The sequence below is a fragment of the Hemiscyllium ocellatum genome, chromosome 35 (genome assembly GCF_020745735.1).
Source record: "Hemiscyllium ocellatum isolate sHemOce1 chromosome 35, sHemOce1.pat.X.cur, whole genome shotgun sequence".
NCBI classification, from domain to species: domain Eukaryota; kingdom Metazoa; phylum Chordata; class Chondrichthyes; order Orectolobiformes; family Hemiscylliidae; genus Hemiscyllium; species Hemiscyllium ocellatum.
The window spans coordinates 24104541-24229922 of record NC_083435.1 but is presented as its reverse complement, the minus strand read 5'-3'; the positions used below and the strand labels follow the sequence as shown (position 1 = coordinate 24229922).

At 45.9% G+C, this 125382-nt stretch overlaps 2 protein-coding genes and 1 pseudogene across 3 annotated transcripts; 1 reads left to right on the top strand and 2 right to left on the bottom strand.

The window, feature by feature from the left end:
* Positions 1–14748: 14748 nt before the first annotated feature.
* Positions 14749–36485, bottom strand: LOC132832394 (class I histocompatibility antigen, F10 alpha chain-like). Of its 2 annotated transcripts, none has more exons than XM_060850355.1 (6): positions 36288–36485; positions 34814–35074; positions 22109–22384; positions 21713–21991; positions 21383–21490; positions 14749–15097 (listed from the first exon to the last, which is right to left on the bottom strand). In XM_060850355.1, the coding sequence occupies exons 1-6, from the start codon at positions 36337–36339 to the stop codon at positions 15093–15095; spliced, it is 981 nt and encodes a 326-aa protein (XP_060706338.1). In that variant the 5' UTR covers positions 36340–36485; the 3' UTR covers positions 14749–15092. The 2 variants fall into 2 exon arrangements, with proteins under 2 accessions (XP_060706338.1, XP_060706339.1); XM_060850356.1 differs by having other exon boundaries at positions 22109–22279.
* Positions 36486–47493: 11008 nt separating this feature from the next.
* Positions 47494–97992, bottom strand: LOC132832571 (class I histocompatibility antigen, F10 alpha chain-like). The gene is made up of 12 exons (XM_060850663.1): positions 97769–97992; positions 91066–91326; positions 89547–89822; positions 89152–89430; positions 79828–79935; positions 64664–64924; positions 52757–53032; positions 52362–52640; positions 50326–50445; positions 49362–49394; positions 48618–48653; positions 47494–47866 (listed from the first exon to the last, which is right to left on the bottom strand). The coding sequence occupies exons 1-11, from the start codon at positions 97818–97820 to the stop codon at positions 48622–48624; spliced, it is 1977 nt and encodes a 658-aa protein (XP_060706646.1). The 5' UTR covers positions 97821–97992; the 3' UTR covers positions 47494–47866; positions 48618–48621.
* A 9994-nt stretch (positions 97993–107986) lies between these two features.
* Positions 107987–108124, top strand: LOC132833023 (U1 spliceosomal RNA; annotated as a pseudogene).
* The last annotated feature ends 17258 nt before the right edge of the window (positions 108125–125382 follow it).

Here is a 125382-nt window from a genome sequence, read left to right as displayed (position 1 = left end):
ATTTGTAGCATTTTTTTCCTGTTACTGATGTAGGCCTAACATGTTTGTAATTCCTTATTTTCTCTCTGGCTCCCTTCTTAAATAATAGTGACATTCACCAGTTTCCAATCAGCAAGAACAGATAATAAAAATGCATCAATTATCCCTATAACCATCTCCTTCAGCATGTTGGGATGAAGACTATCAGGTCCGAGGGATTTATCCATTTCCAGCTGCATTAATATCTCCAGTATAACCATATAATCTCTAAAATTTCTGGAGATCTCTGGTATCTTCCTTATTGAAAATACATATAAAGCTTCTCTGCCAGTCCTATATTCATCAATATCAATTTTCTGTAATATATTCAACTTTATTTCAGTCATGTTTTCTGTTTATATCTCTATGTAAGCTTTTATAGTCTATTTACATATTTAAGTTGCTAAATTATGTTAACGTTCTATTAGTTTATCAGATTTCTCGGGCCTCTGACACTGTATTCTATGAACCTTGCAAACCTGAGAATTGCTGCTATTTCTGGCAACTTTACAGATCATTCCTTTTAGTGCAAGGCAACTCTGAACTTCATTTGTTAACCTCCGTTGAGGTTGACTGGCTTTTTTTTCCAGTTTTTGCAGCATGAACAAATGGATAGTTGCTGTAAGTCATGTGATCAAGCTTTTCAGACAAACCCACCCATTACTTTGTCCAGTCAGGCCTTATACAGTACTTTTCCAATTCACCGGAACCATTTGTTACTCTCGCCTCCTTCATTTCCTTAATTAGAATGAACTTCTTCACTTTTAAACATAATGTAACAGTGTCTGAGTGACAACTCACTCCATTTGATTCTTGAAGAATGAGATTATTAATTAGCATTTTTGCATTACAAAATACGAGATCAAAAATGACACATGATCTAGTTGGTGAACCAAGATATTGCTTGACAATCCCATCCCAGATACATTCCATTGAGGTGAGGATTAGTGCACCAAGTAACTTATATCTAACTTCCCAAAGCCTAGCCACTATCTGCAAGACACAAGTCAGGAGTGTGATGGAATACTCTACACTTGTCAGGATGAGAAAAGCTCAAAGAACACACAAGGAGCTTGAAACCATCTCTCATAAAGCAACCAGCTTGATTGGTACCTAATCCTCAAATATCCACACTCTCCACCACCCACTCAGTTACATCAGTGTATACTAGTGATAAGATTCACTGCAGAAATTTGCCAAAGATCCTGAGACAGCACCTTCTGAACCCATTACCACTTCCTTCCAAAAGGAGAAGAGCAACAGATACATTCCAAGCAACAGATATTTAGCATCACCCCCACCTACAGTTTCCCCTCTAAGACATTCACCATTCTGTGTTGGAACTATATCACCGTGACTTTATTGTTGCTGAATCAAAATCCTGTAATTCCCTCTTCAATGGCATAATGGCTCGAATGAGAGCTGATGGACTGCTGATGTTCAAGAAGGCAGCTCACAGCTATTTTTTCAAGAGTAGCTAAGGACGGGCAGTAAATTCTAGCCCAGCCAATCTCACTCTCATCCATGAGTGAATTGAAATAAAATATTGTCCTTCACTGCATTATGCATAATTAGTTTACCCAGTGCATATGCAGATTGAAGTCACCCAGCTGTATTGCCCATGTTAGAACATAATTTCATTTCCTGATTAATACCACACCCCACACCGTTACTACTGTTGGTGGCAAATAAGCAAATCCAGCTGATATTGCTACCCCTTCCTGTTTCTTAGCTCCACCCAGACAGCTTACACACATTTACTCTGCTGATCTGAAATCCTCCCTCATTACTGCATTGATCCCATCTATTATTAGCAGCACAACACCACTTCCTTTTCCTTATGTCCATCTTTAAATACTGCATTCCCAGTCCTGGTTATCATGCAGCCATTGTTTCAGCAGCAACATTAGATCATACCCATGATCTTTATTTGTGCCTTTAGATTGATTATATTGCTGTGAAAGCAGTGTGCTTTTAGGTCAAGTGCCTTTAACTTTGGATTTTTGACATCATTCTATTTTCAAACCTTAATCAGTGCTCTACTTTGTTCTCCTACCTGCTATTCTCCCAAGAATCTTTTTGATATCCTTTTACCATCTTCACTGCTTTCTAATTTGGGTTACCCCTCAAGTTTCCTTTCCCTGATAGGGGTGGGTTTAAACCACCTTACCAGCAGGAACAAATCTCTGAGAGAATATTGGGTCAGGTCCCATGAGGCTTTCACCCATCCAGCTTGACCAGGTTCCACGTGCCACAGAACCAGACTGAATTCCTCAGCAATCTGAAACAAAGACCGAAATATCAACCCTGGCTGATATTTTTGCATCATTGTTAGCCGTGGGTGAGGTGCTGGAAGATTGGAGGGCAGGTATTCACTAGTGTTGACATAACCTCCAAAGCTGAAAACTTAGACTTTTGTTCACCATCAATATTCCATTCCATTTCTGTTGAAAGGTAATCAACACCATTAGTCAATGTTGTTTTTCTTGCTGCACAGATCCTGTTGACTTCAGCTGAACATATCCAATATTTTCTATATTTGTTTCAGATTTCTAGTGTCGGGTTGGAATGATCAAATGATTCACTCGACACCCAGGAGTTCACTGCCAGCACCAAAGAGTTTATTCCATTGAGGGAAAAGAAACAGCTGAAAATCCAAAGAAGTCTTCACTAACAAAGGACAATATACATTTTTATACATTTGTTTCATCCGGCCTTTAACGCTTACAAACTAATCGTTAATTAATTACATATATTTTCAATTAAGGTAATTGTCTGTGTAAACAGCGAGAGATGGACATGCTTGTGGGCAGCTACCAGTCCTCCATGGTCTCATGATGTTTCCCAGACTCTCCTCACTCCCTTCTTGGGACTTTTCACAATGGGCACTGTATTCAAGTACATTCCCGCCCAGATATTTGTCAGCAGTGCCATGTTAACTGTAAATTAATTGGATATTCACCTGTCACTTAAGGACTTTTTAAGTTCCTCATTAACCTCATTACATGAAATGCAAAAAAGATTTTTTACTAGTTGTTATAATATCAGTTGCAATGAAGTTATATGGTTTCCACCTAATGTTAACATTCTTTGGTTACTGAGTTACACCTAATGTTAGAATTCTTTAGCTACTGAGTTTAGATTAGATTACTTACAGTGTGGAAACAGGCCCTTCGGCCCAAAAAGTCCACACCGAGCCGCCGAAGCGCAACCCACCCATACCCCTACATTTACCCCCTACCTAACACTATGGGCACTTTAGCTTGGCCAATTCACCTGACCTGCACATCTTTGGACTGAGGGAGGAAACCGGAGCACCCGGAGGAAACCCACGCAGACACGGGGAGAACGTGCAAACTCCACACAGTCAAAAAGCAGTTTCTTTCTCACCGTGATTATGAGACACCCTGATCTTTACCCTTGGGTGTCTGACAATATGTTCATTTAACCTGCATTCTAGTTTCTGTACCTGTTCTCCCTGTAATGATATAGAGGCTGCTTTTACTTTCTGAAACTGGTTTTCCCTCATGATTTTATTTGGATCTTTCCCCTTAATGCTTTTAGTGTTTTTTTTTTGGTATATAGATGAATATATAACTACCTCAGAATCCATACCGATGATTATTTGAAGGATCTTAACGAAAACCTACTATTAGTATTGTAACAGATTGATTAAATAATTTAGTACGGACTCACTAATTAAATGTAGTATTAAAATTTCTTATCTATGTCTTATGGTTAAATAACTGCAGCTGCATATTCTATCTCAGTTCTGGTACCTTGGGTCCACAGAGCTACTAGGTTGTGCAGGCTACATTCAGCAAATATTTTTCCAAGATCTCTAAGACAACTGTCAGCCATGTTCTGCTGTTTCACTCAGCTGCAGTCATTGGCTGTTTTGTGCTGCTCAGTCATGGCTACCTGAACAATCCCCCTTTTGATAAGAGCCACCATCCAAAGGCACTTAAACCCAATTTTGTGAACAATTTATCACTTGCCTCAATTGTGCTCACCACTCATATGATTTGAAGAATCCAGGTCACTTAAATCAAATTGTCTGAATGTAGATGTCATCCACAGTTTTTGTTGTTCCTTTAATAAGGTGGAAGCATTTTCTTTGGCTAGACATGCCAAGTGAATGATCTTGGCACTGGATACCATCGAAGTTTTATGCCCAGACAATATTCCAGCAACAGTAGTGAAGACTAAGGCTCCAGAATGAGCCATGCACCTAGCCAAGCTGATCTAGTGCAGCTACAACATTAGTATCTACCAAGAATGTGGAAAATCATCCAGTTGGGTCCTGTACACAAAAATCCAAGCCAACCTCTTTCCACCCTGTTAGTCTACTCTCAATCATCAGCAAAGCTATAAAACATGTCATTGACAATGCCATCAAGTGGCACTGACTCCACAATAACCTTCTCACTCAGTTTGGGTTGCACTTGGCCCATTCACCTCCTAATGTCATTCCAGCCTTGGGACAAAATGGACAAAAGAAAATTCAAGAGGGAAAGTAAGGATGGCTGACAATGATTTCAGTGTTTTATTTGACCAAGTGTAACCTTAATGAGCCCAGTTAAACTAGTCAATAGGAATCGGGGAAAACTCCCCACTGGTTGGAGACATATCCAGCACAATAAATAATGATTGTAATTGTTAAGAATCACTCACCAAATCCAGAAGACATCACTGTATGCGTTCTTCAGGGTGGTGTACTTCGCCCAACCATCTCCAGCTGTTTTGTCAATGATCTCCCTCCCCCACCCCATCATAAGGACAGAGGTGGGGATGCACAATATTCAGCACAACTCATGACTTTTCAGATATTAAGCAGTCAAAATGCAGCAAGGCCTGGACACGATCCCAACATCTACTATTAAGTAGCAAGTATCATCCCGCTGACACGTGTTAGACAATGACCATGCAGCTAGTCACCCCAGCTCCTAGCCTGCTGACTGCTGTCCCACCTCACTCTGGGCTGGCAGCCAGTGGGCCAAGAACAGGGGCAACCAGTGGGCCCACAGTGGGGATGGCAGCAGCCCAGAGTGAAGCGGGGACAGTAGCCAGTGGGCCCACAGTGGGGATGCCAGCAGCCCAGAGTGAAGTGGGGACAGTAGCCAGTGGGCCCAGGGCAGGGGCAACCAGCATCTCTAGAGTGAGGAGGCCAGTAGTCCAGAGCAACGATGGGTACTGGTTGGTAACCAGTGGAAAGTCCTTGTGGAAAGACTAATGTCTATCTTATTAGCTTTGTTTTGTATTTTCCTGATTTATATTATGTATATCTCTAATGCAGTATAACTTTTTTTATTTTCTCTTTTTTTTGTACTAAGGTTTGTATCTAAGCTGGCGCAGTGTGTTGGTGATATTGTACACTTTTCACTGTACTCCTGGTCTTTTGTAACTTGAATACACAAGACAATAAACCTAATTCTAGTTTGATTGAAAATACACAATGTAAAATCCTTGAGATTTAATCCAACTTCATGTAACCTTTAATAACAACTAAATTCTTGGTTAAATCTCCACAAAGAGTAACTGGAGGATGGGTGTCTCACTTTACCAAGTAATGTTTCACAATACGATTTGAGTATTAGGTGTTTAATATGTTTTCAAACTCATGCTTCATGCCAAACATCACTTCATTAGTGAACATCTTATTTCCCCACTCCACCTTGGTGACTGGGCCATGATCGCTCCCAGTTAAACAATGCCTTGATTTTGAACATTTTCATACATGTTTTAAAACCCCTCCATGGTCTCACTTGTCCCTGTCTCCGTAACATCCTCAAGCCCACAACCCTTCAGGGTCTCTGTACTCCTCCAAATCTGGCTTCTTCAAGTTGCCTCTGTCTTAATTCCTCCACCAACAATGTGTGTCTCTCCAACTCACTGGACCCTGAAGGAGGGAATGCCCTTCCTGAACATCTCTACCTCTTCCTATCTTGTTTTAAGATGCTCTAAAACCATCTCTGTGACTAAGCATGCAGTCACCTGATCTTTTTTTAAAAAAGCTTCATTCACAGGATGAGGGCATCAACAGCTGGGCCAGCATTTACTGGCCATTCCGCATTGGAATAATTCAGAAACATTCATCAACAATGGTTTCATCAACATCACCGAGTAGCTGCTTAAGTGATTTGGTCTTAAATTGTGTTTGCTAATTATTCTTCTGAAGTGTCTACTTCATCAAAGATACTATATAAATGCAAGATATTGTTGTTGCTTAGATATATTTTAGAGGGTGTGATGTGCTTACCATTGCTGAGACAAACAACAGCTGGATTGTAAATCAGACCCGCTGCCCCTAAGCTAATGTGAAAGGTGATGTTTCGATGTTAGGTCTGCAATTTGCCTCATCCTAGTAGTCTCCAATAATATGAAGGATGCGTACCGTGTATATTGTAAAATATAACCAACCATTATAAATGTAGTGAGGCAGCTCTGAGAGCCGCAGACTGCACTGAAAGGATGTGACCGACTTTGTACTTTGTGTCATGCAAATTGGATCCAATGTGGACATTTTTTTTACAATTTTTAGACAGTAAATATGCAAATAGGAAAACAATCTTTTCCTATTTATATTATTAAACTGACCATAAATGCTGTTAATTGTGGTTAGTCATCAATAAATAATTGTTCGTTGTTAATTGAATTCATTGCTAATAATTTCACGAGATTTTCACTCAGCAGCTTGTGGGTCCTTGTATCAGCAGTTGTTGAGGGTCAGTTCAATGTGACCTGGGAGAGTTAAGGCCATTCATGGGTCACAGGTCAGTATCAGTCACTGCTAACCCTGGGCTGGTTGGGAATCCCATGGACCCTGGTGTTCTTCCTGGTACTGAGTCTAGTTCAGGACACAGTCACAGGGGAGATACTCAGACCCTGGGGGAGGGAGGGGAGTACAAAGAGAGAAACGAAGAGTGTGGTGTGGGGGCTTCATGGAGTGGATTAATGACAGAGAGTGGTGTGGGACGTTTAGTTCCAGAGGATCCAGTATGGGAGCTGATAGTGAGAGTCCAGTACAGAGAATCCAGCATGGAGATTCAGCTGGTTCCCTGCAGTCATGGGAGAACCCATCTCCTCAGTGAACCTCATGGAGCATTCCATGTGCTGGAGGCAGACCCACAAGGTCATTAGGGAGGGAGGGAATTCCAAGATTTGGAGCCAGTGACAGTGAAGGAATGGATGGTCAGGATGGTGAGTGGCTTTGAGGGAACTTGTAGATGATGGTGTTCCTCGGTGAAGCTACAGAACAGGCCGAGGTGTGCAGCAAACAACAGGAGCAGCAGAGACAGAGCTCAGTGATTCCACAACCAACAGATCAGATCGGCTGTCCGACCACATCCAGTCATGGTCATTCAACAACTCAATGTAGGAGGAGGAGGTTCCACTTGGGTTGCTGGATTCCTGCTCCAGGACAATCCCGATGTACCGTCTCCTCCCCCAGTTGGAAGGAGTGAGCCATATGTTTACTATGAGAGGGGGATCCCAGGGTCCTAGTGATGTCCTGATGCTCCTGAGCTGGTGGGGGAGGGGAGGCCTCTTCTCAGCCCCAACCTTACTGGCTCAGAGCCAAAACCTCAGCCTGGCTGTGCTGGAGCTTCCCCGTCACTGGGACTGGGTGATTTCTTTTATTTCAAAAATATACTTTATCCATAAAATACTTTGATGATCTGTACAGTTGGACATGCGACACATTTGTAAACATTCCATTTGTATGCATACCGAAACAGAGTAATCATTCCTATTTACAGGTCTGTACAATTACATATTGAGCTGAGGTATCAGCAGAGCCCAAGTGACTGCGCAGGCCCCCTGTTCTTCCTTAGGCAGGCAGATGTTACACGGTGGTCTTTCCCCACCGCGCCTTGGCAGCAGCTGCCCCAAGCTTCAGCGCATCCCTCAACACGTAGTCCTGGACCTTGGAATGTGCCAGTCTGCAACACTCAGTCGGGGTCAACTCCTTCAGCTGGAAGATCAACAGGTTTCGGACCGCCCAGAGAGCGTCCTTCACCGAGTTGATGATCCTCCAGGCACAGTTGATGTACGTCTCGGTGTGCGTCCCGGGGAACAGGCCGTAGAGCACGGAGTCCCGCGTCACAGCGCTGCTCGGGACGAACCTCGACAAACACCACTGCATTCCTCTCCAGACTTCCTCTGCATAGGCTCATTCCAGAAGGCGGTGTGTGACAGTCTCTTCCCCCCCGCAGCCGCTTCGAGGGCAGCGTGCGGTGCGGCTGAGAGTCCGGGCGTACATAAAGGATCTCACAGGCAGAGCCCTTCTCACCACCAGCCAAGCCATGCCTTGGTGCTTGTTGGAAAGTTCTGGCGATGAGGCATTCTGCCAAATGGCTTTGACAGTCTGCTCAGAGAACCGCTCGATAGGATCTGCCCTCTCCTTTTCCCGAAATGTCTCAAGGACGCTACGTGCTGACCACTTCATGATGGACTCGTGGTCAAAAGGTGTTTTTCTTCATAAACTTCTCCAGAAAGGACAGGTGATACGGAACAGTCCAACTACTTGGAGCGTTCCGCGGCAGCGAGGCCAGGCCCATCCTTCGCAACACCGGGGACAGGTAGAACCTTAGTACGTAGTGACACTTGGTGTTTGCGTACCAGAGATCCATGCACAGCTTGATGCAGCCACACACAAAGGTGGCCATCAGGGTGAGGGTGGCATTGGGTGTATTTGTTCCCCCGTTGCCCAGATCTTCATACAGCGAGTCCCTTCGGACCCGGTCCATCTTTGATCTCCATATAAACTGGAAGATGGCCCAGGTGACTGCAGCGACACAGGTTCTGGGAATAGGCCAGACCTGTGCCACATATAACAGCAATGACAGTGCCTCACACCTGATGACCAGGTTTTTTCCCGTGATGGAGAGCGACCGTAGCTTCCATCTGCCCAGTTTCTGCCTCACTTTGCTGATACGCTCCTCCCAAGACTTGGCGCACACCCCAGCTCCACCAAAACTGGTCACATATGCACATGAGTCTGCGTATGGACAGCGGATCTGAGCAGAAACTGCGACGTCATCCATGTACAGGGAGGCCTTAACCTGCAGGCCCCCGCTGCCCGGAATAGTCACCCCTCTCAGGCTCGCATCCTTCCTGATGGACTCGGCAAATGGCTCTATGCAGCACACAAACAAGGCAGGAGAGAGAGGGCAGCCCTGCCTGACTTCAGATCTGACAGGGAAGCTATCTGATTCCCACCCATTGATTGAGACTGCACTGACAATGTTGGTGTAGAGCAGTCTGATCCAATTGCAGAATCCCTCCCCAAAGCCCATTTTGGAGAGAACATCTCTCATATACCTGTGTGATATCCTGTCAAAGGCTTTCTCCTGGTCCAGGCTGATCAGGCAGGCGTCCAACCCTCTGTCCTGCACGTAGGCGATCGTATCTCTGAGGAGTGCGAGACTCTCAGCGATCTTCCTGCCCGGCACAGCACAGGTTTGGTCAGGGTGAATCACCGACCCCAGAGCAGACCTGACCCGGTTGGCGATTACCTGACTGGGTATCACTTTGCACTTGTTCCATTTTTGTGCTTCTGCAGCTTCACATCAAACAATGGATCAAATTTCTCAACAAATAGGATACAGTCTCCAAAGATTGTTGTATTACTGGTTTTTCCAGTTTGTAAACAGAAGCTGGTTCCCCTCAGTGTGTTTAATTCCCAGTCCTTGATTGGATTAGGGACAGTGTATTCCCAGAATCTTGCTGATCCTTTCCTTTCCCACCCTGTGTTTCTCTTCAGTCTCTCCCGATGAGTACAGAATTCAGCTTTCCATTCTCTCTCTGGGAACTGAGAGATTAAAGGCCATTCATGAATCATAGAATCCGTACAGTGTGGAAACAGGCCATACATCCCATTGAGTCGACACTGACCCTCTCAAGATTTTTCCACCCAGACCCACCAATCTATTCTATTCCGTAACCCTGCATTTTCCATAGCTATTCCACATGCACATCCCTGGACATTGTGGCCAACTGAGCAAGGCCAATCTACCCAAGGTGCCCCTGTTCGACTGTGGCAGGAAACTGGAGCACCCGGAGGAACCCAATGCAGACTCAGGGAAACTCCACACAGACAGTCACCCAAGGCTGGAATCAAACTCTGGTCCCTGGAGCTGTGAGGCAGCAGTGCTAACCACTGAGGCATGGTGTCACCCTGGGTCATGGGTCACAGGTCAGTATCAGTCACTGCTAACCCTCGGCTGGCTGGGAATCCCATGGACCCTGGTGTTCTTCCTGGTACTGAGTCTAATTGAGGACACAGTCACAGGGAGACACTCAGACCCTGGGGGAGGAGGGAATGTGGAAGGGGGGAGTGCAGAGAAAGAAACACCCAGGCTCACCCCCAGGCTCAAGGTTCTGGGTCAGGTGGCAAAGAGAATTGGGCTATTCTACCAGGAAAGGAAGCACCTGATGGGATTTATAAGGCATTAAACAGTCTGGAAAAGGGAAATCTGAGATCGGTTTTAAACTAAACAGAGAGATTCAGAACAGGAAGACACAGTTATAGTGAGAGAGATTCTTCACCCAGTCAGTGATCAATGAACTAAACCTGACAGAGAGATTAATGTGAGGGAACATGGAGTGGATTAATTACAGAGAGTCAGGTTGGCGCCTGTGGTGTATGTGGAAAGTATTTATTTCAGATTCGATTGGATCGTTTAATTACAGAGAATCTGGTGTGGGGTCTGGTGGTATGACTCACATACAGAGAACGCAGTGTGTGGGGCTTGATGGTGAGAGTCAGGTGCAGAGAGTCGTGTGTGTGTGTGTGTGTGTGTGTGTGTGTGTGTGTGTGTGTGTGTGTGTGTGTGTGTGTGTGTGTTGAGGGGGGTTGGGGGTGGAGCACGATACACTGCACCCTTTCATTGCACCCTGCTCTTACCAATAACCATCTTGTGAGAACATATTTCCCCATTAAACCTCATGGCATCCCCACCCCCTCCCCTCCTGTGGGATGTGAACAGGTCGAGCAGATGAAGACTGTGTGTCCATGAGGTCCTGTGGGTCATCAACACCAGCAGAACTGCCATCCAATACAAACTGTCACCTCATGGCTCAACCCAACCCCCAGTCTCTCATTACCACCAAGGCAGGGGACCAACCCCGGTTCAATGAGGAACGTGGGAGGGATCACAGGAGCAGGACCAGGCAGAGATGAAAAATTATGTCTTTTTTAATTCAGTGGAGAGACGTGGGAATCACTGGCTGCTGGAATTTATTTCCCATCCCTAACTGTCCTTGAGAAGGTGGGGGTGAGGTACCTTCCTGAACAGCAGCAGTTCATGTGCTGGTGGGAGACCCACAATGTCATTCGGGAGGGAATTCCAGGATTTTGACCCAGTGACAGTGAAGGAAGTGCAATATATTTCCAAGTCAGGATGGTGAGTGGCTTGGAGGGGAACTTGTAAGTGATGGCGTTGGTCAGTGAAGTGACAGATCAGGACTGATCGTGCAGTAGACAGCAGAGGGAGCAGAGTCAGAACTTAGTGATTCCACAATCGATAGATAAGATCGAAGCTCTGCTGTCCTGTCACATCCAGGTGTGAAAATTGAACAACTCCCTGGAGGAGAAGGGGCTTCTCATTCTGGAATGATACTTTGGTCACTGGATTCCAGCTCCAGAGACCATAACCATGTATCAACCCTCCCCCAGTTTTTGTATTGATTCAGTTTTTGTGGGATGTGGGTGTCTCTGACTGGCCAGCATTTATTACCCGTCCCTAGTTGCCCTTGAGAAGGTGGTGGTGATCTGCCTTCTTGACCTGCTGCAGTCTGCCTCCTGTGGGTTGACCCACAATGCCATGAGGGAGGGAAATCCAGGATTTTGACCAGCGACAGTGAAGTAATGGTGATATATTTCCGAGTCAGGATGGTGAGTGGCTTGGAGGGGAACGTGAAGGTGGTGGTGTTCCCATATATCTGCTGACCTTGACCTTCCAGATGGAGGTGGTTGTGGGTTTGGAAGGCTCTGTTTAAGGATCTTTGATGAATTTCTGTAGATAGCAAACACTGCTGTAACTGAGTGTCAGTGATGGAGGGACTGGATGTTGGTGGATGCAGTGCCAATCAGTTGGGTTGCTATGTCCTGGATGGTGTCAAGCTTCTTCAGTGTTGAGTTGGCTGTACACATCCAGGCAAGCAGGGAGCATTCCACCACATTCCTGAATTGTGTCTTGTCGTTGGTGGACAGGCTTTGGGAAATCAGGAGACGAGTTACTTGCTGCAGTATCCCCAGCCTCTGACCTGCTCTTGTAGACACTGCATTTATGTGGTGAGTCCAACTGAGTTTCTGATCAATGATAACTCACAGGCTGTTGACATTGGGGGGGATTCCGTGATGGTAACACCATTGAATGCCAAGGGCTGGTGGTAAGATTGTCTCTTGTTGGTGATGGTTATAACTTGGCATTTGTGTGGCACAAATGTTACTTGCCACTTGTCAGCCCAAGCTTGGATATTGTCCAGATCTTGTTGCATTTGAACATGGACTGCTTCAGTGTCTGAGGAGATGCAAATAGTGCTGAACATTGTACAATCACTCCAAACATCCCCATGTCTGACCTTATGATGGAGGGAAAGTCATTGATGAAGCAGCTGAAGATGGTTGGGCCTAGGACACCATGCTGAGGGACTCCTGCAGAGATATCCTGGAGCTGAGATGACTGAACTCCAACAACCAAGACCACCTTCCTATGTGTCAGGTATGACTCTATCCACTGGAGAGTTTCCCCCAATACCCATTGATTCCAGTTCTGCTCGAGTTCCATGATGCCACACTCGGTCGAATGCAGCCTTGATGTCAGGGGCTGTCACTCCCACCTCCCCTCTGGAATTCAGCTCCTTTATCCATGTTTGAACCAAGGTCAGGAGCTGAGTGACCCTGACAGAACCCAAACTGGGTGTCACTGAGCAGGTTATTGCTGAGCAGGTGCTGCTTGATAGCACTGTTAATGACCCCTTCCATCCCTTTACTGATGATCGAGAGAAGATTGATGGGGCAGATTGGGTTTGTCCTGCTTTTTGTGTATAAGATATACCTGGGCAATTTCTACATTGTTGGGTAGATGCCAGTGTTGTAACTGGACTGGAACAGTTTGGATAGGGGAGTGGCAAGTTTTCGAGTACAACCCTTCAGTGCTATTGCCTGAATGTTGTCAGGGCCTGAAGCCTTTGCAGTACCCAGTGTCTTCAAGTGTTTCTTGATGTCACGTGGAGTGAATTGAATTGGCTGAAGACTGGTATCTGTAATGCTGGGGACCACAGGAGGAGGCTGAGATAAATCATTCAGTCGACACTTCTGACTGAAGATTGCTGTGAAACCTTCAGGCCTATCTTTCACACTGGAGTAATGGGCTGTTCCATCAGTGAGAGAGGGAATATTTGTGGAGCCTCCAGTGAGTTGGCTGGATGTGGCAGGACTGCAGAGCTTAGATCGGATCCATTGGTTGTGGGATCGCTTAGCTCTGTCTATCACTTGCTGCTTATGTTATGTGACATGCAAGTCGTCCTGTTTGGTGGTTTCACCAGGTTGGCGCCTCATCTTCAGGTACATCTCGTGCTGCTCCTGGCATGCCCTCCTGCCCTCCCCATTGAACCAGGGTTGATCCCTGGCTTGGTGTTAATGGTTCACTGGGGACTATGCCAGGCCATGAGGTTACAGATTGTGCTGGAGTACGGTTCTGATGCTGTTGATGGCCCACAGTGCCTCATGGATACCCAGGCTTGAGCTGCTAGATCTGATCCAAGTCTGTTCCATTTAGCACAGTGATAGTACCACACAATACGATGGAGGTTATTCCCAATGTGACAGTGGGACTTTGTCCCCACAAGGACAGTGTGATGGTCCCTCTCACTGATACTGTCATGGACATTTGTACCTGCAGCTGGCAGATTGGAAAGGTGGAATCAAGTATGTTTTTCCCTCAGGTTGGTTCCCCCACCACCTGCTGCAGACCCAGTCTCACAGCTATGTCCTTTAGTACAAGTCTGATGTTGGTCATCAAACCCACCAGACACACTCACATCCTCAGGGAATATCGATGGAATGGAAGCGATCTCCAGAATCTCCATCAGGTTCTGACACAATCTCCATTCCCTCACACATGTGTGTTCCCACTCTCTGGGAATGGACTTTCCCTGATTGTATTGACGGGTATGGAGTTATCATCTGGGATTTGGATTTTACAATAGAGACAGATAGATATGATCTTAACTCCCCCAGTTCACTTTGATTAGATTACATTTCATTACTTACAGTGTGGAAACAGGCCCTTCGGCCCAACAAGTCCACACCAACCTGCCATCCACCCAGCCACATTCCCCTACATACCCCTTCACCTAACACTATGGGCAATTTAGCATGGCCAATTCACCTAACCTGCACATTTTTGGACTGTGGGAGGAAACCCACGCAGGCACAGGGAGAATGTGCAAACTCTGCACAGTCACTGAAGGTGGGAATTGAACCCGGATTTCTGGAGCTGTGAGGCAGCAGTGCTAACCACTGTGCCACCCAAATTGAACTCAGCAACTGCCACAAGCTGCTGCTGTATAAATGAATATAATCATTCTTGTGAAATCATTAAAAAAAATTATCAAAATCAATAAGTCAATAAATAACTTCTAATGATTACAAATGACACATATTGGAGATTGTAGTTAAACAATGGTGATAAGTAGTGATAGACTTTAGTATTCAACAATAACTCAGATTTATAATATTTATATATTTTTCTAAGAATTAGAATATGTAATACTGATATTTATGTACAGAGATTTGCATAACATTTGAAATTTGTTAACGACAGATGCAAAATCAATTTCTTTCAATATAAAAACTGTCTCTGAGTTCCCTCAGGATGTTGCCTCATTTCAGGTCAATCAGTGACCCACTGAAGACAGTGAAGATGAGAAAGTGTGAGGGAGGAACCATCGTGAGGATCCCTCTGATGGTGACACTGCACACATTTCTGGGACGGGATGGAAACACGACTTGAGAAGGTCTCTCTTGAAGAGCCAGGATCCAAACTTGGGGATCTGGGATCCGCTGTTCAACCTGTGGAAATACATTCCCAGAAAAATTGATCTCAGTCCTGAAGGAATTGGGTGTGAACAATGAGCTGTAATTCTGTGTGTATGCTGTGATATGGAAGGACAGACAATGATGTCCATGTTCACACTGGAACAGGTGAATTCCATTGTTCTGCGATGAGGCTCCAGGAATGACCTGTAGTGGGGCCCAGGAAACCCACAAGGTTAGGAATGGAGAGACACAAGGCAATCACTTCAGGGTGGGGAGGGAAGGGGAATTAGTCTGACAGGGTTTAACAGTGTCTAGGAGGGTGGGACAGGGGCAGGAGGGGAGGGGAATTAGTCTGACAGGGTTTATCAATGTCTGGAAGGGTGGGACAGGGTCAGGCGGGGGAGGGAAGTTGGTCTGACAGGGGTTAACAGTGTCTGGGAGGGTGGGACAGGGTCAGGAGGGGAGTGGAATTAGTCTGACAGGGTTTAACAGTGTCTGGGAGGGTGGGACAGGGTCGAGGGGGGAGGGAAGTTAGTCTGACAGGGGTTAACAGTGTCTGGGAGGGTGGGACAGGGTCAGGAGGGGAGGGGAATTAGTCTGAGAGGGTTTAACAGTGACAGGGAGGGTGGGACAGGGTCAGGAGGGGAGGGTAATTAGTCTGAGAGGGTTTAACAGTGACTGGGAGGGTGGGACAGGGTCAGGAGGGGAGGGGAATTAGACTGACAGGGTTTAACAGTGACTGGGAAGGTGGGACAGGATCAGGAGGGGAAGGGGAATTAGTCTGACAGGGTTTAAGAGTGACTGGAAGGGTGGGACCGGTTCAGGAGGGGTGGGGAATTAGACTGACAGGATACTAGTGAGAGAGGGTCATGTCGTTTTGTGGTTAGTTGATGTTCATGTATCCTGGTGGCTAGTTTTCTGCCTGTTTGTCCGATGTAGTGTTTGTTACAGTTCTTGCATGGTATTTTGTAAATGACATTAGTTTTGCTAGTTGTCTGTACAGGGTTTTCAAGTTCATTAGCTGATGTTTTAGTGCGTTGGTGGGTTTGTTGGCTACCATGATGCCAAGGGGTCTGAGTCATCTGGCAGTCATTTCCCAGATGTCTTTGATGTCGGGGTGAGTGGCTACGGTTTCTGGATGTGTTTTGTCTGCTTGTTTGGGTTTGTTGCTGAGAAATCAGCGGACTGTGTTCATTGGGTTCCCATTCTTTTTGACTACACACTGGTGGGATATAGGTAAAGTAGTGTTACTTCTGCAATCATAATTACTTATGCAAGGTAAATGAACTCACACCAGTGTATAATTGTTTCAGCCAGGAGCTGAGTTAACAAGAATGAAAACTATGTGAAGTAAATACATAATAGTTTATGTATTAGCTAAAATGTGCATACAAGAATGAAATGTGCCTGTAAACATTGGTAGATGTTACAGACAAATAGATAAGGGGCTGTGAGGGGAGGGGTGTAGGTTAAGCTAGATATGTCTGTCCAAACAGTTACAAGTATCTGTTTCCCGCTTCTGCAAAAACAAAAAAGACCACCATCAAGAGGTTGTAAGGCTCAGGATGGGCAAAGAATGGAAGGAAATGTTGCTTTAGCAAGCAAGGAAGCAGATGGCAGTGGACGAGGATATATAATAATAGACCACAGAGGGATGTGGTGAAACGGCCAAGCAGGACATACATTTTGTCATGCACAAGGCCGGATGAGGCCAGAGATAAACACTCGGGTTTAGAGTAGTGGGAGATGTAAACAGGGAAGGAGCAATGGGAGGAGGGAAAGAGAAATGAATTATATTTAAGATACGTACTTGCTAAACTCTGTGTGTCTATTTTAGACACCATGCTTGCAAGTGTATAATAAATAATACTGCTGCTTCAGATCTTGTCTCGGACTGAGATTATTGGTGTGAGTGAGCTTAGTTTCTCACAATTGGGGGCTGATCCAGGATATTCTTCTATCGCCGGGGGGAGTGGCTGGCCCTGGACACTGGGAAGACGCGTCCCGTTCCCCATTGAGGAGCGGTCTCGTGTCCCGGTTTGGTCCGCTCCCTTGGACGACTGGTATGATTCCCACAAGAGAGACATCTGAATCAGACAGTGACAGGCGGTCGATAGAATATACGGCGGAAAGGGGCCAGGCAACTCTGTGCACAGACCAAGGTCAGAAAACTGACTTTTAACTATTGCCTTGGTGGCTGGGATTGAGTTTTAGTAGTTAATAAGGGACTAACGAAGGAACTCAATATGGGCTTTGCTGTGGGTAAGGAAAAATTCTCCGGGAGAGCAAATTAAAAAGGCAATGGAAATGGAGGCGGGGTCCCTGACAACATACCTCCAGAAAGTCCACTGGGCAGGACGTTGTGAAATTAGAAAAATAATACTTGTACAAGGGGAAAAGATAGGAAAAAGATGATTAAATATTGTTGCTTTGTACGGATTAAGGAATCCATTCTTTGTCCCGCCGTCTTCTGGCCGAAGTACAGGTCGGACGAAGACTTGCTTTGTAAATGATTGAATCTATATGTCAATGGAAAACAGCCTTTCAGTCAGGAGGGATCAGATTATGCTTCAAGTCAGAAGGGCTAGTAGCTGAAGGGCTACTGAGGGTACACTTTGTAACTAAATCATGGCCAGACAGCCAGAAAGATATTCAAAAGATAGAGAGGGGAAGTGAGGAGCCTCTAAAGGTGCTGTTGTGGGAAACTCAGAAAGTGCCTGTGAGATACGGTGTGTGTGTGTGAGAGAGAGAGAGAGAGAGAGAAAAGAGCTGTGCAGCTGGTAGAAAGTTTAACCCTTTGTGATTCGGTTTGAATGTACATTTGTTTGTTGGTGATTGAGTGTTTGTGCTTTGTTTCCAGGAGCTTGAGATCCAAGACTGTTTTGAATCTGATTTCTATTATGGAAATTTAACATGATTTCTTTTAAGGTTAAGGATTTTACAGTGATTATGAAATAAAATGTTAACTCCTGTTTTTTTACAGGTCATGACTGCCTTACTATCAGTTTCTAACTAATCTCTTTTATCCTTACATAAAAGCGATTTATGGAGGACAGTTGAAGTTTCAGTTCAACATTAGATTGTAATAAAAAAAATCCTTTGGTTAATATCGGTGACCTTGGATTCGGCCATTGTTCATGCAGTAGAAGATTTTTTTTAACTTGAATAGACAAATCCTTTTAAGGCAGCTCTGATTATTTCACAACCTATAGCATTGTAATTGAGCAATGATTGGTCAGGACTACTTAAGAAAGCTAATTTTGGATTTAAATTAAGGACCTAAAACTGGGTAATTATAGTGGATTTCAAAGTTGGGAACTGAGTGCATTTTACATTTTAAATATTAGATACTGAATAAATGAATTTATAATATATAAATATATATTTACAAGTAAGGTTCCAAAATATATGGTTAGGAACAGGCTTTAAAGTTAGACAAGCATAAATTGATGAATTGGTATTTGAAGTTATAGGGATCAAGAAATATTGCAATATTTCTTTCAAAAAGTTTTTTCAAGGTCTAAATAAAACGTTGGGTGGTGAGGAATGGCCATGAGGTGGCCCTAAAGCTGTTCAGTTGGTTAAACCGGGTCAGCAATTGATCTAGCAACGTAACATGAGAAGCAGAAACGAAAGGCACAAATAATGCTAGGCCACAGTTGATGAGGTAATAAAGAAAAGGACAAAACTAAAAGGAGAAGGAAACCAGAATGGTGGTGGGCAGTGTGTTGAACATAAAGGGAGGAGAAGGGATCGGGGAGGAGATGTGAAGGGGTCTGGTGGACAGGAACAAGGGTCAAAGTGGAAATCCCCACAGGCGGGATGTTATTCCTGTGAAAGGACAGGCCACTTTAAGAGAGTGTCCAGATCTGAAAAAGGAAGGAATGGCAGTGCCGTTTATGAACCTTAATGAAAAATCGGGGTGTCAGAGGTTCCTACCCCTGGGGACCCACCAGGAACCCTTGATAAATTTAAAGGTGGGACCTTACAAAGAGGACGTAGTTTTCCACCCTACCTCCGGATTGGAGAGGGATATGTGCAATTGTACAATTGGCGATTCCATTTACCCTGGCATTTGAGAAGGAAAAGATAGTAGGGAAAAAGGGAAGGAGTAAGAGATCACTGTTAGACACTTCTTTCAATGACAGAATTTATCTTGATTCTATAAAAGTCCCTGGGGGGTCAGGGGGTACCTGATGAGTTCAAGGCTCGTAACCAGATTGCAGCAGGCTTTGAGTCAGCTCTCTTTTGGTGGGTAACAATTAATAAAAATGTAGATTGGGTAAATTACATTTTCTATAATCAACAGCGATTTATAAATTATACAAGAGATGCGGTTAAAGGAATATCAGACCAGCTTGATGCGACAGGTAGGATGGCATGGGAAAACAGAATGGTCCTTGATATGATTTTAGCAGAAAAAGGGGTGTATGTGTGATGTTAGGAGGAAGCTGTTGTACCTTTATTCCTAATAACACTGCACCTGATGGTTCAATTACTCGGGCCTTAAGGGATTGACTACCTTAGCAGAGGAACTTGGCTGAAAATTCAGGAGTAGACGCATCTCTCACGGGATGGCTTGAATCCTGGTTTGGAAGGTGGAAGGGGGTGGTAGTTTCCATCCTTACTTCCCAGATAGTAGTAGTAGTCAGGGTATTGGTAGCCATTGGCTGTTGTATCATACCCTGTATATGAGGGCTCACCCAAAGACTGATTGAGACAGCCTTAATGAAACATATGCCCTTAACGAGCAATGGAAAGAAGGGCTCTACCTGTTAAACAATGAAGGAATAAGTGACCACGGGGAGATTACCAAAATAAATGAAATTTTGGGAAAGATACTCGTTAATTTGGAAGTGACATATAAGAAAACTGCAGAAGATAACAAATGGTAATTAAAGAAAAAGGGGGAAATTGTGGGATATAGGTAAAGTAGTGTTACTTCTGCAATCATAATTACTTATGCAAGGTAAATGAACTCACACCAGTGTATAATTGTTTCAGCCAGGAGCTGAGTTAACAAGAATGAAAACTATGTGAAGTAAATACATAATTGTTTTTGTATTAGCTAAAATGTGCATACAAGAATGAAATGTGCCTGCAAACATTGGTAGATGTTACAGACAAATAGATAAGGGGCTGTGAGGGGAGGGGTGTAGGTTAAGCTAGATATGTCTGTCCAAACAGTTACAAGTATCTGGTTCCTGCTTCTGCAAAAACAAAAAAGACCACCATCAAGAGGTTGTAAGGCTCAGGATGGGTAAAGAATGGAAGGAAATGTTGCTTTAGCAAGCAAGGAAGCAGATGGCAGTGGGCGAGGATATATAATAATAGACCACAGAGGGATGTGGTGAAACGGCCAAGCAGGACATACATTTTGTCATGCACAAGGCCGGATGAGGCCAGAGATAAACACTCGGGTTTAGAGTAGTGGGAGATGTAAACAGGGAAGGAGCAATGGGAGGAGGGAAAGAGAAATGAATTATATTTAAGATACGTACTTGCTAAACTCTGTGTGTCTATTTTAGACACCATGCTTGCAAGTGTATAATAAATAATACTGCTGCTTCAGATCTTGTCTCGGACTGAGATTATTGGTGTGAGTGAGCTTAGTTTCTCACAACGGTCTGGGTGATTTTCCTCTGCTCTGTGTAATTCTTCTGGGCTGCAGTCTTGGCTCATTGAAATAATGTTCTAAGGAAGCTTCGTTTGTGGGTGTTGGGATGATTGCTTCTGTTGTTCAATATTTGGTCCACAAACCCACCAACACACTAAAACAGCAGTTAATAAACTTGAGAAACCCGATACAGACAACAAGCAAAACTAATGTCATTTACAAAATACCATACAAGGACTGTAACAAATACTACATTGGACAAACAGGCCGAAAACTAGCCACCAGGATACATGACCACCAACTAGCCACAAAAAGACATGACCTTCTCTCACTAGTGTCCTCACAAATGGCTGATGAAACTCTGGAAATGAACCTTCCAGCTGAGCGAGAAAACCTACATCCAAAATCTCAACCTGAGCCACAAATCTTCTCAAAACACACTAATCTCTCTCATTCAATCGATATTCAGTCAGTGAGGATGTGAGTGTGTGCGGTGGGTTTACTGATCAATATTAGACCTGGCCTGGGTCAGTCAATCAAAGGAAGATCAGACAGGGAACAAGATGTGTCTTTAAGTGTATGCGTGTGTGGGGATTCAATCAGTTCCATTCCCCACAGTGCCCTGTACTCCCAAGTACTGGAGATTCCCCCACACTCACTCTGTCCCCTCACTTCCATATTCCCCTCTCTCTGATTCTTACCTCTCCACGGCCTTTTCCAGACGATTATTCCAAATATTGCAGCCAATGCTGAGACTAATCCAATCAAAAATACATGATGGGAACGTTCCACACTGTTTTGTTGTATTTCTGAAACACAATGTAATAAATCAGCATTGCCTCTGTTCCCATTTCCAGTCCCAGTTCTGTGTTGATTGGGACAATTGGGACAATTGTAACAGATCCCACCCATTAGGAACTGATGGGATTAGTTGACATATTGTATTGACCTCACCCAGATTCACTCTCCAAATGCCTGTTCATTCATCAATGACACACACACACACACACACACACACTCCAGTCCCTTACCCCACTGGTAGAGCTGGGCCTCTGCCAGGCTGCTGTGTTCAATTTGACAGGAGTATTGATCCTCATCCCCAGCACTGATCTCAATCTCTTTCTGGATCTGATGGGTCCCATCGTGGTTCGGTCGAACCCCCAAGGATTGGGTCTCAGACATGACCTCTCCATTCCTTAGCCAGGTCACCTCGATGTCTACAGGATAAAACCCAGTGACCAGGCAGGAGAGAGTGAGTGGCTTGTCCTGACCATTGGGCTCCCTCCTGGAGATGAACACTTCAGGCTGAACTGTGATGGGAAAGGGTAAAAACACAACCAACAGACAGACACTGAATGGAATGGGAGAACGGTTTCATAGATCAGTGAGGTTAGGTCAGAACATGGGATCAAAACTGAAATACATACCTTTCCTTGTGAAATATTCCTTTCCAACTTCCAGATATCTCTTTAAATATTCAACACATTCTTCTTCCAGGTGTCTTTTCCAGTAGTTGTTCCAGGAATCATCAGAATCCCATTTCTCTTTAGTCATCACTGCAATGTGATTGGATGCGATCCACCTCATTGTGTCTTGTTCTAAACTGATAAAGTCATTTCCATCAAATCCAAATCTCATCGATCTCTTAATGCTGCTGTCATCACTGATCTCAACAGTAGTTATCCGTTGAAAAATGTGAATTCCTGTCAGTGATCAAACAGTCATAGATAATTAATAATAAATTTTACCAGAGGAACAATCTGATCAAAGGGGAATGGGAATCCTGTATCAGCCCCAGGAAGAGGGGTTTACACATGGTGCTAATCCCCAAGGCCTGTGCTGTCAGAGGGTCCCAGACTCAGGCAGTACTGCCCCTTTCTCCAGTGGCTGCCTCACACCCCAACCTGGAGCAAGTAAGGACGGGTTCTCCGATCTGGGTCAGAATTCCAACGCTCACATTCCCACTGTCTGGGAATGACAGGCCCATTCCATGTGGTCATGTGTTTCGATCACAGACTGCATTCTGGGGGATATAGTCTGTGACTGTCCATGACCACTCTGTCAGCCTCCCACAGGCACTGGCCCACGATCGGACTCTGTGTGTTATTTACAAGGACACTTTCCCTGCATGGGGCTGTGAGATCTGTGTGTGGTGGAACTGAGATGAAGGTAGAATATAGAATATCAATATTACCGCACAGTACAGGCCCTTCGGCCCTCAATGTCGTGCCAATCTGTGAAACCAATCTGAAGCCCATCTAACCAACACAATTCCATTCTCGTGCACATGTCTCTCCCTTGACCATTTAAATGCGCTTAAAGTTGGCGAGTCTACTACTATTGCAGGCAGTGTGTTACACGCCCCTACTACTCTCTGAGTAAAGAAACTACCTATGATATCCATTCTATATTTGTCACCCCTTCTGTTAGCCATCACCAACTGAGGAAAAAGGCTCTCATTGTCCACTCTATTTAACTCTCTGATAACTTGTATATCTCAATTAAGTCGCCTGTCAAACCTCTTCTCTCCAATGAAAACAGCCTCAGTTCCCTCAGCCTTTCCTTGTAAGACCTTCCCTCCATAACAAGCAACATTCTCGTAAATTTCCTCTGAAACCTTTCCAAAGTTTCCACATCCTTCCTATAATGCGGTGACCAGAACTGTACACAATCCTCCAACTGTGGCCACACCAGAGTTTTGTACAGCTGCAGCATGACTTCATGGTTCTAAAACTCAATCCCACTACTAATAAAAGCTAACACACCCTATGCCTTCTTAACAACCTTATCCAACCTGGGTGGCAACTTTCAGGGATCTATGCACATCGATACTGAGATCTGGCTGCTCATCAATATTATCAAGAAGCCTTTCATTTGCCCAGTACTCTGCATTCCTGCTGCTCCTTCCAAAGTGAATCACCTCACACTTTTCTGCATTAAACTCCATTTGCCACCTCTCAGCCCAGCCCTGCATCTTAGCTATAGTCCCTCTGTAACCTGCAACATCCTTCTGCACTATCCACAACTCTACCGATGAGCGTAATCCGCATATTTACTAACCCATCCTTCTACGCCCTCATCCAGGTCATTTATTAAAATGACAAACAGCAGTGGACCCAAAACAGATCCTTGCAGTATACCACGAGTAACTGAACTCTAGGATGAATGTTTCCCATCAACCACTACCCTCTGTCTTCTTTAGCTAGCCAATTTCTGTTCCAAATTGCTAAATCACCCTCAATTCTATGCCACCAGATTTTGTGCAATAACATACTGTGGGGAACCGTATCAAACCCCTTACTGAAATCCATATACTCCACATCAACCACTTTATCCTCATCCACCTGTTTGGTCACTTTCTCAAAGAACTCAATAAGGTTTGTGAGGCTCGAACTACCCTTCACAAAACCATGTGGAAAATCCCTAATCAACTTATTCCTTTCAAGATAATTATCTCTTATAACACTTTCCAACACTTTACCCACAACCGAAGTAAGGCTCACTGCTCTATAATTACCAGGGCTGTCTCTGTTCCCCTTCTTGAACAAGGGGACAACATTTGCTATTCTCCAGTCTTCTGGCACTATTCCTGTAGACAAAGATGACATAAAGATTGAAGTCAAAGGCTCGGCAATCTCCTCCCTGGCTTCCCAGAGAATCCTACAATAAATCTTATCTCACCTGGGAAGTTTATAGAGTTTTACACTTTCCAGAATGACAACACCTCCTCCTTGTGAACCTCAATCCCATCTCGTCTAGTAGCCTTTATCTCAGTATTCTCCTTGACAACATTGTCTTTTTCCTGTGTGAATACTGACGAAAAATATTCATTTAGCACTTTCCCTATCTTTTCTGACTCCACGCACAACTTTCCATTACTGTCCTTGATTGGCCCTGATCTTACTTGAGTGTCATTCTTTTATTCCTGATATACTGATTGAAAACTTTCGGGTTTCTGGGATCCTATCTGCCAATGACTTCTCATGTCCCCTCCTGGCTTTTCTTAACTCTTTCTATAGGTCTTTCCTGGCTAACTTGTAATTCTCAAGTGCCCTAACTGAGCCTTCATGTCTCATCCTAACATAAGCCTTCTTCTTCCTCTTGCCAAGAGATTCAACTTCCTCTGTAAACCACAGCTCCTACGTTCAACAAGTTCCTCCCTGCCTGGCAGGTACATACTTACCAAGGACCTGCAGTAGCTGTTCCTTGAATATTTCAATTGTGCCCAACCCCTGCAGTTTCCTTCCCGATCTTTTGCATCCAAAATCTTGCCCAACTGCATTGTAATTGCCCTTCCCCCAGCTATAACTCTTGCCCTTCGGCGTGTACCTATCCCTTTCCATCAATAAAGTAAACATAATTGAATTGTGGTCACTATCATCTGGTTGGGTTCATTACCCAATACCAAATCTAATGTTGCCCTGTCGACATAATGTGTCAGGAAGCCCTCTTGCACACATTGGACACAAAATGACCCATTTAACATGCTTACTGTTGTATTCCAAGCCAATATTTGGAAAGTTAAATGTCCCCATAACAACTACACTCGCTCCTATTGAGAATCATTATCCTTTCCTCTACATCTCTGGAACTATTCAGAGGCCTATAGAAAACTTCCAACAGCGTGACCACTCCTCAGTACTACCTCAGTAAACGGGTCTTCAAATGTCCTTTCTGCTACCGCAATACTGTCCTTGACTAACAATGCCACACCTACCCCTCTTTACCATCTTCATTGTTCTTACTGAAACATTAAAATCGCCGAACCTGTAACACCCATTCCTGTCCCTGCTCTAGCCATGTCTCTGAAATGGCGACAACATCGGAGTCCCAGGTACCAACTCATGCTGCAAGGTCACCCACCATATTCCACATGATGCTGGAGTTGAAGTAGCCACATTTCAAACCAACTTCTTGCTTGCTGATGCCCTCTTCAAACCTTAGTTCAGATCACACTACTCTCAAACTCCTGTATACTCGAACTACAATTTGAGTTCACATCCCCCTCCTGAATTAGTTTAAACCCTCCCAAAGAGCATTAGCAAACTCCCCCCCCCCCCCACACACCCGCCCCCATGATATTGGTACCCCTCTGGTTCAGGTGAAGAGAATCCTGTTTGTAGAGGTCCCACCTAGCCCAGGAAAAACCCCAATTATCCAGGTGTCGGAAACCCTCCCTCCTGCACCATCCCTACAGCCATGTGTTTAACTCCTCTCTCTCTCCCTATTTCTCACCTCGCTGGTACGTGGCACAGGCAACTAACCAGAGATAACAACTCTGTCCAATCTCTAAGCTTGCACCCTAACTCCCTGAATTTCTTCCTTAAATTCCCATCTCTCTCCCTACCTATGTCATTGGTGCCTATGTGGACCACAACTTGGGGATGCTCCACCTCGTCCTCAAGGATCCCGAAAACACGATCTGAGACGGCATGAACCCTGGCACCTGGGAGGCAATATATCAACTGCGAGTCTCTCTCACTCCCACAAAACCTCCTATTTGTCCCCCTAACTACAGAGTGTCCAATGACTAATGGTCTGCTCCTTGTCCCCCTTCCCTTTTCTGAGCAATAGGGACAGACTCTTTGCCAGAGACCTGTGCCCCATTGCTTACCCCTGGTAGATCTCTTTAAGTTACTTACTATGTGTGTTCATTGCTTTCTGTCAGTTTTATAAATGATTTGGATGTGCAAATAGGTGGAAATGGTTAGTAATGTTTCATTTGCAGATGACACCAAAACAGGAAATGTTGTGGCAGTGAAGAAGATTATCTTAGAGTACAATGGGACCTTGATCAGATGGGCTGAGGAGTGGCAGATGGAGATTAATTTAGATAAAAGTGAGGTGTTGCATTTTGGGTAAATCATAGCCGCATTTACACAGTTAATGGTCGGGTGCTGGGGAGTGGTGCCAAACAAACAGACCTTGGAGTGTAGAGTCATAATTCCTGAAGGTGGAGTTACAGATTGACAGGATAGTGAAGAAGGTGTTTGGTCTACTTGCCTTTATTGGTCAGTGGGTTGAGTACAGGAGTTGGGCTATCATGTTGCTGCTGTACAGGACATTGATTCAGTCATTTTCCGAATGCTATGTTAAATTCTGGACTTCCTGCTATAGGAAACATGAAAGGGTTCAGAAAAGATTTACAAGGTTTGGAGCGATAGGGAGAGACTGAATAGGCTGGGGCTATTTTCCCTGAAGTGTTGGAGGCTGAGGGGTGACCTTTTAGAAGTTTATAAAACCACCCCATCTGTTGTGAAACTTGAAAGGGTTCAGAAAAGAGTTACAAGGATGTTGCCAGGCTTGGAGGATCTGAGCAACAGGGAGAGGCTGAACAGGCTGGGGCTGTTTTCCGTGGAGCGTCGGAGGCTGAGAGGTGACCTTATAGAGGGGCATGGATAGGATAAATAGGCAAAATCTGTTCCCTGGGATTGGGGACTCCAGAATGAGAGGGCATAGGTTGAGGGTGAGAGGGGAAAGATATAAAAGAGACCTAAGGGGCAACTTTTTCGCGCAGAGGATAGTGCACGTATGGAATGAGCTGCCACAGGAAGTGACAGAGGCTGGTACAATTGCAACATTTAAGAGGCATTTGGATGGGTATATGAGTAGGAGGGTTTGGAGGGATATGGGCCGGGTGCTGTCAAGTGGAACTAGATTGGGTTGGGATATGTGGTTGGCATGGAACGATTGGACCGAAGGATCAGTTTCTGTGCTGTACCTCTCTAGGACTCTATGAGGGGCATAGATAAAGTGAATAGCTAAGTTCTTTTTCCCAGGGTAGGGGAGTCTGAAACTAAAGCGCATAGGTTGAAGGTGAGAGAGAAAAGATTTAAAAGGGAACTAAGAGGCAACTTTTTCGCGCAGAGGATAGTGCATGTATGGAATGAGCTGCCACAGGAAGTGACAGAGGCTGGTACAATTACAGCATTTAAAAGGCATTTGGATGGGCTTATAATAGGATGAGTTAAGAAGGATGTGGGCTAAATGCTGGCAAATGGGACTTCGATCAGTTTAGGGTTTCTGGTCTTCGTAGACAAGTTGGACTAAGGGTCTGCTTCTCCACTGTACAACTCTATGAATCTACCTTCTGTCCAATTTCCTCGAATCATTGTAATGTTTTTAACATTGATCTTATTGTTTAATCGATTTCTCACAAATTAAGCAGAATGAGTTGGCCTCCTTTGAGGCAGTGGTGGTTTCCCAGAATGCCCTGTTCCAAGTCCTAGCTGGTCCAAAGGGGTCACAATATATCTGCACAATGTGATTCAAAAATATCTCCAGATCATGAATGGACCGTGACAGTCAAATATTCACTTTCATGTCCCTCCGGTTCTCAATTCATTCGTTATCTGACTGTTTGCTGATTGGCTCATAACTAAATATGAATAATGTTAATGATCATTCCATCAATTTCTTCATTTGTTAAAAATATTTCTTCCTTCCTAGCTTTATTTACTTTACAATTGTTTTTTTTTTCTGTTTTAATGACAACAAGTAATATATTCCAGTGCTACACTTGATAAGCTGCTTTCAAACACATTCCCAGTTAATTCTCGTAACATGGGAGTTCAGAGGGAGAGTGGGCAAGTCAGCCCTTTGAGTCCACTCCACCATTTAACATGATCATGGCTGATCTTATCTTGGTCTCACCTCCACCTTCCTGCCTGCTCCCATCCCCCTTTATCCTGCTTTCCATCAGAAACATAACCATTTCTTTCCTGAATTTGTTGATTGATTCTGCCCCACTCTGGGTCAGTGAGTTCCACAGATTCACAACCCTCTGAAAGAGGTAGTTTCTTCTCATCTCAGTATTGAACTGACCTCCTCTCTCTATATCTATGACCTCTTGTTCGAGACTGTCCCACAAGGGGAACGTCCAATAAACATCAATCTTATCAATCCCCTTGAGCATTTTATATTCCTCAATTAGATCCTCCTTCATTCCTCTGATCTCCAGTGAGTCCAGGCCTAAGCGATTCAATTGCTTCTCGTACAATAACCCTTTCATCCCTGGAACCAGCCTGGTAAACCTCCTCTGAACTGCCTGCAATGCCACCACATCCTCTCTTAGGTAAGGAGACCACAACTGGACATAATTCTTCAGGTGTGGACTCACCAATGCCGTATATAACTGTAACAACACTTCTTTGCAATAAATGCCAGTATTCCATTTGCCTTTCTTATTATATGCTGCACCTGCATATCCACTTTCTGCAATTTATGTCCCAAGACACCCAGATCCCTCTGCACTGACACACTGTGAACCTGCTTCCCATTGAAATAACAATTTGCCTTTTCATTTTCTGGCTAAAATGAACAACCCCACACTTATTCACATTAAACTCCACCTGTCAGAGTGTAGCCTATTCTGCTAGCCAATATCCATCTGGAAACTTATTATCTCCTCATCATAGCCTGGTTTCCCACCAATATCATTATCATCCACGAGTTTAACTATGATACACTCTGTCCCTGCTTGCTGATCATTTATACAGATTGTAATTAATTGAAGTCTGAGAACTGAACCATGCAGCACAAGATTAGTTCCAGTTCACCACCCAGAGAAGGACCCATTTTTCCTGATCCCCTGTTTTCTGTCAGTTAGCCAATCCTTTATCCAAACCAATACTCGACCTTTAACTCCCGAGGATCTGACCATCAGGATCAGTCTTCTATTTGGCACCTTGTCAAATGCCTTCTGGAAGTCTAGATAAACCACATCCACTGGGCACTGGTGAATTGAGCTTCATTTATCTCAATGTTCAGTTATCTCCTCCCTGATGATTAGCTTCAGCAGCTTCCCACGACAAAGGCTCAAACTAACTGGTCTACAGTTTCCCACTTTGTGCCTATCTTCTTTTTGAATAAGGGTATCACGTTAGCATATTTCCAAGTCACTGGCATCTTTCCAGAATTCCAGGGAATTTTGGAATATCTCAACTAATGCATCCGCTATCTCTGTTGACAAATCCTTTTATACCTCTGGGTGCAGGCCATCAGACCCCAGGGAATTATCTGCCTTTAATTCCATCAGTTTACATAATACTTTCTTCCCAGTTACAGCAATTGCACCACGTTCCTTGGTAGTAACTGCAGTTTTTGCGAAGACAGTGTTATCTTACATTGTGACAACAGGGACATTTCTGTTATTCCTGAATACCTGTCGCAAAGGTATTACTACAGTTGTTATGGAGCTCTGAGGGAGGAGCTGGCCGAAGTTCAATGGTTCAATACCCTAGCAAGGATGGCAGGGGAACAACAATGGCAGGTACTTCCTGCAGAAAGTGCAGGATCAGTTCATTCCAAAAAGGAAGGAAGATCCTAAGGGGAGGCAGTGAGGGCCTTGGCTGACAAGGGAAGTTAAGGGAAGATAAAAGAGAAGAAGTATAACATAGCAAAGATGAGTGGTAAGCTGGAGGACTAGGAAACGTTTAAAGAGCAACTGAGGATAACTAAAAATGCAATACGCGGAGAGAAAAATGAGGGATGAAGCCAAACTGGCCAAAAATATAAAGGAGGATAGTAAAAGCTTTTTTAGGTATGTGGAAGAAAAAAAATGGTTAAGGTTAACATTTGGCCCTTAAACACAGAAATGGGTGAATTCATTATGGGGAACAAGGAAATGGCAGAAGGGTTGAATGGTACTTTGGATCTGTCCTCACTGGGGAAGACACAAGCAATCTCCCTGATGTAATAGTGGCTGAAGGACCGAGGGTAATGGATGAACTGAAGGGAATTTATATTGGGCAGGAAATGGTGTTGGAGAGACTGTTAGATCTGAAGGCTGATAAGTCCCCGGGACCTGATTGTCTGCATCCCAGGGTACTTAAGGAGGTGGCTCTAGAAATCATGGACGCATCGGTAATCATTTTCCAATGTTCTATAGATTTAGGATCAGTTCCTGCAGATTGGAGGGTGGCTAATGTCGTCCCACTTTTCAAGAAAGGAGGGAGAGAGAAAACAGGGAATTATAGACCGGTTAGCCTGATGTCAGTGGTCGGAAAGATGCTGGAGTCAATTATAAAAGATGAAATTATGACTCATTTGGATAGCAGTAGCAGGATAGGTCAGAGACAGCATGGATTTATGAAGGGGAAATTGTGCTTGACTAATTTTCTGGAATTTTTTGAGGATGTAACCATGAAGATGGACAAGGGAGAGCCAGTGGATGTAGTGTACCTGGACTTTCAGAAAGCCTTTGATAAAGTCCCACATAGGAGGTTAGTGAGCAAAATTAGGGCACATGATACTGGGGGCAAAATATTGACTTGGATTGAAAATTGGCTGGCTGACAGGAAGCAAAGAGTAATGATAAATGGGTCTCTTTCAGAATGGCAGGCGGTGACCAGTGGGATACCACAAGGTTCAGTGCTGAGACTGCCGCTGTTTACGATATACATTAATAATATAGATGAAGGCACTAAAAGTAATATTAGCAATTTTCCTGATGACACAAAGCTGGGTGGCAGGGTGAAATGTGAGGAGGATGTTATGAGAATACAGGGTGACTTGGACAGGCTCGGTAAGTGGATGGATGCATGACAGATGCAGTTTAATGTGGATAAATGTGTGGATATCCACTTTGGTGGCAAGAACAGGAAAGGCAGATTACTATCTAAATGGAGTCAAGTTAGGTAAAGGGGCAGTACAACGAGATCTAGGAGTTCTTTTGCATCAGTCAATGAAAGCAAGCATGCAGATACAGCCGGCAACAATGAAGAAAGCTAATGGCATGCTGGCCTTCATAACAAGAGGAATTGAGTACAGGAGCAGAGAGCTTCTGCAGCTGTACAGGGCCCTGGTGAGACTAAACCTGAAGAATTGCGTGCAGTTTTGGTCTCCAAATTTGAGCAAGGACATTCTGGCTATTGAGGGAGTGCAGCGTAGGTTCACAAGGTCAATTCCCAGAATGGCAGGACTATCTCATGTTGAAAGATTGGAGCGACTGGGCTTGTATACACTTGATGGTGAGAGAAGGTATACAAGAAGGATGAGAGGGGATCTGATTGAGATGTGTAAGATTATTAAAGGATTGGTCACTTTGGAGGCAGGAAGCATCTTTCAGCTGATAGGTGAGTCCAGAGCCAGAGGGCAAAGTTTAAAAATAAGGGGTAGATCATTTAGAACAGAGTTGAGGAGAAACTTCTTCAGCCAGAGAGTGGTGGGTGTATGGAATGCCCTCCCCCAGAAGGCAGTGGAGGCCAAGTCTCTGGATACTTTCAAGAAAGAGATGGATAGAGATATAGACAGTGGAATCAAGGGATATGGGGGTAAGGCAGGAACAGGATACTGATTGTGGATGATCAGCCATGATCACAATGAATGGTGGTGCTGGCCTGAAGAATAAAATGCCCTACTCCAGCACTACTGTCTATTGATTATTGTCTAGTGTCTATTGAGGAGAAAGTGAGGTCTGCAGATGCTGGAGATCAGAGCTGAAAATGTGTTGCTGGAAAAGCGCAGCAGGTCAGGCAGCATCCAAGGAACAGGAAATTCGATGTTTCGGGCATAAGCCCTTCATCTATTGACCCTGCTTCAGAACGTGCAGATCTTGAACCTGAAGCATTAACTCTCTTAACCAGTCTCTTTGTGGTAATGGGTCTGCTCACTGAGCTGGGAAGTTGATTTGCAGATGGTTTGTCCCCTGTCTAGGTGACATCTTCAGTAGTCTGGAGCCTCTTGTGAAGTGCTGCTGTACTGTGCCTTCTGGAATTTATTTGGTTCCTTTCCTGTTGCTTCCGGTTGCCAGTTTCGTTTGTTCATTATAGTGGCCGGTATATTGGGTCTAGGTCAATGTCGAGTCTCTGGCTGTCCCCTGTTTAGCTTGTCCTATGATCTCAGTATTGATTCAGTTGAATTTGTGGTCCCTGTCATCAGTGAGTGTGGTTATCAGGGACAGTTGATCGTGGTGTTTAGTGGTTAGTTGGTATTTATGTCTGCCTGTTTGTCCGATATAGTGTTTTGTACAGCCTTTGCATGGAATCCTGTAAATTACGTTAGTCTGGCACATGATGGGCATGGGGTCTTTTGTCCTGGTGAGTGATGTCTGAGCGTGACTGTCAGTTTATGGACTGTCATGGATCCCTATGACCAGAGTCAATAATATAGTATGTGTTCTCTATATTTGTTCTCTAAATAACTACAAAAATGTTGTCCAAGTATCTGATTCAGAGTTTGGGTTGGATTTATGGGAGGGCTGTTTGTTCCAGTTTCTGCATCACTGCTTGTGCTCTGAACCCGGAGATGGGTGAGCCCATAGGTGTCCCATTGACCTGTTCATATATTTGGTTGTTGAATGGGAAGTGTGTCCTCAAGCACAGGTCTAGTAGTGTGACCCTGCAGACTTTGTTGGGAGGTTCCCTGTCGTGACGTCTGTTCTGTTTGTCCTGGATGTTGGCTATTGTCTCTCTGGCTAGAGTTTTGTCAATTGAAGTGAACAGTGTTATTCCATCAAATGAGACCATTGCTTCATCCTTATCCATGTTTATGTTCTTGATGTTGTCTAGGAATCCCTGTGATGATTGTATGGAGTGTTTTGATCCGCTGAGAAGATGTTTCAGTTTTTGTTAGAGTTCTTTCGCGACACACAGAAAGAGAACGGCACTCCAAAACAAAATGACTAACCAACAGCAGAGAAGACAACACAACAGTTACCTGGGTGAGATTCCATATGAAGACTGTATGAAACATTACATCAGACAAACAGGCAGACAGCTAGCAATCTGTATCCATGAACACCAACTAACCACTCAACACCACAACCAGCTGTCCCTGGTAGCCACACACACCGATGACAGGGACCACAAATTCAACTGGGACAACAACGATCATAGGACAAGCTAAACAGAGGACAGCCAGAGAAATTCTGGAAGCTTGGCACTCATTCACAGACTCGATCAACGAATACCTAGATCCTTTATCGATCACGACAATGAACAATTGGAACCAGCAGGAATGGAATCAAATAAATTCCAGAGGACGGAGTACAGCAGCGTTTCACAGGAGGCTCCGAAACACTGAAGATGTCACTGAGACAGGGGGCAAAACATCTGCACATCAACGTCCCAGCTCGGCGAACATACCCATAACCACGGAAACCGGCACACAAGCTACAAATCTTTACACAAACCTTGATCGACTCTCTTTCTCTCTCTTGACGAATGCGGCCTGGTCAGCTTTGAATTTCCAGCATTTTCTGTTTAAATTTCAGATTTCCAGCATCTGCGATACTTTCCTACCCTGTGATATGCTGCAGTGACATTTCGACGTCCGGAGTGCCTTAAGATTTACAAGGATGTTGCTAGGGTTGGAGGATCTGAGCTACAGGGAAAGGCTGAACAGGCTGGGGCAATTTTCCCTGGAGTGTCGGAGGCTGAGAGGTGACCTTATAGAGGTTTACAAAATTATAAGGAGCATGGATAGGATAAATAGACAAAGTCTGTTCCCTGGGGTTGGGGAGTCCAGAACTAGAGGGCATAGGTTTAGGGTGAGAGGGGAAAGATATAAAAGAGACCTAAGGGGCAATGTTTTCACACAGAGGGTGGTACGTGTATGGAATGAGCTGCCAGAGGATGTGGTGGAGGCTGGTACAATTGCAACATTTAAGAGGCATTTGGATGGGTATATGAATAGGAAGGGTTTGGAGGGATATGGGCCGGGTGCTGGCAGGTGGGACTAGATTGGGTTGGGATATCTGGTCGGCATGGACGGGTTGGACTGAAGGGTCTGTTTCTGTGTTGTACATCTCTATGACTCTATGACTCTATGTTACTGCATAGGGCCAGGTTTGAAGAAACAGAGATACTTAGATGATAGGAAGAACCAAGTTACGTGACATTGTCTGGTGTTAGGGCTCCCATGACTGAGTGGCACAAAATGGCTGCTGGCTGCCCATGGTTAATACAGCAGAACATGGCTGACAGTAGTTACAGCACTTCGGACAATGTTTGCTTAACGTAGCCTTCACATGTAGGACAATAGTAATTCTGTATAATCAAGGTTACTGACTGAGAGAGAATGAGCAGCTGCAGTTGCTTTCTTAGATAAGAACATTTCACACTAATTAGTTGTCTCTCTTGAATCATTTAATCAATCTGTTACAACCAAAACATCAATCAGCCAGATCTTACCAGACGTCTGGTTTGACCTCTTCATTATTGTACTCATTGTTTCCTTCGCTAGGTTTCCATGTTTGTTCACCTGGTCTGTGATATAATTCCAGAAATTCACATCGAAGAATTCTGCCATGAACTGCTGCCTGGGGATGCACCGTTGGGTTTTACTGTCACGTGAACCGATTATAACTCCATTGACTGTTGCACTGTTTGTAACCTCAGGAAAACCCTTCAATCCAGCAACAATTGTGTAAATCCGAGTGAGTGCATTAGTCTCTATAAAACAAACAATGAAAGCAGCGAGTTACTCAACACCAACATAAACATCATATTAATGTACCTGGGCTACAAAACCAGAATCACATCACAGATCCCAGGGACATCACTAATGTGAGAGATTGCCCTCAAAATCACTTTCAACTTGTTATATCTGTAAAGATCAGGTTGAAAACAATTACACACACTTCCAGCTGGTCAAAGTGAGGCCCATCCACACAGTGACAATCTCCAATAACCCACCAAATTATAACACTGTCAGAATCCTGTCTGATATAATCAACAGAATCAGATTCAACTGGGTCAGAATTAGCTGCTGCAGCCTCTCAGAACAGGGAGGAATCACAGAGTCAGGGTCACTCAGATACTCGATGGAATCAGTGTTGACACAGGGGAGAGGCTGGGACACAATCCAGTGATTGGATATTAAACAGAAAATCATGAACATGGAACAGGAACCTGAGACACACCAAAGTGTATCACTAACCTGGAACAATATTCCAGGAAAACTTGAAGCAGGAGTTTGGCCATGGTCCATCTGGACTGAGGAATTAACGATAACTTAAGGTTTATCACCAGAACCAGGAAAGGTGTGGTGTGAATGAATCCGGATTGAAATGAAGAGAAACAGGAATATTTGGGAGGATGAAGTGTGAGACCATGGGGGACAGTCACTGTGTCAACAGTCTCTCTGTCAAACAGGGGGATGGACAATCCAGAGCAGGATCCCCACTGTCCTTCACTGAGCTTTTTAATCAGCCCTTTATACACGGCCAGTAGGATGTTGGTGTCTGAGATAACCCGGCCTATTCACCATGAGGGCATCACTTCTGAGCCTGGGCTGGGTTAGACATGGAGTCTCCTTCTCCTTCCCGCTGTGTTTACAAGACTTTAGACCAGGAATGATGAAGCTGTCTGGCTTCTCCCAATCGATGTGAAAATTAAAATTGTCCATTGGAACCATTTCCCATTTGCTCGGAGTTTCTCTGATCTCGGGGTTTCTACATCCTGCTGTCAGGAGACCAGGACACAAATCCCATCAGAGTCTCCCAAACTGTGCTGCCTTCAATGTGTAAAAGATCAGGCTGGCTGTATAACAGGCGGCTGATCAAACATCCCCCATTTCAAACTCTCCCCAAGAGACTCACATTCACCCCAGACACAGAGAGAGAGAGGGAGAGAGAGAGAATGGAAAGCTGAATTCTGTACTTACCGGGAGAGGCCCAGGAAAAACACAGGGAGATGGAGAGAAGGATCAGAAACATTCTGGGAATCCACTCTCCCTATTCCAATCAGGATCTGGGAATAAAACAGTGATTGGAAAATATCTGCTGTTCACAAACTGAAAAATTAACAAAATAAACGTTTGTTTCTACCATGATGCCATTTCCTGATCGACAAAGTAATTTGATCATTTCCTGAACTTGAAGCTGCCAAACCAGTCTCAGTCCCAGCCTCAGTAAAAAAACCCAATAAAGAGATGAACAGGTTCTGTCACCAGTTCCCAGGGAGATCAGACACAGACAGGTTGAGTTATTCGCTGTGAAACAGACACAGGGAAAACTGACCTTTCTCCCGTTGGCAGGACACAGGGTGTGGGGTCTTTGTGGGATACCCTTCGGCCAGTCGGGGTGGACTTGTTGGGCCAAATGGCCTATCCCCATACTGTAGGGAGTCTATGAATCTATGATTCTAAAAACAGCTGTCTCATGTTCATATGAACTTGTACCAGAAGCTGAAAGAAAACAATTTCAAAATCTAACGGAAGAACTTGGTCAAAGTTAGAAAAGATCAAACAAAGTAACATTGCGAAGTGGATAAGGCCATGGAAATAAATCAGACACATATCACACACTTGGAGAGGCGACTTGGTTGGAGTTGAAGAATTCCCTTTGTGAAGTATTGGTAACTCATGATGAAGAGCAGAGAGTTAAACCTGCGAAGAATTTCCTTGTGTTATAAAGTGGAGGTTGACCCTGCCCCGCCCAAACCCCAAAGAGGAGCCCCTCACCTCATAATCTGTAAAGCAGGGTGTGCCGAGTGGTGTACCTCAGCAACTTCAAGTGGTTCAATAAAATAAATCCCTGATACTCACTTTAAAATCAACTCGTTGCCATCTATTTATCTCAGTCAAACAGTGAGCAACTTAACTAAAGTATTAACAAGCAGATTTAATCCCAATTACAGCAAGATTCAAATGGTATGCCGTTCCAATAAAGAACAGTCCCACTTACACATAAAAACATTTAGTCTCTCAAAATTACAGCCATGTTACGTGTCTTCTGGAATGTTCTGTGCCTTCTCCAACAATTCTTCTGTCAGGAATATTAACTAGCTGTACCACTGGTACCATTTTTATTTTAATGGCACTTTCTCTAAGACATAAATGAGGCTGTGAGAGCCAGTGATTCTCTCTTGAGAGCTGAGGGCTGTTGGCTCTGCTGGAGGGCAGTTAGCTCTGGGATCTTTATCCAACTGCCCCCTTCCTTTATCCCCTTAATGACATATCAATACTTCACACAATAGGATTAGTTCCATTAGCCTTAAATCTTATAGATTTTTGGTATCTAAGTTGCAGCTCAAATTAATTGGCTAAATTCGAAAGCCTGATGTATTGAAAAAAAAAACTGGTGGTTAGCCTGCTAATTGCATGGTCTTTCGATGTAATGTGTTAGTTTGGGTGCTGTCTGTGTACGTGCAAACTTTCAAGCTGCTGCTCATGGACACATATTTTAAATCTCTAAGCATAGATAAAGCACACGATCTTTTAAAGGGACCATGCAATGCATTCCCCCATCCACCCCAAGCATTTCACAAACTCCAAATTCTAACTTCCTGCCTTACAAGTATTCTCCTCAATTTTGCAACAGTTGTGTGAGGAAAGTTTCCTCATGTTTACCAAGAGGAGTGGGGGAAAAAAATAAGATTTTCAGAAATCCGAAAGCAATCAATCTTTGTCAGGGAGAGAGAAGGAGATGTGTAATTAGAAAGAGTATTGCTAGAATAGATGGAGTTCATGGTGTGAAACACAGTGTTCTTCCTTGTAAGGCTAAGTTAGAGGGTCTGATGGAAAGTTATGGGAGGAGTAACAGAGAAATTCTCGGTTCCAGAGCAGTTTATCCTGGAATCTCTCCTGAATGTGTGATAACAAGGTCACAAAACCGTAGGTAGAACAGAAGGAGAGATCAAAGAGAAAAGATAAGGAAGTTAAAATTCAATTATCGGAAACTACATTTGTTCAAGTTGTTGAGAAAAAGCAAGTAGAGTTGAAGAACAAAGTGGGCATTTTCTGCTTCAGAGAAGTTCGCTAAGTTACAATTGAAAAGTGGAAAGATAAAACAGTTGAACCAAAAAGGCAAATGTGCGCATATGCCACATTGTCACTATCTTAAAAACGAAGTGTTGATGAGGAAATGGAGACTATCACATGTTCAAGTGGGTGAAAAATGGGCAGGAGCTCATCAGGCTGTATTACTGGTGTGTGATATAAAGGAGGTGTTGTGGGTAGCACCATGAGAGCTACCAGCAGGAGGCCTCACAAGCTGTTTACTCTCACGGCTCAGCTCAGTACCTCTGCCTTAAAATCTCTCTTTAATAGAAAACAGGGTAAAATCCACCACTTAATGCCACAGTGTCATCACAACTGGGAGAACAGAATTCTATTTGTACATTTTTTTGCAATTTGGAATGTACCTAATAAATCAGCTAAATTCAATCCATTTGAATTAATATTCGGACATGAGGTGGGAGAACCATTTAAATTAATTCAGGAAATATTAAAGAGTCAAGAGTTCAAAGACGAAATATTTGGACAACGTGATAAATATTAGGGAGAAATTAAATAGAGTGGACGAGTTGGCTGGAGAGCATGTAAAGCACACTCACTTTCGGAGCGCTGCTCCCTCATCAGGTACTGGATGATCTTGTCATTTTCAGACACATGTGGAAGGATCATTTCAAGTATCTCTCAGAATTATTCAATCAACTTCAGAAGGCGTGCTTGGTGTTAAACCTGGTGAAAAGTGAGATCACAAAAACCCAAGTCATGTTCTTCAGGCAGATCATTGGACAGATGGCCCCATAAACTGTGAAAGGAAAGGGTAATGGGGAGCTTTCCATACAATGGACAAAAAGAGGGCTGAGGAGTAGCAGATGGAGTTTAATTCAGATAAATGTGAGGTGCTGCATTTTTGGGAAAGCAAATCTTAGCAGGGCTTATACACTTAATGGTAAGGTCCTAGGGAGTGTTGCTGAACAAAAAGACCTTGGAGTGCAGGTTCATAGCTTCTTGAAAGTAGAGTTGCAGGTAGATAGGATAGTGAAGAAGGCGTTTGGTATGCTTTCCTTTATTGGTCAGAGTACAGGAGTTGGGAGGTCATGTTGTGGCTGTACGAGACATTGGTTAGGCCAGTTTAGCAACATTGCATGCAATTCTGGTCTCCTTCCTTTTAAAAAGATGTTGTGAAACTTGAATGGCTTCGGGAAATATTTATAAGCATGTTGCCAGAGTTGGAGGATTTGAGCTATAGGGAGAGGCTGAATAGGCTGAGGTGATTATCCTGGAGCGTCAGAGGCTGAGGGGTGTCCTGAGAGGTTGATAAAATCATGAGGAGTATGGATAGGATAAAACAAAATATTTTTCCTGGAGTGGAGGAGTCCAGAATTAGAGGGCATAGGTTGTGGATGAGAGGGGAAAGATATAAAAGAGACCTCAAGGGGACTGGATGATGTTGAGATAACTGGTCAGAATGGATGTGTTGGACTAAACTGTCTGTTTCTGTGCTGTACATCTCCATGACTCTATAACCGATTTTTATCAAAGGACTGAGAGAGATTTTTTTTGGGAATGTGCATCCACAAATTGAACAGTGGATCCCAGATCCACCAGGTCAGAATCCTGATTCTTCAGGTGAGACTTTCCCCAGGAGTGTCTCCATCCTGTGTCAGCAAGGGGATGGCTCTCACGGACGGAGGGATCTTCAGGGCTGGTTTCCCTTGCCCTGTCTCACCTTCAACTACTTGTTCCCAATGACGGACATCTGTGTTGCTTTGTGTCAGAGTCACTTGTAAACAGACATTATAATTTTACTATTCACTCTGAAATTACCCAGAAAAGACCATCTTCAGGATTGGATCCTCAGACACTGGAACCACATGAGCTGACCATTGTCACAGTGATTCATGGTCAGAGCATCGAGAGCTGGTAGCTCAGCTTTTAGGTGGACTTTAGTGTCAGGATCTTGTTTAACCACCTGATCTCCATTGGTAGTGTCAGGTAGCTCAGGGGAAAGTGATTCCAGATCATAATGTGGTCTGTATACATGATCCACATTTCACAGACAGAGTGCAAGATCCTGTCAGTAGATGGATTGCACAGAGTGAGAGAGAAAAGGCAGATAATGAAAGGGAGATGGACAGATATAGATCAGTGTTAGATATGTCAGTGTGCACTCATACACAGTTCACTCAGGAGTGTAGAAAGATATACATGGATGGGGATAAGTACAAAGTCAGAGACATCTGTTTGCACCCACACACAACATACTGATGGACATACACAACCAGATATACATACAGTGTTAGATAAAGATATCCAGTGATGGTTCATTATCTGGATGGCGTCGGTCCTTCATTGTGCAATGACTGAGATGTTAGGAAGGTAAAATTCCAGTCTACCACAGAGTGGTCCCCAGACCTCATTAACCTCGAGCTCTTCAAGAACACTGACCCGGCTGTTTGAAGGGATTGACACCATGAACCATTGACCTTTCAGACACGTAGGGTAAGATGGATCCTCCCCACAGCTCCCCCAGTTCCATCTGAGAGATTAAATATGACCATCTTCTTTCCTAGTTGGAATCTCCAGGACCTGGTTGGTCAAGTGGTTAGTTGAGGGAAACCACATGAGAAGCTAATGAGAGCAGGCTCTTGTTTTAAACAGGACTGAGTTTACTTCATGGTAACAGCTCAGTCCAGGATGCACTGGCGTGAGGGGTGGGGGGAACATTGTTTTAAAGACGATGAGGGAGATATCCATACTGGGTCTCACCCCTTCAACATCAACATCTGATCCCTTCACCCAAGTCCATGTGACATCATCATACTGGGCAGTGCTTAATGTACTCCTCAACATTAACCCTTTCAGAGCCCAACCCCACCCACCAACATGTGAGAAGCAGAATGGGGCATTTCATGGAAAGGGATTTCAAGTTCCAATTTTTTTGAGAGATTGTGGGAGTCAGTGTTCCACAGAAACTCTTCCAAGGATACAGAAGGAAACCACAGACCAAACGAATCAGGACTGAGAGTCCCACAGATGCTGAATGAGGCCAGGTCTTTGTCTGCAGCCCTCCCACCACAGTACAGGATGAGATTGATGACCTTATAAAACCCCTTGAGTGAGCTGTCTGATTAACATGATGTGTATATTGTAAAATATAACCGACAATTATAAATGTAGTGAGGCAGCTCAGAGAGCCGCAGACTGCACTGAAAGGATGCATCATGTAAATTGGATCCAATACGGAATTTTTCACAATTTTTAGAAAGCAAATATGCAATTGGGAAAATAATCTTTTCCTGTATATATCATTGAACTGACTATAAACCCTGATAATTGTAGTTGGTCATCAATACATATTTGTCCGTTGTTGACTGAGTTCATTTTTCATGATTCCCCAAGAAAGGTTGAATTCATTCACTCAGCAGCTTGTGGGTCCTCGTATCAGCAGTTGTTGAGGGTCAGTTCAATGCGACCTGGGAGAGTTAAGGCCATTCATGGGTCACAGGTCAGTATCAGTCACTGCTAACCCTAGGTTGGCTGGGAATCCCATGGACCCTGGTGTTCTTCCTGGTACTGAGTCTAATTCAGGGCACAGTCACAGGGGAGACACTCAGACCCTGGGGGAGGGAGGGGAGTACAGAGAGAGAAACGAAGAGTGTGGTGTGGGGGCTTCATGGAGTGGATTAATGACAGAGAGTGGTGTGGGACGTTTAGTTCCAGAGGATCCAGTATGGGAGCTGATGGTGAGAGTCTGGTACAGAGAATCCAGCATGGAGATTCAGCTGGTTCCCTGCAGTCATGGGAGAACCCATCTCCCCAGTGAACCTCATGGAGCATTCCATGTGCTGGAGGCAGACCACAAGGTCATCAGGGAGGGAGGGAATTCCAAGATTTGGAGCCAGTGACAGTGAAGGAATGGATGGTCAGGATGGTGAGTGGCTTTGAGGGAACTTGCAGATGATGGTGTTCCTCGGTGAAGCTACAGAACAGGCCGAGGTGTGCAGCAAACAACAGGAGCAGCAGAGACAGAGCTCAGTGATTCCACAACCAACAGATCAGATCTGCTGTCCTACCACATCCAGTCATGGTCATTCAACAACTCAATGTAGGAGGAGGAGGTTCCACTTGGGTTGCTGGATTCCTGCTCCAGGACAATCCCGATGTACCGTCTCCTCCCCCAGTTGGAAGGAGTGAGCCATATGTTTACTATGAGAGGGGGATCCCAGGGTCCTAGTGCTGTCCTGATGCTCCTGAGCTGGTGGGGGAGGGGAGGCCTCTTCTCAGCCCCAACCTTACTGGCTCAGAGCCAAAACCTCAGCCTGGCTGTGCTGGAGCTTCCCCGTCACTGGGACCGGGCCATCACTTTGCACTTGTTCCAGTTTTCTGCTTCTGCAGCTTCACATCAAACAATGGATCAAATTTCTCAACAAATAGGGTGCAGTCTCCAAAGATTGTTGTATTACTGGTTTTTCCAGTTTGTTAACAGAAGCTGTTTCCCCTCAGAGTGTTTAATTCCCAGTTCCTGATTGGAATAGGGACAGTGTATTCCCAGAATGAGCTGATCCTTTCCTTTCCCACCCTGTGTTTTCTCTCTCTACCCCGATGAGTTCAGAATTCAGCTTTCCATTCTCTCTCTGGGAACTGGGAGATTAAAGGCCATTCATGAATCTTAGAATCCCTACAGCTAATCCACCTAACATACACATCCTTGCACATGTTAGCCAAAAAATAAACCCTGGACACTGGGCAACTGAGCATGGCCAATCTACCCAAGGTGCCCCTGTTCGACTGTGGCAGGAAACTGGAGCACCTGGAGGAACCCAATGCAGACTCAGGGAAACTCCACACAGACAGTCACCCAAGGCTGGAATCAAACCCTGGTCCCTGGGGCTGTGAGACAGCAGTGCTAACCACTGAGGCATGGTGTCATCCTGGGTCATGGGTCACAGGTCAGTATCAGTCACTGCTAACCCTCGGCTGGCTGGGAATCCCATGGACCCTGGTGTTCTTCCTGGTACTGAGTCTAATTCAAGACTCAGTCACAGGGAGACACTCCGACCCTGGGGCAGGGTGTGTGGAAGGGGGGAGTGCAGAGAGAGAAACACCCAGGCTCACCCCCAGGGTCAAGGTTCTGGGTCAGGTGGCAAAGAGAATTGGGCTATTCTACCAGGAAAGGAAGCACCTGATGGGATTTATAAGACATTAAACAGTCTGGAAAAGGGAAATCTGAGATCGGTTTTAAACTAAACCCAGAGATTCAGAACAGGAAGAAACAGTTATAGTGAGAGAGATTCTTCACCCAGTCAGTGATCAATGTGCTAAACCTGACAGAGAGATTAATGTGAGGGAACATGGAGTGGATTAACTACAGAGAGTCAGGTTGGCGCCTGTGGGCTATTGTGAAAAGGATTTATTTCAGAATTGATTAAAACTTTTAATTACAGTGAGTCCGGTTGGTACAGGTACAGAGAACCCAGTGGGGAGAGGTCGGGAGGCGGGGGGGATTGATGATGAGAGTCAGGTACAGAGATCCCAGTGTGGGAGGGGTGGGGGGGGACGGGAATTGATGGTGAGAGTCAGGTACAGAGAACCCAGTGTGCGGGGGATACAGCCTGTTCACAGGCACCCTGCTCCCACCAATAACCATCTTGTGAGAACACATTTCTCCATTAAACCTCATGGCATCCCCACCCCCTCCCCTCCTGTGGGATGTGAACAGGTCGAGCAGATGAAGACTGTGTGTCCATGAGGTCCTGTGGGTCATCAACACCAGCAGAACTGCCATCCAATACAAACTGTCACCTCATGGCTCAACCCAACCCCCAGTCTCTCATTACCACCAAGCCAGGGGACCAACCCCGGTTCAATGAGGAATGTGGGAGGCAACACAGGAGCAGGACCAGGCAGAGATGAAAAATGATATCTTTTTTATTCACTGGAGAGATGTGGGAATCACAGTCTGCTGGAATTTATTTCACATCCGGAGCTGTCCTTGAGAAGGTTAGAGTCTGTAAGGTTCATGTGCTGGTGGGAGACCCACAATGTCATTCGGGAGGGAATTCCAGGATTTTGACCCAGTGACAGTGAAGGAAGTGCAATATATTTCCAAGTCAGGATGGTGAGTGGCTTGGAGGGGAACTGGTAAGTGATGGTGTTGGTCAGTGAAGTGACAGATCAGGACTGATCATGCAGCAAACAGCAGAGGGAGCAGAGTCAGAACTTAGTGATTCCACAATCGATAGATAAGATCGAAGCTCTGCTGTCCTGTCACATCCAGGTGTGAAAATTGAACAACTCCTTGGAGGAGAAAGAGGCTTCTCATTCTGGAATGATACTTTGGTCACTGGATTCCTGCTCCAGAGACCATAACCATGTATCAACCCTCCCCCAGTTTTTGTATTGATTCAGTTTTTGTGGGATGTGGGTGTCTCTGACTGGCCAGCATTTATTACCCGTCCCTAGTTGCCCTTGAGAAGGTGGTGGTGATCTGCCTTCTTGACCTGCTGCAGTCTACCTCCTGTGGGTTGACCCACAATGCCATGAGGGAGGGAAATCCAGGATTTTGACCAGCGACAGTGAAGTAATGGTGATATATTTCCGAGTCAGGATGGTGAGTGGCTTGGAGGGGAACGTGAAGGTGGTGGTGTTCCCATATATCTGCTGACCTTGACCTTCCAGATGGAGGTGGTTGTGGGTTTGGAAGGCTCTGTTTAAGGATCTTTGATGAATTTCTGTAGATAGCAAACACTGCTGTAACTGAGTGTCAGTGATGGAGGGACTGGATGTTGGTGGATGCAGTGCCAATCAGTTGGGTTGCTATGTCCTGGATGGTGTCAAGCTTCTTCAGTGTTGAGATGGCTGTACTCATCCAGGCAAGCAGGGAGTATTCCATCACATTCCTGACCTGTGTCTTGTAGTTGGTGGACAGGCTTTGGGAAATCAGGAGACGAGTTACTTGCTGCAGTATCCCCAGCCTCTGACCTGCTCTTGTAGACACTGCACTTATGTGGTGAGTCCAACTGAGTTTCTGATCAATGATAACTCACAGGCTGTTGACATTGGGGGGGGATTCAGTGATGGTAACACCATTGAATGCCAAGGGGTGGTGGTAAGATTGTCTCTTGTTGGTGATGGTTATATCTTGGCATTTGTGTGACGCAAATGTTACTTGTCACTTGTCAGCCCAAGCCTGGATATTGTCCAAACCTTGTTGCATTTGAACATGGACTCCTTCAGTGTCTGAGGAGATGTAAATAGTGCTGAACATTGTGCAATCACTGGCAAACATCCCCATGTCTGACCTTATGATGGAGGGAAGGTCATTGATGAAGCAGCTGAAGATGGTTGGGCCTAGGACACCACGCTGAGGGATTCCTGCAGAGCTTTCCTGGAGCTGAGATGACTGACCTCCAACAACCAAGACCACCTTCCTATGTGTCAGGTATGACTCTATCCACTGGAGAGTTTCCCCCAATACCCATTGATTCCAGTTCTGCTCGAGTTCCATGATGCCACACTCGGTCGAATGCAGCCTTGATGTCAGGGGCTGTCACTCCCACCTCCCCTCTGGAATTCAGCTCTTTTGTCCGTGTTCAAACCAAGGCTGTATTGAGGTCAGGAGCTGAGTTACCCTGGCAGAACCCAAACTGGGTGTCACTGAGCAGGTTATTACTGAGTAGGTGCTGCTTGATAGCACTGTTAATGACCCCTTCCATCCCTTTACTGATGATTGAGAGAAGATTGATGGGGCAGATTGGGTTTGTCCTGCTTTTTGTGTACAAGATATACCTGGGCAATTTCTACATTGTTGGGTAGATGCCAGTGTTGTAACTGGACTGGAACAGTTTGGATAGGGGAGTGGCAAGTTTTCGAGCACAACCCTTCAGTACTATTGCCTGAATGTTGTCAGGGCCTGAAGCCTTTGCAGTACCCAGTGTCTTCAAGTGTTTCTTGATGTCACGTGGAGTGAATTGAATTGGCTGAAGACTGGTATCTGTAATGCTGGGGACCACTGGAGGAGGCTGAGATGAATCATTCAGTCGACACTTCTGACTGAAGATTGCTGTGAAACCTTCAGGCCTATCTTTCACACTGGAGTAATGGGCTGTTCCATCAGTGAGAGAGGGAATATTTGTGGAGCCTCCAGTGAGTTGGCTGGATGTGGCAGGACTGCAGAGCTTAGATCGGATCCATTGGTTGTGAGATCGCTTAGCTCTGTCTATCACTTGCTGCTTATGTTATGTGACATGCAAGTCGTCCTGTTTGGTGGCTTCACCAGGTTGGCGCCTCATCTTCAGGTACGTCCGGTGCTGCTCCTGGCATGCCCTCCTCATTGAACCAGGGTTGATCCCCTGGCTTGGTGTTAATGGTTCACTGGGGACTATGCCAGGCCATGAGGTTACAGATTGTGCTGGAGTACGGTTCTGATGCTGTTGATGGCCCACAGTGCCTCATGGATACCCAGGCTTGAGCTGCTAGATCTGATCCAAGTCTGTTCCATTTAGCACAGTGATAGTACCACACAATACGATGGAGGTTATTCCCAATGTGACAGTAGGACTTTGCCTCCACAAGGACAGTGCGATGGTCCCTCTCACTGTCATGGACATTTGTACCTGCAGCTGGCAGATTGGAAAGGTGGAATCAAGCATGTTTTTCCCTCAGGTTGGATCCCTCACCACCTGCTGCAGACCCAGTCTCACAGCTATTCCTTTAGTACAGATGTGATTTTGATCATCAAACCCACCAGACACACTCACATCCTCAGGGAATATCGATGGAATGGAAGCGATCTCCAGAATCTCCATCAGGTTCTGACACAATCTCCATTCCCTCACACTTGTGTGTTCCCACTCTCTGGGAATGGACTTTCCCTGATTGTGTTGACGGGTATGGAGTTATCATTTGGGATTTGGATTTTACAATAGAGGCAGATGGATATGGTCTTAACTCCCCCAGTTCACATTGAAGTGAAGCTCAACATCTGCTGATTCCAACAGCCACAAGCTGCTGCTGTGCAAATGAATCTAATCGTTCTTGTGAAATATTAATAGAAATATCAAAATTAGTAAGTCAATAAATAACTTTTAATGATTACAAATGACACATATTGGAGATTGTAGTTAAACAATGGTGATAAGTGTTGAATACTAAAACCTACCACTAATAACTCAGATTTATAATATTTATATATTTATTTAAGACTTAAATATCAGTTTTACATATTCTATGTACAGAGATTTGCATAACATTTGAAATTTGTTAACGTCAGATGCAAAATCAATTTCTTTCAATATAAAAACTGTCTCTTGAGTTCCTTCAGGACGTTGCCTTATTTCAGCTCAATCAGTGACCCACTGAAGACAGTGAAGATGAGAAACTGTGAGGGAGGAACCATCGTGAGGATCCCTCTGATGGTGACACTGCTCACATTGAGACGGGATTGGAACATGACTTTAGAAGATCTCACTTGAAGAATCAGGATCCAAACCTGGGATCCGCTGTTCAACCTGTGGAAACACATTCCCAGAAAAATTGATCTCAGTCCTGAAGGAATTGAGTGTGAACAATGAGCTGTAATTCTGTGTGTATGCTGTGATATGGAAGGACAGACAATGATGTCCATGTTCACACTGGAACAGGAGAATCCCGTTATTCCGCAATGAGGCTCCAGGAATGTCCTGCAGCGGGGCCCAGGAAACCCCAAGGTTAGGAATGGAGAGACACGAGGCAATCACTTCAGGGTGGGGAGGGGAGGGGAGTTAGTCTGACAGGGTTTAACAGTGTCTGGGAAGGTGGGACAAGGCCAGGAGGGGAGGGGAATTAGTCTGACAGGGTTTAACAGTGTCTCGGAGGGTGGGACAGGGTCAGGACGGGAAGGGAATTAGTCTGACAGGGTTTAACAGTGACTGGGAGGGTGGGACAGGGTCAAGAGGGGAGGGGAATTAGTCTGACAGGGTTTAACAGTGTCTGGGAGGGTGGGACAGGGTCAGGAGGGGAGGGGAATTAGTCTGACAGGGTTTAACAGTGTCTGGGAGGGTGGGACAGGGTCAGGAGGGGAGGGGAATTAGTCTGACAGGGTTTAACAGTGTCTGGGAGGGTGGGACAGGGTCAGGAGGGGAGGGGAATTAGTCTGACAGGGTTTAACAGTGTCTGAGAGGGTGGGACAGGGTCAGGAGAGATGTGAAAATGTTGCAAATAAATCTCGAGAATCTAAATCTAAATAAATTGAAGTCAGAGAAAAGTTGCCATGTCACTTACTGAATCATGAAGAAGCTGCATCAGAGACTTCAGAAGCTGAGAAAATAAAAACAGAACATGAGAAATTATATAAAATATAAAATGAGACAGTGTGAGATATTCTCTATCACTCACTGGACCCAAGATTTAATCACCCTCAGCATTAACTAACCAGACTCTCCGAGCCCCCCCCCAGTGGGAATTAAGGGTGAGTGAGTGGAGGGAGGGGCAGTGGGGGAAGAGAATGGAGGGTGACAATTCGAAGGAGAGACACTGGGGACATGGAGTAGAGAACAGGACGAAAGAGAAACAGCATTGTGAGGAGACAGATCCGTCACCTTGAGCAACACCCTGGCAAATATAACTCTACACTCTGTTAGGGGCAGCACGGTGGCTCAGTGGTTAGCACTGTTGCCTCACAGCACCAGGGACCCGGGTACAATTCCCACCTCGGGTATCTGTCTGTGTGGAGTTTGCACATTCTCCCTGTGTCTGTGTGGGTTTCCTCCGGGTGCTCCAGTTTCCTCCCACAGTCCAAAGGTGTGCAGGTCAGGTGAATTGGCCACGTTACATTGCCCATAGTGTTAGGTGTGTTAGTCAGGGGTAAATATAGGGTAGGGGAATGGGTCTGGGTGGGTTACTCTTTGGAGGGTCTGTGTGGACTTGTTGGGCTGAAGGGCCTGTTTCCACGCTGTAGGGAATCTACTCTACACCTCCCATTACCTTATCCATCTTTCCCAACACTTTGTCCTCTCAGTCACTTACTGGGAGCAGTTGTGTAGGTCCCATTTGGTGAACCTGCAGAAACAAAATAAATGCCCATTAGGATGGGGAATAATCCATTCTCAGAGACTGTGAACACAACAAGTGTGAGGGGATGGAGTTTGAGGGGGGTGTTGGTATTGGACTCGGGTGAACACAGTCAGAAATCACACACGGCCCCAGGTTACAGTCCAACAGGTTTGTTTGAAATCACAAGCTTTCTGAGCGTAGCCCCTTCCTCAGGTGAAGTGAGAGAGAAGCACACAGACACCGAATTGATCAGCAGGGAGATCAATGGGCAGAGAGATCAAAAGATCATCCAAATGGGGTGAATGGAGTCTCTGCAGGTGATCACAAGTGTCAGACGGTGGGAGGAAAGTGTCAACAGCTGGATAACAAGAGAAGGGATGACCAAGAATCCCATTACATGAAGCAGAGAGATCATTCCAAAACATTAAAAATACGGTGGTGATGGAGACAACCCAAATGCCTGGAATAACATGATCGGTATCAGAGTCACACGCCAAGGGTCAAACCAAAGTAATAAGTCATCCAAAACTGCACAAACTAATTAAGGGAGAGAGATCTTCACAATTTATCAAGGAGATGGTGCCCACACAAGGCAGGAAGGAAGGTTTTACAGGGATTGTGTCAGAAATCCTCATTCCCACACTCCCGTCTATCCTTACACTTTATGGAGATGCAGAAAACCCCTTCCATTCCATTAATATTCAGTCAGTGAGGATCTGACTGGGTGCAGTGGGTTTCATGATCAATATTAGACCTGGTCCAGACCAATCACATAAAGGAACATCAGACAGTGAACGAGATGTGTTTATACGTGTGTATCTGTGTGTGGGAATTCATCAGTTCCATTCCCCACAGTGCCCTGTACTCCCAGTACTGGAAATTCCCCCACACTCACTCTGTCCCCTCAGTTCCACATTCCTCTCTCTCTGATTCTTACCTCTCTGTGATCTTTTCCAGATGATTATACCGACTATCCCGACAATAACAACCAACAGAATGACCATTGATGCAATGAGACTTGCAAGATGGGAATGCAGCCAATTGTTTTTCGGATTTTCTGAAACACATTGGAAATATATCAGGATTCTCTCTGTCCCTGGATTTATTTCTAGCTCTGTGTTGATTGGAACAATTTCAACTGCTCCGGGCTGTTGGGAATTGTTGGGATTGGTTGAAATGCTGGTTTGACCGTCACCTGATTTCACTCTCCAGTGAAGTCACCAAGGATCCCATTGATAGGGGTATAAACATCGTGTTGTACCTGTCCTGGGGGTTACCTCCCCAGATAGTTCAGTTCCCATTCTCCCCGATATCTCTGTGTCCTGTCCTTACTCGTGCTGGTGGGGTAGATCGGCCTTGGTTGAGGTGAAAGAGTGAGTGAATGGTTGGAGGGGTGTAGTTAGGTGTCCCAGAAAGGCACTTCCTCAGTGGTTGGGCAAGGGGCAGTTTGGGAACTTACTGGCGAGTGTTGGGAATGTTGAGTACCAATGGAATGGTGTGTGTTTGGGTGCCACAGTGGGCTGGTGAGGGGGCCTTGTTAGGCATCCAGTTGTGGAGGTCTGTGTTGTGCCTCAGTTGTCTGTCCAGGGTGATACACTGCGAGTCTGATAGACGTCTGGAGGCAGTGAGCTGGTGTTGGTGCTGGGGAGAGGTCAAGTGTTGGTTGCAGAATGTCAGGTCATGGGTTTGAGGGGATGGAGTCAAAGAGTTAGAGTCACACAACAAGTGCGTATGTTCAGTCCAACTTTCCCACATTGACCAGATATCCTCGTCAGTGTGTGAATGGAAGGATCAGCAGTACGTTTAGCGATGGTCGTTTTTCTAGTTCTCTGGTGTTAGGGACCAGACCAGGCCCCCTCAAAATATTTGAAGAAGGTAACCCATATCTGAACTGCTTTTTATTTTAAAGCTAGATGGGAAATGCTGTGTTCCAGATACAATGCAAGTGGTCAAACAACTCGACGTTAAGCAAAACACAATTTATTTAAACGCTGTCATTAAAATAAAAACAAAAGCAAAAGGAATTTTGAATAACTTAATAATTGAAAATATAACCGAATACAGTTCCTATTATTCATTAACTGTTCCAATTGTTACATCCCATAAACACCTTGGCAAAAAGGTAAATTCAGACACAGATTCTAACATACAGTTCTCCACTCCTGGAGGAAATAATATCAAGAAGAAAATGCAGACAGTAGTAGCCAGGTGATACTCACTGAAGCTGACAACTCTTTTGAGACCCCAAAAGCTTCTGATGTAACTGAAAAAACCCAAACTGAGAAATCTGGATCTGTGAGAGCTGGCCACGCCCATACAGGCTGCTTCTACTGTTCCAGCTTAAAAAAACCCCAAGGCCTCACAACTGGTTTACCTCAGTCATCATCAGCAGGGAGTTTGGTGTCTCTACCTTACAACCTCTCTTCAAAACAAAAACTAGGACACCAACAGCCTTTTAAAGTGACAGCATCATCACACTAGGAGTTAAAGAAGCTTCTAACCCCTAATCTCAGAACCTGAGATCTTTCTAGAGGGTTCCGGATGCGAGGTAATTGTCCATCCAAAGTTGAAATTTCCCAGACAAATCCCATTCAGTGAGTCAGGAATTCTGAGGGGTCCAGACCCTCCTCTCTCAGGGTGTATCCAGTCTCTGACTGTCTGGCTACTGGGCAATCTGGACCCATGTCTGGTGCTGAAGCCTGGAAGACAAGGGAATCTGCTTGTAATTCTAGTGAGATTATTCCGGAGTGAAATCGATGAGTACTTCACCAATAACAGGGCTGTGGGAATCTGGAATCCGAGACCCTTTCAAACTTAGAATCGATATCTTTAACTCAGTGAGACCAACATGACATATCAACACAGAGAACAAGGTACCTTGCAAACAAGTTCGTGAAAAAGTGTCCTCGAAATGGTTTCATCTGTCCCATGTATATATACACACACACACACACACACTTTCCAGTCCCTTACCCCACTGGTAGAGCTTGCCCTCTGCCAGGCTGCTGTGTTCAATTTGACAGGAGTATTGATCCTCATCCCCAGCATTGATCTCAATCTCTTTCTGGATCTGATGGGTCCCATCGTGGTTCGGTCGAACCCCCGAGGATTGGGTCTCAGACATGACCTCTCCATTCCTTAGCCAGGTCACCTCGATGTCTACAGGATAAAACCCAGTGACCAGGCAGGAGAGAGTGAGCGGCTTGTCCTGATCATTGGGCTCCCTCCTGGAGATGAACACTTCAGGCTGAACTGTGATGGGAAAGGGTAAAAACACAACCAACAGACAGACACTGAATGGAATGGGAGAACGGTTTCATAGATCAGTGAGGTTAGATCAGAACATGGAGCAAAACAGAAATATATACTTTTCCTTTTGAAATAATCCTTTCCAGCTTCCAGATATCTGTTTAAATATTCAACAACGAGTTCTTCCAGGTGTCTTTTCCAGTAATTGTTCCAGGATTCATCAGACTCCCATTTCTCTTTAGTCATCACTGCAATGGGATTGGATGCGATCCATCTCATTGTGTCTGGTTCTAAACTGATAAAATCCTTTCCATCAAATCCAAATCTCATTGATTTCTTAATGCTGCCGTCATCACTGACCTCAACAGTAGTTATCTGTTGAAAAGTGTGAATTCCTGTTGGTGATCAAATAGACATAGATAATTAATACATTATTTAACCAGAGGAACAATCTGATCAAATTATCCTGTATCAGGCCCAGGGTGAGGGGGTTACACATGGGGCTAATCCCCAAGGCCTGTGCTGTCAGAGGGTCCCAGACTCAGGCAGCACTGCCCCTTTCTCCAGCTGCTGTCACACACCTCAACCTGGAGCAGATAAGCAATGTGCTCTCCGATCCAGGTCAGAATTCCAGCGCTCACATTCCCACTGTCCTGGAACGACTGGCCCAGTCTTCCTGGTCATTTGTTTCAATCACAGGCTGCATTCTGGGGGGTGTAATCCATGTCTGTCCGTGACCACTGTCAGCCTCCCACAGGCACTGGCCCACGATCGGACTCTGTGTGTTATTTACAAGGGCCCTCTCCTTGCGTAGGGCTGTGAAATCTCTTCCCCTGAGCCTGGCTGAATGGAGATGAGGATCAATTGCTTTAAGTTACTCATGACCTGTGTCCACAGCTTTCTGTCAGTTTTATAAATGATTTGGATGTGCATATAGGAGGAATGGTTAGTAACGGTTCATTTGCAGATGACACCAAAACAGGGCCGAGGAGTTTGATTTAAATAAAAGTTGTTGCATTTTGGGTAAATCATAGTTGCACTTGTACAGTTAATGATAGGGTGCTGGGGAGTGGTGCCAAACAAACAGACCTTGGAGTGTAGAGTCATAGTTCCTGAAGGTGGAGTTACAGATTGACAGGATAGTGAGGAAGGTGTTTGGTCTACTTGCCTTTATTGGTCAGTGGATTGAGGACAGGAGTTGGGATATCATGTTGCAGCTGTACAGAACATTGATTCAGCCAGTTTTCGAATGCTATGTTAGATTCTTGACTTCCTGCTTAAGAAATGTGAAAGGATTCAGAAAAGATTGACAAGGTTTGGAGCTGTAGTGAGTGACTGAATAGACCGGGGCTATTTTCCCCAGCGTGTTGGAGGCTGAGGGGTGACCTTATAGAAGTTTATAAAATCATGAGGGGCATGGATAACGTGAATAGCCAAATTCTTTTACCCACGATAGGGGAGTCCAAAACTAAAGGGAATACGTTGAAAGTGAGAGGGAAAAGATATAAAAGCGATCTAAGAGGCAACTTTTTCACACAGACGGTGATGCAAATATGGAATGAGCTGCCAGAGGAAGTGATAGAGAGTGGTACAATAACAGGATTTAAAAGGCATCAGGATGGGTTTATAAAGAGGAAGAGTTGAGAAGGATCTGGGCTGTCCTGGGTAATCCAAGCTGGAGGACAGGAAAGAAAATGTGTCTGGAAGAGCTGCTCTTTTTTGAGGTATTTTAGGTGTTCGGGTGATTTACTCAAATTCCAGGAGCAGCAATTACTGTTGTACATGCTGCTGCATTGTTTTGGAGCTTGAGAGAGAAAGAAAAGTCAAAACAACAGCACTTTTAAAAGGAGGAAAGGCAGACAAAGAGTTCACGTATCTGTGGATATCAGAGTGTGTCTTGGAAAATTAACAAACAGCGAAATTCATACCTGACCTTGGAGGAACCAGCACAGGAACAGATACGTTCACAAATTTTAATGCGTAACCTTGCTGGAAGTCTGCAGTCCTGAATAGAGTAAATTATTTTTTGATTTGTTTAATTGAAACCTGTCTCTTGATTAAATTTTTATAAATATAAACCAAATGTTCCCAGTTAGCCTGGAGCACTGCTTTCTAGCGCAATAAGACGGTGCCATTTTCTGGATTTGTATATTGTGAAGGAGCAGTGATGGTCCTTAGTAGAGTGATATGCTCTTCCTGTCGGATGTGGGAGGTTAGGGAGAGTTTTCATGTTACTGATGATTGTTTGCAGGAAATGTGCTTGGTTGCGAATCCTATTGAATCGCATGGATCGGTTGGAGCTACAGTTGGAGGCAATGAGGAATTTACTAGAGAAAGGGGGTGTGGTGGACGGCAGTTACAGGAAGGCAGAAAAGCCACAGATAAAGTCAGGTAGATGGGTTACCTCCAGGAAAGGTAGGAGAGGTAGGCACGAAGTGCAGGAGTCTCCTGTGGCTATTCCCATTTCAAACAAGGATGTTGTTTTGGAAAATGTAAGGGGTGATGGGGTCTCAGGGGAGTGTAACAGGAACAGCCAAGTTTCTGGTATCAAGACTGGCTCTCATGTAATGTGGGGTACGTCGGGTTCCAAGCAATCGATTGTGTTAGGGCGCTCTCTATTCAGAGGCATGGACAACGTTTCTGTGACCAGCAGTGAAAAATCAGAATGGTATGTTAACTCCCTGGTCTCAAAATCAAGGATATCTCAGACAGAGTGAAGAATGTTCTCAAAAGAGGAGAGGGACTAGCAAGAGGTCATTGTACACGTTGGAACCAATGACATAAGAAGGGAAAAGGATGAAAAAAGATGGAGAATATAGAGAGTTAGGCAGAGATTTAAAAAGGAGGTCCTCAAGGGTAGTAATATCTTGATTACTCCTGGTGCTGCGAGCTAGTGAGGGTAGAAATAGAAGGATAGAGCAGATGAATAATTGGCTGAGGAGCTGGTGTATGGGAGAAGGATTCACATTTTTGGATCATTGGAATCTCTTCCGAGTTAGAAGTGACCTGTACAAGAAGGATAGATTGCATCTAAATTGGAAGGGTGGGGGGGCGACTAATATACTGGCAGGGAGATTTGCTAGAGCTGCTCTGGAGGATTTAAATGAGTAAGGTGGAGGGAGGGGGCGCACCCAGGGAGATATTGAGAAAGGTGATCAAGCTGAGACTGGTACAGTTGGGAAAGGGAGTTAGTCAAACAGCTGGGGCAGGAAGGAACATAGCAGACAACAAGATAGCAGTGATAAATTAAACTGCATTTACTTCAATGCAAGAGGCCGAATAGAGAATGCAAATGAACTCAGGGCATGGCTGGAAACATGGGACAAGGATATCATAGCAATTACAGAAACGTGGCTCAGGGATGATTAGGCCTGGTCGCTTAATGTTCCAGGATACAAATGTGAGAGAAGGATTACAGGGGTGGGGGGAGGGAGGTGGAGTTGCAAGAGAGGAAGGGGAGCAGCATTTTTGGTAAGGGACAGTATAACTGAAGGAGGATATTCCTGGGAGTACATCAAGATGAGTTATTTAGGTGGAACTAAGAACTAAGAAAGGGATGATCACCTTTTTGGAATTATAGATGCCTTAATAGTTAGCGGAAAACTGAGAAACAAGTTTGTAAAGAGATGTGAGCTATCTGTAAGAATAATCGGGTGGTTATGAAAGGGGATTTCAACTTTCCAAACATGGACTGGGATTGCCATAGTGTTAAGGGTTTAGATGGAGAGGAATTTGTGTACAAGAAAATTTTCTGATTCAGTGTATGGATGTACCTACTAGAGAAAGTGGAAAACTTGACTGAGTCTTGGGAAGTAAGGTAAAAGTGACTGAGGTGTCAGTGGGGGAGCACTTTGGGGCCAGCGACCATATTTCTATTAGTTTTAAAGTACTGATGGAAAAAGATAGACCTGACCTAAAGGCTGAAGTTCTAAATTGGTGGAAGACTAAGTTTGATGGTATTAGGCAAGAACTTTCAAAAGCTGACTGGGGGGGGGGGGGCGGATGTTTGCAGGTAAAGGGATGGTTGGAAAACAGGAAACCTTCAAATGTGAGACAATGGAAGTCCAGAGGCAGTATATTTCTGTCAGGGTGAAAAGAAAGGCTGGTAGGTATAGGCATGCTGGATGACAAGAGAAATGAGGGCTTGGTTAAGAATAAGAAGGAAACATATGACAAGTACAGACAGGATAGATCAAGTGAATCCTTAGAAGAGTATAAATGAAGTAGGAGTATACTAAAGACAGAAATCAAGAGGGCAAAAAGGGACAAGAGATAGTTTTGCCAAATAGGGTGAAGGAGAATCCAAAGTGTTTTTACAAATAAGGACAGCAGGGTAAGTAGGGAGAGGCAGCCTTTGTATGGAGCCAGAGGAGATGGGGGAGATGCTAAATGAGTATTTTACATCAGGGTTTACTGTGGAGAAGGACATGGAAGATATAGAATGTAGGGAAATGGATGGTGACATCTTGAAAAATGTCCAGATGACAGAGGAGGAAGTGCTGGATATCATGAAACACATAAAAGTGCATAAATCCTCAGGTATACCCTAGAACTCTGTGGGAAGTTAGGGAAGTGATTGCTGGGCCCCTTGCTGAGATATTTGTATCATCGATAGTCACAAGAAGACTGGGGATTGGCTAACATGGTACCACTATTTAAGAAGGGTGGTAAGGAAAACCCAGGGAACTCCAGACCGGTGACCCTGACATTGGTGGTGTCACATTGTTGGAGGGAATCCTGAGGGACAGGATTTACACGTATTTAGAAAGGCAAAGATTGATTGGGGATAGTCAACATGGGTTTGTGTGTGGGTAATCATGTCTCATAAACTTGATTGAGTTTTTTGAGGAAGTAACAAAGAGGATTGATGAGGGCAGAGTGGTAGATGTAATGTATATGGACTTCAGTAAGGCATTTGACAAAGTTCCACATGGAAGACTAGTTAGCAAGGTTAGATCTCATGGAATATAGGGGAACTAGCCATTTGAATATAGAACTGGCTCAAAGGTAGAAGACAGAGGGTGGAGGTGGAAGGTTGCTTTTCAGACTGGAGGCCTGTGACCAGTGGTATATCACAAGGATCAGTGATGGCTCTACTGCTTTTTGTCATTTATATAAATGATTTGGGTGTGAACATCGGAGGTATAGTTAGTAAGTTTGCAGATGACACCAAAATTGGAGATGTGGTGGACATTGAAGATGGTTACCTCAGATTACAACGGGACCTTGATCAGATGGGCCAACAGGCTGAGGAGTGGCAGATGGAGTTTAGTTTAGATAAATGTGAGGTGCTTCATTTTGGAAAAGCAAATCAAAGCATGACATATGGTCCGAGGGAGTGCTGCTGAACAAAGAGACCTCAGAGTGCAGATTCATAGCTCCCTGAAAGTAGAGTTGCAGGTAGATAGGCTATTGAAGAAGGCATTTTGTATGCCTTCCTTTATTGGTCAGAGTATTGAGTACAGGAGTTGGGAGTTATATTGTGACTATATAGGACATTGGTAAGGCTGCTTTTCGAATGTTGCATGCAATTCTGGTCTCCTTCCTATGGGAAGGATGTTGTGAAACTTGGAAGGGTCTAGAAAAGATTTTCAAGGATTTTGTCAGGGTTGACGGTTTGAGCTGAAGGGAGAGGTTGAACAGGCTAGGGCTGTTTTCCCTGGAGGGTTGGAGACTATGGGGTGGCTTGATAGAGGTTTATAAAATCATGAGGGCATGGATAAGATAAATAGACAAGGTCTTTTTCCTGGGGTGGGGGAGTCCAGAACTCAAAGGCATAAGTTCAGGGAGAGAGGGGAAAGGGACGTAAGGGACAACCTTTTCATGCAGACGGTGGTACATGTATGGAATGAGGTGCCACAAGAAGTGGTGGAGGTTGGTACAATTGCAGCATTTAAAAGACATCCGGATGGGTATATGAATAGGAAGGGTTTAGAGTGGGATGGGCCAAGTGCTGGCAAATGGGACCAGATTAATTTAGAATATCTGGTCAGCAGGGGTGACTTGGACCGAAAGGTCTGTCTCTGTGCTGTACATCTCTATGACTCTAAATGCTGACAAATGGGACTTAGATCAGTTTAGGATATCTGGTCTGCATGGAAGAGTTGACGGTAAGGTCTATCTCTGTGCTGTACGATTCTATGAATCTACCTTCTACAATTTCCTCTAATTATTACAGTGTTTTTAAACTATATTCTCATTGTTTAATCTATTCATCACAAATTAAACATAATGAGTTGGCCTCTTTTGGGTAGTGGTGGTTTCCCAGAATGGCGAGTTTCAGGTCCCAGCTGTCCCAAAGGGGTCACAATGTATCTGCACAATGTAATTCAAAAATATCTCCAGATCATGAATGGACCGTGACCGTCAAATATTCTCTTTCAAATCCCTCATGTTCTCAATTCATTCATTGTCTAACTGTTTGCTGATTGGCTCATAACTTAACATGAATAATATTAATAATCATTCCATCAATTTCTGCATCTTTAAAATATTTCTTCATTCCTAGCTTTGTTTGCTTTATAATTCTTTTTTCTATTTTAATGACAATAAATAATATACTGCAATGCTACACTTGATAAGCTGCTTTCAAACACACTCCCAGTTAATTCTAGTAACATGGGAGTTCAGAGGGAGAGTGGGCAAGTCAGCCCTTTAAGTCCACTCCACCATTTAACATGATCATGGCTGATCTTCTCCTGGTCTCACCTCCACCTTCCTGCCTGCTCCCATCCCCCTTTATCCTGCTTTCCATCAGAAACATAGCCATTTCTTTCTTGAATTTGTTGATTGATTCTGCCCCACTCTGGGTCAGTGAGTTCCACAGATTCACAACCCTCTGAAAGAGGGAGTTTCTTCTCAAATGAGTTTTAAATCTATCTCCCCTCTCTCTGTGTCTATGACCTCTTGTTCGAGACTGTCCCACAGAGGAACATCTGTTTAACATCAACCTTCCCATTCACCTTGAGCATTTTATATTCCTCAATCAGATCCTTCTTCATTCCTACGATCTCCAGTGAGTCCAGGCCCAAGCTATACAATTGCAATTCGTACAATAACCCTTTCATCCCTGGAACCAGCCTGGTGAACCTCCTCTGAACTGCCTGCAATGCCACCACATCCTCCCTTAGATAAGGAGACCACAACTGGACATCATTCTTCAGGTGTGGACTCACCAATGCCTTATATAATTGTAACAACACTTAGAGTCATAGAGTCATAGAGATGCACAGCATGGAAACAGACCCTTTGGTCCTACCCATCCACGCCGACCAGATATCCCAACCCAATCGAGTCCCACCTGTCAGCACCCGGCCCCTATCCCTCCAAACCCTTCCTATTCATATACTCATCCAAATGCCTCTTAAAGTTACAATTGTACCAGCCTCCACCACACTCTCTGACAGCTCATTTCATACACATACCACCCTCTGCGTGAAAAAGTTGCCCCGTAGGTATCTTTTATATCTTTCCCCTCTCGCCCTAAACCTATGCCCTCTAGTTCTGGACTCCCTGACCCCAGGGAAAAGACTGTCTGTTTATCCTATCCGTGGTCCTCATAATTTTGTAAACCTCAATAAGGTCACCCCTCAGCCTCCGACGCTCCAGGGAAAACAGACCCAGCCTGTTCAGCCTCACCCTATTAGCTCAAATCCTCCAAACCTGGCAACATCCTTGCAACTCTTTTCTGAACACTTTCAAGTTTTACAACATCTTTCCGATAGGAAGGAGACCAGAATTGCACACAATATTCCAACAGTGGCCTCACCAATGTCCTGTACAGCCACAACATGACCTCCCAACTCCTGTACTCAATACTCTGACCAATAAAGGAGGAGCATACCAAACGCCTTCTTCACTATCCTATCTATCTGCAACTCCACTTTCAAGGAGCTATGAACCTGCTCTTTGTTCAGCAACACTCCCTGGGATCTTACTATTAAGTATATACATCCTGCTAAGATTTGCTTTTCCAAAATGCAGCATCTCATACTTATCTGAATTAAACTCCATCTGCCACTTCTTAGCCCATTGGCCCATCTGGTCAAGATCCTGTTGTAATCTGAGGTAACCCTCTTCGCTGTCCACCACACCTCCAATTTTGGTATCATCTGCAAACTTAGTAAATATACCTCTTATGCTTGCATCCAAATCATTTATGTAAATGACAAAAAGTAGAGGACCCAGCACCGATCCTTGTGGCACTCCACTGGTCAGAGGCCTCCAGTCTGAGAAACAACCCTCCACCACCACCCTCTGTCTTCTACCTTTGAGCCAGTTCTATATCCAAATAGCTAGTTCCCCCTGTATTCCATGAGATCTAACCTTGCTAATCAATCTGCCATAGGGAACCTTGTCGAACGCCTTACTGAAGTCCATATCGATCACATCTACCGCTCTGCCCTCATCAATCCTCTTTGTTACTTCATCAAAAACTCAATCAAGTTTGTGAGACATGATTTACCACACACAAAACCATGTTGACTATCCCGAATTAGTCCTTGCCTTTCCAAATACATGTACATCCTGTCCCTCAGGATTCCCTCCAACAACTTGCCCACACCGAGGTCAGGCTCATCGGTCAATAGTTCCCTAGCTTGTTTTACCACCCTTCGTAAACAGTGGCACCACATTAGCCAACCTCCAGTCTGCTGACACCTCACCTCTAGTATTTCAGTAAGAGGCCTAGAAAATCACTCCTCTAGCTTCCCACAGAGTTCTAGGGTACACCTGCTCAGGTCCTGGGATTTATCCACCTTTACCCATTTCAAGACATCCAGCACTTCCTCCTCTGTCATATGTTCCTTGCAATAAGTGCCAGTATTCCATTTGCCTTTCTTGTTATATGCTGCACCTGCATATCCACTTTCTGCAATTCATGTCCCAAAACACCCAAATCCCTCTGCACTGACACACTGTGAACCTGCTTCCCAATGAAATGAGTATTTGTCGTCTTATTTTCCAGCCAAAATGAACAAGCCCACACTTATCCACGTTAACCTCCACCAATCAGAGTCTGACCCATTCTCCAAGCAATATCCATCTGGAAACTTATTATCTCCTCATCATAGCATGGTTTCCCACCAATATCAGTATCTTCCACGAGTTTAACTGTGATACACACTGATCCTGCTTGCAGTTCATTTTTACAGATTGCAAATACTTGAAGTCTGACAACTAACCCGTGCAGCACAAGACTAGTTACAGGTCACAATCCAGAGAAGGACCTATTTTTCCTGATCCTCTGTTTTGTGTCAGTTAGTCAATCCTTTATTCAAGCCAATACTCTACCTTTAACTCCCTAGGATCTAACCTTCAACAAAAGACCCTTTACCCATCATGTGTAAGACTGAGGTAATTTACAAGATACCATGAAACACGAAATAGACCAGGCAGACAACAAACAATCCACATCCATGAACACCAACTAGCCACTAAATATCTTGACCAGCTGTCCCTGATAGCCAAACATACAGAAGCCAAGGACCACAAATTCGACTGAATCAACACAATTATCATAGGACAAGCTAAACAGAGGACAGCCAGTGAATTTCTAGAAGCACGCCAGTCATCTACAGACTCCATCAACAAACACATTATCTAGGCCCAATATACCGGCCACTACAATGAACAACTGGAACCAGAAGGAACACAGCCAAGTAAATTCCAAAAGCACAGTACAGCAGCGCTTCACAGGAGGCTCTGAAGCACTGGAGATGTCACTTAGACAGGGGATGAAATGTCTGCAAATCAACTTTCTCATTCAGCGACCATACCCTTCCCATGGCAACCGGCACCCAAGCTACAAATCTTTACACAACTCTTGATTGTCTCTGCTTATCTCTTGATGGATGCTGCCTGGCCAGCTTTGAATTTCCAGCATTTTCTGTTTGACTTTCAGATTTCCAGCATCTGCAATACTTTCCTAACTTTTGATATGCTGCAGTGACATGTCTACTTTCGGTGTACCTGTAAGATGTTACTGCATTACTTTGAAGAAACAGAGATGCTCACATAACAGGAAAAAACAAGTTGCATGTTGGTAGGGCTCCCGTAACTGAGCGGCACAAAATGGCTGCTGGCTGCCCATGGTTAATGCAGCAGAACATGGCTGACAGTAGTTACAGCACTTAGGAAAATGTTTGCTTCACGTAGCCTTCACATGTAGGACAACAGTAACTCTGTATAATCAAGGTTACTGACTAAGAGAGAATGTGCAGCTGCAGTTGCTTTCTTAGGTAAGAACATTTCACGCTAATTAGTTGTTTCTCTTGAATTATTTAATGAATCTGTTACAATATTAAGAGTAGGTTTCATTTATGATTCTTCAGATAATCATAGATATCGATTCTGAAGTAGTTGTGAATCTACATATATATAAAACAAAACTAAAAGTACTGGAGGAAAAGATTCAAACCAGTTTCAGACAGGAAAGACAATCCTCGCGCCCCCCCCCCATTACTACAGGAATGAAAACAGAGATCAGCAGATATTGTAATGTGGATTGAATGAACACTTTAAGACACAATTTGTTAGCTGAAGAATTCTAACATTTAGTGAAACTACCTAACTTTGTTGGGACCATTTAAAACTCAATATTCTTTTGTTTTTCCTGTGATGAGAAATGTGAAAGATTCTTGAAGCAAGTATCCAGTAAATTGGCAGTTAACATGGTGCAGCTGGGAGGTGTCACTGGAATTCAGTATCTATTGTGAAAAACCTCAAGAAGAAAGATAAGAAAGGCTGGGTAAACATCATGAAGGACCAGGGGTGGGCCAATAACCTGTCCATCTCTTTGTTGTTCAGTGATATGATGAAATACATTGAGGTAAACTTGAACTGTGTAAAATGCTGTATAGAGAGCCAATTACAGAGGGATAACTCAACATCACTGACCAATTGTTATTGGTGGGGGAAGAGGGGCCTGCACACTCTCAACTTACACCCTATATGTTCAGACATTCTGAAGTTTTTTTGTATGCCTTTTTGCAATGCTGTAACTGAAGCTGTCAATCACATTAAAGGTTACCTGAATCTGCTCCGTGACTCAGACTCTCACAGATAAAGTCTAACATCTTAGAAAGCAATGGTTGGAAGCTGGGTCACACTGAAAGCTGAGATTTCAATAGGCTTTGCAAATAGACGAATGGAGTACAAAATCTGGGGGGAAGAGACTGTCACACACCTCCTTCTGGAATGTGCCTATGCAGAGGAAGTCTGGAGAGGAATGCAGTGGTGTTTGTCGAGGTTCATCCCGAGCAGCGCCGTGACGCGGGACTCTGTGCTCTACGGCCTGTTCCCCGGGACGCACACCGAGACGAATATCAACTGTGCCTGGAGGATCATCAACTTGGTGAAGGACGCTCTCTGGGTGGTCCGAAACCTATTGATCTTCCAGCTGAAGGAGTTGACCCCGACTGAGTGTTGCAGACTGGCACATTCCAAGGTCCAGGACTACGTGTTGAGGGACGCACCGAAGCTTGGGGCAGCTGCCGCCAAGGCGCGGTGGGGAAAGACCACCGTTTAACATCTGCCTGTCTAAAGAAGATCAGGGGGCCCATGCAGTCATTTGGGCTCTGCTGACGCCTCAGCTCAATATATGGGCATATGAGCGAGAAATGCACAGACCTGTATATAACAATGATAATTTCTGAGCTGTGTATGTAAATGTTGACATATGTAAGGCATGACCAAATGTACAGACCATCAAATTATTTTATGATTATTTTACGAATAAAGTATATTTTTGAAATAAAAAAATTTTGTTAAACCTATGGAAAACATTTTGACTGCACTGTGTCTACAGTTCCCTATTTCGGGCGCTCAAAAGATATGAAGAAGCGGGGTTGAATGTTGGTGGTGCACTGTGGGTGGAAAAGGCTCACAGAGATAAGGGAAGCATCGAGGCCTATTATGTGTCTCCCAGCCGTGGGACCCAAATGCCAGTGTTGGGGAATGAATGAGGTTTTATGATGAAAGGATGAAAGGAGACAACCAATAGAGAAATTCAATCAGCCACATCTTACCAGATGTCTGGTTTGTCCTCTTCATTACTGCACTCATTGTTTCCTTTGCTATGTTTGAACGTATTTTTACCCGGTCTGTGAGATAATCCCAGAAATTCACATTGAAGGATTCTGCCATGAACTGCTGCCTGGGGATGCACTGTTGGGTTTTACTGTCACGAGAAGCTATGATAACTCCATTGACTGTTGCACTGTTTGTAACCTCAGGAAAATCCTTAATTCCAGAAACAACTGTGTAAATCACAGTGATTACATTAGTCCCTATAAAGCAAACAATGAAAGCAGGGAGTTACTCAACACGAAAATAAACATCATATTAATATACCTGGGCCACAAAACCAGAATCACATCACAGACATCAGGGACATCACTAATGTGAGAGATTGCCCTCAAAATTACTTTCAACATCTTACAATATCTGTAAAGGTCAGGCTGAAAACAATTACACACACTTCCAGCTGGTCAAAGTGAGGCCCATCCACACAGTGACAATCTCCAATAACCCACCAAATTATAACACTGTCAGAATCCTGTCTGATATAATCAACAGGATCAGATTCAACTGGGTCAGAATTGGCTGCTGCAGCCTCTCAGAACAGGGAGTAAACACAGAATCAGGGTCACTCAGATACTCGATGGAATCAGTGTGGACACAGGGGAGAGGCTGGGACACAATCCAGTGATTGGATATTAAACAGAAAATCACTAACCTGGAACAGGAACTTGGCATAAATGGAAGAAAAATATTGAAGGGACTCTCCTGCCCATGGTTCATCTGGAGTGAGGAATTCAGGATAATCCGAGGGCAGGTTTATCCATAACCAGGAAAGGTGTGGGGTGAGCAAATCCAGATTGAAATGAAGAGAAACAGGAGTATTTGGGAGGATGAAGTGTAAGACCATGGGGGACAGTCACTGTGTCAACAGTCTCTCTGTCAAACAGGGGGATGGACAATCCAGAGCAGGATCCCCACTGTCCTTCACTGAGCTTTTTAATCAGCCCTTTATACACGACCAGTAGGATGTTGGTATCTGAGATAACCCGGCCTATTCAACCATGAGGGCATCACAGCTGGGCCTGGGCTGGGTTTTTTTTCACAAGTTTACAGAAGAAAACTAAAAATAACCCAAGTATAAACATTGATATACAGTTAAATCTTAAATAAATGACAACCAAAATCTATCAGACAAGAAAAAAGAAATACCAAGAGAAAAAAAAAGACAAAAAACTCAACTAACTACTCATCTAACTTACAACTAACCAGAGTGTATAATTAAAATTCTTACATTATTCAGAGAAAAAAAACCTAACGGATAACACATAAATTGAGCAGTGACATACCTGCTCGGAATGTGTTAACATCAGATCACAACAAAACCCTTATTTATCCAAAACATCACGAGCATAGAACATATAAAATTCACAAATATAAAAGCTCTTTAGTACATTCAAATCGATACAATTTAAAAAAACTATTTTCTAAATAGTAAAAAAAAGTATAAAATGTATTTAAATGGAGATCTTCCCCCTTATTCCCAGGGGACATTGTTTCTTTTCCAAAACACCCACCATAACCTCTCCCAACCAGTGCTCCACCCTTGACACAGGCATCCCACGATAGGATAAAGAAAATTCAAGTATACGACTGAAGTAGAACTAGCAGTGAGTACCCTATTCACCACCACCCCCACCCCCACCTACACCAACACCTGAATATATTTGGTAATGTTAGTCATATATGTTCATATATGGTATTACAAAATTACGGTCTCAGCAAATAATAATTAAATATATTAATACAAAATAACAGGGGAAAACCACCCCGCTCCCAAGGACAAAGATAAAATAAGATAAGGTAGCCACCATCCCCCCCACCCCCATCTACATTAACTAGACTCTCTGGCTAAAACCGGGGTGGGGTAGGGCAAAACAACATTGATTAACTCTTATAATTTGTCTAAGAGAGTCCAGAAGTTCCTTGGCCTTCTCCGGTGATCCGAAGTTATACACGGACCCTTCACGGCTACAGCGTAGTAGAGCTGGGTAGCGCAAGGAGTATTGAATGTTTAAATCCCTTAAACACTTCTTTGCTTCATCAAACGCCTTCCTCTTTCGGACCAAAGCTGGGGTAAAGTCCTGAAATAACATAATCTTGGATCCTTTATGAGTCATGGCTTGTGGATCTTTCCCAAGATTTCTGGAGGCTTCCAAGAGAATCTGCCTCACCTTATAGCTCTGCAGCTGGAACAGGACCGGGCTGGGGTGCTGGTTCGAGCCGGGCCCATGTATTGTAACCCGGTAGGCCCATTCTACCCTTACCTGGCCTGATCCAGCCTCCAGATTTAATAACTGCGGAAGCCACTGTTCAAGCAACCTTATAAGCTGACCTTCTTCTTCCCGTTTGGGAAGGCCCAGCAAACGAATATTTTTTTCTATGACCTCGATTCTCGAGGTCGTCAATGTGATTCTCTAAGGTCCGGACTCACTGTTTGAGAGTCCGGACACGATCCACGGCCGACTCTGCAATGGCCTCGGAGGTCGCGGCCTTTAGCTCCGCCCCTCCGACTCGGCGCTCGATTTCTTCGTTGTCTCGGCCGTGCTTTGATAGCGCAGCCGAGAATGAATTCCACCGACTTCGGGACTCTTCTATGAAAGCATCGATCTTTGCATCGAGTTTGGAGATTATTTTCGCGAGGCTCGCCACTGTAGGTAAGTACCCCGGGCAGCTGCAGACGCCTCTACTGCAGCTGGGGAGGGGCTCCTTTCCCCCGAGTCATTTTTACAGGAGACTGAAGTGTATAAATTTAGTACTAAACCACTAATTACTTGTTTTTATTTCAAAAATATACTTTATTCATAAAATAATTTGATGGTCTGTACAGTTGGTCATGCCATACATACGTAAACATTTACAAACAGAGATCAGAATTTATCATTGTTATATACAGGTCTGTACATTTATCCATCATGTGCCCATATATTTAGGTGAGGCATCAGCAGAGCCCAAATGACTGCAGGGCCCCCTATTCTTCTGAGGCAGGCAGATGTTACATAGTGGTCTTTCCCCACCGCACCTTGGCAGCAGCTGCCCCAAGCTTCAGCGCGTCCCTCAACACGTAGTCCTGGACCTTGGAATGTGCCAGTCTGCAACACTCAGTCGGGGTCAACTCCTTCAGCTGAAAGACCAACAGGTTTCGGACCACCCAGAGAGCATCCTTCACCGAGTTGACGATCCTCCAGGCGCAGTTGATGTTCGTCTCGGTGTGCGTCCCGGGGAACAGGCCGTAGAGCACGGAGTCCCGCGTCACGGCGCTGCTCGGGACGAACCTCGACAAATACCACTACATTCCTCTCCAGACTTCCTCTGCATAGGCACATTCCAGAAGGAGGTGTGTGACAGTCTCGTCCCCCCCGCAGCCACTTCGAGGGCAGCGTGCGGTGCGGCTGAGAGTCCGGGCGTGCATAAATGATCTCACAGGCAGAGACCTTCTCACCACTAGCCAAGCCATGTCTTGGTGCTTGTTGGAAAGTTCTGGCGATGAGGCATTCTGCCAAATGGCTTTGACAGTCTGCTCAGAGAACCGCTCAATAGGATCCACCCTCTCCTTTTCCCGAAATGTCTCAAGGACGCTACGTGCTGACCACTTCCTGATGGACTTGTGGTCAAAAGGTGTTTTTCTTAATAAACTTCTCCAGAAAGGACAGGTGATACGGAACGGTCCAACTACTCAGAGCGTTTCGCGGCAGCGAGGCCAGGCCCATCCTTCGCAACACCGGGGACAGGTAGAACCTCAGTACGTAGTGACACTTGGTGTTTGTGTACCAGAGATCCATGCACAGCTTGATGCAACCACACACAAAGGTGGCCATCAGGGTGAGGGTAGCATTGGGATGTATTTTTTTCCCCCGTTGCCCAGATCTTTGTACAGCGAGTCCCTTCGGACCCGGTCCATCTTTGAACTCCATATAGACTGGAAGATGGCCTGGGTGACTGCAGCGGCACAGGTTCTGGGAATAGGCCAGACCTGTGCCACGTATAACAGCAATGACAGTGCCTCACACCTGATGACCAGGCTTTTTCCCGTGATGGAGAGCGACCGTAGCTTCCATCTGCCCAGTTTCTGCCTCATGTTGCTGATACACTCCTCCCAAGACTTGGCGCACGCCCCAGCCCCACCCCCCCCACCCAAACCAAATACCCAGCACCTTCAGATGGTCGGTCCTGACGGTGAAGGGGATCAAGGATTCGTCAGCCCAGTTCCCGAAGAGCATGGCCTCGCTCTTGCCTCGGTTTACCTTGGCCCCAGAGGCCCATTCGAACTGGTCACATATGCACATGAGTCTGCGCACGGACAGCGGATCCGAGCAGAAAACAGCGACGTCATCCATGTACAGGGAGGCCTTAACCTGCAGGCGCCTGCTGCCAGGAATAGTCACCCCTCTCAGGCTCGCATCCTTCCTGATGGACTCGGCAAATGGCTCTATGCAGCACACAAACAAGGCAGGAGAGAGAGGGCAGCCCTGCCTGACTCCAGATCTGACTGGGAAGCTATCTGATTCCCACCCATTGATTGAGACTGCATTAACAATGTTGGTGTAGAGCAGTCTGATCCAATTGCAGATTCCCTCCCCAAAGCCCATTTTGGAGAGAACATCTCTCATATACCTGTGTGATATCCTGTCAAAGACTTTCTCCTGGTCCAGGCTGATCAGGCAGATGTCCAACCCTCTGTCCTGCACGTAGGCGATCGTATCCCTGAGGTGTGCGAGACTCTCAGCGATCTTCCTGCCCGGCACAGCACAGGTTTGGTCAGGGTGAATCACCGACCCCAGAGCAGACCTGACCCGGTTGGCGATTACCTTTGACAGGATTTTGTAATCCACATTCAACAGTGTGATCGGTCTCCAATTTTTGAGTTCCTCCCTCCCCCCTTCCGCTTGTAGATGAGGGTGATGATGCCTTTCCTCATGGATTCGCTCATGGTACCCGCCTGAAGCATACTGACATACACCTCCAGCAGGTCCTGGCCAATCAAGTCCCACAGAGCGGGAGTTTTATTCTTTTCGAAGGACTCGAGGGCCTTGGTCAGCTCGTCCAGAGATAGCGGCTGGTCCAGCCTCTCACGTGTTCTGTCGTCTAAGACCTCCGTGATGGAGGACAGGAATAACTGGGAGGGCTCGCTGTCAGTTGGCTTCGCGTCATACAGACTGGCATAGAAGGATTTACTGATCCTCATGACATCAGCCTGAGATGACGTTGTCGAGCCGTCTTCTTCCTTCAGGCTGCTGAGCACAGAGCTCTCTTTGTGCACCTTCTGGAAGAAGAAATGTGAGCACGTCTCGTCCTGCTCCACCGAGCGGACCCTGGACCGGAAGATTATCTTGGAGGCCTCCGAGGCAAAGAGCGAGGCTTGCTGGCTCTTCACCTCCTTGAGGTCCTCCGTGACATCGACCCCCATCGTCTGCAGCAGGAGCAGGTTCTGCATACTTTCCTGGAGCTGGGACAGTTTTCCCCGCCTCTCTCTCACCTCCTGAACACCTCGGAGGATGAAGAACCTCTTGATGTTCCCTTTTACTGTTTCCCACCAGTCCGCTGGGGACTCAAAGAGGGGCTTCACGGTTCTCCAACCTGCATAGTCCCTCTTGAGCTCCTCAATGTTTCCCGGGTTCAACAGCTTTGTTTTCAGCTTCCACGTTCCCTTACCCGCCCGCTGCTCATCCTGTAGGTGACAGTCGGCCAGCAGGAGGCAGTGGTCAGAGAAGAACACCGGCTTGACGTCGGTGGATCTGACCGAGAGCGTTCGGGACACAAACAGGTAATCTATCCTTGAACGGATAGACCCGTCTGCCCCTGACCAGGTGTATCTACGCTGTGCTCCATCTGCAGGGGTGCTGAAGATGTCGTGCAGCTTGGCATCTTTTACCATGACCATCAGGGCTCTGGACGTGGCGTCCAGTTTACTGTCCCCCCCGCCGGATCGTCCATCTGCATCAATGATACAGTTGAAGTCTCCGGCCAGAATGACCAGCCTGGACGTAGCCAGCAACAGTGGAAGCTGCTGCAGGATGGCCAACCGTTCACTCTTACCCACTGGGGCGTACACATTGATCAATCTCAGGGGAGCATTCTTGTACATAACGTCGGTGATGAGGAGGCGCCCGCCCACCACCTCCTGAACCTCGGAGATGGTGAAGTTGCTTCCTCGCAACAGGATACCCAGGCCGGAGGCGCGGCTATCGTTGTCCCCCCCGACCAAACTGACTGCCCATGGGCCCACAAGCTCGACCATCTCCTGTAGCTGCTGAGGTGCGGTATCCCACACTCCTGCAGAAACAGGAGGTCGGCTTTAACGCTGGCCAGGAAGGCCATCGTTGAAACACATCGCGCAGCCAACATTGATGCTGGCAATTTTAAACCCCATTTTAACAGTTTACAAGGTTAACAGTGTCCATTTGCTGCTGGTCTTGCCCCTCTGGGGTAGCTGTGTGCATCCCCGTGGTGACGGCAAACTGCTGGACCTTTCCGGGGGGCTGAGGTAGCTGTCCGGCTCCACGCTGGAGCCACTTCCCCGCTCTGGTGTCTTTGTGTCGGGCCCAGGGTCCGCACCGTCCAGTTCTCCATCTGACAGCGGGGCTGTCACAGGACCGCTGCTCCCAGTTACCTGGAGCTGTGGGCCGGTGGGTACCTCTTGGTTCTCACCGGGTAGGGGGAGGCCTTTACCCCTCCCGACAGAGGGATCGTCTTTCCCTTCCTGGGTGGTGCTGCCCTCCTTTCTCCCCACGGCGCTCTGTCTCTTCCTCTGAGGAGGACCCTTCTTGCGCCCGTCCTCACCATCGGAAGAGCTGCCTGTGTCCTCGACTTGCAGGTGTCGCTTCCCCCTTTGCTGGGTGGCTTTGGGGCCCTTGGGAGGTTTCCTCTTCCTGCTTTTGACAGTAATCCAATACTTCAAACCCCCAGCATTCCAGCAAAACATTAAATAAAAACTATTTTGAATTGATTTGGTGAGTGTGGTGGAGGAGGGTGGCTCACTTTGCCTCGGTCCTGGGAGAAGCACTATAGGCTCAGACTTGCTGAGTCACCTCCATCAGGGATCCCTGAGCCTGGGCTGGGTTAGACATGGAGTCTCCTTCTCCTCCCCCCCAGTGTTTACAAGACTTTAGACCAGGAATGATGAAGCTGTCTGGCTTCTCCCAATTAAAATTGTCCATTGGAACCATTTCCCATTTGCTCGGAGTTTCTCTGATCTCGGGGTTTCTACATCCTGCTGTCAGGAGACCTGGACACAAAATCCCATCAGAGTCTCCCAGACTGTGCTGCCTTCAATGTGTAAAAGATCAGGCTGGCTGTATAACAGGCGGCTGATCAAACATCCCCCATTTCAAACTCTCCCCAAGAGACTCACATTCACCCCAGACACAGAGAGAGAGAGAGAGAGAGAGAGAGAATGGAAAGCTGAATTCTGTACTTACCGGGAGAGACCTGGGAAAAACACAGGGAGAGGGAGAGAAGGATCAGAAACATTCTGGGAATCCACTCTCCCTATTCCCATCAAAAACGGATTGGGGTAAAAGCTGCTGATAATGGACTGGATTTGACAAAGAAAAACGTCTGCAGTGAGTCCATTCTGCAAGTTGGATGGAAATTTGATCACTTCCTCCAACTCAAACAGAGAGGGGGATGATTGGTTCGTATCAGAAAAAAAAAACACCCAATTAAATGTGAAACCGTGAGAGTGTCACCAGTTACCGTGAGACTGAAAGGCAGACACACAGGGGTTTGACACCAAGAGCTGCAGGTTTGAGACGCTGCCCACATCAGGAACGGGGATCGCTCCAGGAGGTGAAAGCACAGACCGTGTGCTGCAGCTGAAATGGGAGGGAAATCCTCATTCTCCATCCGACAGCCCCGCTCCCACTCTTCATCAGAAAGGACAGTGATCCCTATCCAATTATAAAAGCTGGTCATGTGAGACCCTGAACTCTCATCTCTATCCGGGTGGATGCATCCCTGTTTGCTTCCGTTTAAACTTGTACATTTCCCCCTGTATCCAGCGTTATGTATTAAGGTCAGTCTGTCTGGGTATGGAAGATACTGTTTATCCCTGGACACAGTGACCTGGCTGATGTAAGGCAGTACTAGGTGTCCCTGAGCTCCAGAGTGAGGTCCTGAAGGGCCCATGGTTTGAGAGTTACTTCTAGAGCAGGCCTAGAGTCAGAGAGAGTTGTAGAAACATGCAGCATAGAAGCAGACCCTTCAGCCCAACTCGTCCATGCCCACCACCAGGTTTCCTAAACTAGATTAATCCCATTTGTCTGTGTTTGTCCTGTATTCCCCTCGACCTTTCCTGTCCATGTACCTGTCCAAATGTCTTTTGAATATTGTAATTGTACTCACCTCTACCACATCCTCTGGCAGCTGGTTCCATGTACCCACCACTCCTTGTGTGAAAAACTGGCCCCTCAGCTCCCTTTAAATCCTTCCCCTCTTATCCCTATATCCTCTAGTTTTGGACTCCCCTCCTCTGGGGAAAGGCCACCTCTCATGTTTCTATGTTCCAATGAGTGCAGGCTAATCTACTCCAGCTCTCCCCATCAGACTGAACCTCCATATCTGGGAGCAGCCGAGTGAACCTTCTTCAGACTGCCCTCACTACCAGGGTATCCTTCCTTAGATAAAGGGCCCAAACCTGGTCACCGTCTTCCCACTGGGTCTGACCAGTGCCATCTATAGTTGTTACAAAGCCTCCTTACTTTTACACTCCATCCTTTTGAAGTCAAGGCCAACATTCCATTTGCCTTCCGGCTGAACCTGAACACTGGCTTTTTGTGATTCAGGGGTGAAGACCCTGAAATCCCTCTTTCCTGTGGCTTTCTCCATTTGAATGATATTCAGCCCCTGTGTTTGTCCTGACAATGTGCACAACCTACATTTTCCCACATTACATTCCATCTGCCAAGTGTTGGCCCATTCAGTCAACCCCTTTATATCCCTCTGCAGACACTTCATGTCCTCTTCATCACTTGCCATCCCACATCCCGTGGGGTGGCACGGTGGCACAGTGGTTAGCACTGCTGCCTCACAGCGCCAGAGACCTGGGTTCAATTCCTGCCTCAGGCGACTGACTGTGTGGAGTTTGCACGTTCTCCCCGTGTCTGCGTGGGTTTCCTCCGGGTGCTCCGGTTTCCTCCCACGGTCCAAAGACGTGCGGGTCAGGTGAATTGGCCATGCTAAGTTGCCCGTAGTGTTAGGTAAGGGGTATATGTAGTGGTATGGGTGGGTTGCGCTTTGGCGGGTCGGTGTGGACTTGTTGGGCCGAAGGGCCTGTTTCCACACTGTAAGTAATCTAATCTAATCTTTTTGTATCATCCTCAAACTAGACTGTATTACATTCACTTTTCTTTTCCATGTCATTAATATCTTTTGTAAATAGTTATGGCCACAACACTGATCCCTGTGGCACTAGTTACAGGCTGCTATTGTGAAAACGCTTCCTTTATTGGAACTCTCTCTCTCTTTAATTCATTTGCTAATCCTCAATCAATGCTAATATACTACCTCCACCATCATGGGCTCTTATCTTATTAAGTAGCCTCATATGTGGGACATGATCAAAAATCCAGACAGTTCACCCACTGCTTTCGCTGTATCTGTCTTGCTTGTTCCTTCCTCAAAGATTTCAATTTATTTTTCAGGCAGGATTTCACCTTCACAATGCCATGCTGATTCTGCTTGGTCATGCTGTTTATTTCTAGATTCATTTTCCCAATAACAGGCATCAAACTGACCAGCCAAAAGTTATCATTTTTTGTTTCCTTTCTTTTTTAAGTAAAAGTGGCGGATTTCGAATCCTCTGGGATTTTTCCAGAATCGGATAATTTCCAGAAGATTCAATGCATCAACTATCTCTGTGGCTACTTCCTTGAATACGCTGGGATGCATCCCATCAGGCCCAAGCTCCAGCTACCAGCTGGTCTACATTCTAGACCTCACTGGGGACAGAAACATCAGGCTGGAGACATTTTGAAAGCCTTGAAGCTATTTTTTGAGCACTCCATTACTGATTATACAGAACGGAGCTGTGCTGGACATCAGATCCCTGAAGGAGACAAAGGATATGGATCAGTATGGTGATGGCATTGAGGTATCTGGCTGGAATCTCAGAGTCTGGATAATAGAAGCTAAGCTTGTTGGAGATAAGAATGTCTTTTGAGAGGTCCCACCATGACAGCGTAGCTTCTGAGAGAGGAGAAACTTGCTCGAGAAATCTATTGCCATGTGCAGAAGCTCTGAGGTTGTCAATCAAAGCTGGAGAAGATTAATGGACAAAGACAAGGTTTTGCATTATGCTGAGACTCTGTCCCGGTAATCAAGAACAGCATTACGGGAAAAACAAGAAGAAATATTAGCTGAAGGGCCAGCAGAAACATCAAGCCCCAATGTACAAGATGTAAATGTTGTAGAGGACAACACAGCAAAGAAAAGGAAGGACATCAAGTGTTGGGGAATTTATGGTCTCCATGCAAAATCTGATTCACTTGAAACACAAGTCTTCAGCTCAAAAGAGGAAAAGCAGGCCCAAACTGATTATTGCTGGAGACGTGTCAGATGGTGATTCTAAACGGGTCATTCTAAACCATATAACCTGTCAGCATCACTGGGTCTAAAGGTAACAAATGGTTTGTTATTGTTAGAATGATGACTGCTGAAGGAGAGCATCAGGTGAATGTGAACTGTCAGACAGGCGCCAGTGATTCATGCAACATCATAATCTTCACGACACAATGTGAAGTGGCTCTATTTGATGACCTGAAAATGAATCCATCAAAGGTAAATTTGAGACCACCTACTGAAACCTCACTCTTCCAAAGAGGACAAATGAAGCTGAGAAACCAATGTGATTGTCACAATAAAGACCTGCAGATCCAGATCGTAGACATCGAGTAACAATCCATTCATCCCAGCTGAAGCAAGTCTAAAGCTTACATTGGCAACACATATCATCTCGAAGAGGATGAGAGTGTGAGACCAGTGCAGCATTTGCTGAGGAGAGATCCAGCTGCCCTCCTGTCCAACCTGAAAGGAAAGATAGATTACATTACTCACAATGTGGAAACAGGCCCTTCAGCCCAACAAGTCCACACCGACCCACCATCCACCCATATGTCTACATTTGTCCCATTCCTAACACTAAGGCCAATTTACCTGACCTGCTCATCTTTGGACTGTGGGAGGAAACCCATGCAGACATGGGGAAAATGTGCAAATTCCACACAGTCAGTCGCCTGAGGCAGGAATTGAACCCAGGTCTCAGGCAGTGGGAGGCAGCAGTGCTAACCACTGTGCCACCATGCCACCCACTGATAGTCAAGCTGTGGAAAAAATGGTAGTTATCAAGAAAGGGACAACTCCTACAGAATGCATTTGCGGCATCGCGGCCATCGGGAAAAAAACCACCTGGAAATCTGAGAGTCTGCATAGATCCAAAGGATTTCAATGACTGTTCCAGAACAGCATCAAAGCAGACAGCATGAGAACATCAGGGATCTTCTGACAGTGGATATTATTGTGGATTGGCTGCTCATATATAGATGTGGAAAGACAGTGAAAGAAGCCATTGCACAGATTCTGATAAAAATTTAATGTGACTGCGGAGGGGTCCTGACAGACGAAGCGGAAGCTGAAAAAGGAAAAGGTGAAAGGAACTAAATATTCAGCATCTGCCTGGCCCTCTCTTCACACTCATTCAGATCCTTCCAAAAGGACATTCCCCACCCCCACCCCCACCCCCCCCGCTCTCCCCCTCCCCCCCCCAGGGAATGAACACTCCCAGACATTATCAACCATCCAACTCTGAAACACACACATTAAATAAACATCACTTTGTACAAGCTGAGCAAAAACAGAGATTGCTGGAAAAGCTCAGCAGGTCTGGCAGCATCTGTCAAGAGAAATCAAAGAAATCAGACCAGTTCTGAGGAAGGGTCACCAGACCCGAAACAGTAACTCTGATTTCTCTGCACAGATGCTGCCAGACCTGCTGAGCTTTTCCAGCCATTTCCATTGTTGTTTCTGATTTACAGCATGTACAGTTCTGTTGGTTTTTTACTGTGTACATCCTGCTTGGTTTGGGAAAGGCTTCCTGGGGAGTTACATGGTCATAACCCCCTCCCAGTTCACACTGAACTGAAGCTCAAACACTGCTGATTCCAAGATCCACAATCTGCAGAGTGAATGAATTAACCCTTTCCTGTGAAATCATTAATGAAGAATTCAGACAAATCAATGATCAGCAATAATTTATTGATTAACAACTGCAATGATCAGTATCTGCAGTTGATGATAAATAATGACAGATGTTTGCTGCAATAAATACATGATTGTGAACAAATAAAATAAAGGAAGTTTACATAAAAGTTCACATTTGATCACGCTGTTTACATAAAGTGCAAAACAGATCAGTTAGGCTTAAAATAGATGAGAATAAAAATAGAAGTTAAATAGTGAGAGAGAGATATCAATATAAAAATCAGACAATGACAAAATTCATTTGTTGCATAAAGTGCAGAAATGATTCACGTCCTACAATACAAAACCTTGCTCAGAGGCAGTTCAGGACATTGCTACGTTTCAGGTCAATCACTGACCCACTGAAGACAGTGAGGATGAGAAAGTGTGAGGGAGGAACCATCCGTGAAGATCCCTCTGACGGTGACACTGCTCACATTTCTGAGACGGGATGGAAACACAACTTGAAAGGGTCTCACTTGCAGAATCAGGATCCACGTGCGGATCTGGGATCCACTGTTCAACCTGTGGAAACACATTTTCAGGAAAATCAATCTCAATCCTGAAACAACTGGGTGTGAGCAATGAGCTGTAATTCTGTGTATCTGCTGTGATATGGAAGGATGGACGTTGATGTCCATGTGCACACTGAAACAGGAGGATCCCATTATTCCGCAATGAAGCTCCGGGAATGACCTGTAGTGGAGCTCAGGAAACCCACAAGGTCAGAAATGGACAGACACGAGGCAATCTCTTCAGGGTGGGGAGGGGAGTGAAATTCGTCTGACAGGGTTTAATAGTGTCTGGGAGGGTGGGACAGGGTCAGGAGGGGAAGGGAATTAGTTTGACGAGGTTTAACAGTGTCTGGGAGGGTGAGTCATGAGGGGAGTGAAAGTGGACTGGCAGGTTGTAACGTTATCTGGGGAGTGAGACAAGGGCAGGAGAGGGCTGAAATTAGTCTGTCAAGTTTTAAAGGTCAGTGAGACAGGGTCAGGATGGGAGTGAAATGAGACTGACAGGGTTTAACAGTGACTGGGAGGGTGGGACAGGGACAGTTGGGGAGGGGAATTAGTCTGACAGGGTTTAACAGTGACTGGGAGGGTGGGACAGGGACAGTTGGGGAGGGGAATTAGTCTGACAGGGTTTAACAGTGTCTGGGAGGGTGGGACAGGGTCAGGAGGGGAGGGGAATTAGTCTGACAGGACTTAACAGTGTCTGGGAGGGTGGGACAGGGTCAGGAGGGGAGGGGAATTAATCTGACAGGGTTTAACAGTGTCTGGGAGGGTGGGACAGGGTCAGGAGGGGAGAGGAATTAGTCTGACAGGGTTTAACAGTGTCTGGGAGGGTGGGATAGGGTCAGGATGGGAGTGAAATGAGTCTGATAGGGTTTAACAGTGACTGGGAGGGTGGGACAGGGTCAGGAGGGGAGGGGAATTAATCTGACAGGGTTTAACAGTGTCTGGGAGGGTGGGACAGGGTCAGGAGGGGAGGGGATTTAATCTGACAGGGTTTAACAGTGTCTGGGAGGGTGGGACAGGGTCAGGAGGGGAGAGGAATTAGTCTGACAGGGTTTAACAGTCTCTGGGAGGGTGGGACAGGGTCAGGAGGGGAGGGGAATTAGTCTGACAGGGTTTAACAGTGTCTGGGAGGGTGGGACAGGGTCAGGAGGGGAGAGGAATTAGTCTGACAGGACTTAACAGTGTCTGGGAGGGTGGGACAGGGTCAGGAGGGGAGGGGAATTAGTCTGACAGGGTTTAACAGTGTCTGGGAGGGTGGGACAGGGTCAGGAGGGGAGGGGAATTAGTCTGTAAGGATTTAACAGTGACTGGTAGGGTGGGACAGGGTCAGGGGAGGGAGGGGAATTAGTTTGACAGGGTTTAACAGTGTCTGGGAGGGTGGGATAGGGTCAGGATGGGAGTGAAATGAGTCTGATAGGGTTTAACAGTGACTGGGAGGGTGGGACAGATTCAGGAGGAGAGTGAAGAATTTCCAAATAAGTCTATGGACAGAAATTGACATATCATTGACGAAATTATGAAGAAGCTGGAATACAGACATCCAAAGCTGAGAAAATAAAACAGAAAGTTTAAAATGAAATGAAATATAAAGTTACACACTCTGAAATATTCTCTCTCACTCACTGGACCCAGGATTCAAACACCCTCAGCACTGACTAACTACATTCACACAGCACAGTGCAGAAGGAATGAAGGGTGAAGGAGTGAGGGAGAGGGAGCACAGAATGGGAAAATAGGGGGTGAGGATTGGAAGGAGAGGTTGTGGGGGATGGAGTTGGGGAAGAGAAGGATGAGAGAGTCATGAAGGATAAGAGAGTCATGAAGAACTGAGCCGTGAGGAAACTGATGAGTGTCCCATCCAGGAGAATGTAACTCTACATCTTCCAATCCCTCTCCCATCATTCCCAACACTCTGTCCCCTCAGTCACTTACTGGGAGCTGTTGTGTAGGTCCCACTTGGGGAACCTGCAGAAACAAAATAAATGTCCATTCGAATGGGGAATAATCTATTCTCAGAGAGTGAGAACACAACAAGTGTGAGGGGTTGGAGATTGCGTCAGAAATCCTCATTCCCACACTCCCCTCTATCCTTACACTTTATGGAGATTCTGGAGATCTCTCCCATCCCATTGATATTCAGTCAATGAGGATGTACGTGTGTGTGATGGGTTTATTGATCAATGTTAGACCTGATCTAGGCCAAAGGATGATCAGACAGGGAACGAGACGGGTTTATATGTGTGTATCTGTGCTGGAATTCAATCAGTTCCATTCCCCACAGTGCCCTTTACTCCCAGTGGAGATTCCCCCACACTCACTCTGTCCCCTCACTTCCACATTCCCCTCTCTCTGAATCTTACCTCTCCAGGGCCTTTTCCAGATGATTATTCCGAATATTGTAGCCATTGCAGCGATTAATCCAATCAAAAGTATCAAATGGGAACGTACCACACTGTTTTCTGGGATTTCTGAAACACATTGGAATAATATCAGGATTATCTCAGTTCCTGGATCCACTCTCGGTCTGTGTTGATTGGGGACAGTTTTAGTTTCACCCACCCATTGGGAATTGATGGACTTGGTTCAATAAAGTTTGCACTCCAGATCTCATTGATGGGGTCGACGTAATAACTGCACAGAGGATGGTATCCATCACCAAGTCACCCTTTCTTTATACATGAACAGTCCTTGACTTTAGGACTGACACTTTCAGAGTCAGGTAGCAGAGTGTCATCATCCCTGACACTTCCCTTTTTATTTGTCAGCCAGGGCTCCCTGATTGGGGCTGGATCAATCAGGGAACTCATATTCCCTGAGGTCCTGCTGGCTAGCCTCGTTACAATCACAACTTCCCTCCTCCTCTGAGTCTGAGAACATCGGCCAGCCATTTTCCTTGGAGAGCATCCTGGGGCGTTTTAACACTGGGACAGCTTCCTCCATGTTCAGCAGATAATAACGGCAGCATCGACTGCGCAGGAGCTCGCCTCTTGTGCCAGGAGTGCCTCGGCAGGATTTTATTTTCTTCTTCCAGTGGCAAAGGCATCGATTTGGCTCCTTCCATCATGCCCATCTCAGATTCTAAACTCTCAACAATGCTTGACAGAGATAGTGAACCCATGGGTTCTGGCAGCCTTTCTGACTGCTCAGAGGGGCAGAGTATGTTTTGCTCCCGCATTGTTTACAAATTTAACTTTCAAACGGATCTTGTGCTGGTTCAGGACCATTGCACCTGCCTGACCTTTCCACATCACTGGTCCTGATCTCACATGGAGCATGCCTCTTTCCCACACAGGGCCATTTTCATCATTCTTACACCAAACCTCCTCCCCTTACTGTGATGATACTGCGACTTTAAAAGGTTATTTTATCCTGTTTCTTTTTAAAGAGAAGTTGTAAGGCAGAGGTGTCTGGTTGGAAAGCCAATGAAGTGACTGGCTTATGAGGCCTTGGGTTTTTTAAAGCAGGAACAATAGAAGCAGCCTGGGTGGGTGTGGCTGGCTCTCGGACCTAGATTTCTAATTTGTAGTTTTTTAGCTTTGCGATTCAGCATCAGTTACTGTTGGAGTCTCAACAGGCTCGGAATTACAGTAAATGTCTCCTTGCTGCTCCTCTCTCTGAGCTTTCTCTTGAAGCTTTTCCTTCTGGCTTGCTGCAGTTACCTGTGAGACAAATCTATTTTCTGAGCTTTGCTAAGGGGTGTGTTTATGAGATGTTACTAAATTGAACCATTAATTAGTAATCGGTACTGTGTCTGTTGATTTGTTAATTTTTCTGATAGATTTATGGTATTCTAAATTCCACTTTCTTTAGTTATATTTTAGTTCTAGCGTTTCGATAAAGTGTGTTTTGCCTAAAACTGAGTAGTGTGACCAATCGAATTGCATCTGGAACACAGCACTTTACATGTGCCTTTAAAATAAGATAAAGTTAGGCCCCAGGCTGCCTTCTTAAAATATTTTGCAGGGGTCTGGTCTGATCCTTAATTCCCTGTATTAAACAGTTTCTCTTGTTTGGTGGAGACTTGTGTCCAGCATTGCTGTTCCTGAGGCCATTACACCTGACCCCCACAGGTCTGGGAAGATCAGATTCAACCTGGTGCAGAGTCTTCTACACATCAGCAACTCTGCTGGTCCCAACTCTGCTGTTGCATGTGGGTGATCCCATAGTCAAATAAGAACCATGATACCTTGGTAACTATCAAGAGGGTAGGCTGTTTTTCAAGCCAGCCTTTATAGTTTGGACTGCTTTTTCTGCCAGGCCAGTCAATGTTGGGTGGTATGAAGCTGTCCTTACCTGAAGAATCTCATCCCATTTTAAAAACAGGACAAAATTTCTGGTTTGTAAATTGTGGTCCGTTACTTGTGCTACCTGGGAGGCTTTATCGTGCTACTCCAGAGGCTTTAAACTAGTAAGGGGATGACTCAAATCAAAGTAACAGTGAGTAAAGAGAAAGGGCTGAGGCTGGTACAGCTCTAAGGGGAACAGCTCAAATCGTCAAAACAGGCAAGAGCTTGGCAGTGACCAAGGTCAGAATGATAAACTGCATTTACTTCAATGTAAGAGGTATGTCAGGGAAGGCAGATGAACTTAGGGCATGGTTGGGAACATGGGACTAGGGTATCACCGCTATTACAGAGATATAGCTCAGGGATGGACTGGACTGGTATCTCAATGTTCCAAGGTATAGATGCTATAGGAAGGATAGAAAGTGGGGGGGCAAGAGAGGAGGACAAGTTTTTCGTTCAGGATAACATTACATCTGTACTTAGAGACGCATATATTGGGAGAGTGACCAGTGAAGTTATATGGGTGGAATTGAGAAATAAGGAGGAGATGATCACCTGGTTGAGATTGTATTATAGCCCCCAGTAGGCAGCAGGAAATTGAAAACCAAATATGTAAGGAGATCTCATATCTGTAAGAATATTCGGATGGTAACAGTAGATTTTAATTTCCAAACATAGACTAGGGCTGTCATTGTGTTAAAGGCTTGGATTGGGAGGAAGTTGTTAAGTATGTCCAAGAAAACGTTCTTCTTCAATATGTGGATGTACCGACTGGAGAAGGAGTAATACTTGAACTTCTGTTGGGAACAATTGTAGGGCAAGTGAATGAGGTGTCCAGGGGGAGCATTGTGGTGCAAGTGATCATTAGTTTTAAAGTAGTGATGGAAAAGGATAGTACTGATCAAAAAGGTAAAGTTCTAAATTGGAGTAAGGCTAATTTGGACAGTATCAGACAAGAACTTGCAAAAGATGATTGGAGGGAGGCTGTTTGCAGGTAAAGGGATGAGTGGGAAGTGGGAGGCCTTTAAGAAGAAGATAATGAGGGTCCAGAGACAGCATGTTCCTGTTAGTGTGAAGTGTTACAAAGTCAAAAGCCTGTCTGTTCACTTTAAAGTAGAAAGTATTTTCTGAAGTTTGAAGTAAACTTCAAGTGCAGGCTCAGCTGCCTGAATGGAAAGACTGGGAGACGAGCTGTTCCAAAATAGATACATGCAGTAACTGGCTGTGTAAATAGATACCTGCAGCTTCCCTTACACCCAGCCCCAGACCTGAAGAAGGGTTACACCTGAAGTGTTGGCTTCTCCACCTCCTGATGCTGCCTGGCCTGCTGTGTTCTTCCAGCCTCCTGCCTGTCTACCCTGAGTTTTGCTGCTGTTTTGACAACGCAAATTTAACTGATCGGTTTAAATTGTGCCGAGGATACTAAAAACCCGACTGAGTTTGAGTTTATTGTTTTGACACCTGGAAACCAATCAAATTATAGGAATTTACTGTGTCATGGAGGCTATAAAACATGGGAGTTTTGAAAATTGGTCAGAAAGCAACTGCCATCAATCCACTGAGCAACTGCCCATCTGACATCTTGCTCTCAAAGAAATTAGAAACATTCTCTATCCAAGGTACCTTTGCATGTGAAACATCCTCGGAGTAACAAAGAAAGGAAACAACCTCAGGGAGAACAGCAGGGGGAAGATTGAAGACACCGAAGAAGATAGAGAGTATGTGGTCTTGAGATTAGGTTAATGTAATGTTTAATAAGTGTGTTATTGGAATAGCTTTTCTTCGTAGAGTTGGGGTCAGATCGTAAGAAATTAAGAGAAGTGGGGTGGGGGGGTTTGGATATGTGAATTTTTTTTTGGTTTAATGTTCACTATCAGAGTTATTCTTTTTACGTAACAGAGGGGTTTGACCACTGCATGATAATAGAAGGACAAGGCTGGTAGATATAGGAAATGCTGAAAGACTTGAGAAATTGAAGTTCTGGTCAAGAAAAAGAAAGAGGCATTTATCAGGTATAGACAGCAGGGATTGAGTAAATCCCAAGAAGTGTATAAGGGCAGTTGGAGTATCCTTAAGAGGGAAATCAGGAGGACACAAAGGGAACATGAGACAGCTTTAGCAAATGCAGTTAAGGAAAATTCAAAGAGACTCTAAACGTACATTTCAGCAAAAGAGTAAATAGTTAGAGAATAGGGCACCTTAAAGATCAATGTGGCTGTCTATGTGTGGAACCATAAGAGATCAGTCAGATACTAATCACATATTTTGTGTCAGTACGTATCATGGAGAAGGGCATGGAAGCTTGGGAACTTGGGAAAATAAATAGTGATGGCTTGAAAACAGTGCACATTACAGAAGAGGAGGTACTGAAGATTAAAATGCATAATGGTAGATAAATCCCCAGGACCTGATCAGGTGTTACCCAGAATTCTGTGGGAAGCTAGGGAAGAGGTTGCTGCGTACCGTGCTCAGATGTTTGGATCATCAATAACCAAGGGAGAGGTGCCAGAAGACTGGAGGTTGGCTAATGTGGTGGTACAATTTAAGAAAGGCTGTAATGAAAAGCTAGGGAACTATAGACCAATGAGCCATACATCAGTGGTGGATACATAGTTGGAGGAGATTCTGAGGAATAGGACTCACATACATTTGGAAAGCAAGGACTGATTAGGGATAGTCAACATGGCTTTGTGCATGGGAAATTGTGTCTCTGTAACTTTACTGAGTTTTTTGAAGAGGTAACAAAGAAGATTGGTGAAGGCAGAGGGGTAGATGTTGTCCATATGGAGTTCAGCAAAGTGTTTGACCAAGTTCTGCATGTAGACTGGTTAGTAAGGTTAGATCACGTGGGACCCAGAGGAAGCTCGCTAACTGAATATAAAACTTGGCTTCAAGGTGGGAAACAAAGGTTGGTCTAAGAGGGTTGCTTTTTGGAGCTGAAGCCAGTGACAAGTGGTGTGCCACAAGGATCGGTGCTGGCTCCATTGCTTTTCATCATTTATATAAATCAGTTGCAGATATGGGCGGAAAAATGGTAGATGGAGTTTAATCCAGGTAATTATGAGGTGCTGTGCTTTTGGAGATCACATGTTAAGGAAAAGGATACAGTTAGTGGCAGGACTCGGAACAGCATTGATAGGCAGAAGGATCTTGAGGTTCAAGTCTATAGCTCCCTGAAAGTGATCACCCAAGTAGATAGGGTGTTAAGAAGGTGTATGGCATCTTGCCTTTATTGGTCAGGGTCAAAGAGTGTGGCACTGGAAAAGCACAGCCAATCAGGCAGCATCTGAGGTGCAGGAGACTCGACGTTTCGAGCGTAAGCTCTTCATCAGGAATGAGGCTTATCCCAAGATAAATGGGAGGGCGGTGGGGTGGGGTTGGGTGCGGGGAATGTAGCTGGGAATGCAATAAGTAGATGAAGGTGGGGGTAAAGATGATAGGTCGAAGGGGAGGGTGAAGTGGATCGGTGGGAAGGAAGATGGACCGGTGGGACAGTTCAAGAGGGCAGTGCTGAGTTGGAAGGTTGCTTCTGGGATTTAGGTGTGGGGAGGGAAAATGAGGAAACTGGTGAAATCCACAAAGATCCCGTGTGGTTGAAGGGTCCCAAGGTGGAAGATGAGGCGTTCTTCCTCCAGGTATCGGGTGGTTAGGGTTTGGCGGTGGAGGAGGCCCAGGGACTTGCATGTCCTTGGCAGAGTGAGAGGGGGAGTTAAAGTGTTCAGCCACAGGGTGGTGTGTGTGTGTGTGTGTGTGTGTGTGTGTGTGTGTGTGTGTGTGTGTGTGTGTGTGTGTGTGTGTGTGTGTGTGTGTGTGTGTGAGATGGCTGAACACTTTAACTTGCTTGCAAACATAAGCCCAAGATTTCAATGAAGTAATGAAACAACTGTCATTGTCTAAGGATTGGCACTCTGTGATCCCAAGAAAGATCTGGTGTTGACATGCGATGTCTCCCCGCACATTTCATTGTAGAGATCCCTGGTGGAGTTCAGCTAGAGTTTGGCGGCAGCCTTTACTCAGGATAACCACACTTTCTCTGACAAGTTCTAACAATATTCCATCCTCTGCCGTGAGCTGGTATCTCTGGGTCCAAACATTTTTCAATTCAAAGGATTTCAAGTGCCTTTTGGTTCCCTCATAAAGTTATTTCCGGTTTGAAGGGATTGGATCTTTCTGTGTCCAAAGCCTGATAGTCAGCTCTGATTAGGAGCTTGTCCAGAAAGTTTAATACCATTACAGACCTTTCCACTGGGGGCGCTACCAGTGGTGTATTTGCTAATGGCAGGCAGCTCAATGCGTCCACATTCGCTACTCAGCCTCCCAGGCAGTGTTCTGGCTTGCAATTGTAAGCACTTAGTATTAGAACGCACAATTGAAGGTGGCCCAAAATTACAGGGTGGCCCTGCCTTGTCCTCTTTAAGCACACCAAGTAGTCCATGATTATCACAAATTTTAATTCACAAAGGTATTGGTGGAATGTCCTGACCCCAGATATGACCATCAATCCTTCCTTCTGTATCTGGGTGTATTTACGTGCTGCATTGGCCAAAGTCCTAGATGTATATGCTCTTGGATGTTCCTCTCCACTGAGCCACCATGAGCTAATACGACTCCAATGCTGTGCGGGAAAACATCGCATGTCAACACTAGATCTTTCTTGGGATCACAGAGTGCCAATCCTTGGAGGATGACAGTTGTATTGTTCCTTCATTGACAGCTCAATCTTATGTTTGCAACCATTTCCCAGGCTGATCCTTTCTGTCATGAGTTGATGTAATGGTGCCAGGACGGAGGCCAGGTTATGTACAAACTTTCCAAAATAATTTACCAGCCCAAGATATGATGTAAGTTCCTGGACAGACGTAGGAACCAGAGCACCTTTGATCTCCCTCACTTTACCTTCCAACAGGTGTAACCCAGAGTTGTTGAATCTGTATCCCAAGTAGATCATTTGGGATATACATTTTTTCCCTCCTTAGGCAAATGCCTGCCTTGGAAAACCACCTTCGGACTATATCCAGTTCTCTGACTGCTCCTTATTAGTTTTCCCTGTTATTGGCTAATTTACCATCTAAGTAAATGGCGACCTGGGGTAGACCATGCAAGATGTTCTCTATTGTCCACTGAAAGATCGAACAGGCTGACAATACCTCAAATGGCAGTCTTGTATCTTGGTACAATCCCTGATGGATATTAATTGTAGCATACGTCTGGGAACCTGGTCTAATCACAATTGCAAGTAAGTGTGGCCCATGTCCAGCTGTGTGAAGGAGAACTCCCATCCTGCACCAACGTTGGGCACAAATCCTGAGGGGCTGGCGATCTATTCTGCTGTCAAAAGCAGTTTACACTTTGTTTAAAATCCCCACAAAGGCAAACCGACCCACTGGGCTTCAGTACCATTCCAATCACTGCTGCCTATCCCACAAACTGGACTGGTTTGATAATTCCTTCACTTTCCAGCCTTCTAATTTCTGCCTTGACTTTTGCCCGTAAGACCAATGGCACTGGGCAGGCCTTACAGGGGATTGATTCCTGGTCAACATGCAAGGTGGTTTGGCTCCTCTGATTACCCCTAGATCTTCCTGGATGATCTACAGGTAAGTAAATTGAATTTCATTCAAGCAGCCATTTTCTAATTGAAACATATTGAGCCATTCGGGGTGAATCTCTCACAACTGATTTTTCCCCATTAAGCTCGGATTTGAAGCTTTTAGCACAATCACTGGTAACTGAACCAGCTGCCTTCCGTGAAAGAGCGAAACTGAAGTTGTACCCCTATTCTCTGAAGCTTCCTCAGTTTAGGTTCTCAGTCTGGCCAAGAACTTCTGCCAAGTTAAGGGTTGGGGTTCAGAGTGAATCTTGTTAAAGGTTGGTTCTGTGATCACTGATACAGCTGCACTCGGATCGACCTCCATCAGAACCGAATGACCAGTTAACCAGATGTTTTAATTGGTTGGTTCTGATTTTGATGCCGCGATGCAATTTAACTGTTCCAAACCAGATATGGATGGATTTTTCAGGATACCCACCTGAATATGGGGCTATAATTTATCTCGCTCAATTTAAGTCAAGTAGGACATTTTTGCTGTCTCAATTCCACCCATCGACAGAAACTGCAATGCCTTAATGGCCAGGAACCTGATCAACATTTTAACTGTTTGTTGAGGCTTGGTTTAGTGTTTTATGGTGAGCCAACCTCAAGTCCATCTGATCGATATGTCCTGAGTGAGGCTATGCAATTGCATGCACCCAGGTGGTGTCCTCCAAGTTCAGTCGAACTGTTGAGGGTGTCCACTTCCATTGGAATACCCTGTAATTCATGAGCTCCACTTGCTGCATTTTCCAATGATAAAGCCAGTTGTAGTAGCTGCCTGAAGTGCAGTTGGGATTCAGCCAGTAGGTGTTTTTGCATAGTTACATCATTAATTACATCATAGTTATATCAGTATTACATCATAGTTACATCAGTAATTTCACCTACCATTCTCTTAGCATCTCATTAAGGATTAAACCAATTTCCCATACTTTTGCCAGTCTTCTAACCTAGTCAGATATCCCAGTGTGGATTTCCCTGGTTCTTGAATTGCCAAATAAAAAAGATAGCATCTCAGAATTAGAGGAGGCTTTTGTACATAATATTTCTTAATTATTCCTATCAATGCTTGAAAGGTTTTAGTACCTGGTGCCACAGGGAAAGCTAGAATCCTAATAACAGAAAAAGCTGCAGCTCCACAAGCTGTCAGGAGAATTACTTGTTGCTTTTCACCTACCACAATGCTATTTGCCCAGAAAATATGCCACATTATTTTCACACACTGGGCCCAGTCCTCGATGGCAGGATCGAACAAGTCAAGTTTCCCAAACAAAGGCATGGATGTACCAAATGCTTCCCTGACTGAAAGGCGCCTGTTGTGAGCAAGTTTCTTCATGATTATGCTTTACTCCCATTGCCACTGGAATAGCCCGACAGAAGCTAGCATTCACTCACAAAGTCACCCTTCATTTACACAAGAACAGTCCTAGACTTTAGTGGTACCTCATTCAGATTCAGCTGCCAGACCCTCAAGACCTCTGACACACCCTTTTTTTAATGTCAGTCAGGACTCCCTGATTGGATCAGGTTAACGGACCAATCAGAGGCCTCCTATTGATGTTAATGGAAATCTGGAGTTTTCGAACCGAAATGCTGTGAGCGCTGAGGATCAATTGAATATTTCCAGCCTGAGATCAGGAGGGTTTTGTTGGGGAAGAGCAGCAAAAGACATGGACCAGGAATGGGTAAAGGGAGTGAGGGACAGATCAGAGCAACTTCAATTAATGGTGGAACAGACAGACAGACAGACAGACAGACACACACACACACACACACACATTCACACTCACACTCCAGTCCCTTACCCCACTGATAAAGCTTGGCTTCTGCCAGGGTGCTGTGTTCAATTTGACAGGAGTATTGATCCTCATCCCCAGCATTGATCTCAATCTCTTTCTGGATCTGATAGGTCCCATCGTGGTTCGGTCGAACCCCTGAGGATTGGGTCTCAGACATGACCTCTCCATTCCTTAGCCAGGTCACCTCGATGTCTACAGGATCAAACCCAGTGACCAGGCAGGAGAGAGTGAGCGGCTTGTCCTGGCGATTGGGCTCCCTCCTGGAGATGAACACTTCAGGCTGAACTGTGATGGGAAAGGGTAAAAACACAACCAACAGACAGACACTGAATGGAATGGGAGAACGGTTTCATAGATCAGTGAGGTTAGGTCAGAACGTGGAACAAAACTGAAATACATACCTTTCCTTGTGAAATATTCCTTTCCAACTTCCAGATATCTGTTTAAATGTTCAACAGATGTTTTTTGCAGATATGATTCCCAATAGTAGTTCCAGGATTGATCCGAATTCCATTTCTCTTTATTGATCACTGCAAAGTGATTTGCGGCAACCCATCTCATTCTGTCTGGCTCTAAACTAATGTGGTCCTTTCCATCAAATCCAAATCTCATTGATCTCTTCACAGAGCCATCTTCACTGACCTCAACAGAATGTATCCATTGGAGAGTGTGAATTCCTGTCAGTGACCAGACAGGGATCAATCATCAGTAAACGATAGATAATCACACACTGTCTGATCAGAGGGAAAGGGGACCAAATATCAGATGGAAATCGGGGATGAGGGTCACAGTCTGATCAGAGGGGAAAGGGTTCCAATCTCAAGGTAAACTTGCAGAATTAGTTGACAGTCCTCATTTCACTTTTCATTCCAAGGTCAGGGCTGGGGGATGGACTGAGTGGAGTGACCCAGGGGTCAGTGCTGGGAGATAGACTGGGTGGAGTGACCTGGGGGTCAGTGCTGGGGGATGGACTGAGTAGAGTGACCCAGGGGTCAGTGCTGGGAGATGGACTGAGTGGAGTGACCCAGGGGTCAGTGCTGGGGGATGGACTGAGTGGGGTGACCCAGGGGTCAGTGCTGGGGGAATGGACTGAGTGGAGTGACCCACGAGTCAGTGCTGGGAGATGGACTGAGTAGAGTGACCCAGGGGTCAGTGCTGGGGGATGGACTGAGAGGAGTGAGCCAGGGGTCAGTGCTGGGGGATGGACTGAGTGGAGTGACCCACAGTCAGTGCTGGGAGATAGACTGAGTGGAGTGACCCAGGGGTCAGTGCTGGGGGATGGACTGAGAGGAGTGACCCAGGGGTCAGTGCTGGGGGATGGACTGAGAGGAGTGACCCAGGGGTCAGTGCTGGGGGATGGACTGAGTGGAGTGACTCAGGGGTCAGTGCTGGGAGATGGACTGAGTGGAGTGACTCAGGGGTCAGTGCTGGGAGATGGACTGAGTGGAGTGACCCAGGGGTCAGTGCTGGGGGATGGACTGAGTGGAGTGACTCAGGGGTCAGTGCTGGGGGATGGACTGAGTGGAGTGACCCGGAGGTCAGTGCTGGGAGATAGACTGCGTGGAGTGACCCAGGGGTCAGTGCTGGGAGATAGACTGCGTGGAGTGACCCAGGGGTCAGTGCTGGGGGATGGACTGAGAGGAGTGACCCAGGGGTCAGTGCTGGGAGATGGACTGAGTAGAGTGACCCAGGGGTCAGTGCTGGGGGATGGAACGAGTGGAGTGACCCAGGGGTCAGTGCTGGGAGATGGACCGAGTGGAGTGACCCAGGGGTCAGTGCTGGGAGATGGACTGAGTAGAGTGACCCAGGGGTCAGTGCTGGGGGATGGAACGAGTGGAGTGACCCAGGGGTCAGTGCTGGGGGATGGAACGAGTGGAGTGACCTGGGGGATAATGTGGACAATTGACGGTGAGATTTTACCTGAAGTCTGGTTTGTCCTTTTCATGATCGATTTCAGATTCTCCTTTGCCAGCCCGGTGTGTGTGGTTGCCTGATCTGTAGCATCGTCCCAGAATTTCACACCGAGTGATTCAGTCAGGAACTGCTGCCTGGGGACACAGCGATGGGTATCACTGTCAAAGTAACCTGTTTGTATTCCGTTGACCATCGCAACAACAGTGACTTCAGGGAAATCTTGTTCTCCTGAGACAATTGTATATTTCAAAGTTCGTGAGTTAGTTTCTGTAATATAAACAGTTCGAGGAGCTGGTTATCAAACTGCAGAACAAGCACTGGGAGGGAAACTGGGAGGGAGAGGAACTAGCAAACCAGACAGAATGTGACTGGTAGTGGGGAGGAAGAGAAACTTCGGGGATGAAGAGAGGAAGACTGGGGAGGGACAGATATTGGGGAGGGGCAGAGACTGGGGAGGGACAGTGATTGGGGAGGGGCAGAGACTGGGGAGGGACAGTGATTGGGAGAGACAGAAATTGGGGTGGGATGGAGACTTGCGTTGGAAAATATATACTGGGGATGGGGGGGAGAGAGAGACACACTGCGGAGGAACTGGGAAATGGGGGAGAGAGACTGTACAGCATGGAGGAGGGACACTGAGGAGTGAGGAGAGAATGTGGAGGGTTTGGAAATGAGATAAGGAAGGTCAGAGGTGAAGAGAGAGCATTGGGATGAGGACAAAAGAGACTGGGACCTGGAGGAATAGAATGGAAGGGGTTAACAGATCGAGAAGGGCGAGAGGCAGGCGCAGAAGGTAAAGATATTGCAGGGGAAGGAAAGGGATTGGGAGGAGCAAAGGGACTGATGAGGGGGATAAAGACTGTGAAGGAGGGGGAAGAGAGAGATTACACAGGACAGAAAGAAACTGGGATGGGGAGTGGGGTGGAGGGGTTGAGACCAGGGAGGGAAATGAGACTCTGGGGGAGGTTGGATAAAAGAATGGGGAGGGGATGGGAAAGAGGCTTATGGTGAGGGAGGGGATAAGAGCTGGGAGGAGGTGGAGAGACTCAGGAGGAACAGAAAGAGAGAGAGAGAGAGACGCTGGGGAGGGGAAAGAGAGAGAGAGAACAGTGGGAAGGAAGAGAGAGAGATTGTTGGGAGAAAGCAAGAGACTAGGAAGTTTGCTCAATGATTTGGTTGATATTTCCTAGTTATGCCATTGGGTGTTAAAAATGTCCAATTTAGCTTCATTTAACCCTGTCATTTAAACAGGGACAGTGCCACATCATTTCATTCGGTTTTCGAACTGGGGCTTGCTTCATTAATTGGGAGGCAGTGGTGTTGGACTGGGGCGGACAAAGTTAAAAATCACACAACACCAGGCTCCAGTCCAATCGGTTTATTTGGAAGCACTAATTTCCACTTCATCAGGTAATTGTGGAGAATAAGATTGTAGGACACAGAATTTACAGCAAAAGTTTACAGTGTAATATAAACTGAAATCATATATTGAAAAAGACGTGGATTGTTTGTTATGTCTCACAGACAGACGGACACACACAGACACTCCTGCATACACATACACAAACACACACACACACAACATACACACACACACACACAGACAGACAGACACAGGCACTCCTACATACACATAACATGCACGCACACAGACAGACATACTCACACACAAGGACACACACAGACACTCCTACACACACACACACACACACACACACACACACAATCTCCACCGTCACTTCCTAGATACACAGACACTCCTACATACACACACACACACAGACACATACACACACGCACACATACACATATAAGTTTGTGGGGTGAATTTGTACTTGCAGAATTACATTTTACTTTGCTCAAAAACTGCATGAATCCACATAAGAGTCTGTAAATCTGTTTTTAGATTTGAATCATTCTGACCCTTGTGGCACAGACATTCTCATACAGGACATTAACACCTTCAATACCTAATCTGGGCCGACATGACTCCGTTTGTTAAAATGCACTTGAGGATGTAACTTTAAAAAAAACTTAAAACACCATTATCCCCTCAAGACTGATGACTAAACTTTGTGATCTCAGACTGAGCCCCACTCTCTGAAACTGACCTGTTTCCTGACCCACAGGCCATCATCAGTGAAGATTGGGGACAATATTTCATCCTCACCAACACTTAATTCTGGAGCCCGCGCAGTGGTGTGTACTCAGTCCCCTACTGTACTCACTGTAAATCCATGAGTGCATCGCCAAATACCAGACCAATGCCATTTACAAGTTCACTGATGACACCACCATAGTCGGTCGAATCTCAGATGGCGACGATACAGACTGCAGATGAAAGACCTGGAAAAATGGTGCACTGAGAACAACCGAGCTCTCAATGCCGGCAAAACCAAGGAACTCATTATTGACTTTCAGCGGGATGTTATTCAGGCCCCCCCACACACATTAACAGCACAGAGGTGGAACGAGTGGAGAGTGTCAAGCTCCTGGGAGTGGTCATCCACAACAAGCTTTCTTGGACTATTCACATGGAAGCACTGGTTACAAAGGCCCAGCAACGTCTCTTCCTCCTCAGGCAGCTGAGGGAATTTGGCATGACGCTCTGCCAACTTTTATAGGTGCACCATCGAGAGCATTATGTCTGGATGTATCACTACTTGGTATGACAACTGTACCATTCAAGATCGGAGACAGTTACAGAGAGTGGTGAACTCAGCCCAGACAATCATAAGGACCAACTTCCCATCTATAGAATCCATCTACCAGGCCCACTGTCAAGGAAAGGCCGCCAGCATTCTCAAAGATCCATCCCACCCTGGCAATGTTTTTCTACAACCCCTACCACTGGGGAGAAGGTACAGAAGCCTGAACACATGCACCAGCTGGTTTTGAAACCATTTCGACCCTACTGTTGCTAGAATACTGAATAGATTCACAATCTCTTAACATTCGCCTGTACCTGCATTTTTGCTTTTGCTGCTGTTTACCTATTATTTACTTACCTGTGCTACTTAACTCTGTGATCTGCCTGTATTGCTCGCAAGACAAAGCTTTTCACTGTGCCTCGGTACATGTGGCAATAAATTCAATTCAATTTTGCTGTCAGCCCTGAGCTGTTCAGTTCCCTGACAACCAATCACCTTGCTGTTGGCGTGCAGAGGACCTCTGTCATTACAACTGGTCATGAGGCCACAAACCAATCAGCTTCACTTTAAACCACCCCTCAGCCCCAGTATACTGGTGTACTGATCTGTATGAGATCACTCAGGTTTACCTCATCGAATATGAGTTCCCTGATTGTGGCTGTTAACTTCATCCAATCAGGTAACCCCAGCTGACAGATATAAACAAGAGGGGCAGGGGTTCTGTTCACTCTAGGAGCTGGATCCATGCTAGCTGAGTCACTGTCATGTGCTATGCACCTGTAAATAAAGGGTGACTCCAGTTTGGGGGGAGAAAGTGGAGTCCCACACTCGTGTTCTGGAATTAAACAGAGGAAGAGATTTGGCTCGAGTAGATTGGGCGGGAAAGTGAAAGGTAAGAGAAGGGATGAGCAGTAGCAATTGTTTAAGGGGCTAGTAAAATTCCTCACAACTAAAATATATGCTAGTGAGTAAGAAAGGTGGTAAGGCGTTGGGGGGGGGGGGGGGGGGGTGGTGTGGAGGGTAGGGCGTAGAAAGTCAAAAACTTCCATAGCTAAAAAAGGTGGTCAAGGACAATATAAAGTCAAGAGTGAAGGTCTACCATATTGCAAAGGCCAGGGGCAGGCTGGAAGCTTGGGAAACTGTCAAACATAAGCAAAGGGATACTAAAAAATTAATAACAGGAGCGAAGGTAAATGAAGAAAGAAAATTGGCACAAAATATCAAAAAGGATAGCAAAAGCTTCTATAAGTCTACAAAAGGGAAGAGTCGCTGATGTGAATGTTGGTCCCTTGGAAGGTGAAACTGGAGAGTTAACCGTGGGGACGACTGAAATGGCAGAGAAGCCAAATCAATGCTTTGCCCCAGTTTTCACAGTGAAGGACCATTCTTATTGGTTCGAGTCAGAGGCAATAGAAAGGGTAGGATGTAAAACATTCAACATTGATTGGGAAAAGGTACTCAGCAAACTATTAGGATTGAGGGCAGACAAGTCTCCCTGGCCAGATGGCCGAGAGCCGAGGGTATTAAAGGAAGTGACGGTGGAGATAATGGATCCATTCATTACAATATTCCAAAATTCCCTCTACATGGGAAAAGCTCCCATGGATCGGAAAAATATTAATCTTATTAAACTAACTGGTCTGTAATTTTTGAAGAGCAGATGTTGGGAAAGTGTTAGAATCAATTATTAAGGGAGCAATATCAGGACAGGTGGCAAGTCAGACTGTGCTCCATCAGAGTCAGCATGGGTTTATGAAGGGCAAATCATGTTTAACTCATTTGCTGGATGGCTTTGAAGATGCAAGAAGCAAAGTGGATACTGGGGATCCTATAGGTGTAATGTATCTGGACTTTTGGTAGGCATTTGATAAGGTGCCGCACAAAAGGATAATTCACAAAGTTGGATCATATGGGATTATGAGTAATATATTATCTTGGGTAGATGACTGGCTAATGGACAGAAGACAGAGAGTCGGGATAAATTAGGTTTTTTTTCCGGATGGCAAGACGTTACGAGTGGGGTGCCACAGGGTTTGGTCCTTGGGCCCCAGTTATTGACAATCTACGTTCCCGACTTGGAGACAGGGAGAGAAGGCCCGGTCGACAAAAATAGGCAGGATAGTAAATTGTAAATGAGGAAACAGGAACCTTACAACAGATAGGGTGGGGAATTGGCCAAAATGTGGCAGATGGAGTTTAACACAGATACGTGTGAGGTCATGCATTGGGGTTGAGCGATGGGAAGGTGACCTTTATCGACATGGGCAGAGACTTGTGATGCTGAGGTACAGAGGGAGGTGGGTGCCCTCATTCATAAGGTACAGAAAGCTAGCATGCAGGTCCAGCAGATAGTAAAGCATGTGAATGGAATGTTGTCTTTCCTAGCTCAGGAAATAGAATATAAAGGGAAGGCCGTATTGTTGCAGCTATCCAAGGCATTGGTGAGACCACACCTGGAGTATTGTGCACAGTTCTGGTCCCCTTATTTGAGGAAAGATGTAATGGCATTGGAGGCAGTTCCCAGGAGGGTTCATGAGATTGATCCCAGAGATAAGGGGTTTGTCACATGAAGAGAGATTGACCAGTGTAGGCCGATGCTGTCTGGAATTTCGAAGAATGTGTGGAGATCAAATTGAGGTTGTCAAGATAATAAAAAACTATGGATAAAATAGATGGGGAATGGATGCTTCCCCTTGTGGGGCATTTTCGGATGAGAGGTTGCAGGATGAGAGGGAGCAAATTTCAAACAGAGTTGAGGAGAAGCTACTTCTCCCAAAGGGTTGTGAATCGGTGCACGTGGCAATAAATTCAGTTCAATTTTGCTGTTAGCCCTGAGCAGTTCAGTTCCCTGACAACCAATCACCTTGCTGTTGGTGGGCAGAGGACCTCTGTCATTACAACTGGCCATGAGGCCACAAACCAATCTGCGTATACAGAAAACCGACAAACACTGACCAAATACTTAACTACACCAGCAACCATCCCAACATACACAAACAAAGCTGTATCAGAACACTATTCCAACGAGCCACCACACACTGCAGCACAGACAAACTTCGGGAAACAGAGGAGAACCACCTATACAACATATTCAAAAAGAATGGATTCTCAAAAAATACAGTCCGCAGATTCCTCAGGAACAAACCACGACAAGCAGACCAAACACAGCCAGAAACCCTAACCACCTTACCATACATCAAAGAAGTCTCAGAAATGACAGCCAGACTACTAAGCCCCTCGGAATCCTAGTAGCACACAAACCCACCAACACTCTCAAACAAAACCTAACAAACTTAAAAGACCCAGTACAACCCATGGACAAAACCAATGTCATCTACAAAATTCCATGTAAGGACTGCGACAAATACTACATAGGACAAACAGGAAGAAAGTTAGCCACCAGGATACACAAGCACCAGCTAGCCACAAAAAGACACAACCCTCTCTCCCTCATAGCCCTACACACGGATGAAAAACCCCACCAATTCGACTGGGACAACACATCTATCCTGGGATAGGCTAAGCAAAGACATGCCAGAGAATTCCTGGAGGCCTGGCACTCCAACCACAACGCCATAAACAAACACATAGATCTAGATACCATCTATCAACCCCTCAGAAAACGAACAGGAAATGACCACAAACCCCAGGAATCCCATCCAGGAGAAAGATATAAATAGAAAGCAGGAGACAACAGCTTCGCTTCACTTGGAGGTCGCCACTGACGATGTTACCTAGCTAGGTAATGAAACGTCTGGATATCAAACCTATAGCTCAGCGAGCAAACCTACACCCTAAACCTCAACCTGAGCTACAAACCTTCACAAACCTTGCACTTTTAAGAAAGTTTTAGATTAGGAACCTGGGCACAAATCCCATCGGAGTCTCCCAGACTATGCTGCCTTCAATGTGTAAAAGATCAGGCTGGCAGTATAACAGGCGGCTGATCAAACATCCCCCATTTCAAACTCTCCCCAAGAGACTCACATTCACCCCAGACACACAGAGAGAGAGAGAGAGAGAGAGAGAGAGAATGGAAAGCTGAATTCTGTACTTACTGGGAGAGACCCGGGAAAAACACAGGGAGATGGAGAGAAGGATCAGCAACATTCTGGGAATCCTCTCTCCCTATTCCAATCAGGGACTTGGAATAAAACAGTGATTGGAAAATATCTGCTGTTCACAAACTGAAAAATAAACAAAATAAACGTTTGTTTCTACCATGATGCCATTTCCTGATTGACAAAGTAATTTGATCATTTCCTGAACTTGAAGCTGCTGAACCAGTCTCAGTCCCAGCCTCAGTAAAAAACCCAATAAAGAGATAAACAGGTTCTGTCACCAGTTCCCAGGGAGATCAGACACAGACAGGTTGATTTACTCGCTGTGAAACAGACACAGGGAAAACTGACCTTTCTCCCGTTGGCAGGACACAGGGTGTGGGGTCTTTGTGGGATACCCTTCGGCCGGTCGGGGTGGACTTGTTGGGCCAAATGGCCTGTCCCCATACTGTAGGGAGTCTATGAATCTATGATTCTAAAAACAGCCATCTCATGTTCATATGAACTTGTACCAGAAGCTGAAAGAAAACAATTTCAAAATCTAATGGAAGAACTTGGTCAAAGTTAGAAAAGATCAAACAAAGTAACATTGTGAAGTGGATGCAAATAAATCAGACTCTTATCATACTCTTGGAGAGCCAACTTTGTTTGAGTTCAAGAATTCACTTTGTGAAGTAATGAGAACTCATGTGGAGGAGCAGAGAGTTAAAACTGTGAAGAATTTCCTTGTGATATAAAGTGGAGGTTGACCCCTCCATCTCCAAGAACTAAACAGAAATAGCAAATAGGGGCACCTCACCTCATAATCTGTAAAAGGGGGAGTGCCGAGTGGTTTAACCTGTTTCTCAGCAACTTCAAGTGGTTCAATAAAACAAATCCCTGACACTCACTTTAAAATCAACTCGTCACCATTTATTTATCCAACTCGAGAGCCAGCGATTCTCTCTTGAGAGCTGAGGGCTATTGGCTCTGCTGGAGGGGAGTTAGCTCTGGGGTCTTTATCCAACTGCCCCCTTCCTTTATCCCCTTGATGACATATCAATATTTCACATGATAGGGCTCGTCCTATGTTGTTGAAATCATCAGATTTAAATTTCATACATTTTTGGTAGCTAAGTACCTGTTCAAATTAATTGGCTAAATTCAAAAACCTGTTGTATTGAAAAAAAAAGCTGGCGTTTAGCCTGCTAACTGCATGGCCTTTCAATATAATGTGTCAGTTTGGGTGCACTCTGTGTACTTGAAAACTTGCAAGCTGCTGTTCACAGACATCCATTGTAAATCTCTAAGTGTGGAAAAAGCACATGATCTTTTCAAGGGACCATGCAATTCTTTCCTCCACCTACCACTCGTATTTTACAAACACCAAATTCTAACTTCATGCTTTCCAATCCACATGTACTGTCCTCAACTTTGCAACACTTGAGCGAATAAAGTTTTCCCCATGTTTACCAAGAGGAGTAGGAAAAGAAATTCTGATTTTCAGAGATACAGGAGCAAGTCAATCATTGTTCGGGAGAGATAAGGAGATGTGTAAATAGAAAGAGTATTACTAGAACACACGGAGTCCATGGTGAGAAAAGTCGTATTCTTTCATGTAAGGCGAAGCTAGAGGGTCTGATGAAAAGTGGTGGATGGAGTAACAGAGAAATTCTCCATTCCAGAACAGTTCCTTCTGGGATCTTTCCTGAATGTGTGATTACAAGGTCACAAAGCCACAGGTTGAACAGAAAGAGAACTCAAACAGACAAGATAAGGAAGTTAAAATTCAGTTATCATAAACTATATTTGATCAAGTTCTGGAGAAAACGCAAAAACAGTTGGAGAACAAAGCAGATGTTTTCTAACTCAGAGACATTAGCTAAAATACAACAGAAAGGTGGAAAAATAAAGCAGTTGTACTGAAAAGGTGAATCTGCACATATCCCACAATGTCAGTATCTTAAAAATGAAGTGTTGATGAAGAAATGGAGACCATCACATATTCAAGTGGGTGAAAAATGGGCAGGAGCTCATCAGGCTGTATTACTGGTGTGTGATATAAAGGAGGGGTTGTGGGTAGCACCATGAGAGTTACCAGTAGGAGGTCATTTGGGAATAAGGAAAATAGAAGTTTATTTTTATTGGCCTGGACTGCAGAAATATGTTCTTGCATTTTCCCAGACATGTCACATAATTGGAAAACTTATTTATTAATAAAACCAACACCTTTCATACCTATTCCAGCATTTGATGAATCTTTTGCAAAAGTTTTAATTATTGCATCAGATCCAGCCCTAAAACAAACAGTGGGGATCCGTATTTGCTGACCATAATAGACGTGTCTCTGAGATTTCCAGAGGCCATTCCAGAATGAGATAGCATGGCTGAAAGGAGTGTAGAAGAATTACTCAATATTTTTCCCTCGTTACCGACAACCCGCAATGCAATTGGAACAAGGATCAAATTTTTCATCAAAGTTATTCAAGGAAATTAGAAAGAGCTTAGAAATCCAAATAATTTAAATCAATTGTGTACCACCCAGAAATGTGGAGAGCATTACAACAATTTAATTGAATTTATTGTCACATATACAGAGACACAGTGAAAAGTTTTGTTTTGCGAGCAATACAGGCAGATCACAGTTAAATAGCACGGTAAGTAAATAATAGGTGAAAAACGGCAAAAACAAAAACACAGGTACAGGCGAATGTTAAGAGTTTGTGAGTCCATTCAGTATTCAGGTAGAGACTGCTTCAAAACCAGCTGGTGGATGTGTTCAGGCTTCTGGTAGAGGGTATAGAAAAACATTGCCAGGGTGGGATGGAGCTTTGAGAATGCTGGTGACCTTTCCCTGACAGTGGGCCTGGTAGATGAATTCTATAGATGGGAGGTTGACCTTTGTGATTGTCCGGGCAGAGTTCACCACTCTCTGTAACCGTCTCCGATCTTGAATGGTACAGTTGCCATACCAGGTAGTGATACACCCAGACAGAATGCTCTCGATGGTGCACCTATAAAAGTCGGCAGAGCGGCATGCCAAATTCCCTCAGCTGCCTGAGGAAGAAGAGACGTTGCTGGGCCTTTGTAACCAGTGTGTCCGCATGAAGAGTCCAAGGAAGCTTGTTGCTGACGACCACTCCCAGGAGCTTGACACTCTCCACTCGTTCCTGTTATTGTGCTGTTAATGTGCAGGGGGGTATGAGTAACATTCCGCTGAAAGTCAATAATGAGTTCTTTGGTTTTGCTAGCATTGAGAGCTCAGTTGTTCTTAGTGCGCCATTTTCCAGGCCTTACACCTCCCGTCTGTACTCTGTTTTGTTGCCATCTGAGATTTGACTGACAGTGTTATCAACGAACTTGTAAATGGCATTAGTCTGGTATTTGGCGATGCAGTGACTTTTGGGATTAATTCGTCAGGGCAGGTGTTACCTCTCTGCTGAAATTCTGCTCAAAGCGAGCAGAGAGGCATTGAGACGATCTGGGAGGGATGTGTCATCGTCTGCTATCTTGCACTGTCTCTTTTTCGAACCTGTGATGTCATTCAGTCTTTGCCATAGCTGTTGGGTGTCTGTCTGGATCTCTAGTTTGGATCAGCATTGGTCCTTGGCTGTCTTCATGGCTCTGTGAAGGTCACACCTGGGTTCCTTATATTTGAGTGGGTCTCCTGATGTGAAGGCCTCACGCCTGGTTTTCAGCAGATTCTGATTGTCCTGATTCATCCCCGGTTTCCTGTTGGGAAACACCGGGATTGAAACACTACATTGAGAGACGACTGTTAAAACTATCCAGAGGGTTGTGTTATGAACCAGACCAAACCCCTTCAAAATATTCAGAAGATAGTCTCGACTCTAACTTTTTCTTATTTTAAAGTTAAATATGAAATGCTGCATTCCAGATGCAATTTGATTGGTCAGTCTACCGGGTTTAAAGCAGAACACACGTTATTCATCCACTGTAGTCAAAATACAGCAAAATAACAACTCTATTGAAAATATAACAGAATAATTGAAGTGGTAACTATTTCTAATTAATTGTTCCAATAGAGTAATATCCCATTAATACACCCTTGGCAAAATGGAAGGTCAGGAAACAGACTGTCTCACATCCAACTCCAGAAACAGGAAGAGGACCCCGAGCTTTTGGCTGTAACTGAGAGAGGGATAAATAGGTTCCATGTCTTCAAACCGCAACAGCAACTATTGAAACGTATATAAAAACACATCGCGTCGCCGATTTGATGCTACGCACATTGATGCTGGCAATTTTAAACCCCATTTTAACAGTTTGCAAGGTTAACAGTGTTCATTTGCTGCTGATCTTGCCCCTCTGGGGTAGTTGTGTGCATCCCCGTGGTGACGGCAAACTGCTGGACCATCCCAGGGCTGAGGGAGCTGTCCGGCTCCACGCTGGAGCCACTTCCCTGCTCTGGTGTCTTTGTGTCGAGCCCAGGGTCCGCACCGTCCAGTTCTCCATCTGACAGCGGGGCTGTCACAGGACCGCTGCTCCGAGTTACCTGGAGCTGTGGGCCGGTGGACACCTCTTGGTTCTCACCGGGTCGGGGGAGGCCTTTACCCGTCCCCTCAGAGGGATCGTCTTTCCCTTCTTGGGTGGTGCTGCCCTCCTTTCTCCCCACTGCACTCTGTCTCTTCCTCTGGGAGGACCCTTCTTGCGCCCGTCCTCACCATCGGAAGAGCTGCCTGTATCCTTATTGTGTAGGTGTCGCTTCCCCCTTCTCTGGGTGGCTTTGGGGCCCTTGGGAGGTTTCCTCTTCCTGTTTTTGACAGTAATCCAATCCTCTGCCTCCTTTGATTCCTCCTCTTCCATTTCCTCCATTTGTCCTGAAGGAGCTTGGATCGGCTGCTGCATCTCCCCGCTGTCTGCCGTCTGCTCCACTACAGCCTGCCCTTCCTTCTGGGTGCCTCCAGACACCATTCCCGTGCTGTTTTGTGGTGCCTTGCTGGTCTTAGTCGGTCCCCGGCTCGTGTTGCCACCTCCGGCCATCTGTACGTAGGTGGCGGCTCCTCGTCTTGGACAGGCCTTGTACATGTGGCCCGCCTCTCCGCACAGGTTACAGTTCTTGGCCTCCTTACAATCCTTGGTCGGGTGGCCTTCCTGCTTGCAGTTTCGGCATACGGTCACCTTACAATCCGCCGCCATGTGGCCTGACCTCCCGCAGGTTCGGCACACCTTCGGCTGCCCTGCGTACGTCAGGTAACCTCTGCTTCCTCTGATGGCAAAGCTGGAAGGTGGGTGGAGGATGTTCCCACTGGCATCGACCCTCAGGGTTACCCTGACCTGTCGTTTGCTGGACCAGATCCCGAAAGGATCGACCACATTGGTGCTTTCTCCTTCGACCTGGACGTATCTTCTCAAGAAGGTCAGGACATCTGCTGCTGGGACGTGGGGGTTGTACATCTGGATTGTTACAACCCGACTCCTCTGCGCAGGAAGCACACACAACGGGACCGCCGACAAAATGGAGACCAGAGGTTCCCCTTCCTTCTCCTCGAAGACTTTCAGGAGCTGCTCACAATGCTTCACACTCCTGAAGGTCACATCAAAAAACCCTGCCGCAGGGAAATCCTGCAGGCAATACACGTCCGCTTTTTTTATTATTTCAAAAATATACTTTATTCATAAAATAATTTGATGGTCTGTACAGTTGGTCATGCCGTACATATGTAAACACTTACATACAGAGATCAGAATTTATCATTATTATATACAGGTCTGTGCATTTCTCACTCATATGCCCATATATTGAGCTGAGGCATCAGCAGAGCCCAAATGACTGCATGGGCCCCCTGATCTTCTTTCGACAGGCAGATGTTAAACGGTGGTCTTTCCCCACTGCGCCTTGGCTGCAGCTGCCCCAAGCTTCAGCGCGTCCCTCAACACGTAGTCCTGGACCTTGGAATGTGCCAGTCTGCAACACTCAGTCAGGGTCAACTCCTTCAGCTGGAAGATCAACAGGTTTCGGACCACCCAGAGAGCGTCCTTCACCGAGTTGATGATCCTCCAGGCGCAGTTGATGTTCGTCTCGATGTGCGTCCCGGGGAACAGGCCGTAGAGCATGGAGTCCCGCGTCACGGCGCTGCTTGGGACGAACCTCGACAAACACCACTGCATTCCTCTCCAGACTTCCTCTGCATAGGCACATTCCAGAAGGAGGTGTGTGACAGTCTCGTCCCCCCCGCAGCCACTTCGAGGGCAGCGTGCGGTGCGGCTGAGAGTCCGGGCGTGCATAAACGATCTCACAGGTAGAGCCCTTCTCACCACCAGCCAAGCCATGTCTTGGTGCTTGTTGGAAAGTTCTGGCGATGAGGCATTCTGCCAAATGGCTTTGACAGTCTGCTCAGGGAACCACTCAACAGGATCCACCCTCTCCTTTTCCCGAAGGGTCTCGAGGATACTACGTGCTGACCACTTCCTGATGGACTTGTGGTCGAAGGTGTTTTTCTTCATAAACTTCCCCACGAAGGACAGGTGGTACGGAACGGTCCAACTACTCGGAGCGTTCCGCGGCAGCGAGGCCAGGCCCATCCTTCCCAACACCGGGGACAGGTAGAACCTCAGTACGTAGTGACACTTGGTGTTTGCGTACCGGGGATCCACGCACAGCTTGATGCAGCCACACACAAAGGTGGCCATCAGGGTGAGGGTGACATTGGGTGTATTTTTTCCCCATTGGCCAGATCTTTGTACAGCGAGTCCCTTCGGACCCGGTCCATCTTTGAACTCCATATAAACTGGAAGATGGCCCGGGTGACTGCAGTGGCACAGGTTCTGGGAATAGGCCAGACCTGTGCCACATATAATAGCAATGACAGTGCCTCACACCTGATGACCAGTTTTTTTCCCGTGATGGAGTGCAACCGTAGCCTCCATCTGCCCAGTTTCTGCCTCACTTTACTGATACGCTCCTCCCAAGACTTGGCACACGCCCCAGCCCCCCCGAACCAAATACCCAGCACCTTCAGGTGGTCGGTCCTGACGGTGGAGGGGATCGAGGATTGGTCGGCCCAGTTCCCGAAGAGCATGGCCTCGCTCTTGCCTCGGTTTACCTTGGCCCCTGAGGCCCGTTCGAACTGGTCACAAATGCACATGAGTCTGCGCACGGACAGCGGATCCGAGCAGAAAACGGCGATGTCATCCATGTACAGGGAGGCCTTAACCTGCAGGCCCCCGCTGCCAGGAATAGTCACCCCTCTCAGGCTCACATCCTTCCTGATGGACTCGGCAAATGGCTTTATGCAGCACACAAACAAGGCTGGAGAGAGAGAGGGCAGCCCTGCCTGACTCCAGATCTGACTGGGAAGCTATCTGATTCCCACCCATTGATTGAGACTGCACTGACGATGTTGGTGTAGAGCAGTCTGATCCAATTGCAGATTCCCTCCCCAAAGCCCATTTTGGAGAGAACATCTCTCATATACCTGTGTGATATCCTGTCAAAGGCTTTCTCCTGGTCCAGGCTGATCAGACAGGTGTCCAACCCCCTGTCCTTCACGTAGGCGATCATATCCCTGAGGAGTGCGAGACTCTCAGCGATCTTCCTGCCCGGTACAGCACAGGTTTGGTCAGGGTGAATCACCGACCCCAGAGCAGACCTGACCCGGTTGGCGATTACCTTTGACAGGATTTTGTAATCCGCATTCAACAGTGAGATTGGTCTCCAATTTTTGAGAGGCTGGACAGGGGGTTCGAAACACAGTCAGGGTGACTGTGAAGAAAGTAGAGGGTCATACACTGGTCGATCGCATCCTGTTTATTAAGAAAGTGCTGTTGGGATGCTGTGGGTTCGCCGCAGCGGATGTGTACTGCCTGCTGGATTTCCCTGAGGCAGAGTATTTCGACGTGACCATCTGAAGTGTGAAGCTGTGCGAGCAGCTCCTGAAGGTCTCCAAGGAGAAGGAAGGGGAGCCGCTATTCTCCATCTTGTCGGTGGCCCCATTGTGTGTGCTTCCTGCACAGAGGAGTCGGGTTGTTACAATCCATATGTACAACCCCTATGTTCCAGCGGCTGATGTCCTGACCTTCCTGGGAAGGTACGTCCAAGTTGAGGGAGAAGCCACCGATGTGATCGACCCCTTTGGGATCTGGACCAGTAAGCGGCAGGTCAGGGTAACTCTGAGGGTCGATGATAATGGAATCATTCTCCACCCACCCTCGAGCTTCGCAATTGGAGGGAGCAGAGGCTACCTGACATATGCAGGGCAGCCGAAAGTGTGCCGAACCTGCGGGAAGGCGGGACAAGTGGGGGCGGATTGTAAGGTGACCATCTGCAGGAATTGCAAACAGGAGGGTCACCTGACTAAGGACTGTTAGGAAGCAAAGAGCTGCAACCTGTGTGGAGAGGGCCACATGTACAAGACCTGCCCAAGACGGGGGAGCCCCACTTACGCACAGATGGCAATGTGAGCCATGGACCCCCAAAGACCAGCATGGTCCACCCAGACAGCAGGGAAACAGAGACTGGTGGCACCCAGAAAGAAGAACGGGCTGAAGTGGAGGAGGCAGCAGCTGATTCTTGCTGGGCAGATGGAAGCAATGGAGGAGGAGGTAATCGAGAAGGCAGAGGAGCAGATACTTATTAAAAACAGGAAGAGAAAATCCTGCCAGGCCCCCAAAGCCTCCCAGCAAAGGGGGAAAAGACAGCTGCATGATGGAGAGATGGCCAGCTCTTCAGGTGGGGAAGACGGGTGCAAAGAAGGTCATCAACACCAGAAGAAGAGACAGAGCGCCGTAGATAAAAAGGAGGGCATTTCCTCCCAACCAGGAAATAACGGACCTTCCGAAATCCACCCTCCACCCAATGAGAACCAGAGGGTACCCACTGCCCCACAACTACAGGTAACTGAAAGCTGTGATCCTCTGACAGTCCCATTGTCAGACACAGAACTGGACGGTGCGGACCCTTGCCTTGGCTCAATGATACCAGAGCGGGTAAATGACCCCAGTGAGGAGCTGGATAGCTACCTCAGCCCAGCAAAGGTCCAGCAGTTCGAGCTCACCATGGGGATGCAGACAGCTACCCCAGAGACAGGACAGTCAAATGGACAATGGTAACCCCATAAACTGGTGGTTAAAGAAGGTTCCTTTGCTATCGTATAACAGGGCATCCACTCACTAGGTGGGTTCCGCTGAAGCCACAGCGAAATAATAAGAGACTGGATGGTTAATAAAGGGAACTGTAAATAGGATAATTGTAAATTCGATTAATTCAATCTGTTCTTTGTAACGTTAAGACATGCAATGTATATATCTATGAACGACATGACAAATTGTACAGGTACCAAAGAATTTATACTTATACTTAAAATTTATACTTATTTCTATGAATAAAGTATATTTTGAAATGAAAAAAAGCCGCTCCCAGGATGAGGCTATCCCATTCACTTTGGGTGTGCTGACGCCTGCGATGTCCCCACATGCAGGATACTCGACTGCGCGTCCTTTGAAGGGCTCCATGCAGATAAGCAGTGCAGGGGCAGCCGTGGGTGGGATTTGAGTAAAACGGGAGTCCTGGAGAGATTCGGTGATCCATTTGAAGAATGAAGCTGATCGACAGGCAGGGAAGGTTGAGTAAGTGAATGTTCGATGTTGCAAAAGTGAGTGAGTGTGAGAGTGAGACGGAGCGGCTGTTGTGGGGTGTGAGCGAGTGTGAGTGCTGAGCATACTTACCTGGTAGGAGAGATGACATGATATATGTGGTGGCGCTCCCAGGATGATGGCTGGAGGTGGCAATGTGAGCCATGGACCCCCAAAGACCAGCAAGGTCCACCCAGACAGCAGGGAAACGGAGACTGTTGGCACCTAGAAAGAAGAACAGGCTGGAGTGGAGGAGGCAGCAGCTGATTCTTGCTGGGCAGATGGAAGCAATGGAGGAGGAGGTCATGGAGAAGGCAGAGGAGCAGATACTTATTAAAAACAGGAAGAGAAAATCCTGCCAGGCCCCCAAAGCCTCCCAGCAAAGGGGGAAAAGACAGCTGCATGATGGAGAGATGGCCAGCTCTTCAGGTGGGGAAGACGGGTGCAAAGAAGGTCATCAACACCAGAAGAGACAGAGCGCCGTAGATAAAAAGGAGGGCATTTCCTCCCAACCAGGAAATAACGGACCTTCCGAAGTCCACCCTCCACCCAATGAGAACCAGAGGGTACCCACTGCCCCACAATGACATGACAAATTGTACAGGTACCAAAGATTTATTTATGAATAAAGTATATTTTGAAATTTTTAAAAAGTGCCGCTTCCAGGACGAGGCTATCCCATTGCACTTCGGGTGTACTGACGCCTGCGATGTCCCCAAATGCGGGATACTCGACTGCAAAATTTGTGGTAGTGGGGGACTGCGTTCGCGCTCTCCCCTGATTTACAAACCAATGACAGAATCTGAAATACACGTTTTCTGTAGGCAGTGCTGTTATGCTGTAACTTGCCTTGTCGCTGCTACATTAACGTCCAGGTTTGTTCGGGCAGTCTTTGGGATACCTTTCTTCCCTCTCCAAGCAAGAGCAGTTCAAAGTTTAAAACCATTAAGCGACCACCAAACCTCTGCTGCATATGCGACCATTTCCCTCCATTTCCTCACTATATCTCTGAACATGTTACTTAAACACCTTCCCTCTTAACTGCTCTCAGTCACCATCTGCTCCATGTCTTACCACCATTTGCTTCTTCGCCAACCTACCAAGCAAGGGCATCAACACCCTGAGCTACAAAGTGCACAATGCAGCCCACCTCACCCCTTGGGGGAGCAATGCCTCATTCTCCGCCTTCGGACCCTCCAACCACGCAGCATCAATGGTGACTTAATTCGTTTCCTCATCTTCCACATCCCACCTCATCTCAGACCCGACCCTCCACTTGACTTGTCCCACCTGTCCATTTTCCTTCCCACCTATCCACTCCACACTCCACACTGACCTATCCCCATCAATGCTCCCCAACCCCCACCCACTTGAATGTACCTCTCACCTTCACAGCAAGCTTCCCCCAGCTCCACAACCACCTCCAGTCCAACTACCGCTTTTGCTCTGCTCCAAGCCTCCAGTCTGCTCCAATTCAGCTCTCAGCCTTTCTGTACTGATCCAGGCCTCAGCCATCCTGTACTGACACAGGCCTCGAATACTGCCCCATCCAGGACTCAGCCATTCTGTGCTGATACAGGCCTCGAATACGCTCCAATCCAGCTCTCAGCCACTCGAGACTGTTGCGGCTCTCCATCGGCTCTTCAGCTCTCAGCTGCTCTGCACTGATCCAGGTCTCTGGCTCACTCTGTTCTGCCTCACAGCTGCCCCACACTGATCCAGGCCTCTGCCTCACATCACAGCTGCTCCACACTAATCTAGCCCTCCAGCCCACTCTGTTCTGCCTCCCAGCCTCTCCACACCACACCACACTCGGCCTCCAGTCCACTGTGTGCTGGCTCACAGCTGCCCCGCACTGATCCAGGTCTCCAGCCCACTTTGTTCTGCCGCACAGCTGCTCCGCAGTAATCCAGATATCCTAATTTAATCTTGTCCCATTTGCCAGCACTTGGCCGTTATCCCACTGAACCCTTCCTATCTATATAGCCATTCAGATGTCTTTCGCATGTTGTAATTGTAATCCAGCCCACCTCACGCCTGGGTGGAGCAATGCCTCATCCTCCGCCTTCGGACCCTCCAACCACTCAGCATCAATGTTGACTTCATTCGTTTCCTCATCTTCCAACCCCCACCTCATCTCAGACCCGACCGTCCACCTGACCTGTCCCACCTGTCCATTTTCCTTCCCACCTATCCATTCCACACTGACGAGATGAGATATTTATGTTGCTAGTCTTACAAATAAACTTTAGTACTAACTATTAAAAGTTTAAACGAAAAACACCGTCCAACACCAGGTTATAGTCCAACAGGGTTTATTTGGAAATACAAGCTTTCAGAGCACTGCTCCTTCAGGTGGTTGTCGTGATTCAAGACACAGAATTTGTCCCAAAAACACCGGCGTCTCCAAATCATCAGCGAACATAGTTCGGGGCTGGGAATCAGTCCTTGATCGTGGATTGAGGATCAGCCCTTGATCCCGGATTGAAGATCAGCCCTTGATCGTGGATGAGGATCAGCCCTTGACCGTGGATGAGGATCAGCCCTTGATCGCAGATTGAAGATCAGCCCTTGATCGCGGATTGAGGATCAGCCCTTGATCGCGGATTGAAGATCAGCCCTTGATCGCGGATTGAGGATCAGCCCTTGATCCCGGATTGAGGATCAGTGGTTGATTGTAGAGTTGAGTCTTTCACACCCAGAGCCAGCTCCCAGGCAGGGATCAGCAAACAATCTGGCGCCTTCGGTGACCTGTGGGGAAAGGAATCAAAGTGGTTAAGGTTTCAACTTGCATATGAACAGCATTATCACGGACGCATCTCTGGCAATCCCACGGTCCTTTCACCTCCCAGTGGACTTCCCTTCCCCATCCCCATCCCCATTCCCATTCCCATTCCCATTCCCATTCCCATCCTCATCCACATCCCCATCCCCATCCCCATTCCCATCCTCATCCTCAACCCCATCCTCATCCTCAACCCCATCCCCATCCCCATCCCCATTCCCATTCCCATTCCCATTCCCATCCTCATCCACATCCCCATCCCCATCCCCATTCCCATCCTCATCCTCATCCTCAACCCCATCCTCATCCTCAACCCCATCCCCATCCCCATCCCCATCCCCATCCCCATCCCCATCCCCATCCCCATCCCCATGTCTCTCTCTCTCACTCACTCACCCACCCCGCCCCTCCTTTTGTATCGTTCTGAGCCGCTGGCGGCTGGCGCCTGGCATTTTCTGATTGGTCCAGTAAATCCCACGTCTGATTGGCGCATAAAGCACCCCCGCTGATGTCACTGATTGGTTGATATTGCGCTTTGTGATTGGACGGTTTGACAATCGGTGAACAATCACCCCCATATTTGGGAAACTCAAAGTTTGAGCTTTAACCTCTGTGTTGCTGGGCAGAGTTGCATCAGGCTGCCTTATTAGGTTATGATGCTGGTGTTCAGCACAGGGTGCTGTTGTCTAGAGCGCAAAACTTTTTCTTCTATTTTGTATGTTTTGTTCACACAAATCTTTGTTAGATTCACAGTTGATGATGCCATTCACATTCAGAGAACAGATTCAGTCGTTGATATCATTGGATTAAATGCCCATCCTCTTGGCTTCAGCTTGGGTCACTCAGCACATCGTCCTGGACCTTGGAATGTGCCAGTCTGCAACACTCAGTCAGGGGCTGGGAGATTTGTCATAACCAAAGCAGTCATTTTGTCACATACTAAAAGCCTGGAACCCATTTTGAATCTGATGTTAGTGTCTGTCTGTCATACGTTCCCTGGCTCAGTGAAGTGGTTGAACTTGCAGCTGCACAAATACCTCACAGTGAAGTCTTTCCCAGCTCTTCCTTTACAAGAACCTCTTGTATACAGACATTTACTTATCAGCTACTAACCAGCACTGTCCAGACACTATGTGACTGAGGCTAGTGACTGGGCAAAGTGCCTGAGCTCGCCTTATCCTGCAATTAACAGTTGATGCTGCTAGATTAGCAGAGCGCATGATGTGGAGGTGGAGGTCTTGGGCTGGGGTGAACAAAGTTAAAAATCACACCACACCAGGTTCTGGTCCAAGAGGTTTATTTGGATCACTAGCTTTCAGAGTGCTGCTCCATCATCAGGTTGCTGTGGAGAATAGGACCAAGACACATCATTTATCATGAAAGATTACAATGTCATGCAACTGAAAATGATATATTAAACAAACCTGGATTGTTGTTAAGTCTTTCATCATTTAGAATATTTTGATTCATTAATATCTAAATCCCAGAACTTCTTTTAAGTCACCTTTTCAAGATAACTTAAGGTTTCATAACAAATGGTGACAACTCAGCTCAGACAATGCATTAAAGGTGTGAGGTTAGAGTCTGTCTGTATCCCAACCTTTCCTGGAAAAGGGCTTATGCCCGAAATGTCGATTCTCCTGCTCCTCGGATGCTGCCTGACCTGCTGCACATTTCCAGCACCACACTCTCGACTCTGATCTCCAGCATCTGCACTCCTCACTTTCTCCCATATCCCAATTTTGAGTCAGACTGGTTCTATTTCCAAAGTGAAATTTACAAAATGTTACATATATTGACTGCCTGCAGATTATGCATTTTGTGAGCAAAATAAAATGTATCTGCAAATATAATTCTGCCAATACAAATTCACCCCATCGACTAATATGTGTGTGCACGTCTTTTAGAGAGAGAGAGAGCGAGGGTATGTGCATGTGAGTGGGTGAGTGTGAGTCAAAGTGAGAGAGTGCGTGTTTGCATGTGTGAAAGCTTGGTGAAAGTGTGTATGTGGATGTGATGGAGTATAAGCCTGTGAGAGGGTGTGAGTATGGGAGGTGTATGTTTGTGTGGATGAGAGAGAGCTTGTGTATGAGAGAGGATCTACATGACTGTGTGAGTGTGTAAGAGTGTTTGTGTATGTGTGAGAGAGTGTGTATTGTGTAGTGGGGTCACCTGTAGTCCAGGTTGAAGCCATTCCCATGGGGACCGAACTTGGGTTATCAGCCTCTGCTCGGCCACTCTGAGTTGTTGTATATCCCAAAGTCCTCCTTGGAGGATGGTCACTCGATGATCTGAGGCTAAATGTCCCCGACTGCTGAAGTGTTCCCCGACTGGGAGGGAACGCCCCTGCCTGGTGATTGCTGTGTGGTGTCATCTGTTGTTGTAGCGTCTGCTTGGTCTCCCCAATGTACCTTACCTCGGGGCATCCTTGCCTGCAGTGTATGAGGTAGACAACGCTGGCTGAGACAAAGATTGTGTTACAGCCAGACCTGCTGCGTACACGGTGGGTCGTGTCCCCACGTGTAATGGTGGTGTCCGTGTCCACACTCTGACATGTCCTGCAGGGTTGCCATGATCGGGCTGTACAGTGTTGTGGTCGGTGTTATCCTGCAGGCTGGGCAGTTTGCTGTGAATAATGGTCTGTTTAAGGTTTGACAGTTGTCTAAAGGTGAGAAGTGGAGGCGGAGGGAAGGTCTTGGCGAGAACGTGTTGCAAGCTGTGAAGAAGATGGTGTCGTTTATCACCAGCCTGAAAAAGAAGCCCTCAACCCCGCTCGGTGTTTCTTGCCCAATAGTCAATACTGTTGCCAGGTCAAAATGCGCCAGTGTGCATCGATGAGAGCGTCCCAACCAAACCCATCCCCTACGTACCCTCTAACCCTGCATTTCCCAGTGGGAATGCACCCTAACCTGCAGGTGTTGGGACTGTGGGAGGAAACCCACACAGACACGGGGAGAAGGTACAAGCTGCACACAGACAGTTGCCCGAGAGTGGAACCGAACCTGGATTCCTGGCGCTAGGAGGCTGCAGTGCTAACCACTGAGCCACTGTACCAGCCGTGTTTCCATCTCATTGATTCAGGTTAAGGAGCTGCCACAGCCAGGAAATGATGTCAAGCTCGGAGTTTATACTGTAGAGTGTTGGGGACAACAAATGGGCATCTTTAAATTTGGGAAGGAATTGGGCGTGCAGAAAGCATTCCTGTTTTTCGGACAACTCCAGAGGAAACCCTGACAATTACTGCATGGGAATGAGCATGGAAGTTTGGAGGATTTGTTTCCACGTCGTGTTGCAGGTAGGGAATTCCCCACAGAATGGAGCGTTTGAAGCAGTCTCCATCCATCCTTTTGACAGAAAGTTTGATGCATTCGTGACGGAAAAGGGGAAAAGAGCGTGGCTTGTTGGGGAGGCGATGGGATATTGGTACTAACCACAGCTCAGGAGATGTTCTGAGATGCAGGTTCGAATCCCATTGTGACAGATGCTGGAATTTGAATCCTAATAAAAATCAGGAATTAGATGTCCTTAAAGGTTAGATTTTGAAGTATTATTGGTAAAAGGGATTATAGTGGTCGTGCGAGTAAATGGGAACTGTTCAATCAGCCATGGCTACATTAAATGGTGGGCTAAATGGTCTGCTGTCCCAGTGTTCCTGGGGATGAGAGGAGGGAATCAAAACAGGAGCAGGTTTGTGAGATGTTCTGATAACAACGTAGGAAAATGTGAGAAACGTGAGAGTCAGAGTTGAAGAGTATGACCCTGGAAAAGTACAGCCGGTCAGGCAGCATCCGAGGGACAGGAGAGTCGACGTTTCAGGCATCAGCCCTTCATGAGGAAGGGCTTTTCGCTTGTTTTTGGGCTGGAACTTCAACCGGCCCTAATGTGCAGTGCAGGGGCTACTCCAGCAGAGGGAGGCAGTGGTCCATCTGCTGGTGTCTGTGGAGCTGACCGTTTTCCAGCATTAAGGAAGATATTCACCCCAGCTGCCTGCACAGTTACAATGGGCCCTCACAAGATAGCAACAGGAGTAGACCATTCAGCCTGTAGATGCTGCCCCACCGCTCATTTAGGTCATGGCTTTACATCATTTCTCTCAATGATGTGGATGTGAATTTAGGTGATATGGTTAGTAAGTTTGCAGATGATGCCAAAATTGATGGTACAGAGCAACTCTCTCTCTCTCCCTCCCCAGGTTTACAAGATTTGGGCTGGCAAGTGACAAGTGACATTCATGCCCCACAAATGCCAGGCTATGACCATCACCAATGCGAGACAATCTGACCATGCCCCTTCACTTTCAATGGTGTTACCCTCACTGAATCCCCCACTATCAACATCCTGGGGGTTATCATTGACCAGACACTCAACTGGACTTACCACACAAACACAGCGGCTACAAGAACAGGTCAGAGGCTAGGATTATTCTGGCGAGTAACGCATCTATTGAGTCCCCAAAGCCTGTCCACCACCTACAAAGTGCAAGTCAGGAGTGTGATGGAATTCTCCCCACTTGCCTGGATGGGTGCAGCTCCAAGAACATTCAAGAAGCTTGACACCATCCAGGACAAAGCAGCCCCCGCTTGGTCGGCACCACATCCACAAGCATCCACTCCCTCCACCACCGATGCTCAGTGTGTACTATCTACAAGATAGAACATAGAACATTACAGTGCAGTACAGGCCCTTCGGCCCGCGATGTTGTGCCGACCTATCATACCAATCTGAACCCCATTTAACCTACACCATTCCATGTACATCCATCTGCTTGTCCAATGATGACTTAAAAGTACTTGGCCCGACAAGTCCACACCGATCCTCCAAAGAGTAACCCAGACAGACCCATTTCCCTCTGACTAATGCACCTAACACTATGAGCAATTTAGAATGGCCAATTAGCCTGACCTGCACATCTTTGGACTGTGGGAGGAAACCAGAGCACCTGGAGGAAACCACGCAGACAAAGAGAGAATGTGCAAACTCCACACAGACAGTCGCCCACGGCTGGAATTGAACTTGGGTCCCTGGTGTTGTGAGGCAGCAGTGCTAACCACTGAGCCACCATGTTACCCTCATGGGTGTGGTAGGATGCTGTTCCGAGGATTGGTGTAGATCTGTTGAGGTGAATGGCCTGTTCCCACACTGTGGAGATCGCCGTTCCTTCACTGTCACTGGGTCAAAATCCTGGAATTCCCTCCCTAAGAGCATTGAGGGTCAACCCACAGCAGGTGGGCAGCAGTGATTCAAGAAGGCAGCCCACCACCATCTTCAGAAGGGGGCAACTAGGGATGGGCAGTGAATGCTGGGCCCAGACAGTGATGCCCATATCCCATGAGGGAATGAAGTAAAATTGAGACTAAGAGGTATCCAATTTAAAAGAGTAATGAGGAGGAAGAACTTCCATCAAAGTGTTGTGAATCCATTAGCCCAGAGTGTGGTGGATGCCAGGACATTGATTAAAGTTAAGGAGGAGATAGACAGATTTTTAATTAGCTATGGGTTAAAGGGATATGGAGGGTGAGAAGGAAAGTGGGGTTGAAGCTGGGATGAGGTTAGCTTTCGTCATATTAAATGGTGGAGCAGGCTCAAGGGGTTCAACTGAGAGAGAGAGACAGAGATAGAGAGAAAGAGAAAGAGAGAGAGAAAGAGAAAGAGAAAAAGAGAAAGAGAAAAACAGAAAGAGAGAATGAGAGTGGGGTGGCACGGTTGTTCAGTGGTTAACATCAATGCCTCACCGTGCTACTGACCCTAGTTCAATCCCATCCTCCGGCAACTGTCTGTGTTGAGTTTGCACATTCTCCCTGTGTCTGCGTGGGTTTCCTCTGGGTGCTCCGGTTTCCTCCCACAGTCCAAAGATGTGCAGGTTAGTTGGACTGGCCACAGTAAATTGTTCTGGGATGTGCAGGTTAGGGTGGAATGGCCCACATGCAGGCTAGGTACATTAGCCATGAGGAGGGCTGGGATAGGGTCAAGGATGGGTGTGGGTGGGATGCCCTTTGGGAAGGTTGGTGTGGATCTGTTGGGCTGAATGGCCTGTTTCCACACTTGTGTGGATTCTATCTCTTCCCTAAATGCACAAAGATTAATCCTGGTCTGCCCCATTCCCGGGGACGCTGTGAGTTGCGAGCAGAGATCTGTTTAAGCGACAGACCCAGGGATACAGAGGTGTTTAAAAAGGCAGGATGAATTCTCTATCATGTGACCTCTCAGTGTTGTACACATGAGCCTGTGTAACAGAGAAAAAGGACAAACCTGCCCATCTCCATGCTCTGACTCAGAACAGCAAGTGACCAGCCACCAGTCCAGGCCCCACACTCTGGGCAGTGACAGGCATTGGGTGATACAGTTGGAATGCATCAACTGAGCCCTTTACAAAGCAGACTGAGCGATAGGTCTGAGAACTGTCTGCCCCAGGCTGGGACTAGCCCATATATAAAACAAGTAGTGACTCTGTTTTGGTGTCCAACAAGAAACAATTTTCCTTTTCAGCTGTGATTCCTCAATTATTACAGAGAGCAAAATGGGCTGTCGCAGATTAACAATTCACTTCAGTATAGGAGTTGGAGGTCATGTTATAGTTGTACAGGGCATTGGATTGGTCGCTTTTGGAAGATTGCGTTCAGTTCTGGTCTCCCTGCTGTAGGAAGGCTGTTGTGAAACTTGAAAGGGATCAGAGGGATATGGGTCAAATGCTGACAAAAGGGAGTTGATTAATTTCGGATATCTGGTCAGCATGGAGGAGTTGGACTGAAGGGTCTGTTTCCATGCTGTACATCTCTGAGACTCGATAACCTTGTACAGATTACATCTTGTTATGAATCACTGGGGTAGCTGGTAGTCAAGCCTCATTGTTCCCAGTGTCATTAGGAACATTAACAAGAAGTATTCCCCAGTTTCCCCGACTTTCTGATAGAAATCACAGACCAGGTTTCTGCATTGAACAAGAATCGATGTTTATTATAAGAAATTAGTCTCTAACTTCAGGTAACCATAATGTGGAGGAGCTGGTGTTGGACTGGGGTGGGCCAATTTACAAACCACACAACACTTGGTTATAGTCCAATAGGTTTATTTGGAAACACGAGCTTACTTCCAAATAAGCCTTTTGGACTATAATCTGGTACCACCGGCATATAATTACTCACTTCGTATCCCCTTCAAACACACATCCACCCACAGACAAATGACAGGGGAAAACAGATTATGATCACAGGAAAGACTGGAAAGACAGTTCAATCGTGTTCATTCCCAAATTCTGTTGTCGAAATGATCTCAGACAGTCATAGAGATGTACAGCATGGAAACAGACCCTTCGGTTCAACTCGTCCATGCCGACCAGATATCGCAACCTAATCTAGTCCCACCTTCCAGCACCCGACCCATATCCCTCCAAATCCTTCCTATTCATATACCCATCCAAATGCCTCTTAAATGTTGTAATTGTACCAGTCTCCACCACTTCCTCTGGCAGCTCATTCCATACACGTACCACGCTCTGTGTGAAAACGTTGTCCCTTAGTCTCTTTTATATCTTTTCCCTCTCACCCTAAACCTATGCCCTCTAGTTCTGGACTCCCCGACCCCATGGAAAAGACTTTGTCTATTTATCCTATCCATGCCCATCTTGATTTTTTAAACATCTACAAGGTCACTCCTCAACCTCCGACGCTCCAGGGAAAACAGCCCCAAGCCCGTTTAACCTCTCCCTGCAGCTCAAAACCTCCAACCCTGGCAACATCCTTGGTAAATCTTTTCTGAACCCTTTCAAGTTTCACAACATCTTTCCGATAGGAAGGAGACCAGAATTGCATGCGATATTCAAACTGCGACCTAACCAATGTCCTGTATAGCCATAACATGACCTCCCAACTCCTGTACTCAACACACTGATCAATAAAGGAAAGCATACCAAACGCCTTCTTCACTATCCTATCTGCCTGTGACTTCACTTTCAAAGAGCTATGAACCTGCAGTCCAATGTCTCTTTGTTCAGCAACACTCCCTAGGACCTTACCATTAAGTGTATCAGTCCTTCTGCTGGCCAGCACGTTGCAGTGCTCCTTACTCTGAATACTTGCAGGGGCAGCAGATGGCTGGTATCACATAAAAAATGCCTCTGACTTATTAGTTACAAGCCACAGCTTACAACTATTGCTGCAGGAAAGATAAGACTACAAGACATGGAGCAGAAATTAGGCCATTCAGCCCATCAAGTCTGCCCACCATTCAGTCATGTTTGATAAGGTTCTCAACTCCATTGTCCCATTTTCATAACCCTTGATCCCCATGATACCCAAACTGCTTTTCATCAGGTCTACAGCGTGCTTTGACTGCAGTGAACAGAGAGACCACTCCTGAACTGAGGAAATACTGTACTCCCCTCTTTCTCTTTGAAATTTGTTCCCAGCTTCAGGCTTTCCAGGGACCTGAGAACCAATCACTCAGTCGTTGCCAGGTAGAACAGTCTCTGCGTGGGAGAAGGAAATACCATTTTGCCTACTGACCACTTCCTTACAGAAAACATGTTTGGCTCTAGCGAAAGAGGGCCTACCCACAATGCCACTGGTAATGCAAATTAGCTACACTCATGATCTAACAGTAAAAGAGCCAATACCTAAGCTCAGAACAGGGGACGGTCAGTACCTCACCAACACACACACACACACACACAAAACGGTTCGTTCAGCTTCCAAATTCCCATTGTTGAAACTATCCCAATGGTTACCAACTGAGAGCAATTCCATTCCCAGCAGTGTGTCTCTCCATCCCCGTACAGACAGAACTCGAACAGCTGGGAGTACATTCGACCCTTCATGCTCTTTGCTCATTCAATAAGAACCTGGCTGATCTGCTCCCACCTTCCCAAACCTTTCCCATTCCTATCCATTTAATTCAGATCGAATAGCCTGGTCTTGAATCTACTCAATGACTGAACATCCACAGACCGTCAGGGCAGGGAATTCCAAAGACACACCCCACTCTGAGTGAGAAAACATTGTCCTTCTCCCGTCCTAAATGGACACTCCTTTACTGTGAGACTGTCCATTGAACAGAAATAATATCCCAGCACATCCCCACTCCAGGGCCTGAAGAATTATCCTTTCTTTTATTTCAAAAATATACTTTATTCATAAATATTTTGATGATCCGTACAATTGGTCATGCCAGACATATATAAACATTCCATTTCTTGGTATACAGAGACATAGTAATCATTCATATATACAGGTCTGTACCATTACATGATTAGTTGGGGGGGTCTGTGGAGCCCCCTTACTGCGTCAGACCCCTGTGCTTAGGCAGGCAGATGTTACATGGTGGTCTATCCCACCGCGCCTTGGCGCCAGCTGCCTCAAGCTTCAGCACGTCCCTCAACACGTAGTCCTGGACCTTGGAATATGCCAGTCTGCAACATTCAGTTGTGGTCAACTTCTTCAGCTGGAAGATCAACAGGTTTCGGACCGCCCGAAGAGCGTCTTTCACTGAGTTGATGACCCTCCAGGCACAGTTGATGTTCGTCTCGGTGTGCGTCCCGGGGAACAGACCGTAGAGCACGGAGATCCGTGTCATGGCGCTGCTCGGGACGAACCTCGACAAACACCACCGCATTCCTCTCCAGACTTCCTCTGCATAGGCACATTCCAGAAGGAGTTGTTCTTCCTGATGTTGCTGTTTCTTGGTGCTAATATTCTCTCGGGAGTGTGTGTGGCCCCTCTGATTTGAAGGTGTTTTTAAAATTAGTTATGCAGGTCATTTCTGAGTACAGTTGCTTAGCAGTAGTTTAATGTCACAATGTAATTAGCATAATTTAGTCACTTGATGTTTCTGTCTCAGGATGAGGGTTAGAAAAGACAGAGTTGGATATTGTAATTTCCCTATCGATTGAGCTGAGCTGTCCCAAAAACAGTTTTCCTGAAACTCGGAACTATTGGTCCACCCAAAACATTGCCACATTGCCCTGTCAACACCTATTCAATCGTTAATCGAGGTGAATGGCTCGTGTACCTGCCTGGCTTGATCCAAGTGAGTGTTACAAGTGTCCTGGCTTAATATCTCAATTCCACTGTCTCATTAGCACCTATTCAATGCAATCAATCCAGATTTGTGTATCTGTCTGTCTAGCCTGATCCAATTCCCAGCTCACTGTTCGGTTGGCCAGTTTTCCCAGCATGCCATTCAGTCTCCCAAAATAGCTGTTACTTTATTTCAAGGGGACACCTCACTACCTACAAAAGAGGATGGAAAGATTTTGTAAAAGGTTCCAGAAATTCCCTCACCTGCCTCCTTCAGCGTTCTGGGAGAGCTCACATCAGGGCCGAGGGACTTGTCCACCTTAATGCTTTTTAAAATACTCAACATGTCTCGGTGTGCGTCCTGGGGAACAGACCGTCGAGCACGGAGTTGCTGCAGATGAACCTGACAGAGGTCTACAAAGTTATTAGAATTTGGGGCATAGAATGGGTAGTCACGGTGTTTCTCCCAGGGTGGAAATGTCAAGTGCCAGGGGGCATATACATTGTACTGAGTACACACTATATTGGGTTTTGGAATTGGAACGTTTTGTGGAGTACTATGCCCAGTTCTGGTCTCCCGATTACAGGAAAGATATTATTAAGCTGCAGAGTGTTCAACAGGATGTTTCCAGTAATGGAGGGTTTGAGTGATAAGGAAAGGCTGGGCAGGCTAGGACTTCTTTCACTGGAGCGTAGAAGGTTCGGAGGTGACCTTACAGAGGTTTATAAAATAATGAGGGGTTTAGATAAGTGTCTTTTCCCGAGGGTGGGGGATTTCAAGTCGAGGGGGCATATTTTTAAGGTGAGAGGAGAAAGATTTTACAAAAGACAATGAAGCCTTTTTTTTAACACAGAGAACAGTTCGGGTGTGGGAAGAACTGTCAGAGGAAGTGGTGGATGCGGTACCTTTACACTTTTTAAATGACATTTGGATAAGTTCATGAATACGAAATGTTTGGAGGGATATGGGCCAGGAGCAGGCAGGTGGGACTAGTTTAGTTTGGGATTATGGTCAGCATGGACTGGTTGGACTGAAGGGTCTGTTTCCATGTTGTATGACTGTGTGACTCATGTACATTCAGAATATACCCTCAGCTAATGGACTGCAGACCTTCCATTGCTCAGCTTCAAATATACAAATGAATACCATCGGATCATTTGAAAGTTTCCTCCATTTACATCAGCATTGCATTGCAGTTTGATCATTTTTAAGGAACATTAACTTCCATCTTCACACTGCTAGTAAAGGTACAGTGTTGAAACGTGTGGTGCTGGAAAAGCACAGCAGGTCAGGCAGCATCCGAGGAGCAGGAGAGTCAACGTTTTGGACATAAGTCCTTCATTAGGAATGGGTGTGATGGGGTGTGGTGGGGTGGGGAAGGGGGGAAAGGGGGCTGAGAGATACAGAGGAGGATGGCGGGTTAGGCCTGGTGGAGGGTGAGGGGGGGAGGTAGCTGGAAAGGCAATAGGTGGATGTAGGCTGGGGGAGATGGTGATACGTCAGAGGGGAGAGTGCAGCAGATAGATGGGAAGGAAAATGGACAGGTTAGGACAGTTCAAGAGGACAGTGCTGAGTAAAGGGTACAGTCTGGGTTTAAGAGTCTGAATGACAAATGTGACGATAGTTATTCACATTTTCCCTCATTTGCACAGCTCCCAAAGATTGGCTAACTGAGAAGTGGTACTTCATTGGGACATAAAAGCTTTGTTTCTAGATTAGAATTTGCAATTTGGCATAACTATCAGTCTGCAGTGCCCCTCCTGGACAATGGTGACTTGTTGTCAATGACAGAGACTTTCTGTCTGCCAACAACAATGTGATTGGCTCACAGACAGCTGAATGGCTGATGGGTGGGAATGATTGGGCAGAAGTTACCAGACCTTGGGTAAGGAAAGAGCCGTATAATAAAACCACGAGCTTGAGGAAAACCAGTTTAATAATCCTCATCAGTTGCTGGAAACTGTGCTCTTAAACAATAAAGCAGAGACTTTAAATTGTAGGGTGGCTTGATGGTTAGTGTTACTGTTTCACAGCACCAGGGACATGGGTTTCATTCCAGCCTCGGGCGACTGCCTGTGTAGAGATGCCACATTCTCCCTGTGTTTGTGTGGGTTTCCTTTGGGTGCTCTGGTCTCCTCTCACAGTCCAAAGATGCGCAGGTTAGGGAGAATTGTTGGTGAGGCAGCCATGCGTGAGGTATTGAAGGGTGGCTAATGTTGTGCCTTTATATAAGAAAAACTGTAAGGAGAATCCTGGGAACTATAGGTTCGATTCCAGCCTTGGGCATTCATCTGTGTGGAGTTTTCATGTTCTCCATGTATCTGCGTGGGTTTCCTCTGGGTGCTCCAGTTTCCTCCCACAGTCCAAATATGTGCAGGCTTGGTGGCATGACCATGCTAAAGTTTTCAGCTTGAATGTAATGTGGGGTATGTCAGGTTCCAAGTGATTGATTGTGGTCGGGGACTCTTTCGTTAGAAACACAGACAGACGTTTCTGCTGCCAGCAGTGAAAACCAGAATGGTGCATTGCCTCCCTGGTGCCAGGATCAAGGATGTCTCAAAGGATGCAGAATGATCTGAAAGGGGAGAGGTACCAGCAGGGATCATTGCACATATTGGAACTGGCTAGAACTGCTACAGCAAAGCACCAGGGTCCCAGGTTCTATTCCAGCCTCGGACAACTGTCTGTGTGAAGTTTGCACATTCTTCCCATGTCTACGTGGGTTTCCTCCGGGTGCTCCAGTTTCCTCCCACAGTCCAAAGATGTGCAGGTCAGGTGAATTGGCATGTGCTAAATTGCCCGTAGTGTGAGGTGCATTAGTCAGAGGGAAATGGGTTTGGGTGGGTTGCTCTTTGGAGGGTCAGTGTGGACTGGTTGGGCTGAAGGGCCTGTTTCCACACTGAAGGGAATCTCATCTAATCTAAAACTAATGACACAGGAAGGGAAAAGGATAAGATTCTGAAGGGAGAATACAGATGGTTAGGCAGGAATTTAAAAAGTATGTCCTTGAGGATAGTAATATTTGGTTTACTCCCAGCGCTATGAGCTAGTGAGGATAGGAATAGGAGGATAGAGCAGATGAATGATGGGCTGAGGAGCTGGTGCAGGGGTGAAGAGTTCACATTTTTGGATCATTGCAATCTCTTCTGGGTTGAGGTGAGCTGGACAAGAGGGACTGATTGCACCTAAATTGGAAGGGGATTAATATACTGACGGGGAGATTTGAGAGAGCTGCTCGGGAGGATTTAAACTAGTAAGGTGGTGGGGGGTGGGTGGGGGTGGGGGGGGCGGGCATGGTGAATGGAACCCAGGGAGATAGTGAGGAAAGAGATCAATCTGAAACTGGTACAGTTGAGAGAAGAAGCGAGTCAAACAGTCAGGGCAGGCAGGGATAAAGTAGAGAACAAGGTAGGACTGATAAACTAAACTGCATTCATTTCAATACAAGGGGCCTAACAGGGAAGGCAGATGGACTCAGGGCATGGTTAGGAACAAGGGACTGGGATATCATAGCAATTACAGAAACATGGCTCAGGGATGGGCAGGACTGGCAGCTTAATGTTCCAGGATACAAATGCTACAGGAAGGACAGAAAGGGAGGCAAGAGAGGAGGGGGGAGTGGTTTTTTTGTTAAGGGATCCCATGACTACTGGACTAAGGGAGGATATTCCTGGGAATACATCAAAGGAAGTTATTTGGGTGGAACTGAGGAATAAGAAAGGGATGATCACCTTATTGCATTATAGATCTCGTCATAGTCAGAGGGAAATTGAGAAGCAAATTTGTAAGGAGATCTCAGTTATCAATAAAAATAATAGAGTGGTTATAGTAGGAGATTTTAAATTTCCAAACATAGACTGGGACTGCCATAGTGTTAAGGGTTTAGATGGAGAGGAATTTTTAAAATAGCAATGGGAAAGGATAGACCACATCTAAAAGTTGAATTTCTAAATTGGAGGAAGGCCAATTTTGATGGCATTAGGCAAAAAACTTTCAAAAGCTGGTTGGGAACAGATGTTCGCAGGTAAAGGGACAGCTGGAAAATGGGAAGCCTTCAAAAATGAGGAAATGAAAGTCCAGAGAAAGTATACTGCATTCCTGTTTAGATGAATGGGAAGGCTGATAGCTGTATCTAATGCTGGATGATGAGAGAAATTGAGGTTTTAGTAAAGAAAAAAAAAGGAAACATATGCCAGGTATAGACAGCAGAGATCGAGTGAATCCTTGGAAGAATATAAAGGCAGTAGGAGTATACTTAAGAAATAAATCAGGAGGTCAAAAAGGGGACATGAGATAGTGTTAGCAAGTAAGGTTAAGGAGAATCCAAAGGGAGTTTATAACTACATTAATAACAAAGGGGTAACTAGGGAGAGAATAGGGCCCCTCAAAGATCAGTCTATGTATGGAGCCGCAGGAGATTGGGGAGATACTGAACAAGTAGTTTGCATGATGTTTATCATGAAGGAGGACATGGAAGACACAGAAAGTAAGGAAATAGATGTGGACATTTTTAAAACATTTTAGACCACATCTAAAAGTTGAATTTTTTAAAAATGTCCACATTACAGAGGAAGAGGTGTTGGATGTCTTGAAACACGTAAAAGTGAATAAATCCCCAGGACCTTATCAGGTGTACCCTAGAACTCTGTGGCAAGCTAAGCAAGTGATTGCTGGGCCTTTTGCTGAGATATCTGTATCATCGATAGCCATAGGTGAGGTGCTGGAAGACTGGAGGTTGGCAAACGTGGTGCCACTGTTTAAGAATGGTGGTAAGGAGAAGCCAGGGAACTATAGACCAGTGAGCCTGATGTTGGTGGTGGGCAAGTTGTTGGAGGGAATCCTGAGGGACAGGATTTACCTGAATTTGGAAAGGCAAGGACTGATTAAGGACAGTCAGCGTGGCTTTGTGCGTGGGAAATCATGTCCCATGACTTGATTGAGTTTTTTGAAGAAGTAACATTGATGAGGGATTGGTGAGGGCAGAGCGGTGGACGAGACACTGCCACACTGGGCTGAGGGAGCAGGCCGAGACACTGCCACACCGGGCTGAGGGAACAGGCCGAGACACTGCCACACCGGGCTGAGGGAGCAGGTTGAGACACTGCCACACCGGGCTGAGGGAGCAGGTTGAGACACTGCCACACCGGGCTGAGGGAGCAGGCCCAGACACTGCCACATCGGGCTGAGGGAGCAGGCCGAGACACTGCCACACCGGGCTGAGGGAGCAGGCCGAGACACTGCC

Excerpts from the sequence above, each read along its gene's own strand:
- LOC132832394 (XM_060850355.1), bottom strand. The coding sequence starts at position 36,339 with ATGTTTCTGATCCTTCTCTCCATCTCCCTGTGTTTTTCCTGGGCCTCT. Across the intron at positions 22,385-34,813 it reads GAGGTCAAACCAGACGTCTG|GAATTCACATTTTTCAACGG; the intron begins GTAAGATCTGGC and ends GATCACTGACAG. Across the intron at positions 21,992-22,108 it reads GGAATATTTCACAAGGAAAG|TTCAGCCTGAAGTGTTCATC; the intron begins GTATGTATTTCA and ends TTCCCATCACAG.
- LOC132832571 (XM_060850663.1), bottom strand. The coding sequence starts at position 97,820 with ATGTTGCTGATCCTTCTCTCCATCTCCCTGTGTTTTTCCCGGGTCTCT. Across the intron at positions 49,395-50,325 it reads CTGGAAAAGATCACAGAGAG|GTTCACCAAATGGGACCTAC; the intron begins GTAAGAATCAGA and ends TTGTTTCTGCAG. Across the intron at positions 48,654-49,361 it reads GACCTACACAACTGCTCCCA|CTTCTGAAGTCTCTGATGCA; the intron begins GTAAGTGACTGA and ends TTATTTTCTCAG.